The following is a 142239-nucleotide window of genomic DNA, read 5'->3' on the forward strand; positions in this document are numbered from 1 at the left end:
GCTGTCCTGGACTTCACCCAAAGGACTGTACAATTGTCATTATTGTGCAGCCCTTTGAAATAAAGCACAGCTACATTTTCTCCTAATCTCTATTCAAGTTGTGCAGTAGAGAAATATGAAGTGCCATAAAAAGAACCTGTGAACATTGTGGAAAGCATAAACAAGCTTCTTTCTTAAGGACAAGCTGCAGTTAAAAAAACAACAGCCCCACTGTTTATTGGGTGGCTTTAACAAGCCAGATCAATCCTGCTGCTCTGTAAGGAGAGGTTTTTATCCTTGCATACATCATTCCCCTTCTCCTGCCAACCAGAATTCTCACTAAATCTCTTTCAAACCAATTTTGATATCTGTTACTTAGACATGAGTATTCATGGTGCATCACAATCTAAACATCAAATGCAGGGTGTAAGACCCTGGGCCCAAAGGAAGGCTGTGCTAATGAACTCTCACAGTTCAGCTTCTGTCCATGGGGCTGCTAGAGAAATTCCAGGGTAGGGAGCACTACTCAATTTGCTTCATTTGCTTCCATTAGAGCAAAATAATTTCCTAGAAACTATTCTCTGCAATGCAATATGTCATAAATCTCAGCAGCTCCTGAAGTTGTGGAGGGAGTGGGGTTTAGTCTGTTCTTCTGTCTGAATTGATCTGAGTCTACATCTGGAACGTGAATCTCTTGGGGATCTCTGTGGTCTTCAGTCCTGAAGCTCTCAGTCAGTGCAGCTCTTTCTGCTAAGAACAGTCCAAGGTTTATTAATCCAGTGGTGAGGGGATTACAGGATCACCTACTGATGAGAGGAATCTTCTGGGTGAAAAGAGTCCAGAACCCAAGCTCCCCCTCAGGTGATTTGTACATTTGAGCCGACAGAGACCAGCTGAGAGACTTGAGCAGTCTTCTCTTCCCTAGGAACTGCCCTTGCTGGAGGTTCCCACATTCATTGGGATGAGTCAGGACACTAAAAGTGGGGAAAAGCACCAATCCCCCTCTGGTTATTGTTCTGCAGAAAGGAATGGGGTAAACATTTGGCTCCTGAAGGGAAGGAGGGTTGGGAACCCTGAACAGAGGAGGAGGAGCTTATGGCTGAAAGTTCCTCAGTTCTTTTCAAAAGATGACTTCAGACACTCTTTTCTGACTATTTGTCAGTTTTATTTCTTTTATTCCATCAGCCTCACATGTGCTCCATGGGGTTCTAGAACAAATGGTGTGCCCCACTGCCTGGCTGAACCCAGCCCATGTCTGTGCTCATGTGCACCCTCTGCACAGTCCCTCTGCATGTGAGGGCCTTACATCTGTCCACTGCCTTCCAAAAAAGAATTTGCCTTATTTCAACATTGTGAAAATTTCCATTTCATTTAATTCTAAGTGAAAAATGCCACCAACATGAAGGATATAAAGAAAAGGCTTTGTCAGAGCCAATTTATCTCAAGGCAATCTGCCCCTTTTATGGCTTCAGTGTGCCTGTAATGGAACAGGGCAGAGAGTTCTGCCTCCCCATCTCTTTTCCTGGCAAGTGTAGCCATCGGCTGTTTGGTGTGAGAAGCCCCTACAGGTCTCCAGCACAGCCTGATTGCACTTTCTGGAGACTCTACAGACTTGTATCTAAAAAAAGAATTGATTAGGACAATGAATGCTAAGACTGATCATTAAATATTTAAACCTGGTAGGCTTTCAAGAGTGGCAGGCTGGCCAGCCTGTGAAAACACCCTTGTTTTGCCAGATCTAACTTGCTGTTGTCAGTTTTCAGAAGGCTTGAGATTTAATATCCAGAGTTTTTTTAAGGGAAAAAAGAAGACAGAGACTGTGCCTTTAGTTGTGTCTTGTTGATTGAAACAAGTAACCATACATTAAAAAAATGTAGCTGGGAGAATGCATTTCTCCTTCCCTGGCGTAGGAGTGAAAATGCTGATGGGATCATTGCCCAAAATGAAACAAACACAAATATTCTAACCCATATATCACATTGATCACTGACACAGGAAATAGCATCTTGTTACATGGACTGTGACTGTGGTTTCTGCTCCAAACTTCTGGAAACAAGAGAGCACAGAATCTTCTGGATGCTGGGACATTGGAGCCTGGTACTGCTCTCTCCCCATGGTATTATTTTCCATCTCTGTTTTCATTCACTTGATAGTTCTAGCACCATGGGAATTTTTATCTAAGCCTTTTCTCAGGAAAAAAAATTCCAGTTATTGACAGTTTTTTCTTGCTGTGTGGTGTGTTGCCTTTTCAAGTGTTTTGGAAGAATCTATTTGTCCAGCCAATTTCTATTGCTAATAAGAGCCAGCCTTTCACCAAAAGGGAGGAAAAGATATTTGTATCAGTTTAATCACAGCTATGACAGAATGTCAATTGATAATGAACAGAGCTCTTTGCAGGATATAGAATTTAGGTGCAGACGTGACCTCTGTGTGCAATTTGGGATCTAAACAGAATAGACAGACTGGGAAAAGAGGAGGACAGTGCATAATCTGAGGATGGTAGTGAGGGAAGAAGAAATGGGGAAATTCCCCCAGGTAACTCCCCCCCAAGGCAGTTGCCATCTCTCAAGGCAGGTCACAACAACAATCCAAAACACAGTGTGGGAGAGGATTGTTTTGTAAGCTGTTTTTCACCACAAAGATTTTCCTGTATGTTCATTTGGACAGAGCATAGCTACCTTCTCTTCTCTTCTCTTCTCTTCTCTTCTCTTCTCTTCTCTTCTCTTCTCTTCTCTTCTCTTCTCTTCTCTTCTCTTCTCTTCTCTTCTCTTCTCTTCTCTTCTCTTCTCTTCTCTCTCTTTTCTTTTTTTTATCAGCATGCCATCATTACAAATTATGTGACCATTATCATCATTCTTCATCATTGTGAATTATGAATAATATAATCCAGTATTTAAATGTCTGCAGATAACACAACATGATCTATATGTGCAATTTTGTCAGAGTGGCTCAGCAGTCTGACTTGCTGCCATCTTTGGATCATGACAACTGTCAGAACTGGTTAAATATGAGTCAGTTTGATCTCTGCTTCAGATCAAATTTGGAAACTCGTACAAAGGCCATAGCAATATGTTTGTTGAGGAGCTGCTTTTATATTTTGCATTCCAAAAAGCAGCTGCCTGATTCAGTGCTGTGCACAGTGAGTACACTCAGAAGGTTCACCCCTCCTCAGTGCTTGTGGTTGCTTTGTGCCTCGCACTGCACTTGTAGATTAACCCCTTGGTAACACTCTGTACTGGAAAGGAAATTTCAGCTGTGCTGCTGCATCCCTCTCCAAATGTCACTGCCTTTGCCTATCAGTTCCTGCCTGACCCTCAGCCTGCATCATGCAAACCCTGGGGTCCCAGGGAAGAATGGGAAGCAAGCTGCTTGGCATCTGGTGTGGAGCTCCTGGCAAACAGGTCTGAGAGTGGGTGCAGTCTGAGTTGGGCAGGGCTGGCTGGAAGCACAGGAGAAGCTTTCAGGAAGGGCAGAGGCTGAGGGATGTCAGTCTGCACAGGGCAAGAGAGTGGCCACTGAGGCAGCTGGGGATAACGACTGAGAGTAAGGGCAGAGATGGCAGCTGAAGAGCTGGGAGCAGGGGACAGTATTTTATTTGTGTCAGGCGGTCAATATTAACAAAATAAAAAGCAAATGACAGAAACAGTTCTTCTTTAAGGCTGTGTTTTTCTACTAGAATGGGTTTGGGTTATTTTAAGGAAAGCCCTTTGCATGAGAAGTAAAACCACCAAAAAGGCAAGATGTGGTCTTAAAACATCCCAATTTCCCTGGAGCTCACCTTGTTGAAAAACTCAGATTTTCTGTGTTTCTACTTCAGCACAGTGCATAGGTGTTATTTTTCCTGAAGTAAAAAACTTATTCTTTTGACTGTGAAGACAAATGATCTGAAAAATCAGATTTGAGAGCTGAATGTTAGGTGACTGTACCAGGGCCAACAGAGAGACAGCCTGACTGACCTTAAAATCTTTGGTAGCTGTGTAGCTTCTGACTGATTTGAAGCATCAAAAGATTCCTCTGCTCATGATAAACATAATTCTTCTTTAGAAGGAGTGGAACCTGAAAAAAAGATAACAAAGAGAAAAAATCATCTGCAACGACTGGGTGGGTTGTGCCACCTGCCAACCTGCTCACTGATGACTTCTGCTCTGGCATGGAGTCCCTTGTTTCCTGATAAAGAACCTGGAACTGCTTTAGTGTAAGAAAAAGAAAAAGAAACACAAGATAACCCTGCTCAAGGCGAGTTTGTGCCAGCTGCCACTGTTTCACTAGCAAATGAAATGGCCAGCTGGCCAGATTAGGAGTTAAGCAATACCTGTTTGGTAGGGTTTTGTTACACATTCCAGGATGACAAAATGGGAGGTGATTACCACCTGGAGCTGACCTACTCCTTGTCCATGACATTGTGTCCCAGGCTTGGCTGTGGGGCTCAGGAACTAATTTCTCACCCTATTATTAGGAGTGCTCTGGACTTGATAACTAAGTGTGGGTTAAATCCTCCCCTGAGGGAAAGGTGGAAAGATGTTTGTTAAATTCTTTTTGAGAAGGTTTGTTAGTGCTACTCTCAGTACACTGTGTTATTGATGACTCTATGGCAATTTGGGTCTTTGTTTTTATTATTTCAAATCTCTGTAAACTATTTGCAAGGTTATTTGTACCTTTTGTTAATGTGAATTGAATTTTAACCCTAACCACAGAGGAAGACTTGTTTCTTTGTGAGCAGTTTTTTCCCTGGGCCTTGCTGTTATGATTTATCTGAGAACAGCAAAGACATCCTCAGTTCCTACGCTTTGCAAACTGAACAGAGCTCATCTGAAACATGATTCAGAATTACAGATGATTAAGATAGTGAGAGCATACAATAACTTGTCAGATGCCTGGTAGGAAAAAATGGATCTGGTAAAATAGAATGAGTGTATCCCATTATGTAGTAAACAGCCTTAAGTGAAAGGCAGATCCCACTCTTGGGGCTGGCACAATGTGGGTTCCAGCCAGCACTGGGACTGGACATGAGAGCATGAAGTGCAATAGAGCAATCTGGACTGAAGCATACTTAATATGCCACATAGTCAAAGAGTTAAGGGCACTTTTCCTCCTATTATTCTCTATTACAATCTTATTGCTCTAATCTTTAAGAGCCTGTTCCTAATTTCCAGGCACAGTTCATTCATGTCCAGCCTACACTCTCTGTGCTGGTGCCAACCACAGCTCTTAGATTAAAGAGTTCTGAAGCCCAACTGGAAATCAGGATTGCCTTTGTGATGTGTGGAGCAATCCTAGACCAATTCATGCCTTTTTAATAGAGGTGGGCAATATTTGCCCTATGTTGACAAGCAGCACCCATGTAATTATTTAAGAGTTGTTCAAGCCTCCTCATCCTTGCAGCAGCACAGAGACACGTATCACCCACCATTACTAATGAATCACATTACCTGATACATCTTCCCCCTACACACTCATTTCCTTGACTCAAATTGTGTAAGTAATTGCACTTTGAATACTTTAAATGAATGGAAAGGGGTATAATGATGCTATGCTATCAAGAAATCCTTCTGTTGTTTTTTTTTTTTTTCCCTGTCAGGACTGTTGAGGGAAGTGCTCAGTCCCTGCAGCAGCCCAGAGCAGTGCCTTAGTAAGCAGGGGATCATCCAGCAGGAAGGAGAGGCAGGTGAGTCCTGCAGCTCTGGACCTCCTCCTGCCCTCCTCCCAGCTGTGAGGTGCTCCCTGCTGGCCCAGCCCAGCAGCACCGGCTTTAGGGAACATTCCCAGCCCTGCCTGCATCCCGGAGAGGAGCTGCCCTGCTGCCAGCCCCCCACACCAGGGACAGAAGGAGCAAGGTAGGCACGAGGGCTGGAAATGATTAACTGATGGTCAGTGATTGTGCTGAGAGAAAGGAGAAGGGCAGGGAGACGAGCTGGAGTTTGGGGGAAGCTGGAACCTCTCCTGTCTCCTGCAGTTGTTAAAAAAAGAGGCAGGCAAAACCCCATTTCCTAGCTGTGGTAGCTGGGGGTGCACACACACTCACACCGCAGGAGGGTCCCTCAAACCCCCCCTGTTGCTGGAAACCAGCCTGAGGCTGTGGGCATCCATTGCCATGGAACTCCCATAGGCTCTGCATCTCTGCCTGGGAAGCAGAGGGAGAGAGGGAAGCAAGAGGGATGACTCAGGAGTGCTGAACCTTCGAGGAAAGCACAGCTGTAGTCCCAGATTGTGTGGCTGGGGGGACTGCTCTTAACAGTGCTTGCTCATGCAGTGCATTCATCCTCCTCCACCTTGGAAAAAGCTGTTTTGGCACACAAAACAAAGGAGAAAAGATTGCCAGGAATAAATATTTAATTGTAGCTTTAATTAATATTTTAAGCAAAAGGAGTCATCAGTCCTGTAACTGTACCTTAGAAAGAGGTGAGATCTTGTGTGGTACAGAATGGGATGGAGAAGTAGAGTACTTTGGAAGACAACCATGTGGTTGACGTAGGAAGCTGGTTGCTGCATATTATGAGGCCTTTTCTAGATGCCCTGTCTCAGGTCAAACACAGTCTGCTACGGGTCTTCTGTCTGCTTTTCCTCATTAAAAAAAAAAAAAAAAAAAAAAAAAAAAAAAAAAAAAAAAGCCCTGCTAAGGTTTGTGTGCAGTAGTTTTATCAGAAATTGATCTGTGCTGTTTCTTGTGTGATTGTATACTTCTGTCTCCAGAGTCTGACATTTGTAATGATATGAGGGCATGCTTTGGTATCTACAAATGGAAAAGGACTAGAATGGATTCACTTTCTGAGCTCTCTTTGTAAAACCATCTTTTAAAATACTGTGGGTCATTATCAGCTAGGGAAATAATGCACAAATGAAAGCATTGCTGAAACTGGATGCTGGGTGAAGGCAGCATACTGTGTCCCAAGGTGTCTCAGGGATTTTTGCGCTCCCACTAAAGTCCGTGACCATTAATTGGGATCCTGTTGTCGCTGCTGCCCTGGACTGTGCCCTCAGTTGTTCGCTGCAGGCCCCGTGTGACAGCTCTGCTCATGCAGGAGATGCCAAGCACACGCAAGTGATGCTCGCACAGAGCGCACCGTGTGCTGCCTCGGCAGCGCTCAGCACAGCCGCGCTCCCCGTCCCCACCGCGCCGTTCGGGAGGATTCACCAGGGTTATCCATCTGCAACTCCGCTGGCTCCATCGAGCTCTCTGGCCGTGCCATCCTTCCCCGAACACCCTTTCCACCCGGCTGTGGTGTTTCGTTGTCGGGCCCGCAGCATCCCGGACAAGTCGCGGCGCTGTTGGCCGGGCCAGGTGTCCCCGGGCGGAGCGGGGCGGAGCGGGGCTGCCGGCCGGGCCCTCCCCTCCCGGCACAGCGACCGGGCCAGCCCGACACAGCCCGGGCAGCGGGGCCGCCGCCAGCCCGTCCTGCCCTGCCCAGCCCAGCCCAGCCCGGCCCAGGTGAGCGGGGTCTCTCCCGAGGGGCGAGGACGGAGCATCCCTTGGGGGTCGGGTGGCCGGGCCGGGGGGAGCGGGCTCGGGGAGCCCCTGCGAGGTGTCGGTGCCGCCTTCTCCTCCGCCGGGGCGGTGGATTGATTTCGCTTCAGAGATCAGGGCCAGTTTCCTTTGTTTCGGTTTGTTTGCTTGTTGCGTTTTTTAACACTTTCCCCTTCTTGTTGCGCTTTGGACCGGGGGGTGTGACATTGTTACTCGGAGAATGGCTCGTTTTAGAGGCGACGAGCGAGACAAAGAGCGCTAAACCAGCGCTTTCGAGCGCTGGGAAGAGAAAGGACTCCGAGCTGGCTGCTCAGAGGGGCACTGCAGAACTCGGAGCCTCGTTAAAGACTCTGTTGCTGTAGCGCGGACTGCCCGCTCTTACAGTCAGCACTTCTGTGCAGGAGAACGGGGAAAGCAAAAAAATCGGGGGAGCAACCCGTTTATCGTGCTCCCTTGGCATGTTGGATGTGTGTGCGTGTCACTTCTTGCTCTTGTCGAGAAGACTCCGAGGCTGATTCTTGGATCTGTGCCTCTGAATTTGGCTTTCAAGGAGGGGATTTGGAGCTCTTTTCTGATGTTGTTTTTGCTGGCCCTGTCGAGCTACTTCTGAGAAATGTTTGCAAAATCTTTTGTGCTGCTAGATTTGATTTCTTAGAGAGTCTCGGAAAACTTTCAGGCTGCTTTGACGTGACTCTCCTAGCTGTAATTTTTGTGACATTGAAAGGGGTTTTTTTGACTGCTGTTCCTAATCTTTACTTTCTGACTATTACCTTATGTTTCGCAAACATAATTTCTTTCCTTCTGTTGATTATTAATAATGGACGATGGCAAGGCCTGTTAATGTAGCTGCAGAAGGCTTGGGCTTTCACAAATACATCTTAGTATTTAAATCTAAAGAGGTTTAACTAACATACAGCAAAAAAGTTAAAAAAAGCCCCAACTCATATGAAAGCTTTGGGTGTTTACAGGAAAAAAAAGTTGTGTGCGCCAAAGAAACTGTAGGAAAGATGAGCCTGTTCTCTGACAATGGGTTTATTTTCACTTTCTACGTGGGGGTGTAAAGGAGGGAAAACATGTTTTCTCCATTTGCAGGGGCAGAGCTGAGGCAGGAGCTGGTCCCACAGCCCTGTGTGTGCTGTGACACCCAGGTCTGAGGTGACCCAGGGCATGGTTGTGCTGCTGCCCTGTCCTCCTCTGTCCTGGGCACCTGCTGCTGGCTGCAGTACCCTGCACTGCCCTGAGCTTCTGCCTCTGCTGTGCCCAGGGTTGTAAATATTTTGACCAGCACCATGCTCTCCTTTACTTAGTGCATGTTAGATAGAAATGCTTATCTGCAAGTAATTTGAAATTAGCCAGATAAGGCCAGGTGATGCTGCCTTCTGTCTCCTCGTACCACTGTGGCTTTCTGGGTAGTGCTGTCCTTAGGGTGAATCCAGGTTTTATATCCAGCTGTAGAATGAAACCCACCATGAACATGAAGGTATCTGCTTCAGCAGAGCTCTCTTACAACAAACTGCCAGGCCCTGTTGGTGCACCACACCAAATGTGGTACCTGGGAGGAAATGTGGTGTGTGGGGCTCTTTCTAGGTGATAGGACCAGCAAACTGTGCCAAGGTTGTTCTTGGTGTCAAGCCTGACAGTAACAGAAGTAAATAAATCCTTCCTCTGCTTCCATTTCGCCCTGAGTGGGCTGTGGGGTGCAGAAGGAGTTGGGGTCTCTTTTATTGTGGCTGGGGTGTCATCAGGGTGAAAGCTGAAGTTGTTTATTGCATCTTTTTGTCTATTTTCGTCCCAAGTTTCTGTAAGGAAGCATTTTTAAATCACTGGGCATGGAGTAGAGTTGGCAGGGATTGATAGTAACTGCTTGAAACTTGGGAAAAGACTGATGGGGATCAGCATTAGCAACATTTATTGGTATTGTAACTGCTCAAGTCTAGGTTGATAAATATTCTGAACGTTGGTGGTGAGAGTTGTTGGTTAACCTGCCCCTCATCTGGAAGGTTTCTGGTAGAGATTAAGGAGAAGAATTCAGTTTGCAAAGTGTAAACCCCATTAACATCAAGGGGAAGGATGAGTGGGGATCACATCCCTTCTCTGGGGTGGCAGCTGCCATCTCCTGGAGCCAGTAAGCTCAGAACAGCATTGTGCACAGCAGAGGGGTGGCAATCTTTGAAGAGGAAAGAAAAAAAAGGGAATGAAATGCTTGTTTTTCTTTCTGCACAACAGTTTTAAAAACTCAAATCCTGCTTTTTGCAACAGGTTGATATGGAAAACCAAACAAAACCCCAGCTAAAACACTGTAAAGAAAGGAGAGCTGCGGAGAGGTGATTTGTGTTTGCACGATGCATCATTCCCAGCACAGTCCAGATAAAATGAAAAACAGAAAGTGTTCATCTGACTAACTGTTTGGCCTTTTCTCTCAGAGCAGAGCAGAGGCAATTGTTCTGCTTCCTCCTCTCGCTGTGTCTTTTCCTCGTTTCTGAGGCAACTCCCATGTGGGATCAGTGATCTTCATTTCCTCCCCTCCCACAGTGATTGCGGCTCCCGGCTTTCCGCTCCCGGGGGCTCCTGAGCCTGGCTGGAGCGGCCTCAGCTGGCCAGGGAGCATTCCCAGGGTCTGTCTGAGCCACCCTCAGCTGGCCAGGGAGCTCCAGAGTCTGTCCAAGCCACCCTCAGCTGGCCAGGGAGCATTCCCAGGGTCTGTCTGAGCCACCCTCAGCTGGCCAGGGAGCTCCAGAGTCTGTCCAAGCCACCCTCAGCTGGCCAGGGAGCATTCCCAGGGTCTGTCTGAGCCACCCTCAGCTGGCCAGGGAGCATTCCCAGGGTCTGTCTGAGCCACCCTCAGCTGGCCAGGCAGTGCTCAGGACCTGTATGAGCCAACTTCAGCAGCTCCCAGGGTCTGTCCAAGCCACTCTCAGCTGGCCAGGGAGCTCCAGGGTCTGTCTGAGCCACTCTCAGCTGGGCAGGCAGTGCTCAGGGCTTGTCTGAGCCACTCTCATCTGGTCAGGGTCTGTCCAAGCCATCCTCAGCAGCTCCCAGGGTCTGTCCGAGCCACCCTCAGATGACCAGGGGGCTCCAGGGTCTGTCCAAGCCATCCTCCGCTGGCCAAGCAGCACTCCCAGGGTCTGTCTGAGGCACCATCAGCTGGTCCAGCAAGTCCCAGGGTCTGTCCAAGCCATCCTCAGCAGCTCCCAGGGTCTGTCTGAGGCACTGTCAGTTCCCAGGCTCTGTCTGTGTGTTTCTCTCCTTCTCTCACCACGCGTGGCTGTGGCTGCCGTGCTGGAGCCCGCGCTGGCCCGCAGAGCCCAGCCAGCGGGGCGAGCAGCCGGCTCCCCGCAGCCTCCCCTTCCCGAGGATAAACAGATGCCTCCTGGCTTCTGTAAACAAGCAGAACACGATCACTCTCTGCCATGATCTTGGTTTTCTCCCCTCAGCTGGTGGCTGAGGAAAAGGCTAAGGTACAGCAGATGCAGAGATGGGATCCCCTCTGACAGGAGGTGACACCTCGGAGCATCATCCGCGCCTCGGTGGCAGTGGGAGAGGAACCAAACCGACGCTTCCTTTGTCTCTGCATTGTGCAGGAAGACACTTGGCTTTCGTTTCTGTCATTTTGGGGGCGTGTGGAGCACACTAAAGTGGTGTTTGCCCCCCGAGGGAAGCTGTGAAATCCCATGCGCGTCAGATCGCATCTGCCCAGGCCTGGCTGTAGCGCCCCGGGGCAGGTGGGGCGTGGGTGCTGCCCGGCAGCCTGAGCTGGCTCTAATGGACAGGCATCAGCAGCCTGGAAACCCCTCCTGCTTCACTGAAATCAGCTCCATCCCCGTGCTTCCTCCTGCTTCACTGAAATCAGCTCCCTCCCTGTGCTTCCTCCTGCTTCACTGAAATCAGCTCCATCCCCGTGCTTCCTCCTGCTTCACTGAAATCAGCTCCATCCCTCTGCTTCCTCCTGCTCCACTGAAATCAGCTCCATCCCTGTGCTTCCTCCTGCTTCACTGAAATCAGCTCCATCCCTGTGCTTCCTCCTGCTTCACTGAAATCAGCTCCATCCCTCTGCTTCCTCCTGCTCCACTGAAATCAGCTCCATCCCTGTGCTTCCTCCTGCTCCACTGAAATCAGCTCCATCCCTGTGCTTCCTCCTGCTCCACTGAAATCAGCTCCATCCCTGTGCTTCCTCCTGCTCCACTGAAATCAGCTCCATCCCCGTGCTTCCTCCGCTGCTACAATCCTACTGACGGATTCCAGGGCTTTGCTGGTTATTTATTTGCCACTGGTTTGCACAGCAGCTTTTTTTTTACTTTGGGTCGATTTAAAATATAGATAGATAAATATATATATAACAAAGTAGCCTGTCCAATCTTTAAAAAATAACGATTGTCTTGGGTGTAGTGCCACTAGCGTTGAGGTTCTTGCATTATTAATGCAATTTGGAAACTGAATAGAAGTCTAAAGAAAATGAACATTAAATTTTTGATCCATGGTGTGAGTGTTAGGCTCTGCTCACCTTGAATTGTGTATTTCTGCAGGGAGGAGCTGGTGATGGGGTCAAGGTCTCAACAGATGTTTAAAGAGGGCTGTTTCAAGGACAGCAATTATGAATCTGGCTTTTGGGTGCTTGCCCAGGTGTTTGGGCAATAATTGGTGGCCTGTGACCACACTTCTTGCACAGCACTGGGATCGGGGAAGGTAAACCTGGGCTTGAGCTGCAGCCTCCCAGTGATCAGACAGCAGAGGGGTGAAGGCACAGAGAGAACAAAACAACCTGCAGTTAAATCCCCAGGGGGTTGTGAACTGCAAAGGAGGGCTCTATTACCTTTCTCTGGAAAAAGCAAGCAGGCCTGTGTGCACCACGTGCTCCTTACCCTGGTGGCTCCATGCCTGATCTGATCACAGAGCGCTTTGTGCAGGACCAAGGAAAACAGAGAACCTTGACCTGGTGTTTTCTCTGGAATATTAAACCTTGCTGGTCCCTTGCCATGCCTCATGAGCAGCACATGACTGGGGAAGTGACAGAGCACTAAGAGTTAAGGCTGGTCCCCAGGAGGGAAGCAAAGTGTGTGCTGGTGTTATCTGGGTGGGAGCTTGTGTGCCAAAATGCTGGGCACTGCCTGGAGCTGGAAGCCAGGCTGGATGGGGCACTGATGGTGCTGCAGCCAGGAGGTTCCAGAGGAGTGTGGCCAGCGTGGGGAGAGCTCCCACAGCACGCTGGCAGAGCCTCTAGCAAAGGGTCTGTCCTGCTCAGCCACTTGTCACATCAGCCACGGTGTACTTGTACTGGTGGAGTACAGGCTGCAGCTGCCTGCTGCAACTGCAGATCTTGGTGACTAACAGCAAACCCAAAAGATAACATTGCTGAGAATTGGAGTGAGAACCTCTGCTTCCAAAGGACTGTCTATCAGTTGGCTGCTTGCAGGAGTTTGCAGCCCATTCAGCATCTGGTGTTCACTTCCCAGAGCTGGTTTTGGGCAGGATGGGAGGCATGATGACTTCTCTGCCACAGGGTGTTCCTCCAGGCACAACTCTGTTTTCCAAGAGCGCTGCTTTTCACAAGGTTTCAAATTCCTTGCCATTTGCTATTTAAGAGAATGCCCAGACAAAGACTAGACTGTGTCCAGGAAATAAACATTTAATCTTGCCTGTCCAGTGGGGGAGGAATTTTCTTTTTATGTCAGTCCTGGTTTAATGTTTGGTTTGTTTTTGTTGCACAGCCAGTCACGCTGATGGAGGCCCTCTGGCAAAATGGACTATATTGTTTTATGAGCTCTTGCCTTCTCAGTGCTTCTTGTCTGCTGCTTTTCCCTTCATGATATGAAATCAGAAGGCTGGCACAAGGCATTTGCTTGTTTTCAGTTACATCAGTTATTTGACAAAAGTAAGTCTTGGTTGTGATTGCAACTTCTTGACAATTACTTAAAAGGGTAAATGAAACTGCCAGAAAGCAACGTCAAAGAATTTCCTGTTTACAAAATTTATGCCTGTTGCTGGAGTGTAAATACACATTAAATACATGATTTGGATCTTCTCACCCAGCTCATCAAGGCAGTGTCTTTCTGTGCAGTGGCAGGTCCAGAACAGGACCTCTGCTGACCTCAGCCAGGAAAGGCAACATTTACTCAGCTGTGAAAACTGTGACTTTATTTTCTCCAATATTTGAAGAAAATCTAGCAATGAGAATTATGAAACATGGTGGTAGCCTTTTCATGGAGCCTCTTTGTGATGGAGACTGGTAGGAAGAGTTCTTGAAGTTATTTATTGAGTTCTTCATTTAAGAGGTAGGGGAGACAGTAAATAGAGTGAATATTGATTTTCTGCTATACAGTGCTCCAGAAAGTGTGTTTGAATCTTACACAGGTCTCAGTTTCTCAACAAACATGTTCTCTTTTTTATCTATGCAGAAGGATGGTTTTTCCCTACCTTGGGTGGTGTGTCAGTCCTAAAAATTATTCTCACCAATGTTTAGGATGCCAGGAATTGAAGGAGTATCTTGATATACTTAAATATTTGTGCAGTTCCACTGTTTTCTGATAATTATTTTTTACATTGATTTTTTTCTTTTTTCCCTGTACCAGGCTTAGACAAAAGTGATCTCTGTCCCTGGGGATGTGTGGTCCACTGCAGTGTCTTTTACCCATGGCAGCAGGGATTTCAGGACAGGAACTCACTGCTGGAACCCAGTCCAGGCTGAATCTGGCAGAGCTGCTGCCCAGGCACTGCCAGCAGCATCTCAGCATCACAATGTCACCATGCTGCTGTCTGCACTGCCCATTTTTCACATGCTCACCTTCCCTTCCACCCCTCAAGCTCTTCAGGTAGACAAACCTCACCTGAAAAACATGCCAGAGGAATAAAGTTAGACACAAATGTAGTGCAGAGCTGTCTCAGCACTTACCACAGCCCCATGGGGACAAAAGTGGTTCTGCTGGACACTCACTAGACTGGTACAGCTGGGGTCTGGGATTCTAATCAGATTTGTTCTTGAACATTTAGTGGGCTGCATTGCCTGTTCCCTGGCATGGATCCTGAGGAGGAGCTCTCTCTGGTACCCTGTGATGTGAGCTGTGCAGTCTGGGCTGGCCTGGCCTCCAGGACCAGGGTGAACCCACGAGATGTGCAGGCAGCACCATGACATGGCTTGTTCTGCACTCAGGGCTCGTTCCTGAGGCAGGCAGACCCTGAGGATTCTTAGCTGTGTAACACGGGGTTTCACACAAAACATTGCTCTAGATAAAAATAACAAAGGCACTGTTAAATATATCCCTGTCTCTGTGGTTTTTTTTTACTGATCTCACATCTCTCTTGGTAGTGGCTCTGGCCCAGTTTCATCAGGTCATGTAGCTATTAGCATGTGGCTAAACAGGTAAATTGAATCAAAACAATCCTTCATAAAGGCATTTACTGCTGCTCCTGTGTGCAGTGTTTGCTCTGCTTGTGTGTCCCATTCCCCCTGTGGTTGCAGTCAAAGTAGATGCAGTTTTTTGGGGTAGTGATTGCTCTAACACAAAACTTTAGTACAATTTTCCATTAAACATGTGCTTCTACATGGAGGTTTAGTTTTATACCTGAAGAATGTTCATGCCTCAAGATTTGCTTGTTTTTTTTCAACTATATCACTTGATTTTTACCTTGCCTGAAAAGATTGAGTTGCCCCTTTTTGGTATTTGCTGGGTCCCCAGGATGAAGGAGGAATTGATGAATCTGACTCCATGTTCTTAGAAGGCTAATTTATTATTTTATGATATTAATTATATATATATATATATGATATTTATGATATTAAAGAATGCCATACTAAAAATATACTAAAGAATAGAGAAAGGATACAGGATACAGACAGTAGGCTAAACAAGAATGATAATAAAAACCTCCTGACTGACTCCTCAGAGTCAGACACAGCTGATGGTGTTTGGCCATTAAGTTAAAACAATTCGCATGAAACCAACCAAACATGCACCTGTTGGTAAACAATCTCCAGCCACATTCCAAAGCAGCAAATCAGGGAGAGGAAAATTGGATAATATTGTTTTTTCTCCGAGGCTTCTCATCTTCCCAGGAGAAGAAATCCTGGCAAAGGGATTTTTCAGAAAATATGACAGTGACCCCCCCCTTCCCTTGCTGTGGTCTGTGTTGTCTTTTGGGCACTAACACAGCAGCCACAAACAACACAACAGTGCCTGTGGTTCTGGACAGCTCTGTCCTGCTCAGCACAGCACTGGGGCCGTGGCTCTGGAACTCACAGAGCAGTAAATAGTTTTGTTATGTGTAAGTAGGCACGAACTGCAGCCCCACACACGTGCCCGTGCTGGCTCTGCGGTTTTGCAGCCACTGCAGCAGTGTGACTCCTTCTGCCATTGCTGGGAGCACAGGCTGGATGTGCTGAGCCAGAAAGACTGGTTTGTGCACACAGGATAATCAGGGAGGGCAATCACACTCCCCACAGGTCCATTTTCCCCTGTGTTGTTTGCAGTAGGCTGGCTGGACCAGGGGTACTGTAAGCATTTTTGAGACTTGAAAATAATTTTTCCCCTAGAACTCTCAAGTGCATCATCAGTGGTGTTTTCCAAGCTGCCATATGAGAGGATGTGATGGAGGGTGTGTAGCAGCCAGGGGATTTGAGGTGTTTATTGGGGTGGCTGGTGTCCCTGGAGCAGCTCTGGTGGCTGTGAGCTGTGGGGTGTGCTCTGGATGCATCACAGGTCTGACTGCACGTGTAGGGGCTGCCTGTCAGTGCAGCAGATCACACAGAGCTCTGTAAAGCAGCAGCTGCCAGTGGGGATAGTTGTGCTGCCAGGACTGAGCAGCTCTCTGGGGTAAAATACAACATTTTCTGTTCAGCCAAGGAGTTTGGCTATCTATGTTAGCTTACTTCCATCAGTTGTTTGGTTATGTAAGAAAAACCAGACCTGTGCATCGCATATATTTATGTAATTCTTATCTTACAGACTTCAGTTAAACATATTAAAGCAGTTTCAGCTGAGAGTTAAGAGGTAACCATTAGTTTTACAGTGTTGGTGGAGCACTTACCTCTTGCTGGAGCATGAGGACATAGAGAGGAGTCTCAGGGTCACAAGCACAAACTTGTGTACAGCATGGTGAGATATACTGGAAATTGTGGTGAGGGATGTGATGGAGGGAAGAAAAAACAGAAATGCAGTGGTTAAGTGGGCCTGTGATCTTTAAACATCCATCCATCCATCCATCCATCCATCCATCCATCCATCCATCCACCCACCCGTCCGTCCGTCCGTCCGTCCATCCATCCATCCATCCATCCATCCATCCATCCATCCATCCATCCATCCATCTGTTTCTCCATTAAAATTTAGGTCTGTCATCCCATCAGATGCAGAGCATTTTCTGTTTCTTAAAGTATTTCAGTCAATTTTATATCTTTGGGCCATTACTTGATATTGATTTAGGTTCATAATTCTGCCTCCATCACAAACCATTTGTTTAATTGATTTCTGAGCGATCTATTTGAAATAGACCCAACTTATTAGCCTGGGATGCTTAAAAATATGCATAGAAAGTGTCAGGCAGTGAGACTGGGACGTGACCTGTGCATTGGGAGAAGCAGAAAGTAGAGCCTGGCCTGTCCAGAAGGGTATTTGGGGTTTATGGGTGCCTCACAGACCTGGTGTGAGGATCAAGCTGGTTTTGAGTGGTTTCTGACTCTGTACCCTGCCAACTGCATCTTGCTGCAATGCTGGCAGATGAAATACTCTCAGAGGATTTATTTTTTTCCTTGCCAATACATGTATGCCTCATAAATTTCCATGGTTATAGATCTCTGTAATGTGAACTGTTTTCCCCTATTGAAAATGTTGATTAGGGAGGAAACACAGTGAACTAATTGTTCTGAGTAACACTTGAGCCACATAAATATTTCAGGGGATTTCAGTAGCCTTAAAAGGCTCAAAGTTGCACATGAACAAACTTAACCACAATTGTGCCTGAAGTTTTGTGATGTGGGATGAGGCTGAAAAGGGGAGAACTTTGCAAAAGTGCCTTGGGATTTACATATGTATAACTTCTTTATAATAGTATGACATGGCATAACCCATTTGCCTTGTAGATGAGCTTTAAGATGCTTAGACACAAGACACATGAGAGATTTTCATGTTCTGGTATAAATATTTTCTGCCAGTATGAAATAAATCCTGGAATAAATTCACAGAGGATGCTCCAGCATGGAAGCAATGGCAGAAGGAAATCTTCAGACTTGCAAAAACACTGCAGGAGGAGCTGGGTCCAAAGCTGGAGAGCAAGCACTGGAGGGGACAGAAAGTTCCCTTTTCAGCCATATATTGTATTTTGTCTGGGAAACACATCAGCTCACTGTGACTGAGCATGTTAACAAGCTTAGGATGTGATAAATGATGTGTTGCCTCTGCTATCCCAGAGCAGAGTTCCCAGCCCTGGATAACAGAGGAGTGATAAAGGCAGCAGGAACTTGGAGTGACCAGCACAATGGTTCTGTGCTGGGGACCACAAAACATTGAATAGATAATATCTGCTTTCTGGCCCAAACCAGCTAACTTGTTGGCAAAGCTAAACCTTCAGAAATATTTAATACTAGTGGGGTTTATTGTCTAAGAAAGAGTCATGGCAGCCATTCAAGTGACAAAGTGGGGTGTGTTTTGTTTTTAAAAGGTATAAGGTTTTTAATTTGTGCTTGGAAGTTTAAAGGGGAGGGGGGCAAGATCCCCAGAAACAGCCTGTAACTATTTTTGCTCTCTATCCTCTTTATGTCACTTCTGCTAGAAAATTTAAAGTTTGACTTATGAATAAGTCTGTACACCCTTTCTTGTGTGTTCCTCTAAGCTAATGCTTTCCCCCATTTGTTTCTTTACATTTTCCTTTTCAGATTTGCTGTTGCCTTTTGGTCTCACTGTCGTTTCTTAATTTCCCTGTGAAAAGGGCCTCTCCTCACAGTCCACTAAAAGGAGGGGAGGCTCTTTTCCATAGACAGTTAAGCTGTGGGATCCCTTGCCACAGGATACTGCAGAGGTTAAAAGATTATATGAGCTCAGGAAGGGCCTGAAGAATCTCCTAGGAGGTTATTAAGTACCACTGTGCAACGTTTTTGCCATTTCTTTAAATGAGGATGCGGCAAAGGTGTTGAGAGCAAGCACCACACTGCCCTCACCTTGTATTTAACTCTGACCTGGGCAGCCACATCTGGCTACCAGTGTTGCATCGAGTAAAGTCATCCTGATGTTCCCCAGCTTTACTGCAAGGGTCCTTTGGGACCTCCCTTCACACTGCCCTGTGCCCTTATCACAGCTCTGTGGAGACTGGGACACCAACACTTGCTCCTGGGGTGACCTCTTGTGTCCTTGGCTTCAGGGAAGGAGCGCCTGTGTTGGAGCTGGGCTTTGGGAGTTGGTGTCTGTGCTTCTGCTCTGGGTTCTGGCACTGGGGGGGTGGCTGGCACTGGCTTTGGGAGCAGCTGGGCACTGCTGTGACATGGTGCCCCAGCTGAAAGTGGCTTTGGGAGCAGCTGGGCACTGCTGTGACATGGTGCCCCAGCTGAAAGTGGCTTTGGGAGCAGCTGGGCACTGCTGTGACATGGTGCCCCAGCTGAAAGTGGCTTTGGGAGCAGCTGGGCACTGCTGTGACATGGTGCCCCAGCTGAAAGTGGCTTTGGGAGCAGCTGGGCACTGCTGTGCCACAGAAACAGCCAGGGCTGGAGGCTGGCAGCTCACACAGCAGGCAGCTGGCAGACCAAAAGCAAGGCAGGATGCTGGGCATCTCACCCCAGGCTGGTGCTGGCTCAGTGCCTCTGGGTGTGCTGTGTGCCAGCCCATCCCACGGGCACTGCCACCTGCCTGGTTGGTGACAGGCTGTGGTCTCCTGCCCAGGTGAGAACCCCCCTTTTCCTGCTGTCATTTCAATACTTGATTACATTAGCCAATACTATAGGTGCACAGCAAATTAAGTCACTGGGCAACACTATCACCTAATTACCACCATCATCATCCTCAACCACCATCTTCATGCTTGCCTGGAAGTGCTCCCAGAGGAGGATGCTTGTCTGGAACCTGTCACTGCTTGTCCAGGCTCACATGAGCTGGGGAGAGTTTTCTACCTCATGCAATCTGCTCTTTAAACAAAAGTAGCTGGATAAGTGAGATTTTATAAGCAAACTGAGGGCTTGGACTTCTCCTGTGAGAGAGTGTGAGGGAAGGTGTGCTGGTCCTGGGACAGCTCCGTGCCATTCCCAGCCCTGTCCTGAGGAACTTGCCTTAGCACTGGCTGCTGGTGTGCTCTGCTCCCACTGAAGCACCTTTTTCCAAGGGGCAGGATGGAAGCTGGTCCTTCCCATGGGATTGTGCACTCTGTCCCCATGGCAGCTGACAGTGCATCTGTTACAGCCTCCTGTGCTCACTTACCTGGCTAGCTCTGCTCAGTTTGGAGCAACAAGTCTGTGCATCATCAATCATGGCAAAGACTGGATTTCCAGTGAGAGAGGATCCTGATTCCTCTGTATTTTTGATAAAATGAGCCACAGGGTATCACCATATATTCTTCAGTACAATCCTAAACCAGTTGAAGCATGTACTTAATCAGACTAACCGCTCAGTTCCTTCACCTAAATCTTTTAATTTTTTTAAAGCATACCTATCAGCTTTCATGAACAGTGGAAAACATGGGACAGCAGGCAGTCCTCATCTCTATCAATGTGCAGTATAGGCTGCTGATGACAGAGTTCCTCCCCATCCCTCTTTGTGATCACTGCTGTGCACTGTGGGTTTGTGCTGCCTGAGCAGGGTTTCCTTCAGACACAGACACTGCTCACTGCAGGAGCAGAAGGGCACCCTCAGCATTTGGGGACAAATTGTTCAGTGCTGAGATTGCTTGGAAATAGCAGCTACTGTTTGTAAACTAAACCCTGCTTTAATCCAAATTAATTTGTACACCCAAACAAGCAATAGAAATTTTCCTTGTTGTGTTCTGCTCACCTTACAATTAGGCTTTTACTGGACATGTCCTGGTCTCCATTAAGTGACAAATCACTCCAGTGTGTGGGCACTCTGCAGCCTCCAAGAGCATCATGCTTATACCATAATCCTCTGTGACATGTCACATGCATGTTGCAACTCCTCTGAGTTTCAGTGCTAATTGAAATACCAGTATTAATTGTGGAAAGTTAGTCATGCAGACTAAGCTGGAAGGGGAAGCTCTCAGAAGCTGTTTCATAACTGTTTGTGTTTTGTAAGTGCTTCACCCTGAGGTGCAGGGGCAGTGCTGGGATGCTCACGGTGCTGGGATCCTTAGGTGGGTCCCAGTGCCACAAAGAGTTTGGAAGGAGCTCCAGGGAGGAGCAGGGCTGTGGCTGATGCTCAGGCTCCTTGGAGAGGGAGCTGGGAGCTGCTGTAGGGCTGGGGACACCCTCAGTCCCTCACCTTCATCAGGGCAGGGAGCAGGGAGTCCCGGTGCCTTCACTGTCTCAGAGATGGGAGCAAGGGGCTGTGGATTTTCTTGCTGAGAAGAGGTTTTCTGGGTGTCAGCAGAAGAGCAGGTGGAGCTGAGGGGTTTATTTGCACAGCTTCCTTGGAGAAGGAAAGAAATGCAGCTGCACAGAATAAATGTGGAAACCAGGATGTTTGAAAGTGAAAATTTAAAAAAGTAAGCAGAGTTTATGGTGTTGTTTCTGAATCCAGGAAAAGCCCAGAAAACAATCAGATTTTCAGAAGTCTTTTAGACATATTTTTCAGATTCCTTTTAGAGATTGAAAGGAAAGAGATCTTGCAGAACCTGCATCTGAAAGCAGCTGTTCTTGGGGAGCTTTGTTCTGTCCTTGAGAAAAACCCTCATTTTCCAGGCAAATGTAGCCAGTGCTGTCCTGTTCATGGACCATTGTGGTACCATCTGAAAGCAGCTCCTCCAGGCAGGGCCATTTCCAGACTGAGGAGGCCAGAAAGAGCATTTTGTCCATGCTGGAGCACTGGAGGATGCAGAGCAATGTTCCCTGGGGATGTTCCCTGTGCCCATTCACCAGAGGGGTTGTAGCCTGTGATGTGAAAAAGAAACCATTCTGAGATGGAGAGATTTCATGGAGTCCCCCACCCTGCCATATCCATTTGGACTATTTCCAGGCATTTATGTGAATTAAAAGTGAGACAATATTTCTGTGATAGTATTGTGCTGGTCAGAAAGGATTACTTCCCCAAAGCTGCTATTTTTAGGGTATTCCTAGAGGTATGGGGCAGACTTTAGGTGAAATAGGATATATAGATATATAGAGAAATTATGATGACATTTATATATCCCCAACCTTATCACTTCAATCACTTTTTAAAGTTATTTTTCATGGAGAATTTCAGAAATTTCTCCTGCATGTGTTGTGCTCTTTTTAGCTCACTTGTTGTAAGTCACTTTTTGCAGATGACATTTTGGGGTCTCTTTCTGCACAAGTTGGCCAATTTTTCTAAAAAAGGTAGGGTAAAAAAAAAATTGCTTTGAAATGTTAAATTAGTCTATTTCTGCCATGATGTTACACTAATTTATTTTATTTATATTCCAGTTCTGTGCGTTCCTAAACATAAATACTGAAAAAAACAAAATCACATTGGAGAAAGATAAATGATGCATGTTGAAATATGGGGCGATTTCAGGGTAATGTGGCACGTGGCTGGAGTTTCCTAAAGAGCCTGAGAACATCACCACCTTACGTCATGCTGCATTCACTCTGTAAATCCCCGCAGGCACATGTTTTGCTGGCTCAAGCAGAAGAGAGCTGCTGGCTGTGCTGTCCCTGCTGCCTGGCCTGGCTGGGATCTCGCTGCTGCCCTTTCTGCAGTGCTGGCACAGGGGGATGGGTGCCCCTGGCAGCTTGGGGTGCCTGCACTGCTGGTGCTGTTGGGCTTTGTGGGATGATGTGCTTGCGGTGGCCAAGAGGAGAGCGCTGGCTGGGCTGGAGGAAAACCCTCGTTTTTGGGGGAAACCTGATGGATGTGGGTTGAGAGATGCAGGGGGCTTCTGAGAGCTGCAGGAAAGTGGGTTTGTTCAGCTAGTTGCAGAGTCAAAAAGAGAGGAAGGAACCTGTGGGTGCTGAGGAAGGGCTGGTAGGCAGCCATCCAAGCCACAGGGGTGATCCTTGGTTTACAGGGAGTCAGTTCAGAACCCAGGATAACATCTGGAAAACATCTCTGCAGAGGGCTGGTATCTGCCTTAGGAAGGCAAGGCATTTGTGAGGAGGCGGCTGGGAGGGCTGGGGTGTGGGTTTTGTTTTGTTTTGAGTTTTTGCTGTAGGCTTCCTGTGTCAACACTGCCCGGCCTCCAGCTGTGCCTGGGAGCGGGGAGAGTGTCTGTGCTCCTGCAGGAGGGCTGCCAAGGGAAATGAGCTAATCCCTGCGTGAACAACATCAACAAGTGGCCACACCAGCACGAACCGAAACAGCCCAGCTGCACCTTTGTCTTTGTCAAGGTCCAGCTGAGCTGATCTTCTGCCAAGGGTCAGGGCAGGCGGGAGCTGCTGCCATCCTGCTGTGTGCACGCCGCTCAGCTGGGTCAGTCAGGCTGCCATCCTTCTCACTGTGCCTGGCTTGCACAGCTGGCAGAGAAGCCCAGGGGCAGAGGGATGGGTCAGGGCACTCTGTGCAGAGATGCACCACACTGCCTGTAGAGACCGAGCTGAGCACGGGCTCTGCATGTCCCACGTCCCCGCTGGTTGTGGTGGCGGTGAAGCCAAGTGTGGCTGCCGCTCTCTGCCTTCAGCTGTGTGGTTTTGGGTCAGGTCTCACCCAGCTCTGAGCACAATGCAGGGTTCCTGTAATAGAAGTGATGAGAGCTGAGGCTATTCACCCACCTTTGCCGTGGGCAGGGAACAAAAAGGACATTTGTACAGAGACAGGGCACTGAATGTTCTACATTGCTGTTTTATTTTATCTGTGTGGAGCAGAGGGCACCAAAATAATGTAAGAGGGAACAATAACATGGTAGCATACTTCTAACTCCATTTAGTCCTCTTTATTTGTAAATATTTTTGGGGTTTGTCTGTGTTTTAAAGAAAGGAGGGAAAATTCTGCCTCTCTAGCCTTGTTTGAGGAAGGGGACAGGCAGCACTCTATGGTCTGTATTGCAGTAGATGGATGAATACTCTGCATTTTGCTTGTCACCTGACAAGCTGGTTTATATTTAGATGAGGAGAGAAAGCATGTGATTCTAAAAGCTGTGTGCTGAGTTTGTGTGTGCTGAGTTATCAGAATCAGGTTTTAATTGTTTGCTCTTATTTTTCCTGTGACTTACTAGGGCTATGGTCCTGCCATGTCAAACACATTCCTTGAAAGCAAGGTGTCCAGATGAGAGGGCTTTAGAAAATTGAGACTTCCTCTGTACCAGCCAGCACAGCAGGTTCATTTTGAGGAGGAGGAAGTTTGGAAAATCCCAACCCTTTGGTGTTATCATCTTGGTCTGAGCTGAGCACTGTGCTGTGACACTGGGCAGGGCATTAGCTCATGGGTGACAGATACCATCCATATTTGAAATTCCATCCCTAAAGCTGGGGTTTTGTTCTCAGCTGAGTTGTTCTTGAGAACAGTGAGGAAAGCTGAAGCTGGTAGAGGAGGGAGTATGACTGACTATTCACTTCTATCTTCTGAGCACCCTGAGCAATTAAAGACAAAAGCCTTTGTTCCCTGGTGACTTCATTCTTAAGAAGCCTTTTTAATTTTAGTCTTTATTTTCAGGAAGAAATAATATGGATTTGTCATTGACAAGAAGGCTGCATCTCTCAAATGTCATGTCAAGGATCCACTCCATAATTCATGGGCTGGGGAGTGTGGGTGTCAAGAGGAGGGTGCATAATGGATATGAGAGATTTCAGCTCAATTAAACTATTGGTCTTAAAGGCAGCTCTTCTTGCCTTCATGATATTTTCTTGACTCAGATCGCCACATTTTTTTGCTAGCTCATCCAGATAACCAGATATTTTTAGTCTTCTTAAGTAAGACTGTAGTGAGTTATTGGTTATTTTTGCAAATCATCTTCCCCTTTCAGTGTGGATGGGGACTTGCACAGTAATATCAGAGCAGTGTTGGTTATTTCCTCTTATTTCTGCCACCGCTGCTGTGAGCCATGCATTTGTGTGTGTGGAAGTGCTGCTGTTTCTGATGCTGCTCCTTGCATGGATTCTGGGAGTTGTGCCTGTTGTGTGATGAGATGCATTGCTGTTGGTGTGCTGAGAAGGGCATCTCCTCCCTCCTCTGATGTAGGACCTGAGCAAGAGCAAAGCTGAGCCTGCTGGGGGCCTGAATGAAGGTGTGGGCTGTTGGCTTCCTAGCTGCTGGGAGATTGTGGCAGACTGAGCCCTCCCAAAGGGGATTGCTGGCTCTGCCAGATCTCCCAGGCAGGAGGGGTCAGCTCGTCGGGGCTGGCACTGCCTCCCAGCTTTGCCTGCGCTCCTTCCCAGGCAGAGTAAATCAGCTGTCTGGCTGGCTCAGTCTGAGGGGAATTAAGGAGCCTCTGATTCTCTTCTCACAGTCAAGCTGGAGGTGTTATGAGCTGACAGAGCTGTGTTAATAAGTGAGCAGCAGCAGCAGCAATGAAGTTATCACGGTGATCACGCAGCAAAACCAACCTGCAGCACTGGAGGCGCAGCTTTGTCTGAGCATTTCTTCTTCAAGGGCTTCTTTCTTGTGATGTGTGTTTGTGTGCAGATGTGTGCAGCTCCTCTGTGCTGCCTGTGGTCAAAGCCCATCGGTCTGGGAGGTGTCTGGGGCACACCAAGACCGAGAGTTGGGGCTCAGCTGCGCCTCAAGAGCCTGCGAGTGAGTCAGGGGTGAGCAAACGCGTTAGTTGTGGAGTAATCTGTTTGCAGAGCAGCTTCCTACTACAGCTGACAAAACGGTGACATTTCAAAAGAAATAAACTTTACAAAACATCAACTCCCCGATACAGAGCGGTGGAGCTGTGTCCGTGCGTACGTCTGCAGGAAGTGAGTCACGTTCTTACAAAATCAGCACCGCAAGTATTGGTGGCATTTCTGACAATTCCCGTCTGGGGCTCAATCAGATCTCTTCCTCTCTCCAGGCTCTCCTCAGGCCTCAGGAATGTCTTCTGAGCCCAGCTCATCCTCCTCGCAGCAGTGCCCCGGCTCTGCCGCGCCGCCCAGCTCGCTGCACCTGCCGGAGGGCCGGCGGCCGCGGGAGCGCTCCCCGTCCCCGCTGCGGGGGTACCTGATCCCCAGCCCGCTGCCCACCCGCCGCACCAGGACCTTCTCGGCGTGAGTACTGCCCTGAGCAGGCACTCTGCGTGCCACAGCCCGCCCAGGAGCCGGGAACAATCCTGCTCCACCGTGGATTTGTGAGAATTTTTGAGGGTTGTAGAGAAACAGTGATAACTTGTTAGTATGAGCAACCTACGAGTAGTGTTTTCCTACTCTGTTTTTCTGTTCTTCTCAAAAACTGTTTGTGAGAAAAATGTTTTTGTTAATTAACCAGTCAAGTAGAATTTGTCAAACCTATCTATAAAAGGAGATAATTTTCATATCTATCTATAAAAGAAGAGAATTGCAATATTCTTTTAACTATCTATAAAAGAAGAGAAGAAAAATGTTTTTATTAATTAACCAATCAAGTAGAATATGTCAAACCTTTCTATAAAAGGAGAGAATTTTCATATTAAAACTACTGTTCTGCAAACCAACCTTCTAATAATCTGTATAATTTCTTACTCAACAGTAACAGGGCACAGCCAGCAGCTGCTGCACAGGCACAGGGAGCTCTGGGCTACAGGGGGACTTGTGTCTGAAGAGGCTTTGTGATTTGCTTCTCCAAGAAGTTCTCATGCCTTTGGACTTTCAGCCCAAATGCCCTACAGTTTTTCAATGTTCTGTTTTAGTAAAGGGTGTTCAAAGTCACTTGGCTCTTAAAGAAAAAAGTTTTACAGGGAGAGGAAAATACACCAAGATTACTCAAAACAGAGTTAGTTGTCTGAAGATTTGCTTCACTTCTGATGTTGGGTTATGGCTTCCAGGACCAGTTTGTATAGGTGCTTCCTTCTCAGATCCAGATATTTGTTTTGGAATGGTCTTTCTTCTCACTGCCCCTGAAGCACTGGACCAAACCTCACTGGAAGTTTTGGGTTTTTTACTCCTGACACCTGTGCTAACGTCATCAAGCTTACATTTTAGGGATGCTCCATCACTTTTTAGAGAAAGTGTTTCCTTGTTTCCTTTTCTTATTCAGCTTTCATATCTTCATCTTAAGATTGCTCAAATAGACCTGTTAAAGAATATGGGTTATCAGGGTGTGACCCCTGACCTCTCTCTCTAAGGTTTTTTGTATGAGGTTTTCCATGAAACCAGGTAATATTTGTTGCTTTCTGTAGTGATTTTTTGGCAGAGCTGGCTTTCCCTGAGCTTTCCTGGGGCCCTGTGCTGCTGTGCAGGCTCCTGTGAGCCCTGTCCAGAGGGAACTCCTCCCCAGTGCAGCAGCTGGGGATGGTGTGGCCAGGCTTGGCCATTGCAAAGAATTCCCAGTGCCTGTCAGGGGCCTCCCAGTGAGGGGCTGACCTGAAGAAGGCAACGTGGGCTCCTTTGTTCATCTCAGAGCCTTTGAATCAGGGTACAATGTGAAGCTTCTGCCACAGCCTTTTGTTTCTGTACGAGGAAGGTCTGGCAGTGCTGAATGAAAGCTGTGGCAGTAAAATCTCAGCCTCACAGCCAGCCTGTTTTGGGCCACTCACTCTGGTTTGTGTGCTTTGCTCTTTTTGCTTCTTGCAGTGTTATCCAGCTCTTTTCTTCCAGAGTTATCCAGGAGGATTTAAATAATAAGTCTCACTGATGCTTCATATTATTACTTCTGAATTCAAAATGAGGCAAAAAAAGAAGAGAAGCAGAAGAAAAGTTTATATTTTGTCAGTTCCAAAAGCTTTCAAATGCCCTGAACTTCCTGATGGAAGTAGATTGCTAAAAGAAACATAATTGACTTAATAATTGGGGTTGCCCTTGAAAAGCAAGTCCAAGCTAGCTTGCTTCAGTGCTGTGTTAATAATGAACTCTTTGTAAATCTTCTCAGCTGTTAATCTTAGTTTGGTTCTTACAAAAAGAAAGAATTTGTTATTTGGCTTCCACAGTTCTTTAATCACTAATTAGTGTAGGAATCTTACTGTATTTGTTTGCTCTGAAAACCAAAATAGCTCTGAATTTTTTGTGTGTGTCCTCTTTAAACAAGAGGAGCTCTAGGTGAGCAGTTGTATAAAGAGATGAACCTGACAGGCAGTGGCTTATTATTCAGTGGGATTATTTAATTTTGGTTCACTGGGAGTAGGGGACCTCATCCCCCACAGTGCCTTATCTCTTTGAAAGATGCAATTGAACTTTAATAGCCTGTTTAGGACAGTGAGTGCTTTTCTGTGGAGCAAGCACTTGTGAGGTCAGGTGTGTTGACAGCTTTATAGAGCTGGAAATGAAGTGATTTAATGGAGATTTCTTTCTTTAGCACTTTCAACTACATTTCTTTATTGTTAGTTTGATTTAAGGAACAAAGCTGTTACCGTTTTTTAAAAACAATTTCATTTAGACTTCATTAAAATTTAAACATTTGGGACAATGATGTCCAAGTTGCCATGATCACATGAACAAATGGCTGCACAGTCAGTGTGTTGAAGAATTGCACCAAAATCCTCTTCTAAGGTGGAACCTACTGGATATTCCTGGCATGAAGAGCGTTCTGACCTAGCAATGCTCAGAGTAAACCCCATAAGATGTCCAAACCAGTTGTTTTTCATTCATGGAAGTGTTTGAGTGAGTTTGGATCCCTGGAGCCAGACCCTGGATCAGTGTATTTGATGCAGAAAAGGATTTAACCACACAGTTTTCAGGACAAGTCATTATTTTGATGGCAGTATTGCAGATTGCAGGTTCTGCAAATGTGTCTCATTTTAAAATACAGGTCCCATGGCAGTGGAGGAGGAGTTCAGACATGAGTCTGGCTGTTATGCACTACAGCTGGGCTTCACACTTCCTGGGAAATCAGTGGAAGCACAACACTTAGGTGGACACTGGTACTCCCAAACTCATCAAAGGTAGAAGATTCCTACATTTAGCAGAGGTGATTTGTTTTGGTGTTTGATAACACTGGCATGGAGCCACTTCTCTTTTTTAACTGATTAGGCACAAGTGAGTCCTGCATCCTTGTGCTTACTGCAGACAGTTCTCAGCTTGGTATAAATAGTTGTGCTGGGGAAATGTCATGGCTCTTTGGTGTGATGAGGTTTTGTTGTTCTCAGATTCATACTTCACCCCTGTCTAGAACAGACACAAAATGTGCTTACTGCAGTGACTATAAACCCCTAGCTGGCAAGCATGGAGGAGTTACTGAGATAGTAATTCAGATAACATCTCTGGAAAGCAGGAAGCAAAGGCAGGATGGTGTCTGCAAGTGGAAGATTCTTACATTTAGTGTGGTGTCTGGAGGAAAACTTGACCCAGTGGTGGAGCAGCTGAATTCAAGATGCCAACTGATGCATTATAGCGCTAGCAAACATCATCTGAGTGTCCCTTCCAAAGGCACCGGGTGCGCCCTGGTGACAGTGGGAGTGTGCCCTGGTGACAGTGGGAGTGTGCCCTGGTGACAGTGGGAGTGTGCCCTGGTGACAGGGGAGTGTGCCCTGGTGACAGTGGGAGTGTGCCCTGGTGACAGGGGAGCCTGCCCAGCCCTGAGCTGCTCTTTGTGCTTCCTCCTGCAGCACGGTCAGAGCCTCGGAGGGGCCCATCTACAAAGGGGTCTGCAAGTGCTTCTGCCGCTCCAAGGGCCACGGCTTCATCACCCCTGCCGACGGAGGGCCCGACATCTTCGTGCACATCTCAGAGTGAGTTCTGCTGCTGGCCTGCAGCCCCACATTTCTCTTCACAGGGAAAAGCGAGGCACAATTCTTCCCAGGAATATTCTTATCTCGTTTGCTGTGCCTGCGTTTGTGCCAAAGTAGAGTGCAGTGTGGAGATCGTTTGCCCACAGTGATGGTGTTTTGTTTCCTTGTGTGTGTGTGTGTCAGGACTGTCACTGACAGTCACGAGATGCTGGGCAGTGAAGTGCAGTGGAGTGCTTGGCAGATTCACTTTAGATGTAATGTAATATAGTATAGCATAATATAGTATAATAAAGTAATTAATTAGCCTTCTGATAAGATGGAGTCAGATGCATCGTTTCTCTCTGCCCTCATCAGGGGTTCCCTGCAAATACAGTATGTGCCCAAGGGGAGCTGCAGCTCTGCTTTGCCTTCATTACCAACTGCTCTTGACATTTCAGACATAATCTGGTTTATAATCTGTCACCCTTACTCCAGCAAAGAAGGGTTATGCAGATGTTACTGGCAGCAATAGATTATGCAGTTCTTTTCCTGTTATTATTACAAATCTGTTGAGTTAAAAACTAGAAGATGATCCTTAAATCTCTTAGAATAAGCTATGAGTTTTGTCTAGACCCAGAAACTTGCATTCACCTGAAGCAAATATTTCATGCAGTGTCTAGTTTTAATGTAAAGATTTATAACGCTGAAAATTCACTACTTTTACTTTGCACTGCTTGTACCATTATTAAACTAAAGGTTAATTGCCTTTACTGTTGAGAAAAGTCACCCTTTATTACTTCCTTGCATTTATCTAGCTTAGGTTGTGAGCAATTTATAGTTGAAGCCTTCTCTGGTAAAGGGTTCATTAGTACTTGAACCCTTTTTGTCCTGAACACACTGAGAACCACCCCCTCTGAATTTACCTTTTGATAAGCTAAGCAGATAAAGCTTTTTAAGTCCCTTGCTGAGAATTTTTCTCCAGTCTAAGCCAGTCTTTGCAGCATGCTTAGAAAAGAGACTGAAGAATTTAAGTATAATGTTAAGACTATACACTGCACACACACTTACAGTGTAAGGAGATAAAATCTCCTCCAGTTCTGCTCTGTTTCTCTTTCTGTACATCCCATAATCGCATTAGCCCTTTATCCCCAGTCTTTGCAGAGTTGCTTACCTGCTGTGACCTCAGCATCCTCTGCAGTGTCAAAGTTTGGTGCAGTCCCAGACCCAGCCTGGCATTCCCAGCCATGACTGCATTCCTGATTCCTGGATGTGAGGCTCCTGGCTTGGCTTTGGAGCAGCACATCCCCTGGGATGGCCCTGCCTGCCCAGGAGTGCCCAGCACATCCCCTGGGACGGCCCTGGAGTGCCCAGCACATCCCCTGAGACAGCCCTGCCTGCCCAGCACATCCCCTGGGACAGCCCTGCCTGCCCAGCAGTGCCCAGCACATCCCCTGGGACAGCCCTGCCTGCCCAGCACATCCCCTGGGACAGCCCTGCCTGCCCAGGAGCGCCCAGCACATCCCCTGGGATGTCCCTGCCTGCCCAGCACTCCCCAGCACATCCCCTGGGACAGCCCTGCCTGCCCAGCACTCCCCAGCACATCCCCCTGCCTGCAGTGCCCTTGGTGTTTATGGCTTGGCTAATCTGCAAGGTTTAATGGCCAATTTTAATATTTGTTCCTAGGCTGGGATGTTGACCAGTGCTGGGGCTGTTGGTCTCTGAGGGTGTGTGTGTGAAGACTGATGTTTATTCTCCTGTAACTTCTTCTAGATCTGCCACCAGTTTTATTGTACCTATTGCTCACAGTAGTGAAGCTGTATAATCCTTATTTGTTGTTCAGAGTGGTTATCCAGTGGTAAGTCAACAAAAGCCTCGCCAAACCCACTCCCATTTCCCCAGCTGTCTTTCCTGGTTGTGTGTGCAGCACGTGTCCTTGGAGAAGGAGCACTTGGCTTGGCTTTCCTCCAGGTTTCTGGAATGTTGCTGCACCATGGGCATTGACAACCCAGAGCTTTGTAGGGCTCATGGGTGCAAATAGGCTCAGTGGTCTGACTTGTGTTCAACCCAAGGACATTTAATATCTCCTTTCTCTTTTGTCTGATGCAAATGCACTGTTTCTCCTCATTTCCTGAATAACTTAAAAATAGCATTTCCTATGTCACAATTTAAAAAATTTAACTGTGAACATCTAGTCTGACCTATACAGTTACTGATCAGCAAGGGTTTAGTTACAACAGCCTTCTTGCAGAAACATGAATTTTCAGCCTTCTAATGAATTCCTTTTAAAGAACTGTCTATTTTCAGTTCTGTTTTTTTTTTCCCCTGTACATTTTCTCTTCCAACTAGTTCAGTAAAATTTTCTTCAGTTATGTGAAATTATTCCTTTTAAAACCCCGGAGATGACTTTTTGATTGGGGTTGTTGTTTTGTTTGTCTGTACAAAATGTGGACTGCTCTTTCAGGTTCCTATCCTACGGCCCAACACATCTTTCTTCTGTCTTGGGCTTGATTCTGGGTGCACAAGGTGCTCCTGCCCTCAATTCCCCTCCACTCAGTAGCAACTCCAGAGATGGTTTTTCTGTTTCCCTGTTTGAGACTCCCATATGTCTCCTATGCTGAGGTCCCAAGTGCCATTACAAAAATAACTTTGTGTGCTGTGATTTTTGGTGCTCTGAGCGAGGTCCCTGTGCCAGGAGTCCCCTCTGGTGGGCTGTGCTGTTGGTGTATTGATCCCATCTGCTCTCAAACTGCTCTGACAGGGAGCCATCCATAATCTGTGTTAGAGTAACCGTGCCCTCAGAGTGCTCTGCCACCCCCTCCCTCCATCCTACAGCACCACTCAACCAGCCAAAAGCTTGTAAAAGTTATGGCCAGCCTCACTTGGGGAGGGGTTTTCAGGGTGTTTGCACAGGAGTTTCCTTGCTCTTTCAGAAACATCTTAGTTCATATAGATTCTGTAGGGTTGAAGTGTTTTGTGTTTTTACATCTTCTCTACATTAATTCTGCTCTCTTGAAGTCAACAGCATTTTCTATTGTAGCAGGAATGGGCCACTGTTTTAAATGTTTCACGTGTAGGTACTGTCTCAGAGCTTCAGTTCAAAAATAGCTGATGTTTCTGCCTCAACCTGTTAGTGAAAAGTGCTATTATTGAAGTACTGAAGGTTTCAGCACATTGTGTTCTTTAATTACTCAGAGTATATTTGAGTTGCTGGAAACAGCTTTTAGTGCTGGAGGGTGATGGTGTCACTGTCTTAATTCTGATGCAAGGCAACACTGGAAAGACAAATTAGTAATGCCTTTCATTTCAGTTTATTTCACAGTGAATTTGATAGATTGCTCTTTATTAACTGGAATTGTTTTTTGTGGCAGCATTCTGTAACCAGGCCTGTGGCTCAGGGGACTCCACTGGCTCTGCTTTGCACAGTTTTTAGATCCTCCTCATGTTTATCAAGTGACTCTTTTCCATCTATTTATTCAGTTAAATCTGAATGTGAGAGAGGTGTTAGCCTGTTCACTGGCTCAGTGTGGTACATGCATGTGAAATGAAAGCAGATTGTTTTCTCCCAAATTCTCCCCAAAAGCTGGGATTTCAGGAGCTTGGATGAAATGGTTATGCCAGTTTGCATTCTCCAAGATAGACTATTCCTCTGTGCTCATCACTAAGCTGTGATTATTAGTGAAAGTTTTAAGCATAGGCACCAGCTGCCTATCTTGCAGATTATTATGATTTTCAACATAAACATTTAATTTGAGGAATTAATTTTCTTCCCTAAGCTTTGAGGAGCTGTGAGGTTACACTTTAGTGAAAATGTCTTCCATAGGATGGGATATCTGTTTCCTGTAAGTTTCTTTCCTTTTTGTAAGATAATAACAACACATGAGTTGGCATTTCCTTTCTGTAAGTGAGCATTAGCCCAAACATGAAGTCAAATGTATGTGGCATTCAAAAGCTTCACTTGATGTCTGCAAAATTTTCTGTGTATCTGGGCAGGAATGTGGACATGTAGATGTTTCATGAGTGGAACTTGCACCAAAGCTGCTTTATTGAGTTGGACTTATGAGATGTGGGTAGAAATATGGGATTGCAGAATTGTTAGGGTTGGAAGGAACCTCTGGAGTCTATCAGTCCAGTGCCTTGCCAGGGCAGGGTGAGCTAGAGCAGGTTACACAGGAATGCATCCAGGTGGGTTGGGAATGTCCCCAGACAGGGAGAGGTCACCCCCTCCCTGGGCAGGTCCAGTCACCTTCGACTTAAAGAATTTCTTCCTCATGATGAGGTGGAACTCCTGGTGTTTAGTTTATGGCCATTGCTCCTTGTCCTGTTGCTGGGCACGCTGAAAAGAGCCTGGCACCATCCTCTGGGCAACTGCCTTTGAGATAATTAAATCTAATGAGATCCCCTCTCAGTCCTCTCTCCTCCAAACTGAGCTGGCCCAGCTCCTGCAGTTTCTCCTCTCAGGAGATGCTGCAGACCCCTCACCATCCCTGCAGCATCTGCTGGTCCTCTCTGGCAGCTCCTTGTCATTCTCCTGAGGAGCCCAGACCTGGCACAGCCCTGCAGATGTGCCTCAGTGGGGCTGAGCAGAGGGCAGGCTCCCCTCCCTGCCCTGCTGGCCCCACTGCCCCAGTGCATCCCGGGCTCCCGCTGGCCCTCCTGGTCCCCAGGGCACACCATGGCCAGCCTGTCACCCTCCAGCACCCCGAGGTCCCTCTCTGCAGAGCTGCCATCCAGTGGGTCAGCCCAGCCTGTGCTGGTGTTTGGGGTTATCCCTCCCCTGCTGCAGGACCCTGCAGTGGCCTTTGCTGACCCTCAGCAGCTGCTCCCTGCCCAGTTCTCCAGCCTGCCAGGGTCTGGCTGCACAGCAGCTCAGGCTTTGAAAGGTGCTTCTGGTCTGTGACTTTGTTTTAATGAGTGGCTCTGAAGGCTGCAGAGGTGATTTGTTTTGGTGTTTGATAACACTTGTGTGGAGCCACTTCTCTTTTTTAACTGATTGGGCACAAGTGAGTCCTGCATCCTTGTGCTTACTGCAGACAGTTCTCAGCTTGGTATAAATAGTTGTGCTGGGGAAATGTCATGGCTCTTTGGTGTGATGAGGTTTTGTTTTTCTCAGGTTGATACTTCACCCCTGTCTAGAACAGACACAAAATGTGCTTGCTGCAGTGACTATAAACCCCTAGCTGGCAAGCATGGAGGCAGAGGAGTTTCTGAGATAGTAATTCAGATAACATCTCTGGAAAGCAAGAAGCAAAGGCAAACTCATTTGCCTGGAGTGAAATTTTTAAAAACCCCATAATTACATTTTTAATAGCGACACGTACTGTCAGTGCTTCCATTTCCACCAGCCTGTGATGATCCACTCTCACCAAACTGATGGTGGTGTTACAGCAGCAGTGTGAGAGCTTTATCCTCCTGTGTGTCACCTCCTTGGCTCCTGTTCCCTCCTAGGAGTAAGCCAGCTCTCCCAGACACTCCCTGGTGTGGCTGTCCCCACACACAGTGCCTCTGGTGGTCTCTCTCTCACCCTCTTGCTGTCCCAGCTGTAGCTGGGGGATGTTCCCAGAGAGCACACTGCATTCCCTGCAGTGCTGGCTGCTGATGCTTCAGGTGCTCCCTGCCAGGTGCTGCCTTGCAGACAGGTTCACATCAGCTTCCCTTCCCAGCTGGGCTGCTGAGGGATGGGGCAGGTGGGGAGCCTGGGGGAGCAGATCAAATGTTGTGCATTAGAGCACTGCACCCACTCTTCTGCTTCCCCAGAGCATTTGGGAGTGGGCACATGATGGGGATGGTTTGTGCCCCAGGCTTTTGCATTTATCTGGGACTTGGCCTGAAGCCTGTGTACCTGCAAGGGCAAGGCAAGGAGGTGGCTCACCAGAGAGCAGTGATGGATGAATGACCACATTCTTGGTTTTTAAAAAGATTTTATTTTGCAAAAGCAGCATATTTAATGAAAAAGAAAAAAAACATGCAGTGTTTATGGGTTTTCTGCAGTTTGCCAGCACTTGGCTCTGAAGGGGAAAATGCTGCATTGCAGAGAGGCCTTCAGGCTGTCCTTCAGGCTGGGTTCCTGACCCGTGGGCAGGGATGGCCCTGGAGAGCTGATGCTGTGCCTCCCCCAGGGACGCTGGCACGCAGCACCCCTGGTCCCCAGGGACATCCTGAGCTTGCTGTGCTTTACTGCTCCGTTGTGGTGTGACCTCAGGTTTTGCCTCCAGTGTCTGTAACTCAGCAGGGCTGAACACCTGAGGGCTCTGGCTGGGCTCCCAGGTGGGGATGATCCCTTTCTGCTGGTGCATTCCAGCTGCTGGCTGTGCTGGGGGTGTTCTGTCAGCTGCATCTTCCTGCAGGGAGAACCCAGGCTGCACTGAGGAGCTGGCTCTGGGCTACTTGTGTGCATGGAGAGATCATCTTTTCATGCTCCTTCCTTTCCTCTGATTTCCTGCCAGATCACTGTTTGGTGCAAAGCATTAGTGCCACATCTCCTGGCTTCTCTGTGGTGCTGCTCCTCTGCTGGACTGGAACAATATGGGTAGGAAATTAAAGTTGCCTGGTAATTCTAAATTATCTGAGAGCTGTATCTGAGCTGAGAGAACAAACTTCTCTGGCCTCTCTGGCTTTTCTGTGAACTCCCAGCAAAACAGTTTCTGCTGATTGCAACCAACTGCTCTGGGGGTGCTGGGAAGCCAAATCTCAGTTTTCTGATTGCCTTCAAAATACTGGATGACTTACATGCTTTGGACAGCACACATCCTTCATGATGTGCTCCCCTTCTGAAGCTTTGCTGCAGGGTGAAGTCCCTAAGGTCACTGCTGGCTTTGTGGTGGGTGCTGGGGCCCTTGGCTTGCACAGGGAGGGCATTTGGGATTAGTGACTCACAGTGGTTCATTACTCTGTTGTATCTTGCTGTTAAAAACACCTCAGGTTTCTTGAGACAAGTGTTGAGGTGTTCAATGAACTTTAAGAAGGCCAGGAGGTAACAGAGCCCATGGAAGCGCTCCATGGTGTCACCCATGGCAGGCTTGGTGACCAGCAAGGCTCAGAATTCACTGAAAACTTGTTCCAAAATGTCTCCACGTGACTTTGGCTTTGTCCCAAGAGGTTTAACTAGAGCCCTGGAATATGAATAGCAGCTGTGAGAAGGAAGAACTAGAACATTCCTTATTTAGGTAATTTCCTAATAACCTCCCAGTTCCCTAAAAATAGTGCAGGATAAAATGCTCCACCATACCAGACTGGCACTGAGCTGAGAAATGGGAGGTGCTGGATAATCTAAAACTCACTCTATTGTGTCTCTCTCTGACTCTAACATCAGGGAAGCATTTCCTATTTTTAGCTTGAATTTGAAGTTGTTGAAGTGTCTTAAGATTCCTGGCTATGTAGATATTCATTATTTTGAATTAAAAGTGCACTCCAATACCTCAAATAGCAGTGTAAACCTCCACATACCTCTAGATCAACATTTAATATATCTGGAGGGTGAAAGTAAAAAATACAGGTCTAAAATTATTTCATCAATATGTAACATCAAAAAAGTCCATGTTTCACTTCCTTTAGCAAATTTTCCAGGTAACTTACATTGTTTACAGAATGTCTGTTGCAGGCTGAGTCTGTTCCAAGAACTCTGTTTACTCTCTCTGATCTTTTCCAGTTCATTTCTTAGGCAGTGCTTCCTGCTGGAGGATCCTGCCCCAGCTCTGAGCAGGGCTCTGCCTCCACTGCCACCTTGTCACCCCCTCTCAAGTGCCATCATATTGTCCTTTCTGCACGCCTCCCCAGGCACTGCACAACCTGGATGTGGTTTGTTTCTCCTTCCAAGCATCACATGTAGGGATAGCAGGGCTGGGGTGAGTCTGTGTCTGTCCCAGAAGCAGATTTTGGTGGCAAACACTGCCCAGGGGACCCTGCTCACTCAGCTCTGTTCAGGCTGCAGACCTTTGTCCTCTTGCCTTTTGTGTGCACTGGGGGCAATGAGCTAATGATCTCATATTTGTTAGGCACCAAAAATAACTAGGGGTGACAAACCTGCAGGAGACAAAAGAATATCTGATCTGTGGGAGGAAAGTTTAAAGGCCAAAAGCAGAGAATGAAATTGGAGATGTTTGTGTGGCCACAACCTCTATACACAGGCCTGGCTTTGGTGGGGTAGGGTCACCTCAACAAGTGAGGAAAGACATCAAAGTAGGGATCAGATGAAGCTGTCCTGGGGTTGAATGAGGTTTTGTCACAAGCTCCAGTCACTGTAGTGTCAGCTTGGATAAGCAGTGAAACCAAGAAAGGATCTGATGCTGTCAGCATGATGCTCAGCCCTGCAAGAAATGCTCTCTAGCAGAGAAAAGTGCACCTGTCTGGGCTGGGGGATGCTCAGGGCTCTGCAGATTCTGGGCATAATCTGATCCCTTCAGGAGAAGGAACATGAGTATTTAACCTCATGAGTCAGCATAAGAAATGGGGGTCAGCAAATATTTTTGGGTTTTTTTTTTCTTTTTCCTTGGCAGACCAGGGGCTAACACAGGCAGTGCCCAAAGTCACCTCCCAAGGCCTGAGGGACCTGGTGGCTCTCAGTGACAGCTGAGTGTGTCCTGCAGTCTGGGCCTTTGCTTCTCCTCTGCCTGGCTGCAGGGTGGGCTGTACCAGCCATGCTCTGTGTGTGTATTGATTCACTTGGTCTTATTTCTTGGAAAAGCACTTTGTTACCAGTGTATCTGCAACACACATCTTACCAGAACCTGTCCAGGTACCTGTTCATATTTCCAACATACCCTAACAAAACACCCATCCTTTTAAATGCTCAAGCTGCCCTTCTTCCTCACTTGATCTTGAATATTCAAGTGATTCCTCATTTACCTCCATTTTTCAGGAGCTTAAAGCTTTTTAATATTGGTGCTCTAGGAGACTGTGAATCCACTTTCCTTTTGTATTAACCATATTTACCTACTTTTACAGATTTCAAACCTTTATTTTACTAACTGTGGCTTATCCTGTTTTACAGGAGGTTTTAAAAAACATGTAAGGTTCCTGTTTGTTAAAAAAAAAAAAAGATGTTTCAGCCAAACCTGAGATCCCTTCCTGGGCAGGGCATCCGTTTGGTTGGGTGGCTGTGCAGTGGTGATGAGTTCCTGCTCCCTGCAGGGCCTGGGGCTGGAGCACCAAGGGGAGATGCTGCTTCAGTTTAGTGGTTTTAACTTTTTAGCAAGATTTTTTCTCTTTTTTTTTTTTTCTGCCACAAAGGATCAAGGTTCCTTTGATCCTCCTTGAGATGCAAGAGGAAGTAGGAAAGGTGATGTCATTTTTTTTTTTTAATATACCATTTTTATTTTCACTTCTGGTTTGACACTTTCAACCTTTTCCTGTGTCTCTCTTGGGGCTCTGTGTCCCCTCATCAGGTTCCAGCACATCCTTGCTGCAAAACTGCTCTTTCAAGGTCAAGGTAAACTTCTGGGTCTTTGCTGGCAAATTCCTTTGGCACTAGAAAAGGTAAATTATTTTCTGCTCCTGGAAGGACAGTAGGGGTTGGGTGTGCAATCCCTTCAGACCTGAAAGGACTGAACCTGTTGGAACTGGGGGAAGTGGGGCATAAATGGAGGCAGTGACTGCAGAGGACAGCCCAGCAAAGGTCAGAGGTGGGAGCCTGTCCAGTGTGACACTGGGCTGGGCTGACAGGGTGGCCTGGAGACTTTGGAAGTAAATAAAGGTCAGCTGGATCAGCCTGTGTGGGTTGGAAAGGGCTGTCAGGTCTGATGAAGGAGCCTTTATCTTGATTTTTCTGTAAATATTTCTTCTGCCTTCAATTTACTCCCATTTTCCCAGGCACTGCTCTGAAGTGCTCAGCTTAGGGTATGCCCTCCTGGGTCTGATTGCCACAGTCAGGGGCAGCTCTGGAGTAGAGGCATTTCCAGGGAAATAAAGTTTGAAGGATTTTATTCCCTCAAACATTTCAAACCCCAGGCTTTGGGAATGCCTTTAACTCCTCACAGCAGGTTTTAGATTCATATTTAGATACAGGAGCAGTTTCAACATCATGTTGATGCAATCAGCTAGAGAACAATGACTTTTCTTTTGAATTTCCCATGGGAGAAGTCTTGATTTAGGGGTCATTTTTAGCTTCCCTTGTACATGCCTGGTTACCCTGTCCTGTCTGGGTTGGGCTGCTCTGGCTCACCACAGCCTGAGCTGCTCCTGCAGTGAGTGCAGGGCTCAGACAGGAGCCCTCAAAAGGGGAAGGCTGGGGAGAGGCAGTGCTGGAGATGGAGCTGGAGAAGTTTTGCAGAACTGTGAGGAGAAGCAAACTCTGATGTGAGGTTAGAACTGGCAGTAGGGGCCAGTGTATTGACCTCAGTCCTGCCAGCTTTTCCTGCAATAGAAAAGCCCTAGGATTAATGGGTCACAAAATGAGAGTGGATATAAAGGGCACTGCTAAAATCTGAGATCTCTGCTATTAACAAAACATGGGGTAAAATTCCTGGGTGAGGTGGGCATGCTCCCAGTGTGCTCTCAGAGAAGGCAAATACCAAACTCAGTGGTGCACTACAAACTCCTGACCTAGACCATTTTCTTTTCTTTCCTGGACCCAAATCTGGACTCCAGTGTAACAGGAGTTCACAAGCAAGTCTCACCAATTAGGCATCCAGCAGAATTTGTTATTAGTGTTGATCTGTTCCCAAATACTGCTGAGAAACACTGAAAACCTTCACTGAGAAATGCAGAGCCTAGGCTGTCAGGGCAGGGCAAGCTGAGCATGTAGGTTGTAGATACATTTAAAGAAAGGTGAAGTGGCATCTTCTGTGCTGTCAGAGCCTCGTGGCAATGCAGGAGGGAGGAATCTCTGCCAGTGTCCACCAGCATATGCTGGGAATTTATTACAAAGCTCTGATCTCAAGCACAGGGTGGAGGTGAGGAGGGCTGTTTGCAGCTCTCTGTATCATCAGCACCTTGTTCTGAACAGAAGGTGAAGCTCTTTTGTCATCTCCCACTGATTCCAAACCCGGGCTCACATGCAGTGGCAAATGCACAGTGCAGCTCTTGCAGCATCCCTGGCATCACTCTGGGGGAGCTGAGGCCAGCCAGGAGCCTCCTGGAAATCTCCCTGAGTGCTGGGTGAGTGTTTCTGCAGGCTAACACATCAGGATAGCAGAGCTCTCTTGTAGTGGGATAGAATATGAGAAAATAAAGGTAGTGTAGAAAGTAATCTCACTCCTAAGGAGTTGCAGCTGGGTCAATTATCAAAGATCAGGAACAGGCCTGACTTGAACAGGCCACAGCTGTAAGCAGTGAGAAGAAGAGTGCAATAAAAGAGTGGGGTGGCTGGTTGGGAAGGGAGCTGGAGTCAGGTGGCTGCTCTGTGAAGAAGAAAGAGGCAGTGCTCTGAGGAGCTGCCCACTAGAAAACACCAAGAGACCTTTGAGATAAGGAGACAACAGCATGGAACCCCTGTAGTAAGATGATAACCCTCTCTTTTCTCATAGCAAGTAATTTTGAAATATTCAATACCATATCTCACTTGGGCTCTTTTTTTATACCACGAACTGTGTTACAATGGAGTAACCTAAAGGCAAAATCTCGCCATTACATGGTACAATTCTTTTTAAGAAAAAATGAAAAAAAAAAACCCAAACTGAAACTTCCAAATATTAAGTGAGAAGGGGGGAAAAAAACAAGAAAAAGAGATCAATTTTCTTTAGTTTGAAAACCATATCGCTGAAGTAAGTGGCAGCCAGGGGCAGCCCTGCCCTCTAGTGCTGTTGTGAGTGAGGTGCTGGTGCACAGCTCTCAGTCCAAGCCTGGGCACACCTGAGTATTCTTTAATGCAGATTAGAGTGGGGATTTTTGTGGGTTTTATTTTGTGCTTCTTGTGGTTGGTTGATTTTTTAGGGTGATGATGACGTTTATAGTAATTTTCATAGGATTTCACTGCGAGACAACCAAGATCAGCCTCAGACTCTGACAGATGACAGGCTCTATAAAATCCCTGAAGTACTTTGAGCGTCTAAGCTAACAATTATGATAAAAAATTCAGTCAGCTGCACAAGAGAACGAGTGTTTCTGTGACTGGTGACTAACTGGAGCTTCCCTCCACAGCATTGAAGGCGAGTACGTCCCCGTGGCAGGCGACGAGGTCACCTACAAGATGTGCACCATCCCTCCCAAGAACGAGAAGCTGCAGGCAGTGGAGGTGGTGATCACCCACCTGGCCCCTGGCACCAAGCACGAGACCTGGTCAGGGCACGTCATCAGCTCCTGAGGTGTCCCCTGGAGCGTGGCTGCTGCCAGGTGGGCTCTGCTCAGCAACTGGCTGCAGGACCTGGCTGAAGAATTCTGTGTGTGAGGAAATACTGCATTGTCAATAAAGCAGAAGCAGGCCAAAATTACCATTTTTTACAGCTGGCCTGATTTAAAAAAAAAAAAAAGAGGCAATTCAAATGCTAATGAAAAAAAATCTAGCGTAATGTGTTTACAAGAAATGTATTTAAAGAGACCTAGTTTGTGTGCTTGGTGGAGGAGGGGAGGTTTGGGTTTTCTTTTGTCTTGTGAACTGATTCCAGGAAATGCCCAGGGGAAGGGGGGAGAGGTTTCAGGGAGAGCCCTGAGATGGTCCAGCCAGGTCTGAGCCCTGGGTTTTGGGTGAGCTCCCCTGGGCTGCTCCTCCAGGGCTGCAGTACCTTCATTGCTGGTAACAGTGCCTGAATGCCTTGGCCTGACAGACAGAGGTGTTCATTGCTGATTTGTTTTCCTCATGGAAGGAAGCTCACAAACAGAGCAGTGCTACAGGGTGGAAAATCTCCATCAGCTGGTTATGCTGCAGTGCCCATCAGGTGCACCACTGCAAATGGTGTGGCTGCACAGGGCTGGAAATTGTGTTGTACTGGTAAAGCTGGGGTTGTTTGTGAATTTACTTAGGTGCCTTGATGGTTGATTAGCAACAGATTTTATAGGCCAGTATTAAAAAAAAAAAATCAGTCTCAAATTTAAATTTGCTCCAAGGTAAGTGGTAAAAAACCATAGAGTAGTGGATACTTCATAGCCTCTGAGGGTGTCTGAATTTTGAGCAGGCTGAAGATTTGCCTTCCAGATTGCATACAGCTGACTGGCATGGTGTGCCAGGGGGCAGGCAGGACACCTGCACTGCTGCACACAGGTGTGTGCTGCCCAGGTGTATCAAACACTGTGTGAGCTCCTCAGCAGGCTCAGCTGTCTCGGTGAAGTAAATTCTGCATCAGTTTCCCTGGTAAACTGGCTTGGTAGGATGTGATAGGGCCACCCTTCCTTTCCCAGACTCTTGGTGTAGTTGTAGTGCTACTAAATTGGTTTTGTTCCTATTTGCCTTCCTTATGAATGCTTTCAAATGAAGCATTTTTCTCTGTTATTTTCCTAACAGTGGATTTTTATTGACTTTGCAAATAAAAAGAAAAAAAAAGAGGCACAATTCTTGTTAGTTGTGTGAAACAGTGTAGCTTCAGTTGTGTATTTGGAGCTTCACCAAGAGGTGCTGGCTGTCAGGAGCTGTCCTGAGCCTTTGACAACAGCTGATCTGTTCCCAGGTGTGATGTGGGGTCAGGAACTGCTGTGCTGGCTTGTTTTCCCTTAGCTGTGCCTGTGTTACACGGTGGTGTACGGAGGTTTGGGGTTTGGTTTTGTTTTTTATGACCTATAAGCCTTGGCAGCAGTGGGTTTATCACTGTGCAGCTTGTTGGAGTATCACCTGCTGCTTTCTTTACAATAAATGCAACCATTTCAGTGCTTTAATGTGTTTCCAGTCTGCTCCCTGGGTAGCTGATGCTGAAGAGGATCAGCTTTAAAGAAGGGGAGAAGGCAGGTGCCTGCACAGGCACCCCTGTGTGGTGACTTCAGTTGTATTTAAGGGAATGTTTTCACAGCCACCGACTGCACTTACCAGAACAATTGGGAAATAACAAGGCCAGCACATGTCAGAGGAGGCTCCCAGGACAGAGCAGCCAGAAATGTTTGTTTGGGGCTGAAAGCAATGAATGCAGCAGCTGTTAAACTGTCTGCCCTCAAAGAGCATTCCTACACCAGGCATGGTCCTGCTCCTAAATCAGCTCCCAGTAAAACAGGAGCTAGCTGGGGAAGAAGTGTGCTGGGAGACAAAACAGGTTTGGTGCATGAGGTGCCTTGCAGCTCCCCTCTGGTTCTGTAAGACCTTTTTGGGGTTTTGGGTGCTACACTAAGATTCTATTCTCTGCTTTTTTACTGTGCAAGTATCCCATGAACATGCAAAGATTCAAATTACTCATTTCTTTGTACAGATAAGAAACATGCAACAGGTCTGCTTCAAGTATTTTATTTTCCATAATGACAAATCAAAACAGTATTTTTTCATGATAAAATCAGATTTTATTCTCCTTTACTAAATCAAACCGTTTATACTCAAGATTACTTTCCTAATGCCAGATGAAAAAGGAAATATTAACAGTCACACAGACTGTCAGGCATTGACTTGAATTTTAATAGAAACATAATTTAGGTCATTTTTGTAGAATAAAAAAATTTCACCTACCCTTAATGCCTTAACCAGGAATCTCAGAAAATGATCAGAAAGTGACAGAAATATATTTTGTTAATGTGCTGAAGTTATTTTAATTATTTTTTGCAAATGATTTTTTTAGATTTGGTCTGCACAGAGTGTAGGGGAGGGAACTTTGGCACCAGCTGGTCCAGCATTCCCAGGGATGGCAGTCAGGGACTTCTGGTTCAGTGCGATCTTTCCAACCCCAGGAAGAAATAAAACCTTTCCCTTTTACTCATCTTCCAGTTTTAGACAAGACAAGTCTTATAATTCATGTTAATTCATATAGCACAAGGTAAATATTTAAAAAAAACCAATGGCATCTTTTAAAAAGCTGCCTCAACATAAAAAAACTAGAGATTAAACCTTGCAGGCCAATAAATCAACTAGAGGAAGATTATGCCTCCCTTAATTGTAATTAAATAGTTAAGGAAGTTGACAGGTATCTTAAAAACCAACCCAAAATATAACCCTACCCAAACCCCACAATTAAGCAAAAAGAAAACAATTTATGTGATTGGAAACTGAAAGGATGGTGCTAAATGAGCTCTACTATGCTCCCCAATTAAAACATTAATTGTGGTCTTCAATTAAAACATTTCCCTTTAGTAATGACTGACCTGCAAAGCACCTGCTATTCATGACCAATTACATAAAAACAATACAGAATGAAGATGATGTTTCAAGTTATTTTGCTGTTTTAACTGTCCTGGAAGTGTGAATTCTGAAGTCTTTTATTTAAAAAATAGCTCTTCACAGATTCTTCTTGTATCCTGTGGGGATGTGACACTGTGGCCTTCTGTTCTGGAGTCTGTGAAAATTTCATAGTCATTCCCCCCCTGAAAAGGGAAGATGATTTAATTTTGTTTAACAGAAAGCATAGTCACAAAAAGGGACACATGTAAGGAAACAAGGGGGAAAATGGACTTGGTTCCAAGGGCCTGCAGTGATTAGTGCTGCTGTGAACAACAGCACTGCCCCTGGATCCCTAAAATCCATAGCTTCATTCCCAAATTCCTCTTTGCCACACTGCTTCCACGGGGTCAGCATCAGCTCTCAGTACTTCAACTCTGGAAATGCTGCACTGCCACTTAGAGGGTCTAAAATGAACTGTCTGTGAGCTCTGTGCCAGAGGGACAGCTGATTACTTTTGCAGCTGATGTCACGGGGAAAAAAACTTTAATTTCAAGCTTGTCTTCTTCTTATAAAACTTTATTTTTCATAATTTATAAAGTCCTGTGTACTTTAAGAGTTTTGTAACTGTGAGTTCTTATCAAACCAAGCCTTTTCTTATAAAACTTAGCCTGACACTGTCCTTTGGCCATATTCAGACAGCTTTGATTTCAAGCAAGTCCTTGTGCGTGCAGTGCCCTCACAAGCTCTTGTCAGGTCTCTGTTGAGGATTTTTAAAAGCCTCTGAACTGCCCTGCAGGCTCTGCCCCAAGATGAGGGACAAGGGACTCTGCTCAGCTCCCCAGGGTGGAGACAGAGCCGCGAACAAAGACACAGCGTTAAAGAAGACAGGAAATGAATATGCTTAACAAACACCAGACAACAGAAATCAATCTACACTGCCCAAACAGGACAATCAGTTTCACACAGTCATGTCACCTAGGTGTATAACAGAATTACAGAAGTTCAGTTTTAAAACAACCTCTGTTAAGGCAAGAACCCTGTGTTCAGTTCAGGAAACAAGGAAAACTCCCATCTGCAGCCAGGTAAACATGGACACAGGTAAACATGCCCTGACTTCAGCTCTTGTCAGGATTAAGGTTAGAACCTGCACTCCTTGAGGTTTAATTACAGCAGCTGTTAAATTCTTATTAAATGAAATTTAAAATTTTTCAAACTAATGTACTCACTGGCATGGTCTTGTCTCCAAAGAAATAAATAGTCTTGTATCCATCCTTGCCAACAATTCCTAAGCAGTACCTTTTATCCCAGCCATCTGGGAACACATCAATGCTGATCTGCCCTCCTAGGAGAGAGAGGAACCAAGACTTGTTTCATTTTAACAATGTATTTCTGAAGGGAGAAGAAGGGAAAAAAAAACCTAAACTGGGTAAGATTTTAGGCAGAGGGAGCTTTGCAGAAGACACAGAAATGTTGTGAAACCCTGGAGTTAAGTCCTGCAAGTACAGAAAGTGTTTTATAGGGTATCAGTTATTAGAGCTGTGATTCAGAGATTATTTATCCATTCAGCAAAGTCTGAGCATGTTCCCAAATACTCACTGCTATCCAAATGAACCTTTTAAAAGAATTACATTTAATTTCTTTACTTTTAGAAAGAAAGGACACATGAACACAGCCACTGATATATGTACAGCCATAAAATCATAGGCAAAAGACTTTCTAAGGCTTTCAGAGTAGGAAAGGGATTAAATCACCCCTTTCAGCAGCTGTTCCAGTTCTGAGCCCAATACCTAAGAGCATGATTCCCAGCTGCAGCAGGTGTATCTACAACACAAATATAAATACCTTATAAAAGGTATTTACAACATAAGGGAGAGAGGAGAGCTGCACTGCACTTTACTTTTGCCTTAGTGCTTCAGCACTAATGCCAACCATACTTTGCAATTCTGAAAAATAATAAAAGGCAGGAGTGGTAATATATTAAGAGAGAGGGTAAAATGAAAAATGCATCCAAAATTAATTCCCCCTTATCAGTATTCTTTTTCCTTAAGTTTGCACTTGCTTTTGGATTCTTTCCTTCCTCTCACACAATGCAGGTACCAAGGGCAACTGGAACAGCACTGAGGGAGTAGCTCTGATCAAAACTGATTCACAGAAACAACTCTGACTAATCCAAAGCATCTAATATGCTCCAAAATGAGCAGAATCAGTCACACAACTGACATTAAAGGACAATGAACTGATGACAAGAAATGAAGTTCTCTTTGTTGATGGATTTCAATTAAAATGTCCCAATAAAAGCCTGAGAGGAAAAAGAGGCTCAGTCTTGCCTGCAACCACCCCCAGAGAGACCTGTCACACAAATGAGATGGGATGTCACAGCCATAAGAGAGTATGACTTAAATGAAATTTAAATTAATTGATGTTTTAAATGACATTCTTTAAAGTATTACCTATTGAAAATGTGAGGCCTTTGCCTGCAAATTCTCTTTGTAGATCAGCTACAAATTTCTCTCTTATATGCTCCTTCTGTTAAGGAAAAAAGAAAACAAAACCAAACAACAGTTACATGCTGTTGTTTTACCAATGAAAAGATAACCCAAAAACGCCTCTAAAAAAAGAATGGTTTTATTGATTTGAATGGACCCAGGCTGGTTACGCTATAGAGGACAACAAGAAAGTATGGTTTTACCTAGGACAGGGCTTTTTAGAAACCCCATGTATAGAAGCAGGATGTTCAGTACTCTGGCTATTGGATTAAAAACATGAGCCAAACCCACCCTTCTGCAAGTAATCCTTGCTATTCCAACAAAAAACCCCATTGTCTATTGCCTTAAGTCTGAATGAAGAAATTAGTTAAACCACATGAAAAGGATTAAAATGAAAAAAAAATAATTGCACAAACTATGAAAGTTTTTAAAAAAATCATAACCTGGCCATAAGTGCCTCCTCCAGGAGAGCTGGGTATTTTTCAAGATTTGTAACTCACTTTATCAAGTTCATAGAACTCAAGTCGTTCTTCCTGGCTGCAGCTTCTTCCAATGGGGGACACATTTAACATCCCATTTCTGAACTCAATGAAAGTGCCTCTGCAAGGGAATGGATCACAAGACAGAAAACAGATGAGAAAACTGCTCAAAACACTAAATATCACAATAAATTTCCATTTAATACGAAAGGCAGTGGGAATCAGCTGTCTCATTACAGGCAGGTACCTCTGGCACCAGTAAGTCTCTGAACTTTGAATTTGGAACCTCATAATCATTCTTACTGGCTTTTAAAAGCACCATTTGGTTTAACAAGTGTGACTGGAGCATCCCAAGGCTCCAGGCTGTCAGTGTGGGCTGAAGCTGCAGAATTCCCAGCAATGTGGGCAGTGTCCTGCCCTGCCTCACCTGGCACATTTCAGTGTTTGCACAGCTGCACCTCACACCTCACACAGAGCTGCTCTGGCTGCACTTCTCATCTCTGAATTCCAAACATGGCAAGGGAACACTCCTACTTCAAAACTCAATCTCCTTCCCTCTGACATCAAAGTGCTGAATCAGTATTTCAAGCTCTGTGCTCCAGCTGGGAGCCTTTCTTTGTATGAGTGGATAGAGCTCTGTTTCACACACACAGTGCTGTTCCCCAAACAGAAATTACTCATTTTTTTGCTGAGCACCCTGAGCTGAGCTTTATATCCCCCATGGAGAACATGGGCACACTGAGATGTCTGTGCACATACCTCTTCTTTGGCAGTTTAATCTTTGCAATGTAACTCAGGCAGTAGTTGATGACATCTTGAAGGATGTCCTCGCCCAGGTGGCCCTGAATGCTCTAACAAAACAAACACCATTCAACCAAGGGTCCAGAATTTGAGATTCTAAAAGCAAGTCACATGGAAAACACAGACACTGGGTAAGCAGGCATGGCTAATACCACAGAGAAACAAACATGCCTTCAATCAGTAATACCAGCTGATGCTCACATGGTACTAACTAAAGGCTCTCATTTTTCTTTTTGTTCACTTTATAACACCAGACTGTCCTTTAATATGACTCCTAGCTGTACCTGCTTCAGAAGGAAACTGTGCCACAGGCAGCAGCCCGAAACCAAAAGCTGCATTTAATGTTTGCTATAGGCAAGCATGAAGAAATGAACCTTGTTCCTGCAGTAAACTGGAACCACTGGTCAAGGCAGCAAATTCAGCCAGAATCTCTTTAAGTGTTTACTCTCCATTATTTATGTTAAACATTACATGCCAAATGAATGATCTATTAACAGGACTAACATATGAGAGCAGCAGCAAGGGTGCTTTGAAAGGGTGATTACAGAGGACTACCCTGTACAAATAAATCAAAGTCTTGTTGAGAAAATTACTTTTTCCCCACTGTTGGAAATTTCACACTTACCTGCTTGCTCAGAAATTTCCCATCTTTGTATGCTACCAGACCATTTTCTGAGAACACATAGTCATATTTTTCAATCACTGCAAACAAGCAAAAAGACAGTAAATCATCATTTCCCCTACAGGCTTAATGCAGAACTATCTTAAATGTTAAATAGCTTAAAATGCAGCAAACATTAGCTCCTAAAGCATGAAAATTTCAGCAGCATAGCATCAAGCACAAGATTAATGCTAGTCCCATTTCGCACTGTGAGTAACACACACTTCAAATCACGTGAAATCAGTTGTTGGATCTACCTGTGGTTTTACCTAGAGGCATATAACTCTTTGCATTAAATGTAAAGGAATGACCAAACACCTGGCACATAGCCTGGCTTGAGAGCAAGTCAGATACTGCCCTTTTAGGTTTGTTTCCTCGGTGTCACTGATCTTCAGCAGACGTCTGGGAGCTGTGAGTCCCAGCACAGCACAAGATGATATGGTTTACTGGAGACCACTTGGAAGGCAAACAAACTGAGCTGAGCGGGCACTACAGGAGGCTGTCAGTGGCATCAATTAAGTAAAGACCATTAAGAATAAAGGACTAAAGCAAGAATCCATAGTGAACCCCACAGTGAACGAAACCATGTCCTCAGGGAGGCTCACGACAGCTGAGCATGACGTGTATGTCACTTACAGGATGTCACTGCACACAGCAGCATGAAAAACCCTCCCAAGGCTGTGCCACCAAGCCGGGATTTCACCATTAGCAACAACCTCTTAATTTGACATCGAGATACCCGCACAGTGCAAACGGGCTGCGGCTTCCAAATGCCGGCAGTAGCTCCGCACAGCCTGAGTGCAACACAGCACGCCAGGAAGACAACTACAAGCAAGGGAAGAGGGGGATGGACGGGGTTCAACCTCCACGTGCCCTTGGCGGCTCCCCGGGGCCCGGATCGCCTCGGCGGGCCTGCCCTTACCGTCCTCGCCCAGCTGCTCGCGGATCTTGGCCAGGTCCGAGCCGCCCACCACCCCCACCTTCACCTTCTGCCGCAGCCGCTGCATGAACGCCGCCATCTCCGCCGAGATTCTCTGGGGTCCAAAACAGAGCCGTCAGATTTGCCAGAGGCCAGCGCCTCCGTTCCGCAACAGCCAGCCCGGGCGCGTCTTTAAGCAGCGCTAAATGAATTAAGTGCGCCCACGGAGCACACGGCACACGGCACAGCCGGACCCCGCGGGCACCACCCGCCCCGCTCCCCGCGGGCCCGCAGCCCCGCAGCCCCGTCCCGCACTCGCCTGGCGCGGCGCCGTGAGGGTGCCATCCACGTCGAACAGGCAGAGCGCTGAGGGCGGCGGCGCCATGGCTGGAGCCCGGGGGCCGCCCCTCCCGGCGGGCCGCGCGCGGGGCGGGGCGGGCGCAGCCGCGGAGGGGCGGCGGCGCCATGGCGGCGGTGAGGGCCGGGGCTGCCGGCGCGGGATGTTCCCCCTTGTCCTCCTTCTCCTCTTTCCCCTTCTCCTTGCCTTTCCCTTTTTCCATCCCTTTTTCTGTCCCTATCTCCGGCCGCTCGGTGGCGGGTCCTTGCACGCCTCGTGCCCGCGCGAGTTGCAGCATGGCGGGGGCAGCGCGGGACTTCCCCTCCTGCCTTTGCGCCTTCCCGGCGTCTGCTCCCTCCTTCGGCCTGACCGCGCTCTCTTCCCCTTTACCCTGCTTAGTCCACTTTTCTTCTCTGTTTCCTTAAAACTGCTGTGTAAGTGGTTGTTTAACGAGCAGCGATTTCAGCAGCTTTCCTGGGATATTGCTCAGCCAGCGAGAGGCGGGGGTGTGCAAGGGTCGGTCAGTGAGCTCACTGTGTTAGCAGAGTTTTCCTTCTCGGTCTGCAGGGAGGGATGCGAGCCCAAGCACCGGTTTCCTATCAGAACACTGGTTTAAGGTTACAGTGACCCGGGGGTTGTGCTTTACTGTCTGTAGGCGCCCGAGGGACCAACTCTGAGCTCGCTGGTTGGGTTTTAAGGAGGACTCAGACGATGACCCGTGGGAATCTTACCTTACAGGCTTGGCTCTGCACGGTCAGGACTGCAGCCTGCACAGCAGCACCTTTTGGAAAGTCTCTACGGAAGGAGCTCTGGACGAGGTCATGGAGAAGGGAAGCTGCTCGCCTGCCCTGGATTGCTGGTTCGTGGCAGTGTATGCAGTCACAAACCCAGCGAGCTCATGGTGTCAGGAGCTATCTCAGGAGCCCACAAGAGCCGCCTGTGTGTCTGTCCCACTTGGCCCCTGCTGCTGTGGTCCAGCAGAAGGCTGTGGGTGGGAGGACAGAAGAGTTCAAACTGGTCTACAGGTTCCCAGGGATAAAATACTGCAGGATCCTGTCTAGACTGAAGCTGCTGCAGACTGCCACCTCCATGATCATGTTGCCTCCCATCGGCTACCTCTACCTGCAGGGCCAGGTGTCCCAGAGTATCCTCCTCTATACAACTGGCATTGCTGTCTTTGCTGGGGCAATGTTGTATGGTATGAGTTACTTTTTCAGAAGAATTATTGGATTCATCTATTTAAGTGAAACTGGGCAAACTGTCAGAGTGGCCCACTTGACATTTTGGGGAAGACGTAATGACATTTACTGTCCCATAGAGACAGTGGTGACTTTGGATGAAGTTGGAGATAGCAAGGACGAGCTACTTCACCAGTTCAAGCGGTATAACACTACAGATACTTTGTATTTTACAATTAAGTACGGCCAGATTGTAGACAGACAGAAATTTACTCAAATATTTGGAGAACTTGTGTGACACAGCAGCTCATTTCCAATGACTTTCCATGTCCATTGTGCTTATTGTTCCACAAGGTTTAAGTAGCTCACCAAACTACAAACCCCTGTCCTTTTCCTGTGCAAAGCTTGCTGTAAATGCACCCAGTGTAAAAAGTCACAGTGGTAAGGCACAGCCCACTGGATTAAAGGTCTTGCAGCTTGTGTATGGTGTGAGGAGTGTCTGTTCCATTCAGCATTCATTAATGTCACAGCATTCCAAGCCTGAACTGTCCTTGGAATGTGCCAAATTACTGGGGATGAAACGTGAAAAATCTCTTGACATGAAATGCAGGAGCTGCCAGAGCATCCTCACTTCAAACTCAGTGTTTCTTTTAGCTCATTTCAGGCTGGCTGGGAAGCCTCTGGAAATTAAAGCTGGTCTGGTCCATCCATATGGTGGGTACTGCTGAGTGTCAGAGAGGGACATGCTCACATATCATGCAGTTGAGGGAACAGGGAAGCTGTGTGGGCTGTCCGGGCCTCAGGAGCGTCCTCCAGGATGGGAGTGGAACTGGGCAAAGAAAACACTGACAGCTCAGCTGTTAAGTTAAAGGCTGGGACAATATTTCAGGAGCTTCTTACAGAAATTGCCATTCTTCATTGGAATGGGAAAAGCAGCACCTGTCTCCATGAAGGATTGTGGTCTTATTCCATGGTACTGGTATGACTTCTCCTTTCCCAAAACCTCAGTAGGAATGAGGAGTTTAAACCCAAGAAAGAACCAAACATATCACCTATAACATGTAATGTGTTTTTTGAATTGTCAGAAGCAAGATTGCTCCTTACCCCCCTCCTAGGTCTAGCTTCATTTGAAACTGGCAAATAAACTGACTCTCATCAATAATCTGGAGTGTTCTTTCCTTATTTCTTCCTCATGTGAAGTGAAACCTCTGTTTCTTGGCAGATCAGCAAAGGATTAGTTAAGTAAATTGCCATTTAAGTGCACAGGGTAACCCTGAATTAGTATTTCTCATGTTTAATTTTCCTAATGGGGCTCTGTGAGTTTAAATTTTGGCTGCCACTGTGTAGCACAGCAATATCAGAAGAAGTCCAGATGTTCCTTTGTGTAAAATAAATACAGTGGGCTGTACAGGTATACTGCATTTCTGGAGGTTTATCTTCATCAGCATGTATTTAATATGCACTAATGATTCAGTTCAGGCATGTACTGGGTGTAAAATGAAAAGCCCTGGAGAAGTTCAATTATAAATATTTTATTTAAGAATATTGATTACACATGATTGATGTCATTTGTTATGAATCTGTGTACAGTTACTAGTTACACCATGAAGTGTACTTAAGTATTTGTTTAAACATTTATTTGGCACTGTCTACAGTATGCTGTAAACAATAGTAACTTTATATGCTTGAGCTGCAGTGCTTTCTATGTATTCTCTAACAATTTCATCAACATGTTGTACACAATTATACAGTTACTGAGTGTCAGTAAAAATTATAAAAACACCTAGAGTAGTCATAATAAAAGTGAAGATGTGGTAGGACTTCAAATTACTGGACCTTTGCTTCTGTAAAAGTACAAGACTTGCTAGAGACATTCACTAAAACTACTGCACTGATATGTTGAACAAACTAATTCCCAAAATGCTGTCAAATCCAGTTCTTGGTTTGACTTTCCTTTGCTGATAATACGCTTACGAGGACAGCGATGACAATGAAGTTTTGTTGAACACCAATTTCTACCAGTCCTTCCCCCAGATTTCTACAACCTCTATTCAAAAACCTGCTCAGGTTCTGCCCAGCTGGCACCAGAATTCTGCTTTCTGCAGATGTTTACAGAAATCCCACTGGGTTTAAGCTGGCAGAAGTGACTGTGCTTGAGTTTCCCAATAGCAGTACTTTAAAATGGGAAAACCATGATTAACACTTCTCAAAGCAGGCAAGGAACCTTTTCACATTTTGGTAGCTGTATTAAACATGTAAATCTTTTAACTTCTCTGTTTCTTATTATGCACTTAAAAATTGTGGTCAGGTCCTGTAAGGGCAACTGTAAAAGTCCATTGTGGTCCCTGTTTTTTGGTGCACAACAAAAAGTTAAAATTAGTAAACAAAATCCAGATGCTCACCAAGAAAAATAAAAAGAAAGGCACCAGATCTAGTTCAAGTCAGCCTTCAGCAAACAGTAAAGAGACATCCAAAACAATTCTCTGAAGAAAAATCAATGAACTGTTAACACATTTTTTGATCCTGTGGCTTTCTAGAAGATCTCTGAAACATCAATGACTTGGAATATACTATTAGAACAAAAATAGAATTACTTTGCATTATAAACGTGCAGTCAGGACTAGGCCTTCACTGTAGTGGCTCTGATACCAGATAATGGCATTTCTGCTTTAGATTTACAAAATACCTCAAGTATTCGTGTAGAAGGTATAATAGATAAATTAATGGCTATTGTGTGTTCTGGGCAAATGGTAAAATAATCTGGAATCATTCTAGACTGCTGGCAGAAGTGGAAGAATGTGCTTTGCATGGTTCTCTAAGCTTTGTCAGATTACATACCTCAGGGTAGAATTTTCTCTGTACAAGTCTGCTTGTAAGAGAAGTCAAAAGTTTTAAAACCCATCCGTGATGAGGACAAAAGGACAAGGGCTTCAGTGCCACTTGCAGGGCTGTAGGTGTGGCTGAGGGCACCAGTGCCCCTGAAGCAGTGAGTGCAGGCTGGGCAGAGCTGCCCTGATGCAGTTGGTGTGGCAGATGCCTGTACTCGAGGGAATAAAGCTGGAAATTATTCTGTAAAATACTGTGCTTGGCAGTGGTGGAAAGCAGAGCTTTCCTTGGAACACTGATTTGATCCCAGCTGCCACTAGAGAACGGCACTCTGTGTGGCAGGCGTGTGGCTCCGAGTGTTTGGCCACGCTCGCTGCTGCTTCTGGATGCAAATCTACCAGGGCCACCCGTGGAAACAGACTGTTCCAGGTCCTGCTCAGACAGTGCAGAGTCAGGGACATGGCTGTAGGGAGGACTCTGCAGTTAGCATGGCCCAGGCCAGAAGAGGGAGGTTCTAGGGATGCACAGTGAGGGACAGCTGCATGGACCTGCTGGTGACCAGTGCCAATGCTCTGCCTGGGGCGCGTGTGCATGGAGCAGCTTGCCTTGGGCAGGATCACAGACAGAACACAAACCTCGGTTTATGACTTTACACTTATCTTGTAAGTAGAGAAGACATGAATTAATGCAAACTAATTTCATAATCAGCTGTTCAGTGCAAGGGAACTGCTTTTTACTTGAAGTTTGCTAAGATGTCACTGAAAATGTTCAGGAAGAGGTGCGCGTGGTGGTCCTTGAAGATCAGCGTGGGACGAAAACGGATGGATCTGTCTCCACAGCCTCCCAGGACCACACCTGAAATGAGAACACAATTGGTCCTCTAGTCATTTCCACCTATGCCAAATACCCAGAAAAATTCAGGTCTCTGAATGGGGATACCCTCACTGTGGAGAGCCAGCAGTAGCTCCCCAAATCCTGCTAGGCACATCATGATACAGCACATTGTGGTGTGAATGGCCTCAAGCTTCACAGCAGCTTAGAAGAACACTGTGGGTGCCTGGAGCTGTTCTATAAAACACTTGGAGTATTGGGACTAATCCTGACAGCAATGGAAAGAACCCATCCAGCACAGAGCTCAAACAGCATCTCAGATTTCAGAGCTGCAGTACTCTCCTGGTCAATTGTCCTGGTGCCACAACAAGACACAGGAGGTTTCTTTGCATTGGTTTTTAATGACAAGAAGTTAAAATGTCTCAGTGCCTTCAAACCTCTCCCTGCAGTTCTTTAAATGCAACAGACTGCTCTGAGGTCTCTGACAGCAAGTATTTCCAGAAAAGCCTAAATCCAACTTTGTTATTTCCCTACTGTCCTCTGATACTGAAATACTCATGCAGGATATGAAAAGGAAAATGTGAACCATTACCTTCACATGTGAATATTACAAGTGAGGCTCATCCACACACACAGTTTCTTACCTTTATTTCTGGCTATAGTAATTAACTTGTTTCTAGTTGCATCATTTGGAGTGTCAAACGAACAGAATGTTCCTCTTCCTCTCACTCTGCTGATGAGATGAGGGTAACGAGCCTGCAGAGGGAGGAGAGACAAGCACATGGCAGGTGCTGCAACAGAGGGCACCTGGTGGCAAGGCTGGCTCTGCCAGGTGGAAACCCTGCTGCCTCCTCGCTCCACTGGAATGGAGCATGGCTCACATGGCCTCCTGTCCTGCTCAGCCTGCAGAGCCCCACACAAAGCAGGGAGGGAGAATGAGTCTGACCCATCAGCTGGGTCAAGTAAAATATTTTTTGGAATGAGCATAACACACCTTATTTACATCTACAGTGGACTCCAGGAAAACCTGAGCATAAACCATCTGCACTGGGGCTAGAAACCAGCTCATTCTTACCCTGCTCTGAGACACTTGCCAGTAGTATCTGCATCACTTATTCTTAATCACAGTCCTCATCTTTTGGAAGAGCAATCTCTAGGACTAGTTGTATTCTGGCCCTCCAATGATATTATAGTATTCTCTGTTCCCCTGCCTGCTATGTCTTAAAGGTTTGGAGAGAGCAGGGACTGTGTTTGGGATTATTCTATGCAAAATGCCTTTGGGAGGTGAGCACCTGCAAGCCTATCTCTAAATGCCTATCTGTAGAACTCCACAGTAGAAGCTGTAAAGAATTTCCCTTAAACAAGGGAGGGAAAGATACAATTTCTTATTTCAACAGCCCACCAGAATTGGAACAAAATATGAAAGGATCTTCCTTTGAAAAGAACTTTAGGACAAGGAAATACCAGTTGCTCAAAGTAACATAACCTTCTAGCAAAGTAATTTAATTAGCTGCAGTACATACCTTCAGATATTTTGGGGATCACCCTTTATATTGGATTAAGCTATACAAACCCAGCCTTTTTAAGTCAGTAAAAGAAAGTTTACTTCAATTCCAAATGGGACACAGTTATTCAGGCCTGTGTTGAATTTACTATAATGGTCCAGACCCCAACTCTAGCTCCTCAGCCCAAATGTTTAAACTGGATGAGGTCAGATCCTACTTCAGCACCAAATTTCTCCTTCCTATCTACAATCCTTCCAGATGTTTACCTGCAAATCCAGCAGCCCAGTCAGCAGTGCTTTCCCAGCGTGGGTTGCATTGTTTAGAAGGTCTTCTGTTTTAATAACCTTAATGACTTCAGCAAGCATAAGGTTCTTGGATGGATCTCCAAGCCAGGTGTTAAAAATCCGGTAGGGCTGGGGAAAAAGTGGAAAAAGAGTTGTGGAACATGTTAACAGGGAAATCATATAAATTGAGAAAAGCAAGGCGTCACACTGGCAGTGCAAACATGGTGTATGAAAAGGCAGGCACTACTCTCACCAACCCCCCTTTTTTATGTTGTAAAGCAAAATCCCATTGCTGAGCTGAAACACAGGGTGATCACTTCATGCTTCTCTTTAGTGCACTCTGCCTTGCTACTCTGATGTGTCACTGAAACACAGCCAGAGATGACAGGAAATCAGCATCATCTATACAGACCTCACATCAAGCTTTATGTTCTTCCCCTTTATTTGACTTTTCATTTATTACATCTAAAATGTCATTAGTGCAAAGAAGAAATTTTGCTGACAGAATCTGTAATGCTGACATACAAGCTCTGAAATTCCCAAGTTGCCCTGCAGGAGAAGGTGTCAGTTTGTGGCTGGATTTTGTACTGAAGGTTTATTCCATTAGGCTTAACCCAGTTCTCCTCTCTCCCCCCACCAGCTTTATGACCTTGGTGACTGACAACAACTGGAATAAAAGTGAAGAGGTGATGATAACTGTTGTGTGAGCACACAGCAAGTTTCTGTAAAACAGCAGCCCCATCCAGCTGAATGAACCTGCACTGCTGGAGGAAACCTTGTCCCTTCCAAGGATATCACAGTCCCTCCTCAGGGGGTCACCAACTAGCACAGAGTCCAAGTATCATTAAAAATCTTACAGCATTTGGCCTGAACTCCTCTTTGTGGAAGAATCCTCCTGTCATCATCTTCTTGCTGAATGTTACCACATCAGCTGGGTCATCCAGGCCCCAGTGCTCATGTGCCCAGAATTTTCCTGTGCAGCCACCTCCCGTCTGCACCTCGTCCACCAGGAAAGCACAGCCATGCTGCAGAGACACACGTGAGGAGCAGGGAGTGTGAGCCCCCCTTCCCAAACCAGGAACACCTCCCTTAGTGAGCACATCAACACAAGGAGCAGGGAGTGTGAGCCCCCCTTCCCAAACCAGGAACACCTCCCTTAGTGAGCACATCAACACAAGGAGCAGGGAGTGTGAGCCCCCCTTCCCAAACCAGAAATACCTCCCTTAGTGAGCACATCAACACAAGCCAATCATGGGCTACACCCTTCCTTCCTATCCCTTCACTGCCCCAACCTCCCCTCCTCAACCTCTCCACCAATGCCACTCATATGTCAGATTTCACAATTAAAAATTCAGCTCTTTTTTCAGGAAGGCACTAGAAACTTGTTTTCTACTCATACTCATCAAGTACATGCTTTGATATAGTCTTGAGCATTTCTAGAGGATGCCTGAAAACACCTGGGAGGAGCAGAGGTGGCATTTCCAAAGCCCTTGAGGGAAGCAGAGTGTCCTTTCTAGGGGCTTTGTTTGTTGGAAATATGAACTTTCTGCCCTCAGTCAGAGTTGGGCATTACTGGCACAGAGGCAGTACCAGCAGCATGAGCTGGTCAGTTTAGGGGCCATGAAAAGCTGCCTTTTCAGACAACTCTGCTGAAAGAACCCCCTTGAGCTGGCAATGTGGGGTTTTTATGTGAAGGACTATTTTGTCCAAACTTTGTGACAGGGAGAGCAAGCTATATCTTAATTCTGTATTTAAAAACAATGTGTAAGTACATTTGACAGCATCTCTTCGGCACACAGATGTTTTGAGGGTGAAAAAAAGCATGGAGTAAGTATTACTGAGGGTCATAGCTTCTAAATAGGTAACTTTACATTCCAAATATCAAGATATCTGTCCTTTTCATTATTTTATTGGAACATCAGCACTATGGCTGGTCCCAGGTTGTGTTTCAGGGTGGTTTTTTTTGCAATTAAAAACATGTCATTAAACATTTATACTTTTCACAACCTGCTTCTTCAGGAACTGAACCTCCTCAACCCACTAGCATGATCATTTAAAGAACACACCTGCAGAATTCATAGCTAATGAATCAGAGAAATTTCTCTCTCAGTTCAAAATTAGTAGATTATTTATTGGTCTGAGGAAAGCATTAGTGTGAATCAAATGGGAGAGAGCAGGGATTGTTGGTATGTGGTACATACCTACCCTGACTGCTGCTAAGGAGGCCTGTGAAACCCTCCAGGAGCCTGGGCAGGGCAAAGCCTCTGGAGACACCCACAATGTGTGGGTGCATGTTTTAGCTACCCCTGAGTGCCCAGAGAAATGTTTTCTTACCTTTCTGGCAATATCTCTTAGCTTTCTGAAGAAGTCATCTGAAGCATGATTGTCCCCACCCTCTGACTGTATTGGTTCTACAATGATTCCAGCCACAATCTTCTTCTTTTTCCTGTACTTTACAATCAGGTCTTCCACCTGTAAATCAAACACTTATGAATGTACATCCTCCTTCCAGAACATTTGTACATCATATCCTCCCAGCTAGATTAAATCTCATCAGAACTTCAACTTTGCATGGAAATTCCTGGCTACAAAGGTACCAGGAGGCACAAAGGATTAACAAGTGGATCCTCCAGTATTTACCACTGCCTTCTTGTTCCTGAATGGGTTTAAGCCATGTCCTAATCACACTGCACATTTATCACAGTGATGTGAAAGCTCTAGCCAGATTCAGCTGGCAATGTGCTGAGCACCACTGCAGCTCACTGTGCCACTGCTCTCATTCCACCTAAGTGATATGGAAGGGGATAGATTTTGTGCCAGAAACCAAAACTCTGCTCATGCATTAGAAAAGGTAATCTGGAAAATTCACTTTTTCCAGTCAGCCACTTCAGATATATTAAAATTAATCAGATGAAATAGTGCAAAAATCCTGATGCTGTAAGGGGCTGACAGATAATTCTCATTAACCTCCTAGTGCCAGCTGCTGCAATTAATGGCGTGTTTGTGCCTGAAATCCCTCCCACAGCCCTCAGGGCCACAGCCCCTGCAGGCTGTGCAAAGCAATGGTTTCCAGAGGGGGCCAGTAAGCCCAGCTAAGACTTGCTAAGAAAACGTTTGGCTTTTTGGTTGGTTGGTTGGTTGGTTTGTTTGTTTGTTTGTTTGTTTGTAAAATAATGGCATCCAGCATTGCACTTCTCCCACCAAAGCTACCCTGGGGCAGCCTCAGGGAGGGCATGTGCTGTGCTGTGCTCTCTGAAGTGAGGCGGGTTTGGCTAAGTGGACTCACAGGTCCATCCCTGCACAATCACAGCTTTATGCCAGAAGCTGCCATGGAAATTTGGAAAGGCTGAAATCCTCTTAGAGCTCCTCTCTGCAGAGAGGGTTGGTTATCCAGAGTTATCCACACTGTGCTCTCTCTCTGCCCATGGCCCTTTGGCAAGAGCTGCAGGTGAGATCACTGTGACACAACCAAGTTCTGAGGGTGAAATTTCACTTTGGTACCTCTCATGCAGCCCTGAATTCCCAGTGAGCTGGCAGGAAGAAAGGTCTGACTGTAAACAACAGTGAATGCTGCTCCAATCACAGGCTGTTCCAATCCCTGAAAACATTCTTTTAGTGAAAAGCACTAATCCTACCAACACTATTCATTATTTCAAATCAAAAACAACAGAAAGCTGCCAGAGAATTTTTTACCTCCTCTAAACAACGGGCTTCTTCCTGTTGATTCTCTTTCACAAAGTCCTCCAGGGGATACTTTAGCCTTGGAAATGGAGCAATAGGCCAGTCCAGTGAGGGAATGTCCAGTTTGTGAATTGCTTTGGAGTGAGTTGTAGCTAAGCAACCTAAGCCCAGAGAGGGAAAAATTAAAATAATACCCACCTAGGATCAATAAAAGAAAAAAGCCACCAAGAGATGAAATGGCATGATTGTAGAATTCTCTTAACTGCTCTGTGTTTTTACTGTCTTCTAAAATACTGGGTAATTGGATTTAGTCAGGCTTAAATGGATTGCTCTAGGTCTTAAGCAGCAGTTTCCACATGCACTGTTCCAGAAGAGCAGGAGAAGCTCTGTCAGTCTGAACAGATTGCTCAGACAAGGTGGGTTTCACCCCTCCAAAGACACAAAGCTCATAGTTACTGCACCCTCAGGAAACATGCTTAGAACAAGGTCTGAGCTGATATAAACCAGTAAAAGTGAGTGACAGCATGTTTGTGGTGATTTTAGCCCAGGAGTTAGATGAGCACAGACAGGAAACTGTAGATTCAGAATGAAAATAAAAGCCTGTCTGAAAAACATTTTTCAAAAAACACAAAATCAATTCCTACTGTCACTCAACCATTCCAGTGCTGGTGGGGCTTCCAAGGCAAACCTTAATGAACCTGCAGCTTCTCCAGGGGTACTGTGTGTGTAAGGACAAGCACAGTGAGCTGAGGGGGACAAGGGACAGCTTACCCAGGGTCCTGCCGTGGAAGGCACCCATGAAGGAGAGCATGGCGTAGTCAGGGCAGCCAGGGGGCTGCAAGCAGAGCACACAGTGGGGTCAGCCAGGGGCAAACATCTCCCCCCACTGCCCCCTGAGCACACAGATTGTACAGCCTCCCCTTCAGCAAGCACACTGGTCACCCCAGCCCTGCCCGAGGTCCCAGACCCTGGGTGACCATGGATGAGTCCTTGGTGTGGATGTTGTGGCCTGACATCCCTGCACAGCTGAGCTCAGGCAAGGCTGAGCCTTCAGCACAGCCCCCCCTTTGCACACAAACAGGAGCACAGGCTTGGGGGGTGGCTGTGCCTGGGGACAGGAGAGGCTGGGGCTCCCCTGTGCTGCACCCCCACACATTCCTGATGACTCCCTGATATTTGTTGGGAGCAGTCTGTATTTCAACATTTCCTAAATGTACAAAGCCCAGATTCCACTTCACATGTAGCAAACCAAACTTTTCCTCCCAAGCCCAAACCAGTGGTACATCTGTAGGTGTGGTAAAGAATAAATGTTACCTGATTAATCATGCAAGATTCCAGTTCTTCTTTTGTGACATTATTATGGCCCCTTTCCTTGTTCTGCAAAAAACCCAAACAACCCAACATGAGTGTTCCTATATATATAATTATAACCAATGCATTTATGGCTGAACCACAAACCAGGAATGCTGCTATTAAAGACTGGATTCAAGGAAGATCCTGACTATGGCTTTCACATGCTGCCTACAATCTGCATTGTCTTTATTTCCTTTACTTTATAACTTCTAAAGTTGTGTCAGTATAAAGTAAAAGCTTAGACAAATAGGTTTTAATAAAGATTTTATATTAGATTGAACATAACATCATGAGCAAGACAACTTCCAAGCCTCATTTTGTTTTGCAATAACAATTCTGATTATGAGTAAGTACTCATTTCTACATCTAAACCTGCAAAAATGTAGGTTTACTTAATGTTTTACTTACTCTGTACCACATGAATATTGCTTTAAAGGCATTTTCATTAGAGCAGGATCCACAAGACATGGTCACCACCTGTGACAAACCCTTAGGAGCCACCTGTCAGCAAAGACAGAAAATCCCTCTTGAAATACTGAACACGAGTATAGTGCAAAATGATAATGACAGTGGTGATAATAATAGTGATCAGTCCACAGGTATCTCAAACTTACTGATAGCAAAGACTCCTTCAGTTTTTCTGTAAAGTTCTCTGGAGGTAAAATCCCTAGGGCAGGTCTGTTGATAAAAGTGCTCTAAAAAGACAAAGGAAGAGGAATTGTTAGGTCTTACTATCACATGGAAAATATGTTGATATCAATGCAGTTCCATTTTATGCTAATCATAAATACCAGGCAGAAATCTGTATCACAGCACAAGTAGTTTTAAGCTAGGGATTACCATTCCTGCCTTAGCATATGTTTTTCTGTCTAATCCTCACTACTTTATTCTTGCAGGACACCTTAGGAAAGGTGCATGCTAACTCACACTGACATTTTGCCATTTTAGCTACTCAATCTCCATTTTCCTTGTACACAGGAAATATGCTTTAAAATCTTTATGACTTGCTTTCAGTTTGAGTAGCTAAATTCAGTTAGGATAGTAGCATTTTCATCCTACAGAGCTTCAAGACAGATCATTTTGGAACACTGGCAAGGTGGAGCCAGGTTCCAGGCTCTTCAGTGGAAGATGAGAAGCCATGGGCATGAATCAAAGCCTGAGAAGTACTGATTTGGGTATAGGGAAAAGGTTTTGCAGGTTTTGCAGTGAAGCAGTGAGACAGGCTGCTCTTTTGGAGGTCTTCAAGGTCCCAGATAAAACCCTGAGCACCCTGGTCCCATCTCACAGCCACCCATCTTGGAGCAGGAGGTTGGCCAAGACACCACCTGAGGTCCCTTCCAGCATTGATGGTGCTGTGAACTGGCCACATCAGGATCCCCACCTTTGGGAAAGGTGATTTTGGTGTCAGGGAACAGCAGCCTGCAGCCCCCACAGGGGTTTCTAAGGAGCAGCTCTGCAAAAAGCCCCTCAGCCTCCCCAGTCCACTAATGGAGATGAATGTCACATTTATGCAATTAATTTAGATTGTGTCATGGATTAAAATTGATTCATTGCTGCTCTTGGTCTTTGTGGGTAATCTTATTTGATTCATACCGTGCTACTCTTTATTTTAAATTTAATTTTCTCAGAGAAGGACAAGCTCAATAAATTTGCCAACTGCCAAGCAGCTTTATTTGCCCTTTTCTTTTGTTTGTTGTTTTTCTTGTTGAACAAGTAATGGCTGAAATCAAAGGCTGAGCTAAGTTAAGTCTCAATGGGTCTCCAGAGGGGACACACAGCCTCCCCCAAAACACTCAGATTTTCAGTGCAGCTCAAGCTTGCACATTTATCAGCATCCTTCAGTCCTTCTCCTCAGCACAAATATTCATTCCAAGGGGGTGTAAGTGGTCACACTGTACCTGCAAGGACATTTCACCAGGATCCCTAGGGAAAACCAAGTATCACACAAGACAGAACACTGATGTGCTTGGACTTTGTAAATTGTTTAAGTGTCTTATTTCCAAAACACTGTTACACCAGAATCAAGCTTAAAAGAAAACCTAAGCAAAGATGTTAATGACAAAGCTTTTGTTTAGTAGCTATGAGAAATCTTACTTGACTTTTTATCTCAGTTCAGAAGTAAATTTTCATATCAAGTTAAAAAGAGAAGACCACAAATTTGTTGTGAATTTGATTATGGGTTGTCACAGTCAATTGACAACATTTGCCATTAAGCAGAAAAGAGTATTTTTCTTTTGTAGTTAATGAGATACCCAGAACTGAGAAAAATAGCACATTGACATCAAGCTGCTGGGGGCTCAAATAAACAGCTGCACATTCTGTGTTTATAGCTGGCTGTAGAGAGGGCATGTGGAGCATCACAGACAAGCCAAATGAAAAGTCCCTCTAAGAAAACACCAATCCCTTTGCTAACACTAATCAAAGCTTTGCCTCTCGTGGGACTTTGGAGGAGTTCCTTCACTGCAGGCTTCCAGGAGTGCCACCTGCCCTTCCCCAGTGGGCAAATCAGCAACTGCCACCAGCAAATGGGCTTTTTGATATTTTAAATTGGTTTGGGGATTTTTGTTTGTTTGTTTTTTTAAATCTGGCTTTGCCTACTGTTGCATTATAGTGAAGATATTATTCTCAGAAATCATCTTTATGAGTTAATAAAGATGATTAAGTTAATAGAGAGTTAATAATATTAATAAGTATTAGACCTTCCAAAACATCCAGATCTGCCTTTGATAATTCCAGCATTTCTGGTCCTGGGGAGCTTTTTTTGTTTGTTTGGGTTTTTGTTTTGTTTTTCTTTTTTTTTTTTTTTTGTTTTTCATTTGTTTGAGTTTTGTTTGTTTGTTTTTACCTTGAGGTATTTTAGTCCTGGGAAAGGCAGAACTTCTCACCTGAAGACATGAGTATTCCATAAAGGAAATCAGCTCAGGGAACTCAAATGTCTGCATTTCTTTGCCCTGCTGGAGTGCACTAAGGAGATGGGAATCAGTCACTATCCCCAACTTCAAAAAACCCCTAAACTTCCCATAGCATTCCAGATGAATAATATAATATCTTGGACACACCATGTCCAAGACATTATATTCTCTCTCAAGGTTTTGGGCTTGCTTTCAGGCTCAAAAACTCTTCAGAAAACATAATTAAAATTATTAATTTGAGACGGTAAGTTTGAACTAGGATTTAAATGTGGCTGCAAATATATCAAATGCTTGCATCACCCAAATATTTACTTTTTGTAAAATTTCCCAGAGGTTTTGGTGTTTTCTTAAACACCACAAAGCTCTTTTCATCTAGTGAGAAGTAAAGCAAGCAGATCCCATCATACATTAAATGGAATCATTAGCATTCACTATCAGTCTAAGGAAAAAAGAGAAAGCCCACAAGAAGGAGAGAGAGAACTCCTTCACATCCTTCATGTTCTAATTCACTTACCAGGTTCTGGGGCTGCTGTAAAAGCTTTATCAGAGAGGGATGGCTGTAACCTAATTAAAAAGAAGAAAGAAAGAAAGCAGTTCTTTTTATCTGGTTTCAATGAAGTAATGCAAAGCATAACCTAGAAAATAACCATAACTTCATGCTTGACTGTTTATGTGTAACTTGTATATTTTTAACAACTAATAATGGAACTTCTTTTGAAGTAGGACAAACCTCTGGGCTCTTTGTCCCTCAACAGCCTGGCTGGGTGCAGGGCACACACAGCACTGCTGTTGGGAGCTGTGGAACACTCATTTCCTTACTGTGACAAAATTTTACTTGAAAAAAGATGCAGCAGTTTATCCTTCTTACTAAGAAACTAAGCTTCAGTGCTTAATTTATACCCATTGATAGTCTAAAGGATAACTTGCTTGCTTACAGGCAAAACCAATTTATCTGCTGTTAAGAAAAATAATCTTTGAAGGAGGCCAGAAGTTTCGTTTTAAGCCTGATCTCTAATGTATGAAATACCAACGCCAGAGATTAACATCATCTTTTAAATTTCCTTGTAGGAACAGTTGGAAACCTCATCTTCCCTACTGCTCAAGAAGTCAGACAATGGTAATTTTGTTACAAAAGCTCATTGTGCTTCTGAATCCCCATGCCAGTGGAATGACAACAGCCCTGATTATCCTGTTTGAGCAATGGAGCATTAGGAGACTGTGTTAACAAAACAATTATAAATTCAGTTTTGAATATATTAGCTGAACACAAAAGAATATCCATATTGTTTTAGCAGCATGTCATGCTGATAAATCTGTTAAATTTATTATGAAGATAATAATACTGGCTATTTGGGACACAGAACAACTAAATCTGCATGGCATCTGCTGTCATGGGAAGAGCTGTTCAGCTAGAGGGAATGACACCCTGAGAGCTGTGTCCTTGAGAACTGCACCTGTGGCTGCCACTGAGAGCCCCTCTGAGAGTAAATCAAGTGTTTCAGAAACCCCCAAAGCACAGCTACTATTGTTCAGGGAGCTCAAGGCTCAGCTCTGGTGTTGCCTGTAAGAACATGCAATCCTGCTGCTCGTGCTCCCACACATGGGTGCTGCTGTATCAGAGATACCATTCTCTACAGAACACAAACCTCTGCCAGCCCTGATTTACCCTTCTGCACCCACACAGGATCTCTCTCCTGCTCTTTTCACTTCAGGCCAAGGGGTCTGGTCTTCTCCTAACACCTCCTCATCTTTGTGCCTCCTCCAGTGAAGGAGGAGAGGACCCTGAAAGCCCAGGGGCTGTGTGACAGGAGCTGAGCTGGCATGTGGGTTCACAGGCAGGAACTGACACCAGGAAGAAGTAAATGCTTGAATAACCATCCTATAACTGTGCTCCAGGCTGGCATGGCAAACAGGCACTAACTCCTTGCAGTGTTACAAATCTGCTCCCAGAGCTGGCTCTAAGGAAGGGCACCTGCTCCATCACTCTTGCTGGGAGTCTGGATCAGAGTGACAGGAACGTACATGTCCTCCAGGCTCATGAATGTGCCTGTCTGCAAAAGGAAAAACAACTAGAGCCTGCTAAAATAATGAGATGGAGAAAGCCCAAAGAATCCTTTGAACTGAGCAGCAGGCTGCTGTCAATAATATCAAACTACACCTCTCTGCATCTCCCCAAACAAAACAGACCTTCCCAGCACTGAAAAACACATTGTTTCATTTGCTATTCCAGGGTGTTTACTGGCAAATATGTCAATAACATCCTTCTTACTTTTGGCTCCATGGGGTTTCTAACTCTATTAGACAGAATAGATGCAGGATGAAAGGACAGCTGTGCTACAACTGCCCATAAAAGTGTGGTAAAAAACTATTTCAATTTTTGTTTTTCAGCAAGAGACAGCCTAGAGCATCTTTGCCTAGAGGATTTTTATACTTTATTTCTTATCTCTCCACACAGGCACTTATTACTTCTCAACCTCTGCTGATAAATATATTCTAGTGTAACAGATCATTATTAAATCTTGGGGAGTTCTGACAGATTCATGAAAGGTTTTATTGGATTTACTTGCAGAGAGATAAGCACAGATGACTAACAAGCACCTTGTGATCTTGTTTTGCTCTCCCAATCCAGGCCCTACCTCTGTCACCAAGAGGGACATTATTAGTAACCTGGGCAGCTTCAGATAATCTTGTCATTCAGTACAACTGAGACATATAAATTAATGTTGTGTGTTAGGCTTAGGTCAGCCTGTAAGTATGACATTCCCATTTACTGTTTGTTGCTGCACATCCCAGAGCCATTATCTGAGAAGGTGCAAGAAGCACTGAACTGTAGCTCCTTTGGGACTGAGGAATTGTTCCCTAGGATAAAACCCAGCTTGTCCTTGGGAGGGCAGTGCCTCATGAGGAGGAACTACATGGCTTAGGAGGGTCAGTCACAGCACTGGAGTCTTGTCCTATTCACCAGTTTCAACCAACCAGAGAAAGTAAACTGAAGAGCCCCTGCCCATTTCTGCCCATGAAGAAACTATCTCCTCCTTAATACTTCAATATTTTATACACAAAACTGTATTAAAAGAGGTGTGCTTGCACCATCCAGCTTCAGAAGGTCAGGAAGCCCCAGTGCACTGTCTGTACAATTTCATGCTTTTGGAGTGTGCAATGACTTTTATACTTTGGAGTGTGCATTTGACTACATGACTGAGATTTGTTTCTCCAAATCAACTTCTTGTGTGAAGAATGGGAAGCCATGGAAATGCATCTCCTTTCCCAGAACCTAAAATCCAAGCTCATTGGCATCCAAGCATTGTGCTCCTGTGTCTCACCCCTATTTCCTCAGGAGCAGAGGCCAAATTATCTCAGTGCAACCTGAAAGATACAAAGCAGTGAGAACTTGTGTTGGGGGAAACAAACTACAGACATTGCAGGGGTCTGGAATGATTTCACTGAGTGAGTGCTACAGGACAGCAATAACACTGGCTGCAGAGAAGGCTGGGGAAAGTGAACACCCAGCACAGTCACAAGGTCTGAGATGCCAGAAGTTTGGTAACAACCTGAACATCATCAAATTCTGTTTCCCAGGAAAGGAGGCCTGTAGGGATGATTTTGAGTCATCACAGTTTCTATACATAGCACGAGATCTACCTTTTAAATTACCCCAGCACTTCTGCTCTTTTTGCTTCTGCAGAAGTGTATTTTTAAGCAGCTGAGAGGAGCCATGGAGGAGGAGCAAACAAACTGGACTGAACTCCTACAGAAACCTGCATGCCTTGCAGTGGGGGCTCACATTTCTGCCTTGCTTCTGCTTGCAAGGCTTCACAAAGCAATCAGCTGACTCTCCCAGGCACTTGCCAGGCCCTGTGCCTGCTCCCCCAGACAAATGAGCTGCCACCTTAGCTTTCAGTCAGCACCACAGCACAGTGCTGGGCTTGTTTCATCCTGCTGCAGTCCACGTGGCCCACTCTTTTTTCCCCCACTTATTTTGAGATAGAAGTGTTAACTAAAACATATAATTTCATGTTAAAATGTCCACATTATGCTTATTAGTGTTTAAAACAGTAACATACTGTTACAGAGTCATAAAGTCACAGATCCAAGCCAACAAAGACAACCTGAATTGTGGAACTTGCATATTCAAATTGAGATTAATACTGGAGCTCTTCCTGGCACCACTATGCACTTTGAGAGGGCTTTAGGAATAGAATTTGTAGTTCCTCCAGCTATCCAAACCCACCACTACACTACACAGCAGTGAGCTGTCCCTGATCACAACAAAGTGTTCATTATATCACTTCTGTTTTTTAAAATTAATCAACCAACTTCCCTGGTAGTGCCTGAGCTAAGAAAATTACAGGACAAAACAAAACAGGTTGAGGACAAAACAAAACATTTTGGTACAACTGCCTCCTACCTATTGGGATGGAAGAAATCTGAGAGTAGAGATCCAACATACGATTGCCATCTACATCTACGAGGTAATTCCCTCGGCTCTCTTCATAATTGCAAAAGAAGTGCACAGCTTCTGCATTCTTCAGGAAAAAAAAAACAATTAGTGCTTTCAAAAGTGGTAGTATGTAGGGCGGTGCAACTAATGGTTATACAGCCAGATCTGATAAAAATATCTAATGCTAGGATAAAAAGACACATTATATTCACTGCATGGGAAAAACTGTACAGCTATTTTTATAATGACTGTTAAAAGGGCAAGTCTTTACTTTCTCTACAGAAATGAAGCTCAGACATGGAGAAATTGCTCATCTTAGGAAGGCAATATGTACTCAGGCTGACATCCTTTTAAACTCAAGCCATAATATACCTTGTTTTCATTGGCCACTCTGTAACAACTCTGAAGTTCTTCTTTAGACACACACAGTTTAAACACATATGTTGAAAAAAATATCCCTGATCCCTAGCAATCCCAAATCCCTAGCAAAATGATGCTGCAGTATTCAAAATATACTACAAAAGATTTCATTCAAATGCATATATAATTCACACATGATGTACTCAGAGTGGAAATCTGGGGTCAGTGTTTCACCTTTCCTTGTGGCACAAACATACAAACCAGGATTTTAAAACAAGTTTTGAAATCAAAGTGTTAACACCCCCCAAAACACAGAACACTTGACAAATTACCTGAATGCCATTCAGCTTCTTCATTAATTCCTGCACAAAAATAAATGTCACAGTCTCAGATGTGTAATTAGCAAATACTGATGGAGAATGTTTATTTCTTTTTTATGATCCCATAAATCATATGCAAACTTTGTAGTCCTGTGTGCTTACCAGGCAACTCTACCTGCCACAGGAACTTTCATGGTGCATCTTGCAAATATTACAGTCAAAACTATGACCTGTGGCATGCAGAGCTAAACGGGCTGCAAACACAGTTTAACTGTAAATCTCCAAAAAGGGAAAGCTGCCTCTTCTATATTGACCAACTGAACTGAGAAAACAAGAGAGAAATCAGAAAATAAGAGAAGCCAGGGTCACACAGAAGGGATACTGGTACATTGGTTCTAGAAAGACAGCTCCTTTTTATTAAAAACAACAAAAAACCTCTCAAAAACCAAAACCCACCACATGCACAAATGCTGACTCTGCCAGGGTAAAACAACATCTAGCAAATTCAAACTCTTGCTTCATTTCAAAACCAAAGCATTATTTCACATAATGAAAAGTTTCTATTTCAGCAGGAGCACAAGTGACCAAGCCTGATCAGATGTTTTATTAAAATGGTGCTCCTTTGCTTTGAATTATTCTATGGAAATTATTATTATTATATGGGAACTTGTCAGTTGAGATTCAGATCTGCCTCTCAAAGAGGGGCATTTTATTAATGAGCTTTTCATTCTCAACCTCCTGATAAAAGTGGGTGTAGACTTATGGAATTATATTTATTCATATCAGATTTAAGGTTTGAAATGAATCTGTTTTCTAGCAAGTTAGACACACTAAAGATAAAAAAAAGCCAAGCTACTCTGCTTTGGAAACTTACTCTAGATCGTGGTCCAGGAACTTCTGTCTTCATCAGAGGTCCATCATAATCAAAATCCACATCAATTTTAGCTGCAGCTTGACTGATATACCTGTGTCCTGTAAGAAATAATGAAAACCTAAGTACAGACCACATTTTCTGTGCTCTCCTTTTAGAAGATACATTCATACTTTGCCTCACTGAAAACACTTGACAGATGAGACCAATTACATTGAGCTGTCTGAAGTGAACTATGTATCTCATCTTTGACCAGTCTTAAAATAAAACCAATACCAGTGAGGTGGTCTAAAAAACTCAAAAAACAAAAAACCAACAACAAACAAACAACAAAAAAAACCCAACCAAAAACAAACCAAAAATATCCCAAGGGAAGTCACAAGGCAACCCTAGAGAAGCAGAGGCAAAGCACAGGAGGATTGAGAGCACATCTCTTTCCATCTCTTTTGTTGAGTCTGTCCATTATGCCCTGTGCAAGCTTTTGCCATAAATTCTCCACTCCTACACAGAGATGGTCAACTACCAGTAATAACCAAAAAGCCTGATGGAGTCCACAGGAAAAATCCAGTATGATGCTTTTCAATAGCCCAAAGAACACTCTTTGGGAAGGATTTGTCTCAGAAAGGTAAATGGCCTTGTCTCACATAAACCAGCATCCTGCAGTGCAGCTCTGAAATCTCAGTCACAATCAGTACCAGTTTTCCTTCTGATCTTGCTGGTTTTTATCCATATGTGTAGGGAATCATAATAAACTTGACACCTTAATGAAAACAAAAGGCAAAAATCTCCTGTGCTTTACTAATAACAGGCTCTGCTTCCCTTTCTGAAACAACTGTTTTAAAACACAGAGTTTAGGCAAACTTCATATGACAGAGTGTCAGTTCTGGTAAGCATGTATTCCAAATATGTACATATTCCATTAAGGGGATTGTGGGATAATATAGGGATTGCACATTTGCAAAAAAAGGAAATACAGATACCAAAGCTGTACCAAGGTGACCAGCAGAGACTATGAGCTTGCTCTGGTTGCATATTGAACTAAACCAACATTCTTGGCAATTACATTTTTGTCATGGAGCATCTGCAAACCTCTACCCAGCGTGGTATCAACAAGAAACTGATCTTAATACTCTTAACTTGGGGAATCACACTGAGACCTGAAAGAAGAGGGCATAAGTTTTTTAATATCTGTGGCAGGCATTTTTAAGCTGGTGCAATCTGAACGGCCTAAAATGAAGACGCTTAGCTCTCCTTGTCACCAGCTCCTTGATCCAGGCTCAGCAAGTCAGGAAACACCAGCTTTTGCCCAGGGCACTTGGAGCAGCAGGATCTGAAGGTACCACTCACCACATCCTGCTGTGCCAGGGCCATGATTTCAGGTGCTAAACCAATAAACTGCACCCCAGTTTGGCAGAGGTGCAGGGAAGGAGATGCCTGGGCAGCCAGGCCAGCAGTCAAACACATGGAAATCCCTGGGGTGCAGCACTGCCACCAGAAACCCTGGTAGCACCACTTCCATCCATACCCACCTCTCACTGCCAGAGCTCTGTTCCAGCAACGTGCTGAAAATGTTTTGTGTTTGGAAGTAACAGTTGTTAAACAAACCAAACATTTATCAAGGAAAACAGAAGGTATCCTGTGATACTGCTCAGCAGTGCTCCGAGCTCAGCCATTCAGCTGAAATTTCCAACAGTGACTCCAGACATTTGCCTCAGCTTGTGTCAGCCCAAGCTGGGATGTCTCAAGCAAGAATTTCAAGAAACTATTTGGAAAATCACCGCCCTTTGGAAGCATCTTTGAGTACTTAAAGTCACTGCTCATCTTGGGAAAACTTAGTGTGCAAAGATGATTATTCTCCCCAGCTTTAATTCAGATGCGTCAGTGCCTCTCTGCAAAGCTATTAATAGCTTTTGTTACAGCAACACCATTTTTGTGTCATTCTGTTTAACATTCATGTGAATTGGAGACTGCATGGCAACTGCTCCACTGAGGGGGGAAAAAGCTACTGCATATAAAAGATGAAAAGGTGACTCTGTTGGCACATCCAGGCTGTGCCAGCCACAGCACTGACACACAAGGAGCTCTCCAGGCTAAGGGCACCTGAACAGCACAGACACAAACTCTCTTACTGCCATATGGCCCAAGACTTCTGCAGCCCAATGCTCCCTTGGTGCTCAGGGAAGTGTCCAAAGCCTTGTGGTGACAAAGGCGAAGAAGTCCAGCAGTTTGGAGTATCTGAGAATTACTTCAGCAGTTTTCTGAGCACAGGGTATGGCCCCAGCCCTGCTCCCTTTCACAGCCCATTTCCTCATTTCCAGCCTCACCACTGCCCTTGCTCTGCAGCCAAACAGGAGCTCAGGCCACTCTCCAAAGGCACAGAAGAGGTCAGAGCCCTGCCAAAGGCAGCCTGGGCAGCCCTGCCTGGGCACTCACGGCTTTCTGGCACCCCTCTCTCCACACCCCCTGCAAGGCTTTGTTCTGCAGGCCCTGGAGAACAGCAGGACACGGGTGCTGCCTCCTGCTCTCCAGTGCCTGTGGCCCTGCTCACAGCACAGCTCTGGGACGTGGCTGCTCTCCTGTAAAGGCTTTTCCAGGCACTTGGACAGGGTGATGGATGGCTGCATCAATACCTGCTTTGTTTAGCCTGGAGGAGGATTTCAGGCCATGCTCTGTCTCCCTTGCTTCCCCCCAGCCCCAGCATCAGCACCACAGTCTCCTAACGGTGCAAGAAAATGCAAATAAATCAGGTCATTCACTGTAGTGCTTCATCCCCGGGGAAACTGCAGCAGGCTCTGCTCAGCTGGCATTTCTATCTTGAAGGTACTCAGTGAGCTTTGCAACTCAGCCCAAATTTTTCCTGTTTCACTTTTTAATATCAAACAGGATATTTAATTTAATATTGCCCTGCAATAGAAACCGTGAAGATGCAAGACACAATGTAATTCAGGCTACTCCAACTGGATATTTGGGAGTTTTAGACATTTGAAGGCCAGGACTGGATTTCTGCCTCCCAAAAAGACAGCAGAGATGGAACAGGTAAAAACTGAGATTGTCACTATGACCAAGCAAGGTATTTTCAAGAATTGAGAATCCCTGGTGGCTGGTCCCTAACTAACAGCATTAACTTTGAAATAAAAGGTAATCCCTTAATTTTCTGTTGACATCTGAACAAACTGCCTTAGAAAAAGGGGATTTTGTGTTATATTATCTTAAGAAAAGGAGCAAATGACATAACCTCAGCTCTCATGTTACAAGTGTGTAGAGCTAATGGGCTCTGACCAAGTGTCCTTCTCTAAAGAAGCATTACCAAAGCTCTTAAATTACATTTAGCTGACATGGCCAAGAACAGCACCGTTTTTTCCCTGGTAAACAAAGCAGTCTCTTTTTTATCATGGCAAAAGTCAAAACACAAGCACAGGTTAATGAACCTCATTCAGAGTGCACATAGGCTGAACAATTTGCACAGAATTTTCTACCCATTTCTATCCCATTTAAAAAGGTGGGCATAATAAGTTGAATTCTACTTTTCTTGCAGACTTCTCAAAGTTCTCATCACACATCATCTTTCTGAACACTTGAATAACATCAGCAAATTATCACATCCTTCCTTTTCATCCAACAGGATGTCATCACTTGCTAGCAGGCAGAAAAGCTCATTTCCCAACTCTGCTTCCCCACGCTGCCCCCCTTGCTCTCCAGGGGTCCCAGTCAGCAATTTTAACAAAGTGCCACATTGCTATAGCAACATAATTAATATAAGTGCACCCTGCTAATTTGGGGATGCTGGTAGTCACAAAGCACCACTGCTGGCAGGTCTGTGCTGAGTGCTGGTCTCTGATAACAGGGCTGCAATCAAGGCAGGGCTAGAAAGAGCTTGAACCTCTCATGTGTTTGACTAAAAATAACACTCACATTAACACAGTTCCTGAGTGTACAACTGGATGTTAGCTGGGATAAAGCCAGTGGAGACACTGAAAGGACATGGGTGTAATGAAGAGAAGGAACAATTGCAAGGAAAAGGAAGAGGAATGAAAGCCCATGCTGGCATGAGCAGAGCTCTCAGACACAAGTGTCTTGCTGTGAAGGGCTGAGGAGGGGAAGCTCTGCAGTGCCCAGGAGGCACATGCTGTGTGCCACACTACTGCTGCCCTGGGCATTGCAGACAGGCAACTCCCTTGCATGCCCCAGACTTCCCCTCCACAGTGTCGATCCAACCACCTTCCAGACAGAATTTTTAGAGCATGGAGGCCCTGACAGCCAAAAGTAGGAGGACTGTGATTTCCTCTGAGTCCTCTTTGTGTGTTACAAGTAGAATCTGTTACTAACAGATCTTGAAAGGGAATGGCAAAAGGCCAGGCTAGCTAGAGATGTTTGGGAAATGAACATCACTATTGCATAACATTGTGAAAAGTGAGATTGCTATTTACAGAGTGCTTATGCTGCAAGATCAGAAGCTCTTCCACATGAGATTGTCTGTGTTTCAGCACTCCCACATGCACACTTTGGATTCTCCAAAGATGAAGGAAAAACTAGTACCCCACAGGCCATAAAGGAGTGGAAACTCCTGGAAGAAAGAACAAGAGAAGTTTCCCTTCACTGTCCCAGTACAATCACAACTCAGCTCCTCAGGAGAGTTACAGGTCCATCCAACCACTGCTCTTGTACTTCTCCTGATCTGCACCAGTTGTAACATCCTCCCTCTTCCAACAGTTCAACAGCTACAGAGCTCACCAGGGCACCTCTGGAGGTGAACAACCAAGCACAAGGAACAGCCAGGTGGGAAAACAGCCAGCACTGCTACAGCCACCCTTTGTGGCACAGAAAACTGGATAGGAGTATCACATTCACTCAAGGAAATGAGAACAGCAGTCCCAGCTTGGGCTCTGCCTTGTACCAGAGCCTGCTTACAACAACAGGTTTCATGGGATTGTTTTTACATAGCTCAGCTTTTGGTGGAAGTGTTCGATCAGACAGAAAAGTAAACGTTCCTCAGTCCAGCAGGAGAGGTTGCACTCCAGTTTCCAGGGCTCCAGCTGAAGCTGACCTCAAGCTGACCTCTACAATCCCAAGCAGGAGATTGTTCTCTGCTTCTGCCACACATCCCTCACACAAATCCAGGCTGTTCTCTCTGATTTCTTTAGGGAGGCTCTTAATGTACAAACCAAATAAAAAAAAGTAAAATGTCCTAGCAAGGATCAATACTGGAGACAAAAGTGTGACTGAGAATAAATCATTCTCATGGCTTTCCAGCCTCTTTGTGGTAACTGTGATGGGGACAAGTCAATAACTAGTATGAACATCTCTCAGACTTCACTGCAGTGCACCCAGGTGCTAAACATTATTATCCTCTCCAGAGAGACAGGAAACAGGCTGAGTTAGGTGAGGTACAGCCTCAACAAGTGCTAGTGCACTGCACTGGAAGAGCACAGACTCTGGAGGAGAAAAACTGGACCTACGAGGAGAGACTCAAACAGAATTCAGCAGAGAGTAAAGTATGAGGTCTTGGGGGGGACAGTAGTTATCAAACATCTAAAAGGCTGCTGCAAAGAAAAAAAAAACATTCCAGCCTTCAGGTGCTTTGAGGGCAGGACAAATAGCAAGGATTTGATTTTTTCCTGTTGTGAAACTTAGGCTAAATATTAGAAAAAAGTTTTAAAGGTAAGGTCAGTCCAGCAATAAACAAATTTCCTGGGGAGGCTGCAGAAGCTGCAGAACAGATCAGCATCCTAGAAGGGCATGGGCATGCACTAATGCAAACTGATGCTACCTTCAGGCAGCAGCCTGACCTTCTGCCATGCTTTCAGTGCAGGATTCAAAGATAAATTCAACCCCTTTGGGTAATCAGCAGGACTGAACTACATCTCTGGAGTGCCAGCCCGTCCTCATAGCTATGGTACTGCCCTACCAGCCAACAACCAACTGCCCCCAAAGCATGGAGCCAGAAGAGCTTTCCTGCTGCAGTGCCCAGCTGATAAAACCAGAGCTGGCACAAAGGGAATAAACACTGACATGCACACTACCAGTTGTGACCAACTGGCAGCACACCAGGCTGACAGGAGAACTCAGTTCAGGTAGGGTGTAACACCAAGGTACACCCTCATTTCTCCATCAGCTGCCTCTCCTGGCCCTCCTGGCTGATTCCCACTGAGATTACAATGCAGAGGCTTTGTAAAAGGAAGATTAGGTTAGTTACTCACTCTATTGTCATTCTGCCACCCTTCACATTCTAGTGAACCTTATCTTTGAGGGCAAACTATCAAGCAGAGCAAACAGAGGAGGAAAACAAAAAGCATACCTGATTAAGGGCTTATTTTCAAGAAGGGCATGATACTTACAGGCTTCACATTTCTGGGTAAAATTTAAGTTGGGTATTGCTTATCATTTAATCATGTGTTTTGCTTAGCTTTTGCATTTTGATCGACTTAAATTATTTCCATTTTCCATTTCTAGTTTGCTTGCCAGGGTTTAACATTGTGTGAGTAAGGAGAACAGTCTGCAGTGGTTAAGTAACAAAGATTTTCCAACTAGAGAAACAGTCAAGGATGAAAAAAGTCTCTTTATGTAAATAAATTTATTGTAGATTCAAGATGAACAGGAAGATTTGCTTAATACACACATCCAACTGAAAAATGACAGCCTACAGACACAAAGACCTACCAAGAGGCAATTTATTCCCTCCTCTCCACCTCCATCTCCCCTTGGCAACTCTGTCATTTCATTATCCACAAAAAAAAAAAAAAAAAAAAAAAAAGTAAATGTACCAGCCCAAATGGCACTGCAGGATTTCTGTGGGAGTAATGTACAGTCTCTTTTTTAGCCTGTAAAGCTCTGAACTCAAGTGCTCAAAAATACCTTGGAGGAGAGCACTCTAAGAGCTCCTGGATGTCACCCTGAGGACTTCCCTAAAAGCCACAGAGCCCAGCACACTGCAGCCTGAGCTGGGGCTCAGGGAAGGGGCCTGGAGCTCCAGCTTTGGCTGCAGCACCAGAGCCTCCTGCCTGTTCTGAGAGGCAGCAGGGCACAGGACACAGCTCCTCCTGTAGGGGCTCTCCTCTTGCTCCATCATTCTTGATCTCTGCTCACTCACACAGGGGTTCAGAGCCAAAGGCCACAGGTCGCTTACACAGCCTGCAGCCAAGGCTCTCTATTATTTGTTTCAGTATTTTAACAGCCTTGGAAGTTTCCTGGAAGCAAGGATGGATTCATGGAGCCCAGAGCTGCCTTCCTTTCTTATGGGGATCTACACTCCCTCACTGATGGTGAGAAAGGAAGAGGAGTTTGGGCACCTGCCCTCCACTGCCCACCTGCACCTCTGTGCTTGGGAAGCAGCAGGAATTGTACAAGACACTGGGAGGGACAGGGAGCATGAAGTGGTGCTGAGGTGACAGATTAGCTCAAAGGACTGGCAGCTAACAAGGCCTTGCTGCAAGCCCTTTCCACTGCCCACAATCACCCAAGGATCCCTGCTCCTGCCCAGGGTGGATAATCAGTGAGTCACTCCCAGGAACAGACACACATCCTGCACTGAAACACTGACCTAATATCTTCTAATAGTTATAAGACCTGACTTGGTGTTCTTTAGTCAAAGGTCAGTTGCTCCCTGAAGTGTATTATTGAAAAGGAAATCAATGATGTTTAAGTTTCTGAGCAAATGGAAAGGTGTGCTTGGTTTATCCTGGCAGTGGCAGAAGGAGCACAGTGGCATTGCAGGAGGGTGGAAGGACAGGAGAAACACTGAGATAGATTTACTCAGTCACAAGAAAAGCCATTCAGCCACACTGTACCCAGTGTAAAAGTACATAGAATGGATGTTTTTAACATTCCACACTGCTTTGTCCAACACAGCCAGCAGGAATTCAGTTTTTTATCTATTTCAGAGAGACTGCAGGTTTAATATACACACACACATGCTAAATTTCAAGCCAGGGCTAAGCTAAAGCTTGCCACTCAGGAGAAAGTAGTTTGAACTGTGTGGCAGGTTTTTATTTCACACTAGAACTCACTCGAGGCAGAAACACAGAACCCCAGTGAGGGTCACATCTTCATGCCAGTCACACAAAACCTCTTCACAAGGGAAGATGGGCAAGGTTGTGCTACACAGCACAAAGAGAAATCCCAGCTCATTTTGATGGATGATTGTCTCATCTCTGCCCCATGTAGTGCCAGAGAGTAAAAGCAAGTTTCAAGGTCTGAAGAGCATTACTGCAGTTAGCATATTTTACAGGGCAAATCATTAACTTGATACATTCTTGTTTGAAGAATGAAAAAAAATCACATATACTTTGGACTACAATTATGGTCCACTTTGGACTACAACTGCATCATTATCTAAGACACAGAACATCATATTTCTCAGGTTCTGAAAGACTCAACACCACAGGACAAACCCCAGCAATGTTCAAATTGGAATTCCGACCACCAGCGTAAAGTTAACACTTACCAAGTACAAAGCAGGAAAATGCAAGGAAACACTCACCAAATATAAAGCAGGAAAATGCAAGGAAACACTTACCAAACACCAGCAGTCTGGAGTTTTGCTGCAGACAACAGGTAAGCTGTCGACTAAGCAACATTGACGCCATTTTATCTTTTCTTTACTGAAAAAGACTCAATCTTGAGAGATTTCTTTCTGCTTGATGTTCTGGGAAAATAAAAAAAAAAAAGAAAAAAACTTATTCAAGTCCCTATAGATGCAGCCACTATCATTGGGCTGTTCAACTCCCCCTTTCATTAATTTCCATCCAAAGGCACTGAGAGCATGGTTTGATGGATTAATGCTGATGTTCAGAGCAGTCTCAGGATTGAGCCCCACATCTGATTCTTGGCTTGGTCTTGCTAAGGTAAATGACTTCTAGGCTAGAGCTGTATGTCCCAGCTTCAGCAGGGCCAGGGGGTAAAGGTCAATACCTATTTGTCCTTGCTCTTCCTCTCTACTTTCTCTGTATGTGTGGCCTATGTTGAACTTTAAAAAAAATGTTTCCAGTCAGTCTCTCAAGCCAAAGCTGTTTTTTTTTTTTTTTTACCTAAGTTTATGAGAAAACCGTCATCTAATACAAAAGACAGGAGAACAAGCATTAGGAAATAAAAGAAAATAAATCCCATGAAAAAGCAGCTTTTTACCCATTAATCACAACTCTGTGAAGAGAGAATGTGAGAACTGAGATTGTCCAGCCTGAAGGCTCAGGTTGCATCCCATCAATGTGTAATAAATACTTGATGGGAGGGAGTAAAGAAGGAGCCAGGGCTTCTCAGAGGTGTCCAGTGATGGGATAAGAGGCAATGGGCACAAACTAAAACACTCTGAGCTCCACCTAAACCCAGGAAAACTCCCAGCAGGTGGCCCAGAGAGGGCATGGAATCACCATGCCTGGGGATATCCACCACCCAAATGGCTCAGAGCAGACGGCTTTAGGTGTCACTGCTTGGGCAGAGGGCTGGAGCAGACCCCTCAGCTCCCTCCCAAGCTCAGCCATTCTGTGTTCTTCCTCTGCTGGTTACATATAAATGACCTTGGAAAGTCAAGTAGCATGAAAGATAACACGCCTCCCTATTCACTATGGATCACTTGTGCAGAGAGCTGGGCTGGAAGTCAGGAACAGATAAAACAGGTCATTGAATTATTATCCAGGACACAGGTTAAATTCAAACTTCACACTCATCAGCAGGGCCCCTGTGTTCTGTGTAGGACACTGGAGCCCTTTGCCTGGCATTTGCACCTTGCTGGATGCACACCATGGAGCACCAGTGAACCAAGGCTTGCAGTCCAAGTGACAAAATGTCACTATTATCCATAAACCTGGAAAAAATTCTATTTAACAAATACACCCAGAGTAGAGCTGGTCTTCCAGCAGAAAGAGAACACAGTTTACAGCTTCCATCAGTCCTATGCCATCAATAAAACATGCCAGCAGATGTTCATGACCAGATGCAGGGAAGTAGCTGAACTATTGCTATGTGAAACACCACTTGTTCTCCTTCACAAGTGGGCTTTTTCAAAATATATAAAAGAAAATAAAAAATGCCTACAGAGATTTATAAATTCAGAGACCTATTAGGAGTCAGGAACAAAACCAATTCCCTGTGCCTCCCCAGACAATTGACACAGCACTTGGTTTCACTTAGTTCAAATTAAAATTCAAGGTAGTTTGCAATGTGCCAAGATGAGCAAACACTTGCACAACACTTGTGCACACACTAGAAAAGCAAGATTACCTTCCTAAGGCTTTGGGTCACAACTGCAGAGGGAACTGGTTAATTTTGTTTTCAGTAAAGAAGAACTTCACTTACAAGACAAGATTAGTTTAATTCATGTTTTCTTCCTCAGCTTCTCTCTTTACTTATGCAAACTTTTGCATAATCAGTGTGTGAGGAAATATCCCAACACCATGGATTTCTTATCTCATGACCACCCTCTAACAAAAACCAAATGCCAGTCGAAGTCAGTAAGAAAATGCTCAGCACCTCAATTGCTGTCCTCTGCTCAGAGCTGTTATCTGCTCTACACTACCCCAATCTCCAATTCCCTCCATAAGTTTGCTCCGTAAAGTATTACTTTTTCAGAGTCTTTAGGAAGCTGTTAAAAGGTGAGCACAGCTTTGCAGGAATTCACAAAAGGAGCAGGGCAAACATACTTAACAACCCACCAAGGTTCACTCCTTGTTCTCATGCCCTTCAGTCATCTCCCATGGGGGTTTTGCTGCCAGCTGCCCAATTTTCCTTCTCCACAAGGATGAGATGCCTCTTCACCTACAAATCAAACACACCTTCCACAGCTGTACCAGGTTTCCCTTTTTCCTTCCCTAGGTGAACCACACTTCTGTCTGCTTCCAGAATGTGACTTATTTCTAATAATATTTACTATTTATCTCAGGTACCTTAGTAGCTAAACTACAGTATTCATTAGAGGCTGAAAAATATAATTGGGAATGATATTGGCTTTGTAGAAAAAAAAATACTGCATGAGGCTTAAAAATAAAGTAGCTTAGCCCTAATTTTCCTTGACAGTTCTTACATAAAAAGTTTTACCATTTTCTAGTCCAGAGTCAGAATAAATCACGTAACATCACATGTGACTATAACTGAACCCAGGGTCTTTTCCATCTCCATTATGCACGCAGGCTCTCACGGGGGAGCAGCTGATGTGATTGGGATCTTAGTCTAAGCACACATTATTTGGTTATCACAATAACTAACTGAATTTTGCCTCCATAACCCATCTCCTGATCGATTCCCAGCAGCCCAGCCCGATCCAGCACTGCAAGCAGCAGCAGAGTTTGCAATCCAGCAGAATCAGCTCCCGCACGTGTCACAGCCGCAGCGATGGCACGCTCCATCACCCTGCTGCTCCAGAGCCACTGCAGCCACACAAATCCCCAAAATCCAGGCAAAACACTGCCACCAATTTCAGCTATCTGACAGGAAAGGGGATGGGAAGGACCATCAGAATATAAAGATGTGACACTCTTCCAGAAAAAGAATCATGAGTCTTCCCTAAACACGTTTCCTCTACTGGCAACTGTCTGAGCTGGAGCAGGCCATCGGTGCAGGTGACACCACAGAACTGTCATTATGAAGTGAATCTCAGTACCTTAATTTTCCAAATACATTTGCATAATTTTGTCTGTAATTTTGCAACTGTGTTTGCCACTGCATGTGTTTAAGTCACAGCCACATTCTTCTAGTAAGAAAAATTATTTTCATTTTCAATGAAGAAGGTCAGTCCAGTTTATCACCCACATGAAACATAAGGATATGTGGATTTTTAAATGCATGCTGTGCAATTGGATGCATTTTTTTTAAACAGCAGCTGCTAAATTTCTCTACCAAGAGATTATTTCTGACAGATAAAACTAGTTCCTAGAGAGAACAGCAGTCATTCAGCAGCAGCAGCCTACTGGGAGCACAGAAAGAAGTATTGTTTCCATGAGTGAACGACCTTGTGTTTCCTGGGGGGGAAAACCCTGGAAAAAGTTTTAGAAAGAGGGGTTTGATCCTGATACAAGAGAGAAAATACACAAACTGGGAGTTGTGCAGCAATCTCACTCCCTAGCAGAGAAGCTAATGCAGCATGACATTGAGTGCCAGGCTGCAGCTCACAGAACCCGCCCTGGAAAACATCCTCTGGGGAGGTGCACAGGTAAAGGCAGAACTGAGACCCAGCAAGATGGGAGGAGAAGTCAGCTCTGCACATTTGCATCTCTTTCTTGCAACTCTGCCAAAGACACAGAAATCTGCTTGAAATTCATGGGGGCACATTCATCTGTCCCTCAGCTGCTCCAAACCCATTTAACCAGGAACAATTAAGTGGTTTAGAAACAGCAGCACAAGCTGCATTGGGCAATTACTTCACAAGGCTTCCAAAAAATGGATTTGGGAGCAGGGAGGATCCTAAAGGCAAATTCATTCCTTTTTTTACTGTTTTCCTTTGCTTGACTCTTCTAGGCTGCACAGCAAGGGTAGAGTCATGCTAAGTGCTACTTGTGAAATTTCAAGAATCTCTAACTATCTCTTAGTCCTGTTTGCTTGGATCCAGCTGGATGTGAACCCAGCAGTAAGCTCACACACTGTGAGCTGCACAGGGGCTGCTGGGGAGTGCTGCAGAGCCCTGTCCCTGTCTCAGAGCTCACAGCAGCACCAGCACTGTGCCCCAACGCCAACACTCCCTTCCCACAGCCAACCCGCCCTGGCACCCCCAGGTGAGCTGGCACAGACAGGCTGCAAGGAGGGAGTCCCTCCAAGGGTCTTTATTTCACAGCTCAGCATGCTTTGACACTGCTCTTTCTGCCTTTTAACAGCAGAAGGAACTGCAAATTGAGGAACCAAGTCAGCTGTGACTAAAAAGGACAATGTTGAAAAATCAGGCAGGATCCAGGTCCATCCTGGACTTGTTAAAAGGGTGCAAATCTGCTGGTTTGTAGTGTTCATGAACAAGCATCTTTATTGACATAGATGATTTAGCTCAGGTATTTTACTTCTGTTAACAGCTCAAGGAGATCTCTGAGTCTGGAATAGCCCCACAATTACACAACGAAATCTAAGTAGGGGCAAGGTAGAAGACAGTGAAGGCTGGCATCTGTTAAACATAATCATGTCCTTCCTTAGTCTGCATTTGAAGAAGAATCAGGTAATGCAATGTCATCATGCATAAAAAGATCCAAGAACACAGGAATTGCTGTTTGAAAATGGCACAGCCCCACCCTCCTTTGGGGAGTCCTCATGCAGCAGATCAAAGCAGGAAACGACTGAAGGAGTTCACCAGGTAGTGACAGAGCACACGGTGACTTTAGAAATCCTGACTTGCTGCTTTCGCCACTTAAATGTAGTGAACAATGTAAATAAAGAGGCCTGGCAGCATGCTGATGTATTTAACTGCAGTTCACTTGGTCCCAGGAGCAGAGTTAAGACTTCAGTATAGACTTCAATATATGCATTTATCAAAGCCTGAGTACACACAATGAAATACAACAGGTCCTTTTACTTCAGCTGGGGTATTATCCCAAAGTATAGCTCTGAAACAAATTTGGACTAGCTTACAACAGCATTTCAAGAAGTCTGTAAGAGTAACACCAAGAATTTAGCAATTCAGTCAGAGCTAGGCGAAAGTTATCTCAAATGGAATGGAATGGAATGGAATGGAATGGAATGGAATGGAATGGAATGGAATAGAATAGAATAGAATAGAATAGAATAGAATAGAATAGAATAGAATAGAATAGAATAGAATAGAATAGAATAGTCCTGTTAAGAGGCGTTGCAAGAAAATTCACATCTGGTGTTCATAAAAGGCTGCCATTAGATTTTTTCATTAAGTATCTATAGAAATCCAGCACAAAACGGAGCTGGAACCCTCAATTTCAAGAAGATCAGTACAGAGGCAGCATCCTCATGAGAGGGCACAGCAAAGAAAAAGGAGCTGCTCATCCCCCACCTTGGTCAACCAAAGGCCACAGCCTTGTACTCCAAAAGTGAAGGTGGTTACAAGCACCCCACAACATGGAGCTCACACAGCAGGGTCAGGACAGAGATGGACACTCTGAAAGAGGTGTGCTGGGTCTGCAGGACCCAGCCAAAAGGGCCCTGAGCACTTTGAAGCTCAACACTTACACGGCCCAATTTCAAGGGCAGCAGCCAAAAAAGAGCCAAGTGTGGCTGTCTCCAAGGCCTGGTGACCCTGTCCCTGCAGAGCTCACCCAGGCAATTCCCACCAGGAGCACCAGTAACAGACCTGCACAGGGAAACGTGTATCCACCACATGGATTTTGCCAAAAACCACTTCAGAAGCTGACAGGCTGTTTATGCCTCTAATAATCTTAATGGCTTTGTGTAGAACAGGATGCAATTGAAAACTCCATGATTGTACTTAAGTTGTCAAGGACACAGTTGTCATAGTTACAAGTAAAGCTCAAGTGTTGGTTATTCAGGGTTGCCTATTTATTTATCAACACCAACAGCGTTGGACAGTCCCATGAGGCCTCAGAAGAACAGAAATGGAGAGACTGGTTTTGTCCTTCAAGTCTTGACAAAACAGCTAATATTGCACACAAAAGCATACATAATAAACTGGGTGTTTTGCACAGCTCTCTTCTCTCCCTCCACATGCAGCTGGCATTCAAGTCAGTCTGCTGTGAGCACTGCAGCAAAAGCACCAACCAAGCTGCATTGCACAAGATGAAAACCTCACACTTAAAGACTGGAAGTACTGTCCAGTATCCACCAGGACACAACAATCCCTACCTGCTTCATGACACCTGCACTCAGGTCAGGGCTGAACCAGCAGTGAAGCCAGAACAGGTTCAGCCCTTCCACCAAGTTTTAAAACTCATTTGGAGTCTAAAGTCTCACTACACTCATGCGTCCAGGTTCTCCTCCTCAGGTGCCCTCGAAGCAGGGTTTGGTGGTTGGATATGAATACATGATCTTCTTTTTTTGTAAAATAAAATCTTGCTGCCCTTGTCTCTGTTTACCCTCTCTCCAAAAAATATTGGGCCAAGGAAAGACTCCTGGTCCCTAATCCAATGAATAAGAACAGGCAGGAATGTTGTGATTATGGCACACTAGGATCCAGGTGACCCACTAAACTTCTGAGCAGCTCATTTTTGATCCAAGAACTATTGGCACAGCTAAGGTGGGATGAGATGTGCCTATACCTTCCCTGTGAAAGAAGTACTTTGTCTCAGGAAAACAAAAAATGGAATTGAAAAAGCATCTGCTAGAAATGGAACAAGTTCCAGATGCAAAGCCAACCTACCTACCGAAATGGTATAATGGTACATAAATGCTGATAAAAACCAAGTACAACAAAACTTACATTAGCTAAAAAAATTCTAATTTCTTTTCTTTGCAGCTCCCTCTAAAAAAACCTGCACACTGATATTTCAGTGAACTTTACCAGTGACGTACATATTAAAAACATTTCTTCAAGCCTATATTAAACATCCCCTCAAGCATATTTTAAATCCATTATTTTTAAATGCAGATGGCAACAACATATCCAAACCATGCCTGTTCATTTCCACACATTTCCCAGACCAAAACAGCCCAGCTCACAATGGATTAAACAAATTATGGCACAGCTGTGCTTTTCAGTTTAGTTGCTCCACAAGCATTTTGTAGTTTTGAAAAAATTAAAGTATTGCAAAATACCCTCAAGCAGTATTTCCAAGGAAATTCAGTTATATTCCTTGTAAGATTTTATTCCTAGCATTTTACTGCTGCCTCCTTAGAGATCAGGAAAATAGACAAATAGCACCAAATAAAAGCACAATTTATTTTCCTGTGCCATAAGGCATAAAATAGAGCACTTAGAGCCAGCCTGCACCAAACCAAGGGAAACATCTCAAGCCGGGGTGGGAGCTCTGATTTCTCAAGGTGACCCCCATTCCAGCTGAGGACATGAACAGCAGAGCCATGCAGGAGATTTCTTGTACAAAGGGTCCAGAAAGCAAACCAGGAGCAGCTATCCCTGCATCTCCACGGCAGGGACACCGTAACAACACACACCCAGCTGCCCAGACCCAAACCCCCACGTTCCCCCGGGCACAGAGTGTGCAGCAGGGCAGACTCTGTGCCCACCCCAGCGCCCGTGGGCACACAGCAAAGGCACTTACAGGGCTCGGATCCAAACTCCAGCTCTCCCGTTGGAAGTGCTGCTCCCAAGCTGCCCACAGCCAGCTCCTGGGTTGGAAACGCTGCTCCCTGCTTCACTGCCTGCTTGCCTTCAGTGCAGGCTGCTGCTGGTTGTGCTGGTGAGGAATGCCATCGCTGCCGGCTCCTTCCAGCGCAGCGGGGACAGGCATCACCCAGAGGAAGCCCTGCGCTGCAGCCCCGCAGCTCAGCTGGGGGGATGCCCCAGTTAACGAAGGTTAATGGAACCAGCTCCTGGCAGCTAGAGCCTGTGCTCAGCCAAAGCCAGCAGAGAGGAACACACGACTCATCTCAAACCTGAGAGGATCTGGCTCTGGATTGTGGGTGTCCGAGTCCATCTGAAAGCCTCCTCGGCAGCTTTGTGAAAACAAATTCCGAGAGGCAGAGCCAGACTGCGTTAAGGTTTGAAATGGCTCCTTAGTTTCCAACAATTGTGGAAGTTGAAGAACAGGTTTTTCCCTAAACCCCTTATTTTTACTCTGGTTTAAATCTCCTGAGGGTGACCCCCAGGCACACGACTGTCACAAAATAACCTTGGTTTGGTTCACTCCCTCCAGGTGGTGCGCAGGCAGCACGGCAGGCAGCAGCATCCCAGCGGCACCTCCCGCTGCACACTGCTCCTGACAGCAATGGGGGGATGTGGTACCCACAGAACACCTGCAGCCTCCCTTCAGGCACAGGGGTGCAGGGAAAAGCAGCACAGGGTGCCATGGCCGAGGCTGGGCTACCATGGCCAGGTTGCCATGGTGCTGGGGGGCAAGAGGGAAGATGTGCCAGAACGCAGAGAGGCTGAGCCGCTTCAGATTTAAATCCCTGTGACAGCATTTCGGCCGAGCCACTGCACGGTTGCTGTGGCAACAGACGAGTGAAAAATCACAGAGGAAATCTGTAATTATTACAAGCGAGGTGGTGACTTACCCACTTCAGTAATCAGAGCATTAAACCGGCTCGAGCAGAGGAGGGGGAGCCCGTGCCCCCCAACAGGCAGGGCTGCAGTGCAGCAGGGAGCCGGGCACGAGACCCAGCTGGGGCTCCTGCTTTAGGCTCTGCAGGCTCCAGCTGTGGGGTGCAAGCCTTGGGCAGGATGCTTCCTCAGCACAGGGTTCTGACTGAGGTGTTGCACCCCATCTGCAAGGGGGGAGATGAGGGAGCAGCCACAGGCTTGTGCTGCTGGTTCAGCACGAGCTGAGTCGGGCACAAGGAAGGGCCTGAGGCAGCAGAGGCAAGGACAGATATCAGCAGCAAGGGATAAGATGGAAGATGCAACGCTTACAGGAGGCAGATAAGTCCCTGGAAACTGCATGACTCCTGCAGCATCACCTTCCCTCTCTCCCCTCTTTCAGAGCAGCCACAGCAGCAGTATTGCCTTGGTTGGGGTGGTTGGTGTGACGGTCACTGTGCTAACACAGGAGCAGTGAGGGACAAAGCCATGCAGGCAGGGCAGACACACTCTGCAGTGTCTCCTGTAACACTACCTGGACCAAGCCATTTACACACCAACAGATGCCACATCAGTATCCACACAACCCATTTACACCCATCAATGGAAACTCACCATGTCGCTTTCCAGAGCTTTTGTACATGAAATGGACAACTGATCAGCATCCAGACAATCAAAACGCCACTAACACCAACAAGGAAGAGAATCCAACATGGTTAATCCTGTTCTGGTTCCCTTCTCCTTTGCTGGATACTGTAGCCTGGGATCTCATGTGAGGACTGTGAGCAACTGCCAAGAAAAGAGCCCTGACTGCAGTTATTTGTATGACAGATCCCATAACAAGCAGTTGATTTGACCCAAAGTAAGAACTGAACCTCACTCCTCACCTTCTTCATATTTTAAAATCTGTTATTAATTACATACACAGACTGCAAATAACACATTTAAACTGGCCTGCATGGCTTACCAGTCATTAGAACAAACTGGTGGCTCTAAACTGAACCTGTCAGCCAGATAATCTGCCACAGAAAGTGCCACAATCCTGTTCAGGCAGATGGTTAATGCAGGTGTACATTACAAAGCAGAGGGGAAGGACTGAGAAAAGCTATAGGTGCTTAGACTTACCATGTATAAAACACTGAATTCAAGAGCAATTCATTGTGTCAGTGATTTATTACAAATAATAATCAGGATTACAGCTCCTAAGGAAGACTGAGGTTCTTGTGCCTCTGCTGAGTGTTGCCTTGGATGATGGGAGGCTAAACTCATTAACCAAAATGATGCTGGATGAGAAGTACTTGGTGCTGCAAAGTGCTAACAAGTTATACGGCACCATCATGTAGAGACTCCAGTCTGCACTGAGCCCCTTTGTGCTGAGTCATGTTGTGTCCAACTGCTTGGAAACCCATCCTGCAGAGAGACAACAGCTCTGTTGTAGACTTTTATTTGTAGTGGATTTCTTTTGCTTTAACCCTTGCATCATATGGCTTAACACCAAACTGCCACTTCCTAAGCCTGAATTCTTGTTGCTCTGTATGGCTGCTTTCATCCCTCCAGACCCACAATTACCCTGCTTGGCAAGCTGCATGCACAAAGAGGATGATATTGACTATTTAAGTCCTGTTGCAGGGCAAAAAACTTGGTTTGACGCAACTATAACTATTAAAAATTTATTTAAGATGTATTAAAAATATGCAGTTCACAAAAGTGGGAGCTGTAACCAAAACCCTGTGGATTTGCATTTGATTTAATCAAGAGAACACTGGTACAGAAATCTGTTTAAAGTCTGTTATTGGAAAGGATGTGGCCAACCACCTGCACTAAGTTCACGTTCTGCTCTGATTTGCAGTTGTCAAAGGAAGATCACTCAGTACACAATCCTTCACTGCTAGAAAGTAATCTCCAGCTTCAGCAGAACCAACTGTTAGTATATTTCTCTGTATCAATGCTACAAACATCCATCTAAAATACACAATGATAATACAAGACAAAACAGGGATCAGATTCTGGCCAGACTGGTCCACAACACCAAAAAAATGCACAGGGTTAGTATCAAAGAGTTTCATTTTTATGGAAAATATTAGAATGTTTACTATGTTACCAGCACATTTCACTGCAAATGATGGCAAGTTTCTCCAGAAGCAGTTCCACAGCCCTCCTTAACCCCTGCCTCACACCCTACAAAGCATCTGCTACACTTTGTTTAGAAAAACAAAGTGTTTCAAACAACGCAGCTACAGTACTGGAGGAGAATTCAGCATTCAGAAATAGCAGCTCCAGGGTAGAGACAAGATGTCAAAATCCTAAATGTCATACACATCTGCAAGAAATGGGAACAGAACACATCAGTATCACAGTGCAGAGAGCAAAGCATGCAGGATATTCAGCACCAAGTCTTAGACCTCCTTCAAAAAACAGAGGTGCCACGAGACTCAACAGCAGGGTCTAAGGACTCCAAACCTGCATGAAGAGGGAAAGCAATGCCTCTCTTAAGGGCTTGCTGTGTTTGGAGAAGGAATATAACTTATACTGGAGTGTCAGATCAACTTTCAGGTACTGTGAGCAGTAATCATTAAGTTCACCTTAAAATATATTCAAAAGTACTTCAGTACAGTTGGAAGGAAACAAAAACTATATAAATGGTGGCCTCAAGTTAATTACAAAAATCTGAGGAAACTATTTGCAGACAGTAGGATAAGGACCTTATTTGGCCAAAGAGGATTACCATGAAGGGCAAATCAAAATAAAAAGGACAACTGGGATTGCTTGGCTTTGAGGGAAAGCCAGCACACTGCAGCTTTCCAGCACATCCAGTAACTTTACACTCCGTGCACAGAGGCAGCTTTTCTTTTGTGAAAGAAGTTAAAAGGCTCATGAACAGAGTGGAATTCAGCACAATCGAAACTGCAGGGATTTCATTTGGTGGGCAGATGTTGAGCTTGAAAAAGGCAGAGGTTGCATGTGCGCAGGGCACACCTGAACTGCCCTTGCACTAACCAGTAACTGCTGTAACTCCCACTGACCCAGGCACAGGGGGATCACCCCCTCTGTTCTTCAGCTGCCAACTGCTTAAATTCCCATTAAACCTGAGAACTTCATATTCAGAAGGAAAGGGATATAGGAATTAAGCACAATTACTATGAAGTTCTACTGTTCAGAAGTCCTATAATTTCCTGTTTATTCAGGCAATAGGTAAAAAGGAACAGCAGTTGGGGAGTTTTCAAAACAGTTCAGGAAACATAGATATGTACACAGTGTTAAAAAGACTCTGCTACTGAATTCCCTAGTATGTTTAGAACATTATTTTTGGGCTCCAGATGGAGAAAGAAACTAGTGCCAATCTGATTCAGCAAGATACATGTTTCTCAAGTGGTCCCTTTCACTTCTCTGGGCCCATTCACAAAACTAGAGTTGGGAACGAGCCAAAGAACTCTGCTGAATTAAAGGCAAGGTAGAAAAACTGGAAACAGGAAGACTCTGGTGATCAAAACCTGAAAGTTACCCACTAGGGGAAAATCCACAAGGCTGCTGCACGAACTGTGCTTATTTACTCCTTATATATTGCCTGTTTAACCAAACTAATGAATCTGCTGCGTTATCACACAGGTACTAAATACCTGGATAGGAATTTGAGGAGATAAATTGGAGCTTACTGAGTGTGCTAATGGCTAAACTCACTGGTGAAGGCTCATCAAGGTACATCTCTACTGCACCCTCAACTCTCATAGTAACACTGACACCCAAAAGAAACTGCTCTGCTCTTCAGTCTGGCACATCCAAGTGGACATTTTAGGCACCACATTGAGGTAGTTAGAAAGTGTTGACCAGTTCTGGGAAAACTTCCATAAAGATTTGGACAAATCTTCATAGGAGTTCTAATACAAGTTAAGGAAGTCCAGTTTACTTGCTGGGATAAGAGAAGAGGGACCCAGAATCAAGAAACTGATGAAGGATGCCTTGTACTACTGTGATGTTAAGAGAGGCTGCATAAACAGTGGGAAAATCCAGGATAACAAATCCAGGATGAGCACAATCAATACGGAATAACAAGCTAGTAGTTAGGTTGAACAGCTTGTTTATTTATTTAACAAAAACTTTTTGTGGGAGATGTTTATCTTCCTAAGGGTAGCTTAAAACATAAGGGCATCATTAGCACAATGGGACAGGGAGGTTCCCTTCAGAGTGCTGCCCTCACTGGTACTTAGCCTCTCAGAGGGCACTGTCACAGAAGCTCAGGAAAAGAACAACAGCACATTTCCCTCCTCCTTCATAAAATCAGGGTTTCACCAAATGGATGCAACTGCAGGATTTACCAGTAATCAGGTAATTCTTTACAGCATCACATGCTTTGTTTGTGTCAGTATCATAAGCTGCCCCTTCTCCCCCTCTGCTGTTAACTAGTGACAATAAATCAACGATATTCAGAGGCTGCAGTTTCACAAGAGATGAGAGGAAGAATGTGGCTGCAAGCCTGCTAATCTTGCTCCACCAGCCAGAGCAGAGGATCAGTTATGCAAGGCTGCATGTGGATTTTGACCAGATATAACAAACAGTTCCTTTCTCTTCTCTTTCCCATTTGGAACAACAAAAGAGAAGCTGTGAGCCATTTCCTAACATTTATCAGATCACTCTGGAAACTCATTTTCTCTGCATATTTTCAGGGAAAAAAAAATACTTCATGCAAATGTTGCATCCCAAAGTGATGCAACCAGCCTTGGGTTTGCAGGGTAGTAGCACCTTCTGAGCTTCTTTTCTGAAGAACCCCACTTTGAGCTAGCCTTCCTGCTCCCATCACTCAGTCTCCCATCCACATCAGGCAGATTCCTAATCTGAAGAAGAAAAATCACCAAATCCTTCTGGTGTCCAGTAGAGTCACAAGTTCAGCTCAGAGCAAGGCAGCTAAAGGAAACAACCAGGCAGTGTGAGGAACAAGAGCCATCACAGCTGAGTCCCTGTTGAAATATCACCTACCCATGGAACCCATGGTCATAGCCAGTCCTAAAATTCATTTTGATTGAACTGAATCCTACTACACCAAAATCTACAGAGAAGCAAAACAACAAACTCCAAACTGATACACAATGAAGTTATAGTCCAATTTTTATGGACAAATGAACAGCAGGAATCCTACAGCCTGCATCAGAAAAAAGAAGTGTTTTCCAATCACCTTCTTGGCCAAGGGAAAAAGAAAATGACTGATGAGAAATTAGGCAAGCAGTCTACTGTTACTGCTAAAAGGAAATGGCATTTTAATTTCATTATTATAAGAAGAAAAGCACAAGATTTATCAGTAATAGTTACTGCAATGCACAGACTGTTGCTGCAATCAGTAAAGTCCTTCCCAGTCAAAGGCCCTATAACATGAATCCAGCCCCTTGCACTGCTTGTCATTGTCTCCACTTGCCTCTACTCCCTCCCTCTGTAACACAACCCAGCTCCCTCTGTGCTTTGCTCCAGCTGCTTTTCACAACAGCCAAGGCAGAAGCATCTCATCTCACCTCATTCCAGCAGCCCCTTCCAACACCCAGTGCCCAAACCACAGAACAAAGATCTGCTCCCCTGGAGATCCATTACCTGGTAAAACCACCCTGCAAACAAGGAATGTGGAGTTTATCCGAGCCCAGCTCATCCTCTGCTTTCCTACCTCCACCAGCACACTCTGATTGTGTAATCCTATTTCTCTCTCCAGGAAGCTGCATTGCAGCAATAGCTGTGGAGCAAAAAACAGGGCTTGCTTTATACTGGAGCTGACAGGGGAGAGCATGATAGGGAATGGCAGCTCAGTCCATACAGGTAAATCCCATCCCTGACACCCACAGCTCAGTCCATACAGGTAAATCCCATCCCTGACACCCATGGCTCAGTCCATACAGGTAAATCCCATCCCTGACACCTGCAGCATGGTCCATACAGGTAAATCCCATCCCTGACACCTGCAGCATGGTCCATACAGGTAAATCCCATCCCTGACACCCATGGCTCAGTCCATACAGGTAAATCCCATCCCCCACACTCACAGCTCAGTCCATACAGGTAAATCCCATCCCTGACACCTGCAGCATGGTCCATACAGGTAAATCCCATCCCTCACACCTGCAGCATGGTCCATACAGGTAAATCCCATCCCTGACACCCACAGCTCAGTCCATACAGGTAAATCCCATCCCTCACATCAGCAGCATGGTCCATACAGGTAAATCCCATCCCTGACACCCACAGCTCAGTCCATACAGGTAAATCCCATCCCTGACACCCACAGCTCAGTCCATACAGGTAAATCCCATCCCTGACACCCACAGCTCCGTCCATACAGGTAAATCCCATCCCTGACACCCACAGCTCAGTCCATACAGGTAAATCCCATCCCTGACACCCACAGCTCAGTCCATACAGGTAAATCCCATCCCTCACACCTGCCACAGGAGTGTCAGTGTGCTCAGCTTTGCCTGAAGTGATGCAGCTGTTAAGGATGCAGAAGTCATGGCTTTTAGCCTGGCCACAGCACCCTGTGGCAGGATTACCCTCTGGCCTGTTGCCATAAAGCATCTTATGCCTGAAATCTTTCCAGAGCAGTTTGGTTTGGTTTCTAACAGCATTTTTACCTGTCATGTTCTCTAATTCCCACTGAGGCAATAATTTATATAATCAGATATAGACAGTGAGAGCTGTTGATAATGCTTCAGTACAAACTTACTACCTCCATCTTGATCCCAGTGTGTTAATTTTTTTGTGAACATCACATCAATATGAAGCAAGAACCTTACAAAAAAATGTGTAATTCCTGACAGATGTGGAAAGAGATTTATCAGAGAACAAGATGGCTGGTTCCCATTATTTGAGAAGGAACCTGACAGACAAATTGAGAGGAAACAATACAAACAGAAAATATCACTGCTATTAGGTTACACCAAGTTTATTTATAATACTTAATTTTCATTATATTTATGTTACTTATGCACATTTCTGTAGTATTGCCAGACCAATTAAAACCTATGAGTTGATTTCAGTTGTGTTTGTTGTCAAGAGATACTGCCAAGAACCTCCACACTTCATCCTTCACTAAAAGAGGAAGCCAAAATTGGCATGCTGTGGTGATGTTCAAAGTCTTTAATCAAAATTGAGCTTGATGAGTTACAAATACAAATGAGGGATATTATTCTTTCCTTTCCCTGCAAACTAATTTTCTTTTCCTGTTTTCCTCAGTGGCTTCTGAAGCCTGTATTCCTGCACTACCTCATTCAGAAAGGAAAAGGCCTGGAAGGGCGGGAGGTGGTATCTCTGGAAGGGCAGGAGGTGGTATCTCTTGTGAAAAAAAATCTGTAGGGTTGTTAATTTGCTGGGAGAAAAGAGGAAGGGGTGATTTATATTGAGAGCACAGGCAACAAAGCCACCATGAAATCAGCCAGCACAGGGTTAGAAATTTCTATGAGGAACTTGCTGCCCTGTGCTTTGCCCAGTGTGGGGCTTACTGATGGAATCTGGATGCTTAAAAATTGAGCCAAACATCAAAAATAGGACACCACAAAAACATCATCACTAATTTATGTTTTTTCCCAGCACCCACTGTTCTGTTGTGTGAGAAACCAGTGATGTAACCAAGGTTACAAGGGGAGGGGGAGGGAAAAAAAAAGCCCTGAATAAAACTCAATACCCCAACAAACTAGAAAGAAAACCTCGTGCTGGCAATCCACACTCTTGGGTAACATTTAAACATGATTCCTGTAAACATTCCACCCACAGGTAGGCTGTGCAGTCCAGGCTGAGCTGTCCACTGACACCACAGGCAGGGCAACTCCTCTCCCACTGCTTCCCTCAGTTCACCCCATCCCTCTGTCAGCTTCCCTCTCCACACGAGCAGCTCCTTCCCCCAGCAGGACAGTGGATGTTCTGCCATGCCTCCTGCAGAGCTATAATGGTCTTCCAGGCAGAAGCATCTGTTTTTAGAGCTGACAGGTAGGACTAAGAGCTCTTCAAACACATCTGAGACACCATAAACACACGGGCTGGAAAGTGTAGGAAGAGCAGTGGAAATGGAGAACACATCACACTGACACTGTGGGCAGGCTGGAAGGCTCCAGGAGAGGAAATGCTGTGATCCTGACATGTAGATGGCAGAAGAGGTGAAAGGAAATGCATGAGAAAAGCTCTGATCCCAATTCCAGGCTCGTACAGCTGGGACAGTGACACGGTCTGTGGGGAACAGAGAGCAGACTGACACAGGAACCTGAACCCAAAGCTCTCCACTGACCCAGCAAAGGCACCCTAAGGGAGCCAGCACAGGATACAAATGCACCAGAAGCCAAAGGAGGCGTGTACAGGTTTCTCCCACAACAGCAGCCCCCTCCTGAGGCAAAGGAACAGATTTCTGCCTGGGAGGACATCCCAGGGATGCACTACCAGAACAATCTGGGTTCCAGCAGCTGCCTGCACCTCGGAAAAGGCACATTGTCACAACCCAAGCAGGCCAGGGTTAAATTGGATTAGTGTATTCTAGCAGATGCCAGGTCAGGGTTGCCCAATTTCTCTGTTATCCAGGCAATTTTCAAGGTACTTGAACTCACAAGGTTTCAAACTTCAGGCATTTTGAGGCCATTGCTAAAATATTCCTAAGTAAAACAAAATTATATATAGGCACAACAGCTGCAAAGTAATGTATTTTCATTCGTAAAATTAAAACTGAACTTTGTTTGGAGAGAGCAAGGGAAATTCCTGGTGGGATAAGGAATATTTTTAAGTGTTTGAGATAAGGGAAAGCTGAAGATAGGTTTAGAAGTTTTTTCTACTCTCAGAATTACAGCTATGCAGCTAAACCAGTAAGTTTGGCACTTCATCCTGTCACCTGGAGTGTATTTGAAACATACTGACTTTTTACATGAATTGTTTAGCAAGCTGCAGAACATCCCCCAGGAACACCAGCAGAACTAGATGTTAGTGTTTAAACTGCCAGGTTTCCCAAGAGTCACAAGAAGGTAAACACTCCCTGCCAATGCCAAATTGCATTTCAGGAAAATTACAAAATGTAAATGGGAAAGTCACCAAGTCTGAAGCTTTATTGCCTTCAAAGTGCCTTGCACCTTGCCACAGAAATTTGCAGTAAACTGCCTTTCAGCCAGAGTCCCAAGCAGGAGTTTGATACAACACAAGCACTAACTACATAAATATCTTATCTCCTGCATAAAAACTGGGAGAAGTTTACTGAAATAATGGTAGAAGACATTAAAAAGGGGAATTAAGTGTGAAAAACTAAGGACATGCACCCATTTCCACAACACAATTTATGACTGGAGAAGCTGTCACACACAAAATTCAAAATACTCCAAATGCACAAACTAGGAAAAGGAAACTAAACTTCATACTTTCAAGAAGAAAATCATACCCTCCAAAAATATTCTCCCTGCTGCAAGCAGATGCACCTCTACTGGGCAGCAAGCTTCTTATTCCACACAGCCAAGAGCTGCAACACATAAGCAAGGTTCCTACCTCATTCTTCTGCTGAATTTCTAGTACTGGCTCAACGTGGAAAATGAAGAGTAAAATAATTTGTGAAAGACAAATATCTAATACAAAGATACACTACAGAACCTTACTACCACAAATCAGAAACCCACAGACATAGTTTACAACAATATTCTCTGTTTTAGACACTTTGCTTGCTTTGGAAAACCCCCAGAATACTGTTATTTTTGCACAAACACCATATGGCTATGAAAATATCACTTTCTCTGTTTTCCTGGACCATAGCTGTCATTTCAGGCAACAGGACCATGATCTGATAAAACAGCTCACAACATTCAGAAAACCAAGAGAGGACAGAGGTGGTTTTCAAGCCACAAAACAGTGGCTGGAGGAATTATCCACTTTTAGTTGGTAGCAGCTCTGACCCCTACGGCAACCTCTTCTATACATAAAATAGAGAAATTTGAAAGCAGATCCATCTGTAAAAAGAATAGGGTGTTTTCAGTTTCTGGAAAGATAAATCTGTTACATAACTTCTAAAGCATATCCATCCTTCCCCAGGCAAGGGGCCCACAGTGATAACTGCCTGTGTGGTGGATTCTTGGTCTTTAAGCTTCACTGCTCCTGATGTGTCATTTTTGCATTACTTACTTGTACTTTCACAGCTCCCTACACACCAGCACCAGCTGCTTTCCTTCTGATGGAACCCAGCTCTTTTATATTTGTTATTCTTTCACTTGGAATAAGACACCTCACTATTTGATTCAGACATCACTATGCCTGAAAAACTCTTAAGAGCTTAAAAAGAACAACAAAAGAAGAACAGGCACTACTGGAAAAGCCTGCTTGAACAAAAGGGGTGCACACGGATGGACAAGGTGCAACATACAAGGAGGAACAAAAATGTATTTGAAAACAATAATGATGAGAAAGGTCTTGCATGAAATCTGAGAATTACTCAAGATCTAATCTCCTCCCTGCTCCCTGTGACAAAGCAAAGCCAAAAGCAAAGGAGATTCATCCAAGTTCAGAGTCCCCATTTGATTTAAAGTTTCTGGTATACAGCCAATCCAGCAGGAATTAAATCTACAACTGGGTTGTATCTTTACAACAGAGGTACAGCACTGAGTGCCACGCTGATCATATGGCACTACACATACTGCCACTCAACAGCCTTCTCTCCTGAGACACTTCCACAAGCTGTTTTCATTTGGGTAAGAAAGGAATTTAATTTGCAATTGAAACAGACAAAAACTTTTAGCAATGTGTCTGGAATGGACTCTCAATCGTAGAATTCATGAAACAGAGCTTGTAAGCCAAGAACCAGATCCAACTGGCCTTAGAGCAGCTGTGAACTCTAATAATTCCTGAAATTATGAGGCTAAGCAGCAGCACAGATACATCATGACATGACCTGAGCTGTTTTAATTCAGGCCCAACCCTCAGAACACAAACCCAGAGGAAGACTCTGCACTCCCGGGGCAGGAGTGGTGCCTGTGCAGCTGCACCTGCCCACACAGGCAGCTACAGCTGGGCTGCTGCCCGGCGTGCCTGGGGGCAAGGAAGGCATCGGATAAATTGCTCTCAAACTTGGCTGTCAAGCAGCACACCCCACAGTCAGGGCAAGGGGAACCACCTGGAGACCCCCAAGCTGGTGGATTGACCCCCAAGAGCTGGTTGGAATGAACATAGACACGGCAGGCAAGAATCTGAATTCCTCCCTGCTTCTGAAAAAATCCGGATCAGGATGTTCTCCTTTCCCAATGACAGCACAGCTGCCAGCAGGACACCTACTGATTTGCTTGGTGTTTATTTGCATGCTGTGCTTGCTTACTGCCTCTGGGCATAAATATCCAATTTTATCCACTTATCTGACTTTACTTTGTGTTTGGATGCACAAGACACCTCACTATACAGCATGCCTCCGAGGCTGTCATCCCTCAGAAGACTAAAGGCCTAATGAAAGGCTAATAAAACAGTTTTATCCCATTTTCCCACACGTAATTTGCAAGAGGTCAGCCTGTCTAACAGCACCACACACATACGGACTCAGGTCTCCATTTATCTGCAGATCTCTGAATCACTGTCCTCTGCACTCGGGGTGTCCAGGAGGAGCCACGCACAGACTGCAGACACAGAAGACCTGAATGCTGACTCCCAGTCCACAAGGCTACCCAGCATGGAACTTACAATAACAGCCTTCCCATCTATACAGTCAGACCAGTGATGTTTGAGGAGTGCTATAAACACTACAGATGAGAAACACTACAAAATCCAGATATTACCCTTCTTTGCATACATTGTGCTTCAGTATGGTGAGCTGTGATCCTGCATTTCCTCCAAGCCTCCATTTGTAACTCCAGGCAGAGAAAACAAACTGCCCCCAGACAGAATTTGCCCAATACTGACACTACAGAACAGAAAATTGCAACAAAAACCCAGTGCAATAAGCACTGCAAAATTACTAATTCAATTTATAACACAATAACCAGATTATAACAGGATTCAATAGGTAATTTCCTTACTGCAGAGCATCCAGAAGGTAACCCTACTATTACCCTCCTTTTATACCAGTTGGCTTTCAACCTTTACCAGATTCCTTGCTTCAAACTATAAGAGCAAAGACCCTTTTAAGAGCCCATATCCATCAACTGTGCCTTTGAACTGCAGGGCAAAATCCAGTCTTTGTAAGCCTGAACATTCATTACTGATTACAAAATTACTTGGAAACCTACCACTGCAGTTCAGTTTCTTTGTATATCATTTCCTTCTCTGTTTATGAAATAAACAGAGATGGAGAATCACAGAGGCAAAAGCCAAGCCAGGCAGGGGCAAAGCTCTGGCTGAAGAGCCCCACGTCACTTTAAGCGCCCTAAGGGAAGTGATGCTAAGGATGTATGAAACCAAAGCGTGAGGTTTGGCTCATGCTTGGGTTTTGCATCACCAGAACCAGCTGGAAAACAGGAAACCGACAAGCCCGGCTGAACCCCAGCTGAAGTGCAGCACCAGGCCTCCACCAACACCATTACTCAGCTGCCTGCAGCACTTCAGCCAGGGGCGCCCTCCCCGCAAAGGCAGCGCCGTTCTCCCCACCGTGCGCAGCTGCTTTCTTCGGTGCCCTCCGGTTCCCTTTCCCCGCCGCAGGTCCGCGCCAGGCCCACCCGCCCGCCGCGGGTGCCGCTGCCGGGGCACGGAGCATCCCAAACCCGCCGCCCGGTGCGGCCGAACGCGCGGGGAACGACGAAGCCTCCCGCGCTCCGCGGTCCCCAGGGCCCGCGGGCCGGGCTCCACCCCACGCTCGGGTCCGGCGGGGCAGTGCAGGGCAGGGCCCCCGAGCGGGCAGGACGGCCCCGGCCCCCGCGGCCCCCGAGACCCCCGCCCGCCAGCGGAAGCCCCGCGGTCGCGGCCCGCTCCCCGCAGGGTGCGCCGGGCCGGGGACCCGGCGGAAGGGCACCGGGGAGCGGCGGGGGACGCGCGGCTGCCCCGGCAACGCGGGCACCGCCGCCCGCGGGGATGGAGACGGGGCCCCGCGGGGAGTCCCGCTGCCGGGCGGGAGCGACGGGCGGCGAAGGCAGCGGCCCGTCCGCGGCCCCGCGCGGTTCGGGCGCTCACCGGGAGGTGCGGGCTGCGGCGGCCGCGCCGGGCTGCGCTGGGCTGCGCTGCGCTGGGCTGGGCCGGCCGCGTCCTGCCGGTCCTGCCGGCCCCGCCGCGCCCCGCCCGCCCCGCGCGGCGCGGCCAATCAGCGCCGCCGCCCGCGGCCCCGCGCCCGCCGCGGCCAATGGGAGAGCGCGGACGGGGCTCGCCCCCGCCGGGGAGGGCGGGGCCGGCCGGACCCTGAGGGCCGGCGGGGCCGGGGCGGCCGTGACCCTCGGCGAGCGCTGCCCGCCCTCCTCCCGCCTGCCCCGCGCCCCCCGCAGCCAGGGCAGCCGAGCCTGTTCCCTCCATCCATCGTGCACCCGCGAGAAGAGCAGCGGAGCCTCTCTCCTAACCGCCCTGGCAATCCGTGCTTGCACTGTTACAGCTCCACAAAGACCCGCTGTCCTTTCCTTATTGCTACTTGGGACATCATTTAGCAAAGGCAGCAATTGAGAAACTCTTTTGGTCTTCTAACTCTGATTAGAAACTCAAATTAAACCTAGTGTTATGTCACACTCCGAATTTAAAACCAAAATCTTCACGAGCATTTAAGCCTGTCCTAGACAAAACTCGGTTTTGTTGTGGACAGTAGCGGACTGAAGCAGCCCAAATCCCATAAGGAGCCCTTCTGCTCAGTTGCTGCTTGGTTCTGCTACAGCAATGCTGTATCTGCAGGCACAATGCTGCCCTTGAAGCTCCAGCCCAGTAATAAATATCATTATGTACCTCATCCACAACAGAACCCATGGCAAGCACGTTGAACGCTACCTGGACTCTCATGTCTCATTCACAGCCTTGGTTTTCTTCAAAACCCAAGACCTGGCTACAGAAGGCCAATAAGAGAAATGTACACCTCCGTCCCTCTCCTGTGAGCAGCACACGGGCAGCCTCTCCCCGTCCAGGTGACTTCTCAGAGCTGGGACTCAGAGGGATGCCCACAAGAGAGGGGAGCAGAGCTGTCAGAGCCTGCCAGCCCTCACGGACCTCCCTGGGAGGCTCCACGGGGTATCCTGGAGCAGCCATGGTGGCAGAGCAGCTGAAGGCCACCAGGCAGGAGAGACGGAGAGAACACAAGCAAGGCAGGAATGCTGCGGGCTCTGAGAGGCCAGAGCTGCTCTTTTGTGCTGCAACACCATCAATTTGCAGATGGTGTCACAGGATCCTTCTGTCCCTGCACACACCACTGGAGGCTAGGCCATCTACGCCTCCTCATTTCCACTTACCCTGCCCAGAACCCTTATGTCTGTCAGTCTGTTCCAGTAAGAAAGATTTAATGGTCCAAAATCGCAAGAGAGGCGGCAGTTGAGCCATTCAGATGGCAGTCAGCTATTTGTATCATAAAGGACAAGGAAGCACTAGAACAGATTACAGGATCTCTATGATGAGAGCCTTTGATAACAAACACTTACCAAGATTCTCAGATGAATATGATTCTGCTTTGAGAGGGATACAGAGCAGATAATTTCAGATAATTTCTTGGTGCCCCTTCTGATCATCCTACAATGTAAACCTGCTGCTGATATCCCATAGAACAAGAACAGAGCACTAAACCTTTTTCATGCCATCTTCTGTCCAACTCAACTTTCTTGCCTAATTTATTATATGTATTTTTACTTAACTTTGAGGCAGAAATTACGTTACTTCTAATTATTATTAACATTTTAGGTATCTTACTATCTGATGAGTATCCCCTTTGAATATTTGCTCAAAAAGCTTAGAGAATACACTCAGCTTGCTCACAAGTTAGGGATGTTCCTTTGCATCTCTTCTTGCTCACACCAGTGGGGCTGGCCTGGGCAATGTGTTAATAAACACACACACACACACACACACACATATATATATATATGTAGATATTTTGTTACTGCCTTCAGGTGCTGGTATTGTTAAAGAAATTCCATGTGCCATCTGCTGGGGGAAACTTTCTCCGAGGCCATGTGGCAATATGCTGTACTGACACAGCTGACTGCACTGCTGGCAGCATGAGGAGGCAGTTATTTCTCAAGAGGAAGCTGTTAATGCATCAACTTCCAGCACAGATGCAAAGGACACACAGAAGGTCAGGGTCAAGATGAGTCTGTAAAAGAACACAAACCTCTTGACCTATGTCACAGCATGACAGCCTGGCAGCAAGAAGGAGCAAATTTTCAAATCCTACTTCACGTGAACCTCCAAAGTGTTCAGCTTACAAATGCCATGATCACACTCAGGAGGTGAACTGCATTTTAAAGACAAGTTACTAAGCATTAAGTGAATAATTCTCAATTTACTTGCTGATTGAAAAATCTCTGCAAGCTTATGAGACAGGCAGCTTTCCTTGCCATGCCATAACAAGCAGACAGGAATGCAGCACCCACTTTTCAGGAGCAGTCTTCAGTTTCCTGTACCCAACACTCAGCACCAGTAACTGTCTTTAAAACCACCAGCAGCATTTGGCTGTCGCACTCATGGCAGTCTGACTCTGTGGTTTCAGGCACAGGACTGAGGAAAATCAGCTTTGTTAACACACCCTGCACTGCCACATTGGGAGCACAGTTCCACATAACTCCAAAGTGGACCCAGATATCCACTGCCATCAAAATAGCTGCTCTGCTCTTTCTTTATACCCTCAGCAACAGATCCCCACTGATGCCCTGACTGATCACAGGAGTCAGCTGGATTGGGCCTCATTGATCCAATGGAAAACTACACTTACAATTAGGTTTTCTGGGAATGAAAACCATCAGAATCCAGACTGCAAAATTGCTATAACCACACTATGAAAGGGGAAAATATACAACTGGAACATAAAATAAGCTCAGTAAGTAGAAATCTCAGAAAAAATTATTTCTCCAAGTTTTAAAATGTTGTCTACCAGAATGAAAAAACAAAGCAAAAAAAACCCAAAAAAACCAGAAATGCAACTGCCAGGGACATAGCCCTTAATTCTCTGGTAAAAAGGGAAAGGAACTGGCACTAGTGGTGGATGTAGAAGTCCACAAATGGTCGAGTTAATGAACAGACAATCTATGATAGTTACCTGCTATAAAACTTTGAGATCCCATTGAAGTCCTCATCTTCTAAGGAATGAGAAGTTCCTACCACACACGCACACACACACACACACACACACACACACACACACACACACAGACAAAGTACATCCACCTTTTCCTAGAATGTTTTCTGAAAACCCTAAACTGCTGGAGGCAAAGCTACTGTCAAAAAGCAGGCAATTAAACACCACCTTCTTTTCAGGATTATTTCCACTGTAACTTCATCTGCAAGTCTAGGTGAGAAGTGCAGAACCACGCATGCCACCTAAACTGTTACTCCAAAATACAATATTGTCAAACTAGAAAGGAACAGGGTGTTGAACAAACTGTAAAATGTTTTGACTCAAAGTGTTGTACAGCAGATGGAGCTACAAGGATGGCCTACAAATAGCCACCTACACTTGAGAACACCCAACAATGACAAATATACAGAATCTATCCCATCAAGGGAGTGTCTTCAACTTCTTTTTTTTTTTGCAAAATGACACACAAATGTTCACAACAAAGCAACTCTCCAAGTTTCACATCAACAAAGATTTAAAAGAAATAAATGTTAATTAGTTTGCAATGCTCATTTGGGTGTCATATAAAAGTCCAAGTTCTTCTCCTGACCAATTCCTATAACTGTGTCACCTTTGCTTCTCCTAAGAGAAATAAAAGCAGGAGAGGGGTGGGGACTGAGAAAAGGCATTTGTTGTTTCACCATATGGCAGTGACAAAAGTGAAAATCATTTGTTTCAAACCACATTCCTACTGGAAGATCATGTGTCTATCCATTACCATACTTCCCAAGAAGATACGGACACTCCTCCCTTTTATCAGAACTAAGTGCACTGCAAGGGCTCCACAGGTTCCCCTTCACCTTCTCTATGCTCCTCTCTCCAGAAAATGATCCATCTGGATGACTGCTGGATTTTCCAACCAGACCCAGAAATGCTCCCATCGGCCTGATAACTTTATTTAGCAAAAGAGAAAATCAGTTTTCCAAATGAAAACTTAACCTCCCCAGCTGAGTAGAAATATTCATAGGTTTTAAATTAAGTGCCTCCTTTCTCTTCCTTGACAGAAATGATGGACTTGCAGGTGAGTTTCTGTTGATGATTCCAAAGACTTTGAGAAATCCTGTGTGAGAAAAACCACAGGGTTCCTTAACTGCTCATACAATTTCACATCTGCCTTGTACATTCTTGTACAGCCTTCAAAAAGTCACTACTGAAATAAGCAGCTACATTCAAAAATAATTGGATAACTTTGGATCTACCAAAGTTAGCAACATTACATAACAAACCAACAAACATTAGTTTGGGAATCTTTGGATTAAAATACAGTTTTTCATCTTTGAAGATAAATGAGGGTTCTAAGAGAGAATTTTTGTGTTAATCTAGACAGATACATGCTAATATAATGTAATTTTTACTTTGTACTCACAGGGAATGGCCATTATCATCTAATACCCTTTCATCCCATTAAAGAACACAAAAAATAGCTCTTCAGACATATAAGCAGGTTTTGAAATAACTGACCTATACCAAATGTAAAACAGGCTTTCAAGAAATCCATCAGATGCTTTTGATGAACATCTTGCACACTCCCACAAGTCCCAGGCTGGAGCAGCTCCATCACTGACCCTCTCCTGGTGCTGAGGAATGCAGTGGGCACAAGGATTCCCATGGCAGTGTACTTATGGCAAAGTGATAGAAACAAACAGTGCACATACCTTTTATCAAAGTGCAAGCAGATTTTTGGATTCATTAATAACACAGGAAAGATTTAATAAATATTTTATTTTAATCCAGAAGTAAGACATTGGAGGCCCAATTTTGTTTGGGCAAGACATTCTTGGCCACTTCCCTACCCCCAAGCCTCACATGTATGTGTATGCTGAGGGTAGAATTCCAAATATTTCAAGAGCTGTAACATCTCCCTTCATGGGGTACCTTCTCACCCTCAATCTGCCCAGGACAGAATAGCTTAAAACTCCTGCAGGACAATATAGGGTTGACCTCCTCTACTCCAAAACCTCTGTGGAGTATTTTTAGAGGCTCAAACAGAATGCATCTTGTTTCCTTTCAAGTCAGAGAGTGGCCCTAAACTAGAGTGATTTATATAGGACAAACCGAGAATTAAGGGCCAATTCCATAAATAAATTTCTTAAAGAAAAGTTAATTCATGACAAAAAAGTCTTGCCCAGAACATTGTTTCACAAGTGTCCATAAATACAAATAATATGTGAAACTGGGATAAGACTGAGAACGGTGTCCATGTTGTGTAAACTAAAAAGGGAAATGCACGACATCTGCAAATCAGCCACGTGGAAAAGGTTAAATACTTCTTTGCCAAACTCTAAAAATGAAGTCATCAACCCAAAGAGCAAGTCACTGTGTCACTGCCACTGCCTGGCATCCAGCAGGTACTTGGAAACATCAGAAAGATCATGTCCAACTGCACAAGTCCAAGAAACCAAGTGCCAAAACCAAAAAAGTAAAGCAAAACTGCATTGCAATACTTTCTAAGAACACAACTCCACCAGGAAAATGCTTTTCTTGGGATGAAAATCCTTATCTTAACAGAACATCAAAATAGCCTTTCTCCTTAGGTAAAGATCTTTTTCCTCATGGGCCTGTCACGTTAGGTGTTCAGCCACGATCTTCCACAATTCCTGTAGGAGCAGAAAAAATACATACAGGTATTTTCTCACATCAGTAGGTTGCAATTATGAAAAAATTCCACATGCTCACTGCAAGACAAGTTTTAAGACATACCCTCTACCTCCATCTATAGATAGTATCCATCTATGGATGGATACCAATTCCATGTCTGTGATTTCCTGGAACAATTTGAAACAGAGCACTATAGCTGATTGCTTCATTCTTGTGGCATGATTTAAAAAAAAATAATGTGTGTTTAGTATAAAGTAGTTTGTTTTAAAATAGTTTGAAATTAGCCCAGTTGTCAGAGCATGGTGCTAATAATGCCAAGGTTTTGGGTTGGATCCCTGTATGAGGCCATTCATTTAAGAGTTGGATTCAATTGTCCTTGAGGGTCTCTTCCAACTCAGAATATTCTATGATTCACGGATCTGCATGATCTTGACTGATAATCCTGCTAATCCTAAGTATTTTGACTGATAATCCTGCTCTTTTTCTTAGCCTGTGTTGACAAATGGTTTCAATAATGCTGGTGAAAAAACAGCTGAAGAAATAACTCACTGAGGAATCAAAGTCTCACAAATGCATGGCTTTATATAAACACAAACCCCTTCTCAATCCTACAGACAACAAGGATGAAAAATCCTTAACACTTCATTTCTTTAGAATATATTAATATATGCTTTGTCTGCTCCACAGAGGATAATTAAGCAGACTATCACATACTCTTCACCATGACATTTTTGAGACTTAATGATAAATAAAAACAGAGGTATTTTAAAAATGCAGAGATTTCAAGGGTCAGCAGCCTTCCTCAAAGCAGCCAGGGAATGAATTTACACATTTATCTATAAATCAGGTTTACTTTTGTGTACTTTTAAAACTTTTAAACAAGTTTTACATGTTTTATGCCTGAAGGTATCAGCATTAAGTAAAAAAAAATCAATCTCATGAAGTAGCTGTGGCTCCTGTCACCTCACCCTGCATACACACAGTATGTTTACAACAACAACATAATTTCTTGGTACCAGATTTGCAATCCAGTGCAAGAATTGCATCTCCTCTAAAAAGATTCATTAGATTGGATTGTTCTAGAAGTCTGTTAGCTGTTACCCTGCATATTATTCCTAAGAGCAGAAAATTTGGAAAAAAATGAAAAAAAAATGGAGAAAGAGAACCATAAGTGCTTGAGAGGAAATTAGATAACCAGAAATATTATATCTGACATGTTCCTCAAAAACAGAAGTTTACAGCTAATTGACTTCTTCACAGTTATTAGAACATTATGTCCTGACCTCTGAACTGAGAAAGGAATTACTGAAAGTGTGAAATGAAAGCTCTCCTACAAGAAAATAAATGACAAGAGATACTGGTCCCATTTTCCAGTTCAGTCACAAAAAATGGCATTTTACAAAGTAAAGGTTTCTTATCCTCTGAGGAACTGAGGGCAATCTCAGCCACCCTACTGCTGGTGATAGAAAATCAATCCTGTCCCAGCCAAAACCAGGATGTGTCAATCTACTACAGATTATGGAAGCACAAACAAGGATCATTTTAAACAACAAAAAAAAACAACTAAGTGGAAAGAAAAGATAATGTTTATTCTCCTGTTCTTCCTTCATGTTCCATAAACATCTGGTAACTAATTTGAGATGATTAGCCTGACACATTACATTTATTTTCATGAATGCCACTTACCAACTGCTCAATCCGTTCATAAAAAAGGAACTGGCAGAAATCAGGCTTCATGTGCTCCACTGTATATTTCATTTTTCCATCTTGGAGGTTCTCCAGATCATTTAGAGTATTTCTAAAGTGACTGTAGGCTTCACATGTAATATCCATATGTCTTAAAGTGAAGTTCAGCCTGGCAAAAGAGTATTTCATTTAGAACATCTCTCCTATACTGGCATCTTAAATAGGTTTGTAACTTCCCTCAGCTAATGAAAAAAAAAATCAATCTTCTCAGCATGATTAACTCCCTTCAGCAGCCAAAAAAATGTACACTCCCCATTCCTGAAAAGCAGAAAAGATGTTATGTCAGCATCAGTACACAATAACTCTTGGATGAACTTTTCCATTGATTTTAGGGCACTTTGCCACAACAGAATCATTGGCTTGGCTTCCTGGACAAACACCTGGCAGCAAACCACAGGAAGAGTTATTACTTGCATATCTCTAGAGATTTAAGCAAAGCCTATTTCTGTATCAGCTTATGGAGTCCAACACACAATTACTTAAAAACATTCATTGACTCCTTGAAAGCAAACAAGAGAAACTGTTCTAGAGTTGCTCAAGCTAAGAAAGCTAAGAAATCTATCCCCTAATTCTAAACCACTTGATTCCATTCTGTGACCTCAAAAATACACAGCAAATGTTATCAGGCATTATATCAATCTAGCCACCTATTCATCCTTGTTTGCACAGAGGGTATCTCAAAGGTAGGACAACAAAAGGCAAACTCTTGTTAAATTCAAATTCTGAACTGACAAAAATTAAGCCTGTAGAAAAAAAAAAAAAAAGCTTATCATGAGCATATGCTGCAGCCTGTGATCATCTGATACAATGAAAATCAGAAGCCAACCTTTAATTAAAACACACAAAGCTGTAGTGCTTTTTATATTAAGTTCTTGGTAATACTCACCTCTTTTCCAGTGCTAAGTAAACTGTGCAAGAATTTCTCAAGTTGTGTGTGATTCTATACAGAGTTCTGAACAAGGCATCAGTCAGGTCATCATCATAGAACACTTTAAAAAACAGGATTAAGAGCATATGTATAATTAAGGATATAATTTACTTAAGTGTCCATTATGAAACAACAGGCCTTAGTTTGATTACTCAAATCAAACAAGTCACTCTTTTATCTAAGTGCAAAGTACATTTTTAATGGCAACAACTGACCTTGTAAGAGTATTCACTGCTGCTATTTATGGCTTTCTTTAAGCTTTCTCTCATCAGAATGGGAATCATTTGTCAGACAATTTACAAGCTTTGACAAGAATTCTCTCAGCCTGGAAATAATCTTACTACAAAGCTAAAAAAACCCCAGGATATTAGAGAGTAGAGAGCCTCTTTCCTTACAAAAACCCACACCAGGCTATAATTAATTTACCATTATAACCAGATCTCCTCTCAAAGCAGGACACATCAAAGAAAAGGAAGAGCTACAGCTCGCAACATCTGTTCTCATAATTGCCAATTCAGAATGTAAATATAAGTGTTTAGAAAAGAAAAATACAGGCAGGAACACTTAAGGCAGAGGTTTGGCAAATTAGGTAAGGATCTGACCTATGAGATTTTAAAAGCAAATTAGGTATGTTTAAATTATTACTCATAATGCTTGAGTGTTTGATTGAAAAGCTTACTGTTTGTATTTCCTACCATCAGCTGCCATTATCACAGAACAATGATCAAGCAAATCAGCAATCTCTTCTTCAGACCAGCTATAAGGAGCTTCAGGATCTGGAAGAAAGAATATGGCTTTGGTGCACATGATTAAATGTCTCAAATGACTGGAGAAAAGGAACTCCTTAGCTCCTGTGGGCAGCTGCTACTCCATAAACACAGCACACCACTGAAGGGAAATCAAAACCTTCCCTGTTCATTTACTGAAATTCCCCCAGTCCTCTGCTTCCTCTGTGTTATGTCCAACCCTCCCAAGGCTGACTGGCAAGCAAAAGTTTTCTTTCACTTCAGAATTCAGAATCCTGTGGCAAGATCACAGCTTTAAATACATTAAAGCAAGCACAGCTTTAAACAAAACCCCAGATATATCCTTATATAAGATTTGATTAATCTTCCTTTTTATTGTGCTTTAAAAAAATTATTCTTCATTAAAAGAATCTTTACTTGAAAGTCTAACAAACTTAAAACCTTTTCAACTGGCAGTATCAAGTACTGTCATTGATCAGAATTTTCTTTGAGGTCCAAGAGAGGCTTTTGAATATGTAACACCAAACACCAAGCCAAATCTAAAAGGAGCCATTATAAGCACCTACCAGTGCAGAACTCATCTTTCAGCCAATCCAGTTCTTTCACTTTAATTTCCCCTCCTGGGAGTGAAGAAAGATTACATCAGTCACAAATGGCCTTTCACACAGCACCTGGGCTAAAGCAAAGAGTCAAAATCTGACCATACAGCACCCACCTCCTGGCTCCATCAGGTGCTTGTTCAATGCAACATTTTGCTCGCACATGGCCAGGAGATCTTCACCAACATCTGGAAAAGAAGTTAGAAGGATATTAAAACCAAGAATATTTTGTATGGGCCATGTATGCCTCTCAGACTAATACTCAAAGTTTCTCTCAAGCCCATGAGATAAAGAAAAATTCAGAGCAACTCTGTCCACTGATGATTGATTCCCTAGTATCCTTCTTCCTTTTGTCTTTCAGTACTGAGCTCTGAGCAACCCTTGAAGAAGGAAGATAGATTCCTACACTACCTATTTTAATCTGGACACACTATCACTGCAACATATCTTGCTTTTAAACTCTTGAGCTTTCTCAGCCCCTTGAGAAAATTCCTGTTATTTTTCAGTAAATAACACAAATTTATATGCACTAATAAAAATTATTAACTATGACTGAACAGACGAGTCTGAAAATACCAGGATGAAAGCACCGGTTTGGCAAGTTTCATTGAAACATTTAACTGAAAAAACTGCCTTACCTGTGCAATAAACTCTCTTGGCAACTGTTCCCATGATAATGCTGGTAATTCCAGTGCCACCTCCAAGCTCCAGCACAGAGCAACCCCTGAACGTGTCCCTTTGAAAGAGAATGTAATCAGCCAGAAGGAAGGCAGCACGCCAGACCTGGGGACAAGGGAAGCACTTAAAACTGAATCAGCTCTGAAGCACATTCCATGAAAATCAGGATGCTACAAGGCAGAACACGTACTTGTTTGCCAACGTCTTCCAAGGGGGTTGCCATAGTGTGTTCTGTGGAAATGAGAGAGAACAGAAAAGAATTACCTCCAAGTTGCTTTGTTCAAATCAAGTTCCACAGTGGCAAGTTTGAAACTAAGGCTATGCTTCCCTTTCAAATATAGAACTAAACACTGTTCATTCTATAGAATGGTGGATAATGCCAAACACCTGCTCTAACTAAGGAGCACTGAGTTCTCCATGATATACAACTGCCCAAATCCCTTTCAGAGAAAAAAAGTAAACTTTTATTTGCAACATCACAGTATTGAGATCATTATTTCCTTTCACTTAACAAACTGCTGTTCCATCTCTACAGAAAACCTATTTTTCTTTTGTTTTACTGAAACATATCTGCCGCATTTCTCCTGACTGAAAACTTGTTATTTACCTATTTTAACAACATCACTGCAAGTGCACTCCTGTTCTTCATCTTCAAAAGCATCTTCTTTCCCTTTCATCAGAATTACAGGGCACACTATATCCCTCAAAAGATCCTCTGCTTGCAAATCAGAGGCACTTCGAGGCCTTCTGACCACTTCCAAGTCTCCATCATCATCCAGCAGAGCTTCTACTCCTTCACTATTTAATTCTCCTTCTTCTCTCACGTTACTCCTGTCCTTGTCACACAGTTCATCTCCACTTCTGCACTGCTGTTCTCTTCCTGTGGTGATTTCTCTCACGTGTTTCCCAGATGCCAAATCTTCTGTGCTCCAAAGGAGTTTGAAATATGACAGGAACACTGTAAGAACACAGTGTGGGGGGAAAGGTTAAACACCAGATGAGGCAGAACCTGTGCACAACTTCCACATGCGTGAGATTCTGGTGTGCATTACATGGATTAAAAATCTATAGAGTAAATCTTGACACAGGTAACTTGAGATACAGTTTTATTTGCTATGAGGAAATACTTCTGTTATTAAGTTCTGTCAGCAGAAATTAACAAAGCACTTTCACAGTCCACTGGCTGACTCAGCATCTGCACAGCCACAATGGGCACATTCATCTGATTTAGTAATATTTATTTTAACTATTGACAGTAATTTAGTAATATTTATTTTAACCATTGGCAGAGGGGATGCCCTCTTACACCCTCCAAAAGTCACAGAAGTTCAGACTAAGCTGAAAGCAGAATTAATATAAGTTAGAATTCCTTTATTTTGGTTAAGATTCCTATCTGGTAAGAAAGAAACATGTTCTAGTAAAAGACAAGTTGAATTTTTGTTTACTGCTTTGGAAGTCTTTAGGAATTCAAGCAACTTCAAGCCTTGAAATTGGCTCAGTATATAAGAACGGAAATAACTGCACATGAGGCAAAGCTGACACTTCTGTAATATTTTTGAAGTGTTCAGACTGATTATTCAAAGAGATTAAATGACTGAAGCTATCCTTAATGACCAATTAATTAAAATTTTTTTGCAACAATCACTCAGTGACATCAGCCTCTATTAAAATTTTACGTTATTAAAACATGGACCTTGCAATTTTAATTACAGGAATCTGTACTGTCTGAATACCATACATAAGGAAGCACAGCCATTCTATAGTCCTTCCATCTACGTACATTCCCAACAAAAAGGAAGAGATAAATTGCTTTCAACAATTTCACAGTTTATGGAGTTCTATTCCAGTTTCTTTAGTAGGCAAGATGTTGAAATCTGACAGAGGTTCCTCTCTAGTGAGACCATTTTTAGCTGGATCTAATAAAATCTTCAATGCCTGTCCTAGCATTTTTAAAGTCTCCACTGTTTGCATGATGACCAAATGGAACTAATTGGAATAGAGGATGCCATCAGTGAATGAAATGCTTTGTTCTCCAAGTCCATTCTGTTCCTCTGCATTTCTACAGCATTCAAAAGGTGGAAAGGCAAACTGACTCAAAGGGGAAGAGACTAAATCCCCAAAAACTTCCCCAAAACACAGCTCAGTGGCCCTCCTGGTAGATTGTTATGGCACTAAAGGCTGTCATACTACAATGCAATTCTTGCCTCAATATCCAGAGGAGTGTCCCAGACAGAGCTCACTGAAGTAGGTAGAACACACTGTCACTTCTGCTGAAAGGTTCTTTGCTCCAAGCACAAGCACAGCTAACACATTTCAAACAGCATGAAGACCCACCACAGCATTAATTACCTGGGTTTTGACCTGAATAGGGCCAAAATTATTATTCATTTCCTTGTCAGGCCTACTTTGATAATTTTTCACATTGTCATACAAGAACAGCTGCATTAGTTACTCTTTTGATGTCACAACTGGGTTTGAAAAAACAATTAACACTTCTGTCACAGCAGGACTTTTGTACAGAACATTTTGTCAGCAGCTTCAAGGTCAGTTCCCTTGACAACTTTATAGCAACCTACAAGCTGGCAATCAGCCAGGGGCATTTGCCAACTCATTTCCTCTATAGCCTTGACTCTTCAAATTCTATGTCAGTTAAAGCCATTGCTATGCTGAGTTTTCTTATCCCCTGGAATAGATGGTAAGCCATCACGTAAACATTTAATTAAACTTGAAAAATTAATTACTGCTAGTTTATATTTTAAACTTAAGTTACACTTTTTAAAACCCCTGGGTTCTCATCTTTTGTTTGTATATAAGAAACATCACCACATTATTTTAAATAACAACTACCAAAGTGCTATATTGACAATTTTGCTCAATGAACCATTAAATTAAACATACAAATGAGTAAATTTGGTTACTTTTTCTCAAAAAGTAATTTAAAGTTTAATTTTTAAGACAAGCTGTCTACAGGTTTTAATTTTGGAGTCAATTTCATGAGGCTAGCACAGCTAGCGTTCTTTCTAAAGATTGAGTAGGAGGTGATTCTGCTTATAGCTGGAATAAAATATGTAACTATTAATATCAACCACTTAGAGGAGGATTCAGCCTTCCAAAGATTACAGTTAAAACACAGCTCCATCAGCCAGCATCCATTACCTGGCTGTCCAACTGCATTCAGCCGTACCATGAGGTGTCTTTTGCTTGGGCAGTGCAAGTGCACATCAGACAGCACAGTGTCACTTCTAAACGTGGGGTTATCCATCTCCTTCTCTGCTAAATCTCCCATGGGGGGCTGGTGAGAGGAGCATCTGCAGTGCTCAAACAGCCCCTGATGCAGTGCTGCCACAAAGGGGTTCCATTCTCTTCCATTTACAGGTGTCCAGTAAGTTCTGCTCACCAAGGGAAACTCAGGACATTGTTTCTGTGGAGGTGTGATCGTGCAAGCTCCACCACGCTCCGAGATGAGTTACTCATCAGGATATTCAACCTAAAACCAAACACAGGCAGCTTTTAGTGGTAGCCTGGCACTGTCTGAACATTGCTCCAGCAGTATTTCAGATGATAAAAGTCAGACGACACTGTTCAATAAAGTAGCAATGCTCCAAGGCTCTCTTTCACAGGATCCTCAAATATATACCTGTCAGTAGTTCAATGGCAGCCACAGTGTATTTTAGGAAGAGCTGCTAATTTGCTTGTGTTACAAACAACCTCCCTGGAAAAAAACAAACGTTACCATGACTGCAGAGAATTACAATGCCTAGTCCAGATTTTCAAAGGGAGTAAGGCCACTTCGTGCGGTGGCATTACCATCTTGAATGATTATAGTAAATTTGCTATTATCCAGTTGTGCTTGAACAAAATCACTGGTTCAGGCTGGAAGGGACCACAGTGGCCCATCTGGTTCCACCTCCCTGCTCAGGCAGGGGCATTCTGGAGCACAGGATCATCTCCACATGGTTCTGGAGTATCTCCAGCGAGGGACACTCCACACTCTCTGTGGGCAATCTGTCCCAGTGCTCGGTCCCTGCATAGGGAAGTTTGTTCTCACGTTCAGGTGGAGCTTCCCGGGCATCAGTTCCTGCCCCATTGCTGGGCCCCAGGGAGCAGAGCCCGGTCCCTGCTCTGGGCCCTCCCTTTGATACTTATACACATTAAGAAGGTCCCCTTCAGTCACCTCTCCTCAACTTCAGCCTTTCCTGGTAAGAGAGATGCTTCAGACCCGTGATCAGCTTAGCAGCTCCCTGCCGGACCATCATACCTACCCACACCCACAACACTCCGCCTTCAGAAGCGGTCTCTGTATTTGTGGCTGCGCACTTCTGTGAACTGCCAGCTCCAAACCTGCCCTGTCCCGGCGGGGCTGGGCGCGGGAGCCAGCGCAGCGCTGCGGCAGTGCCCCGGCACCGGCAGATGTGCGCGGGGGCTCCGCTTCCCGCGGCGGCACCGCCGGAGCCTCCGCGGGGCTCAGCGCGGCCGGGACCCGCCTGGCCCGGGTCTTCATGGTGGGACCCGCCTGTCCCGGGTCCTCATGGTGGAACCCGCCTGTCCCCATGGTGGGACCAGCTTGTCCCGGGTCTCCCGGCAGGTCCCGCGTCCCCCGTTAGGATCCGCGTCTTCCCGGCCGGACCCGCCCGTCCCACTTCTCCCCGCTCAGGTCCCGCGTCTCCTCGGCGGTTCTCCCGCTTCTCCCCGCTCAGATCCCACCTCTCCCGCTTCTCCCCGCTCAGATCCCACCTCTCCCGCTTCTCCCCGCTCAAGAGCCCACCTCTCCCCCTTCTCCCCGCTCGGATCCCACCTCTCCGCGTTCCCCACTCGGCTCCCGCCTCTCCGCCGCTCCGGCCCTGCCGGTGTCGTTCCTTCCGGCTCCTTCCGCTGACGCCGCTGCCCGGCGGCCCCCGCGGGGTGCGCGCTGTGCTCGGTCGGGGCTCGCCTGTTCCAGAGTTACCGGCGCTAAACCCGCTGAGAGCCTGCCAGGGCAGGCGGGCAGCGCCGGCCCCGCCAGTCCGCCTTGCGCTGAAGCATCCGCAGGACTTGCTCGGAGATTCAACACGGGTTTCCCACTCGCGTTCTTTTATTGTTTCTAGCATCACTTGCCCTGTCTCGGTTCGTCTGTAATGCTATCCAAAATCTACAAACGGCTTGAAAACAAAGAGGGAAAACCTCTGCGGAGGCAAAAAGGCGTTTCTGCCTTAGTCCAGTTAATGTCAGAATTCTAGTACCACTGTAAGATTAGCTGGAGCAACAGCTGTTCGCTTGTTTAGGGAATTGGGGGTTTAGTTGCTTAATTCTGAAGAGTTTTTGATTACATATAAACCAGGTGAAATGAACAAGACTGAGTTAATCACTGAGTGAAAACATCATAACCAGAGTCTTTAGCAGGCTTTACCCACAGAAATTTGCCTGGGAGTTAGACCAGCAGATTTTAGTATCTACCTTTTGGACCATGGTGTCTTAGACAGCCATTCCCCAGCTGAGCTCATCTGCAGGGAGAGCTGGCCCCTGGTCTGGCCCTGGGAATGTGTGATCAGTCCAGAGGGTCAATGGTGTGTGGGCACGGGACACATCAGCAGCTGGACATGCTGACCTGCCCTCTGTGCAAAATCAGAGACAGAGGTGTGCTCCAAATTCCCATCTGAGTTCTAGTTCACCTTCTTGGCAAGTCTGTAGGGGCTGCTGAAGTTGTTTTATCTTTCAGCAGGAGGATCTTGTTCAAAAGTGGGCATTTACATAGTAATTACTAGTCATATGATGCTAATGTCAATTGCTAAAGATGATCCTTGTATTTTTCTTGAGTAGTAGGAAGTGTTCGTCAATGATTAAACAAACCTTGGAATGTAATTTATATTCTGTATCTATTTCTAGATGTCTCCTCATCATCTGCCTTCCTCAACAAAGGCTAAGAATTATTAAAATAATTATTAAAATAATGAAATAATCTTTCCCTATTTTTATAGTCAAGAGTTTTGAGTGGCAATGAAATGGCAAACACAGAAGCCATTCACATATCTCATTGCAGTTTCTGTGGGGAATTTTATTGGATGAATATCTGACAAAAATGCTTTGGAGATTTGTCCTCCTTTTATCTGTCTCCTGTGAAAGAGCAGAACATTATTTTACTTCCCATGGTGATACACTGCCACATAAATTATTACTGCAGTGTCTCTCTCTGCTGGCATGTTCTCACTGCTATGGAGTACTAAGCAGGCAAAGCAGATTGTATTTGTCACAAAATCTCACCAGTCTGCAGCAAGAGGCACTTACTGGTGCACAGGCTTAGTATAATTAGAGAAGTAGCTAAAAAGCTGCATTACATGGGGACTTTAAAACACAAAGGCACATTACGTGAGAAATGGAGCTACTGCAATTTGCTTTTCTAAGAAATTCTGATACCTCATTTCACATATGGAGAATATCTGGGCAAAGCAGGAATATCTCGTGGCTGCAGAAGACCTGTGGCTACAGATGTTATAATGTGGGTGATAACGAAAATTGTTTAGGCAGCTGCAGTTTCTGTACCACACACAAGAGGGCTTCGGCTGCAAATTCCCGAGATGTACCCCAAGGTGAATTTCCTCTCTTCTTCACAGCCAGGTGACCTAGGAATTTGTTTAAATTTACCTCATATGCCAGGCAACTTTACCAAGGTTTAATTGCGTGTTTGAGATGATGAATTGGGCCAGTTTCATCCATTGATCAAGTACCAAGAAGTTGGCTGTGCTGGTTGCTTCAGGTGTGTCCCTCCTGCAATCCCCCTTTGAATTCATTGTTGTGTGTTGAGGCTCCGTGGGGTTTTTTGGCAGATCAGGTAATACTGAGTAAGAGTCAGGACACTGTATGTCTTGTAGTCTCTCATCAGAGATAAACTGTGACTGGTCAGTCTTTTTAAAAATTCATTGCAGGTTGTGACTCCTCAAAACTGGATGTGTACAAGCACATGATGAAAATACTAAATCTGGGAAGGAATAGCCAAACCTCAGATCAACAAGCAATAGTTACTAATTTCCAGGGGCAGTGAGTATGAAAATTGTAAAAGTGTTTATTGTCTCACAGCTTTTCTCTTTTGAGCCACAGGGAAGTAGTTGTGGTAAGTTTAAAAGAACAATAAACTCCAGAATCCCATTAGCTTTACTGGAAGGCTGAATGGTAAAACTGCATTTGAATTTAATTCTTCATTCAACAAAAAGAACAACAACAAAAACAGGAGAAAAAACGGTGATATTTCCTGGAAAAGGATTGTGAATGAAATTAGATGTGTTGATTGTGCTTGTTGCCATGGCAGCAATTAATTGCAGTCTTTGGTGCCCATTTGCACTGGCTGGCTTTCCTACAGTCAGATGGGTAAACATTGGGGGAATCCCTCCCTTCTTCAGTTTGCAAATAATCTAGTAATGGAACACCTCTTCACAAATACAGTCAGGGTAGAGGATATGAAATAAAGAAACACTGGGGAATATTGAGGAATTCAGTGGGATTCTGCTGTGCCTGAACAGCACAGGTTCAGAACAGTTGGGTAGGAACTGCCCTAGAGATGAATTTTACCCAGGAAAAGTCCTGGGAAGCAAAATACCCTCTGAATCCTCCAGCACCCAGGCAACCCTGCAAGCAGAACAGAGAGGGTAAAAGTTACTTACACAAGCTTTGCCATGCTCAGGCTGGAAGAGACTGATACTTTTGCTGCATCACACTCTGGGGACTAATAATTGACTGCAACTTTGAGAGCATATTCTGAATTATCTTTGTTGTTCTGAGCAGCAGATTGACTTTGGCAGATGCAACCAACACCTAGTCTATGCAAAGCAAAGTGTTCCTTCTCCATAAAGCTAAGCCTAGATTAAAAATGGGAATCTTTAATGCTAAAGATCCTAATTTAACATTCAAAGACCTCAGGAAATTGAAACTGAGTCTCTAGAGAAACTAATTTGCACTACTGGTTTTTTCCTTTCATTATGAACATTTTCCAATGAATACATGAAATTGTTTTGTTAACTATGTTTTTAGTTTTCTGACTTTACAGGAATTATTTGTTCCCTAGCATGGGAATTAATGCCTAAAAATATGGTGCTGTGGAAATGAAAGCTTTATGTAGAGTTGATTTACCCTTGAAATGAATGTTTGTCATCAGTCTGGTCAAAAAAGGACCTGGGGTTAGTAGGCTCTGACCTAGGTTTACAGTAAAGTTAGTCTAGACAGAGTCTACAAGGACCTCCACACATCTTGATGTCTAAAATAGATTATTTAATGTTTCTAAAAATAAGCACATGTACAAACTTTGTGGGCCCCAAGATTAGAACAAAACCTCTCCAAGACACAGAGTGTCACTGATAAGCGTCTCATGCCTGATTAACAGCTTGTACCCAGCTGGGTTAAATGTTCCTGCTGTTCTATACCCTTTGCTTTCCCTTGGATTTCACTGGGAGTTGACAGTGGTAGATCATTGCAGGGAAGTGATCATTTGGGTGTATGAGTGCTCTGGTTCACATTTATGAGAAGGGAACTGATAAAACCTCTAAGACATGGTGTTTGTGGGGCTGATATAAACTTTCAAGTAACTCTGCAAATGTAGCTGGGAAAAAAGAGACGAGCTTGGGATCTCATTTAAGACTGGTGCCCCGAGGCTTGCTCCCTTTGTCTCACTGCATTAGTTAGTCTAACAAAACATTTCACTTTGCTTCATTAACTTTGTATCACCCAAACATTGCAATTGCAAGGAGGTAGCAGCTGCCTGGTTTGTGGAACTACCGAGGCATTTTTACAGATTACAGATACAACTTGGAGATGTGAGAAATAGATGGCTGGAGCTCAGAATGATGCTATGGCTGCTTAACAGTGTATTCCTGAACATAAAGACTATTATATTCCCAGCCATATACAGCTTTCAGTAGTTTTGCAGAGCAAAATGTGGTCTGTAGTGTTGATGATTACTGTGTTTATTTAAACACTCTCTCTCAAGGAAAATGTTCCTTTTAACTGATCCTACTGCTGAAGCCCTACTGGTTCACGATAGCTTGTTGCCATGGATGGGTAATGATGTCACACATTCTGCCCAGTGTCCATGCCAGAAAATAAATGAGAATGACTTTTTTAATTACTCAGAGTTACTTAGCAATTCCCTGGAAGACCAGAAGTGAATTACAAGGAAAAAAACAAGATGCCCCATTGACCCTACCTGCACAGTATCTTTATGCCAGTGAAGAGACACAGTAAAACACCAGAGTAAATCCTCTGCGGGTTTGGAAACAAGGTTCTATTACTGAAATACACTTTGTTACTCAACAGATTTCAGTGGGCTGAAGAAGAGCAGAAGGCTGGGTGATGTGTGGCTTTAGGGCTCACACATAAACACCTCGGTAACTTCTGGGGAGGGAGCTTGTGTTCTTCCCTCCATCGGTGACATTCTAACGGGAAAATGATCCCGAGCAGGGTACAGACATCACTGCACCAGCTGGTAAATGCCACACTACTGCCTTCTCTCAGACCCCCTTTCAAATTAGGTTAGAACTGGCCTTTTGAGGTCGGCAGCTGGAAGGCACAGAACAAGAGGGAATCTCTTGTAAACATACCACAAAGGCTGCCGGAGCACAAACTGTGCCTCTGCTCCCCAAACCTCGGCTCTGCTTCCTCCTCCCCTCACAGACCGTGCTGTTTGGAATGCAGGAGCTTTCTCCCCTCCGAGGCGAGCCCATCCCGAGGCTGCCGGAGCGATGGGGATGCCCATGCCCGTGTTTTTGACGCCCCGTCCCTTTCCGTGAGCAGCGCTGGCGCGCCCGATCGCTCGCTCCGCACACGCCTGCGGGAGCTCGCCCGGCACCGGGGCTGGCGGCGGGGTCTCTGTGGGGCCGGGACGGCCCGGCGGCGGCCGCGGGGTGCCCGGTCCACCCGCGGGGTGCCCGGTCCGCCCGCGGGGTGTCCGGTCCGCCCGCGGGGTGCCCGGTCCGCCCGCGGGGCGCGGAGCAGCCGGGGCGGGGCTCGGGGCGCGCTACCTGCGCGGCCGCGGGGCCGGGCGGGGCGCGGCGGCGGCGGCACCATGAGGGTTAACTTGGGCGCGCTCTCCCTCTTCGTGGCCCTGGTGGGACTTTCGAGCTTCATCTTCCTCGTGGTGGCCATCGCCACCGACTTCTGGTACATCATCGATGCCTCCAAGCTGGAGGCGTCCCAGAACGGCACGGACGCGCTCAGCTCGCACTCGGGGCTCTGGCGGACCTGCCGCGGTGAGTGCGCGGGCGGCGGGCCCGGGGCAGCGCCTGCGGGGATGCGGGACTCCGGCTGCGGGTCAGGCTGCGGGGAGGCAGCTGCAGGGGTCTCGGTTCGGGGTCCATCTGCGGGGGTCCGGCTGTGGGGATGCGGGTGGGGATGCGGGGATGGGAATGCGGGGATGGGGATGCGGGATGGGGATGCGGGATGGGAATGCGGGATGGGGATGCGGGATGGGGATGCGGGATGGGGATGCGGTGTCCGTCCGGCTCCAGGCTCCGGCTCGGGGGAGTGCCCGCTGCCCGCGGAGCTCCGGCTCTGCCTGGTTGAAGGGACGGGCGCTCCCCAGCCGTGCCCCGGACCCGTGGGCAGTGCCTTGTCAGTGCCTCCCGTGTCACCTGCCCAAGGAGACATGGGGAGAGCGAATTTTCTGCTACTGTAACCTGATTTTACATTAACTTTTAATTCAAGATAATCTAATAAACGTTAACCATTTAGAAGGAAGGGGATGTCTTTTCATTTTGCTCAGGAAATAAAGGGGCAAAAGTTCTGGGTTAAAGCCATTGAAATTATAAATAAAAATGCAACAAATAAAAATATAAACCTGGTATAGTTTATTTACATAAACAATACAATTAATTTAAATATAAGTATTATTGTGTATCATCATATAGGATTATTATACTCCTATAGATCAATATAGAGGATTTTCCCCATGTAGTTAATTTATATGCTAGGCATTTAACTTTTGGCTTTGATTCCACTCTTAGAAGCCAGGAGTAAGTAATGTTTGCCATAGGCAAGAAAGGATGTTTCCAGAGGAGCAGGGAGAAGGAGCAGGTTGCAGGAATTCTCTCTTTGCTGTGCACTGAGCCCTGTTGCAATGAGCAGATGTTTCCCTGTTGACTCCAGTGGTCAGGCCCCATGGGAGCAGCTGATGCTGCATGCTAAAAATCCTCTCATTTCCTTCCCTACCTAGGAGTGGCTGTTTCAGAAGCAGTAGTATTATAATGATTACATGTACATGCAAAAAACCCAAATATATATCTAGCAAACTGATATAATAGCGTAATTTCCCCCCTTTTTCTACTAGTGAGGAGTGAATGCTACCCTTTGATAAACCCCTTCTGGCACGAGAATGCAAACATCACCGATTCACACAGACAGCTTTTGTGTGAGTAGCTTTTATATTACTTTATATTTCCATCCATCCTTCCCTCCCTTCCTGGCCACTTACAAGGACTCATTTCTGATTCAGAGGGGGAATTCACTGAGAAAGTGTTAGACTCTGCTTCTGTACAATATCTGTCACTGTCTGTGGTCTTTAAGTGTGTTTACTGTTGAAATAACCATCAATTTGGTGACAAGTTCAGCTGATTTCTTCCACAGGAGCTAAACCTCTGACTGGAATGGCACAGGAAGGTACACAATTGCTAAAAATAAAAGGCAAAAGTGTTCGCAATCACCTCAAAGGAGTCTGATCACTGAAAATGCTTAAGAACACATTTAAACTAATCTTTAACACAGCCACTTTTCTAGCCTTTCAAGGGGACCCCCTGGCACTCATAAAAGACTTAAGTATGGGAGAATTTAAGAAAATAAATCAATGACCAAAAGCAGTGTTCAAAGTCTTTGAAGAACATCATGTTCAAAAACATTCGGCTTCTAATATATTTTCTTCTTTTTCTTTAGATTCATTTGTCAATGCCAGGATGTTTTCAAAAAATCCAAACTGAACATTTTCAAATAATTACAGGCATCTCCTAGAAGATGATTTACCATCTTTGCATCATATATTTGGCACAATCCTTTTCTCACACACCCTTCTGTATGGGCTTGCTTTTTACAATTTTTTTATTTACTCACTTCTTCTCCCTGACTCTGCAGAATACATGCATTTGTCCTGTTTCTTAAAATGGAACTCTTTCCCTCAAAACCAGCCACTCCCTGGGCTCCAGAGAGGCTTAAAGGATCTTTAGTTTCCTAGAGCTGATTGTCTCCTGGATCCCTTTGAGGGGTCAACATTAACTGAGCCTCCCTGACCATGTTTTAAGTGTCAGCACCTCCACTGTTATGTTGGTCCAACATTTCAGGATGAAACATTTTCAAAAGCTGTGTGCATATTTGCAAAAAGGTTATTTTTCACAGGTGGGAGATTGCAGCTCTTCAGTTAAATAACAAAACAACCCCAAAAAGCAGTGCTCTTTTGGTTATACAAATGATGTTGGCTTGGAAACAAAGGATGGCTCTTTGTGAGTCATGAAGTGTAAGAAAATAGTGGATATGAATAAAAATTGTATTAATAATGATGTTTACAGACTCTTTGGGGCCTTGGAGAGTTTTTCCTCTCTCACTTTCACATCAAGTACTATTTTTATGTTCCTGGAAAAACACTTCAGGACTGCAAAGACACTTGCATATTTTATTATAAACAGGCATAGTCTGCCTAAAAGTGATGAGAGAAGAAATCAAAGATACTTCAATTGAAAGAACCTGCTAGGTTTGATTGGAATGCCCTACTGAGTCAACTTTTTGATTTTTTTGTGTTCAGCTTCAATGCAGTTTTAGTGTGGTGAGGCTACAGATCCTCAGCAGTAGCAGCTGAACATAGAAAGTACCATGTCAGTACTTCTTCCTTCTAGGGAATATAGATATTTCTGAGTGACATCTAGATTCTTCAGGGCCTGAGATAGTACCTTCTACATCAGCTTTACTCTTCTCTCTTAAATATTTCTGACTGTGGCCACTGATTCGTATTTAGGCAGATCATGGCAAACCATCTTCATCTACAACACATTTTAACCAGAATTTTGGAGGGAAATTCTGTGATCGTGGAATGCAGTGTAGTTACAGCTGTTCCTTCATCTGCTGCTATATGTGGCAAACAAGCCAATTGCACAGCTCGAGTTGGTTACTTCACAAAAATGACATTTTTCTCTCTGTGTGCCTGTGAAGGTGTCTGTGAGGCACAGCCACGTGGGATTAATCTCATTCCATCCAGCTGTACGCTCATATTTCTCACTGTTTCATTGGCATTGAATTTCATGAGCTCTGGCAACATCAAACCTGTTTCTTTCTGATTATTTCTAAAAAGACTTTAAAGGACTGTCTCCTAAAGTAGGCACTTAAGTCACACCTTGGTCACATCCCTCACTCTCCAGAGTCTGAGTGCACTTCCTGGCATGTCTGAACTAGACCCAAGTGCCAGAGAGGTTGGAGAAAGTCTGTATGTGAGTGCAGAGGGCTGGGCCCAAGTGGGAACAGAAGGGCTGACAAACCCTTCATTAGAAAATGAAAAACCTCCATGGTCCCTTCCTCCACATTCCCAATAGCTCCCCTATTCATCCCAGCAGATTCCTTTGAGCCTTATTGTGTACTTCAAACTGAGCTCCTGGCAAATTAAAATAATTGGGTGCCCGAGTTAAAACCCTGTGCTAGCAGCAATATTTCCCAGGCAATCAACCCAGGGCTTGCTGAGCCTGGGACTGTGGTGTATTTTCACATCACAGGAGTGCTCTTGAGCTGCTCCTCTAATGGATTGGACACAAACACACTCTCTCCTCTTCATTAGCCTTCCCTTTCCGCTCTTACCACTCCCCCCAGCTGAACATGCAGTGCATACCCTCCCTCCCCTCAAACCCACAATGGATAAAATATTTCCCTGTTATAGATTACACCATGGCCTGGTTATTTGTTTAAAACATCAGCCACTGTCTAAAGAAAAATACCACTCAACTGCCTACTACTGACTTTTCTGAAAGTTCTGCATTAATAAAATTCTTTTTCACTGGAGACGTGCATTTTCCTCTGGCCCAAAAAGGAATAAAATGCAACTATCACTTTTTCTAATTTAGACAGTTATTAGAGTCTCTTGGTGACTACTAGGATTAAAGATAGCCCTCTGAAAATTCCCCTTAGAATTTAAATTTGTCAGCAAAGACACCTCTGTTATTTTGCCTTGCCATGCGTTCTCCTGTGCCAGCTATGGCAGACAAGCAGCAAGAGCAACATTTTTCATGGTGAGCTGAATCCATCTCTCTCTAAATGACAAAATAAGGATGTCACTGACTTCAAAGGCAGCTGCATCGAGTTCTGAGCAGCTTCACCATTTTCCAGTAGCAGAAATGTAACCTGCAAAATCAGATGTAGATGTTGAGGATCACACACAGGGTAGAAGGAATGGCAGTGTTTCATCAGCTGAAACCTTTTTCCCCAGAATTTGAGCTTTCTAAAAGAATTTCTTAAAAGAAAAACCCAAACAAGAAACCTCAACTTGTAACACTGATGAAAAGTTGCTCTTAGACATTTTTGTCACATAAATATTTTCCATTTACCAAAGCCCATGTTGTTAATAATAAATAAATGCCAGTACAGATTTAGCTGAAGGCAGCACTAGTGTAATCCTTGCAAAATGAAAAATGTTGTAACTATTTCTATTCAAAACCAGACAATTTCTCTTGAATCCCAGCTTTGCACTTGAGCTGCTGCAGGGTCCCACCAGCACTGCAGAGCTGGGGCTGGAGTTATAAAAAATAATGTGAGAGGAACAGCTGCTCTTTCTTACTGTCTGTGGGACACACAAACCATCTGCATTCGGTGCCTACAAGGTAAGATTAAGCCTCTGGCAATCCTGACTTTTTGTCAGAGATTTGAACAACATGGCCAGTGATTGATTTCCTTTTACAGGTCCATTTTTAGTGCTCTCCTCTATTCCTGACCCATCCAGAAATTAGTGTTTAATGGATGTGGTTTCCACTCATATTGTTTTTCTGTTCTAAAATCAAGACAGGAGCATGCAGCTGCCCATGCACAACTCTTTAAAGTATTCTCTCCAGAGTATTTTTATTTTTCTGTTTTAGACATGAATGTAACTGCAACCATGAGGCTGCACTCAGGTCAGTGCTTCCTGCAGGGAAATGATCTTTACAGCAGGGGCAGCCCTGATACCTCAGTTGTTTAAATGTAACAGCTGCCTTGGTTTCTTCCTCAACAAAATGGGTTTAATAGTACAGATAAACTTGTCTGGATTTCCTCACAGCATGTGCACCCTGTAAAGTCATGCACCAGCTGCTTTCACACTTTACCCTGCTCTATATTCACTGAGCTGCAGTTTATGATGTTGGAAAGAATGCTCTTTTCGTTGGCCACTGTGACTTTTTTCCTGAGGGATTTGCAGTACTTTGCAACTTTTCTTTTGGTTTTAAGCTACCAGAGGGAAACAGCTGGGGCTGGAGCAAGAGCCATTTCAGAGGCCAAGTGAAATGAGACCCAGATGATGCACTCAGAAATTCTGGCTTGATTGGTCTGGTAGGTGTGTACCTGTTTCTGAGCAACAGTGCACTGTTCCTGCAGAGAGGGGCCAGTGGACATCTGCTTCAGTACTTACTGTAGATATAACAGTAAACAAGGACAGGAATCTGAGATAACCTCAGCACCACTGCAGCTGAGGCCTAGCAGGTGACAAGTTCTGATGAATATTCTCGTTTTCAGATTCATTGGTAGCCCAGCAGCAGGATGTGAGCCACGGTGCATTGCTCACATCCATCATTCCACCCATTCCTGCTACTGCAGTTTTTGTCAGTGCCTCCTGCTCCAGCTCGAGCAGCATTTTATTTCTGCTGTCTGCAACTGGTCTTCCCATTCATCTCAGAGATTTTTTGAGAAAAGCAGGAAGCCAAAACATGTAACACACAGACCAGAGCCTGGCTAATGATCCTGGAGACCCCTTCCTCTGTGAGCAATCCTCCTCTGCCACCTTTTCTCTGTACAACAGGAGGGAATCCAGCCTTCCTGCCCCTGTGGCCCAAGCCCAGAACACTCACATTTAGCCACAGACAATTTCTTTCAGTTGTTCATTGGTTCCCTAAGTTGTTTCCTTGCTTTTTGTCCCAGCAAGCAGGTCAGACTTTCTCTGTGCACTTTTTCTTCCTGGCTTTGCCAAGTCCTTCTGGAGCAGCCCCGTTGTTTTTAACAACTGCCAGGAGCCTGTTTCAGCTGGAGGCTTTTGTCTTTCTAACTGGCTCTTTAGTTACTGCTGGGCAAGACAAACAGACCCTTAATTAAGCTCTTCTGAGCCCCTGCCATTTGGAGTATTTCTGACGAGGTGATATTGCAGATTTCTAGGCACTATTTGCTGTTGAGCTGTGCAAACAAATCCAAAGTTAGTCTGAAGCAATTAAGCTGCAGGATGTTAACAGGAGATGATTAACAAAACTGCTGGGCTTGCACTTGGTCACTTCTGACCCTCTCAGTGCTTCTAGTTCATTCCACAGATTTCTCTCACAAACAACTCCTCAACAACTGTGTTGGGTGGTAATTTGGAGCTGCCTGCCAAATTCTCAGTTCTGGACACACACTGCAGATGTCATTCCTACAGACATTTGGCCAGAGCTCTGCTAAAAGAGCCTTGGCCAGCTAATGTAAAACTTCAGTAACCACGATTAAGCAATTTGATTCTTTTTTGCTTCAAAAAAAAGCAAGTGTTCTTTAAAAGTTTATGAGTTTGTTTTGGTATTTCCAAGATTAAACCATTGGATCTTTCATGTTAGACTAACAGGGGACTCAGGTGTTGAGAAATAGATGTAGGAAACTAAATTCTGTTTTACAAGAAAGTGCACATGCCTCTTCTTGTGCTTAGGGTGTTTTTTTTCCAATACTAGAGCAATTTCATCAGTATGAAGACAGTTATATGTTTAATACATAATGCATAAATGTGTATTTCAACAGAAACCGAAAAACCAACTAAAATGACTGCAAAATGAATGTTTTAACTTCTTTCACAGATGATTATTGAAGACAGAAACACAGTAAAGATATTTTAAGTAATTTTCTTCTATAAACTAATTCTGTTCCTCTAATCAAGGAATATAATGGCATAATATCATATGCCAGATGGCATGAATTCAGATTCCTGAGTGGTTTCCATGGCAGCATTTTAGAATAAGTTTCCCAGGCAGTTTCAGATTTCATAGTACAAATGGGTATTAGATATTGAACTAGAACACTGGAGATTATAAAAGTACTATTTGACCAAATAGAATTCACTAAATATTTGATTTCTAAAAAGCTGACAGTGATTAATGAGAAATGTGATCCCAGCTGTGGGTAGGAGAAGTAAGGCTCTGTCACAGTGTGGTTTGTGGTTTCAGCTGAGCTATCCCTAAACCCTATATTTTCACTGAAGAGGGCACAAAAAATCAGAGTTATTGCAACTGTCACAGATGATTAATGTAATCTAGGAAATCCCAAGGATGCTCTGGTATGGTTTTCCTTTCCTTTCCTTCACAAAGTTCCATTCAGAGTGTGCTTTGCTCACCCACATGTGTCCTGGCTCAGTGTGCAGTGGCTGAAATCACACCATGACAAGAAAAACCAAAGAATGGCAAGTCAGAGCTGCTGTCCTGAGGTGGAATTAGTTAGCAGTGACTTGGGCTGGTGAGGGAGATCAGAGGGCAGAGAGCCAGCCGTGAACTTGGCTATGTTTGCCCTCTCTCAGCAAGGCCAGCTCTGAGGACAGGGCTGCACCACTCTTACATTCAAACTTTCAAACTTCTCAAGTGTTAATTGCATCCTCCAAGTGCTTTTCCACCTTTTACTGCAAGACCAAAGCTAAGATGACACATGGATGTCAGAAGGGTGGGGAATAATTAAAATGACACCAAATAACCCTCAGCAAGCTCAAATGTGGCTGGAGACCACACTCCTGCTGCTGCTGCCTATCTGGAATATGAGAACTGATTTGGGTGCCCAATCTCTGCTCTGTCACTCTGTCTCATCCCATCCCCAACCACCTGTAACCACATGAAACTCCTGAACTAAGTGCCATGGCTGTTCCTCACCTTGGAGTTCAGCTAAGACCTGCAGGCAGTTCTGACATGCTGCTTTGTTCCCAGTGAGCTGAAGGTTGAGCTGGCTGTTAGCACTGAGAATTGCTTTAGGGCTGTGTTTGTTGGCCAGTTTTGCTGGAGGAAGGCCCAGGGAGTGTCCTCAGCTTGAGAGTCAGAGGGAAAATGCTCTCTTCACTGCAGAATGTTGAATTCATGATTTCTGAGCATCAGCTGGTCCTGATGTCAGCACATGTGGGACTGAATATGAAAACATAATACAAGAAGCAGAAAAAAAACCCCAAAAATTGTCACTTCCCAAAACTTTGTTGTTTGCCACATTCCTTTTTTTTTTTTTTTTTTTCTGTTAGCATGTTCTGTGCTACACAAAATAATGTCTGGAAACCACATTCTATTCAAGTACAAACAGCAACAGTGTCTGCCTTGATGCCATGCAGACCCTTCCTAACCTTCCAGGCTTCTGGAACTGAACAGAGACATGCACACAATTGTGTCTGATCTTTGCAATGCTGCTGTTGAGGATGAGCTAGATCCTCAGCCAGGGGCAGATGCAGCAGCTCCAATTCCATGGGCAGTTACAGTGACTTGAAAAAATTGATCATTTGATCACACACCAACTGTGAGCTCTTAAGTGATTCCTTTTCCTAAGCTAATGGTGTATTGTTCCTCTGTGAAATTAAAGGAGGCAATGATGCCTAGACCTCTTCAGAATATGGATTTTATATTTTCTTTTCTCAGTTACTCTGCACTTTACTCTGGGATGAAACAAATTGATACTGGAATTACTGATTTTTTGGTTATTATTCTAAAATAAGGTTGGGTTGAATGTTGTGGATAGATTACATCAGAGGGAACAATGACACAATAATGGTTTATGATGGAAAAAACCAGGGTGATATGAAAAAATACATAGCAACCCTCTGTTTACACAGCTACTAAAATATTATAGGGATCAAGAAAGACTAATGTAAAACATTTAGCACGGGAGGAAGCAAGCAGGATAGGTTAATGCACTTAGTGAAGCTGCTGTAGAAAACTGACAGACAGAATCAGAGCTGGATGGGAAAATTTTCCTCTAGTTGATGGTCAGCTGCAACAAAGGAAAAGGTCAGCAATTTGCTACATCAGTGCAGCAGAGGACACGTGACAGGAGAGAAACCTTTAACCAAAGCATGGCTGGATCTCACTCCCAGGCAGAACAGTGTTTTTCACAGAACAGGGCTGCTTTCATTAGGGTTGCCAGTGCCTACCTGGGATGCACCCCCTGATATCAGCTGGCTCAGGAGCTGAGAGCAGTTTGATTGCTCACACATTTCTGTGTGGACATATCCTCTGTGTCTGTGGCCTCTGTTGGAAACACAGGCTGTGATCCTGTGAGGGCTTGTTCTGCCTGCCCCCTTTTCCTCCATGCCATCTGTTTGTCCTGCTGATTTCCACTGGAAACCCAAGGGCTTGTCCAGTTTCTTGTTTGTGCAGCACAGAATGAGGCTTTGATCCTGATCAGGGGCTCTGCGCTTGGTGATTATTGGTACACCCACTGACACCACAATAAAATATTACAATATTAACATTCTTCATTTTTCTTCAGACATGCATGGAACATTTGTCATCCTGATGCCCCTCAGCCTGATACTGATGATTTTTGGAGGAATGACTGGATTCATCAGTATTCTTGCCAGGGCCTACCTGATGCTCCTAGTGACTGGACTGCTTTTCCTTTTTGGAGGTACTAAATCCAACTCCTGGCCTAACCCTTTTAGATAACAAGAGTTTGTATCTGGGAGTCATCACTTTGTTTTCTAGGGGATGAAAGCAAGAATTTGCTCTCAGAATAGTGCTGGTGTTCATTCCCCTGGTGCCTGCTGGGGTCCTGGCTCTGGAATAGAGCTGCTGAGGAAAGGCAAATATCCCTCCTTGGGGAGTGAGTCACCCTTTGAGCAGCCTGTGTGTGCTGTGCCCATTAACACTCAAGATTCAATAACTTCTCAGCAGAGTGCACAAATCCTTTACAGGCAGGCTAATGGGGTGATGGAAAAGTGACTGTGGAATTACCAAATTTTAGGATTGCACAGATTTTGCAGCTGCTAAGAAAACTGATGTTTTTAAAAAGGCTTTTGCATTGAGTTCCTGAAAAGGGACTTTTTAGGCATTCCTGGCTTAGCCTCACTGCTAGTTTTGATCTAGAGTGGTGTCCCCAAACTGTGGGTCACAAAAGGAAACCCCCAGAAGTTATTTAAGTTGGAGTGTGACATTTCAATTTGAAGCTAGTAAAATGCTTTTACGCTTCTTTTTATTTTTTTCTTCGCTGCTGTATCCAAACCCACAGTGTTTTAGAAAGTAATTTATGAATTAAAAAAACCTAAAAACATTCTGTCAAAATAGGAAAACTGTGTTTAAATCTGCATCTTCTGTTCCAAACAGATTTTCAGCGCTGTTTTACAATGTAACTTAAACCAGAAATTTTTCTCAACAGAAAAGGGGATCCTCAGAATTGGCTCTCATCAACTGCTCATGCAGTCCTATTTTTAAGAAGAAAATGCTAAGAGATTGCTGGAAGCAAATGCTGCTGTCTCAAGCCTTGACTGAGCTTTTTATTCTGAAATGCTCTAACACAGACCAACCATCCCCCATTATGATTGTCTCCTAAAAAGAAGAGCAGGTTCTAATTTCAGAGCAGCAGAAAGCTGTGTTCACTGAAAAGGCTGGTGGAAAACTGCTCCAGAGAGTCAGGGAAAGATGAAAAGCTGTGAAGTGCCAAGCATGATTATCCCACTGGGGAGTGGAGCAGGGGCCTCTCTGAGCTCTTTGGGGCTGCAAAGGGAAAGGAAAAACAGAGGCAGTGTCGGGAGAGGGGTGCCTGAGGAGGAGGTTCTGGGCATGCAGTGTCCCAGGAGAACAGAAGCAGACTCTGGGGTGGCCTTGGGCTGGGAGCAGCCCCCCATCCTGCTCTGGCTGGATGCACAGAACAGTTTTGTAGGACACCCAAATTCACAAAGTCGAGTGTTAGTTAGGTAGTTCTGTCTCAGCCATTCCAGAAATGTGTTTTTTTTTAAACCCTCAGAACTGATGTGCTCCACATATCAGGAACATAGCTTTCTCTCCTTTTTTTTTTTTTTAATTTTTTTTTTTTTGCAAGGAATTTGCACAGAATTCAGTGCACCTTGTTGAAAATGTCAACAAATCAGTCTTTTCCATTTCTGCTGACAAAAGGTATGAAGCAATTTCCTCCCCCCTGCTTGAGAAGGAATAGAATAAGGTACAGGCAGCAGATGATGGTTTAAATCAGGAATCTGAGTATGAATTTGGATTGATGGATAACCCAACACTCTTCTGTCTTGGCTTGCCTCTAATCAAACATATATTGCTGGCAAAAAGGCAGCTCATCAGGACTTACTGTAATTTAACAGAAAGCTATACCAAAATTTTCTCTCTCGAATCAAATCCACTATTTTGTCCTGAAAGTGATTCAGTATTTCCTTTCCCTGGGCTGCAGTCCTTTTGTCCAGGGCCTTGTTACTGCACCTTTTCTGCTGCTGATCCAGTAAAGGGTGATTTCCATCAGTACCTGTCCTTTGACTGACAGGGAGGCCAGGCTCAGGATGCAGTGTGTACCTGTTCCAGATGTGCCATTCCCTACATTTGCCACCTTTTGAACAGTATTTTCTTTCTGAAAACATCTGGCTCCTTGTGTGAGTGCCTTTATTAATTTATTTTTATTCTGTCCCAAAGATGTCTTTGACTCAGGTATTTGGAAGGGATGGGTAGTCATGGCAGCACAACACTTGGTGGGAAGTGATGGTGAAGAGCACCAAATTTACATTAAACACTCAAAACTGAGATTAGTCAGGGAACAGCCTCAATTCAGTGACCTGAAATACAGGAATCTGGGTCTCTGTGGGCTTTCTTGCATACAGGGAGGCAACTGTCCATGGTGCTCAGCAGTGAGGAATCAGGACACATTGCAGTACAGCTCTGAAAACAGAGCTGCACATGCATTAGGTATCTGTAAAATACATGTGCATTGAGGGAGGCTTGCTGCCAGATGTTGTGATTCAGTCTCTGACAGTGAGAACACATAATTCTCAGTGGACACAAATAACCCTGCCTTTACTTCCCTCTCACCCTCATTGCCCAAGAAACCAACCACAGCTAGATTGCAAGGATAATCTGTAAGTCTGGCCTGGCTGGAATAGGAAGGAGTGGCAAAGAGGCCCTAAGACATATCCAACTGATTGTTTTGAATTTCTTCAGTGGCTGCTAAGTGGCTGAACATGTTTCTCTTTTCAGCTCTCGTTACCCTGACAGGGATCAGCGTCTACATTGCATATTCAGCTGCTGCCTTCCAAGAAGCTGTTTGCCTCCTGAGGAGCAAGGATCTCCTGGTGGAAATTGACATCAGGTTTGGCTGGTCCCTGGCGCTGGTCTGGATCTCCTTTGTGGCAGAAGTGCTGACTGGGGCCGTGTTCCTCCTGGCAGCAAGGGTGGTGGGTCTGAAACGGCGGCGTGAGCAGGCTCTGTGAGCATCAGGTGCCTGTGCAGCCACAGAGCCCTGCAGAGCCTGACAGCCTGGATTGCCTGGTCCATCTGCTCACCAGGGGCAATAAGAGTGCAAGGCTGAGTGTCTGGGCAGCTGCTGTGAGCCTTTTTCCTCACGGGTGGCTGTAAACCACAAAGACTCTGGTAAATCAGTCAAACATTCCAGGTGTTGTCAACTAGCAAACCCTTGTGTCCTTAGAAGAGAGTGCATTGCAGTGTTTGCATTTCCAGAATAACCTCAGCTGGCAGCTCATCAGACATCTCCATTGGTTGCTTAGAACAAGGCAGATCTCTTGCTTTCTTTTCTCTTTCCTGCTGTCTCAGCAAAGTGACCTTGCAGGCCAGATTTTGGGTTCTCTTAGAGGGACGTGGACCTGTTGGAGTGAGTGCAGAGGAGGCCATGAAGATTCTCAGAGGACTCAGCCCCTCTGCTCTGCAGATGGACTGGGAGAGCTGGGGCTGTTCAGCCTGGAGAAGAAAAGGCTCTGGGGAGACCTTGAAGCCCCTCCCAACACCTGAAGGGGCTCCAGGAGGGCTGGAGAGGGACTTGGGGCAGGGGCTGGTGGTTGGAACAAGATGATATTTCACATCCTTTCCACCCCAAACCATTCCAGGACCCTGCAAACCAGCAGGTGGTAGTGGCTGTGATGCTGAAGCTCCCCAGAGCAGTGCAGTGGTGAGTGCACTGCAAGAGAAAGATACAGCTGTTTTCCAGATGTTCTGACTAACTGCTGGGGACGGCCCCAGGCTCTCAATGATCAGCCTACACACTTCTCTCCTTCAGCTTTTTCAGCTCTGCAATGCAGAAGATCTATCTGATGTATTTTCCAGTTTTTACTTTGCAGTTTTGATGATGCTTCTTTTTCATGAAGTTTGTGCACGTGCTTTGTGCCAGAACGTTCATCTTGTGCTGAAACTGCCGAGTAAACTGAACGTGCAGGACACACGAATTTCATTTTGGGTGCCAAGCAATCCAGTTTTTCCTCTTCAGTGCCCACTGGAGTTACTGAAGAAATTTCCCCTTGACTGCTGTGCTGAACAGAGGCTTGAATGTGATAGCAGCTCCACTACCCTTCTGTTAGATGATGTATTTCTGGAGGCCCTCAGCACTCTGCAGCTCAGGACTGTGACTCAGGAGCTGTGCCAGGCACCCTCTGTCACTGGGCAAGTCCCTTGTGCATTCTGAGCAGCACAAGGGGCACCATCATTCACCTACCTCTGTTAAACACCAGAACAATTTTATCAGTGTGTCCTGTGTTGAAGATTGCACATTCACTCTGACCAAGCTCTGCTCTAATCTCTGTCCCAAAGTACCAATTCTTTTATTAAAAATATAGTGGCAGGGAGCTCCTGAGAGCTGACAGGCTTTGGAGATAGAAGGGAGCATTTTAATGCTGTGTTGTGAAGGGAGAACTGAGCCAGGAAACTTGTCCAAGGTCACATGGAACCAGAGTTTCTGAATCCTGGGCTAAGGCCTTGCTTGTCAGATCCTGCTTGTTATCAGAATTAAATAAGGCTCAAAATCCAGAATAGACTGAGCAGTAGAAATTCTGTGACTAACTAGTACAATTTTGTAATTCTTAGCTGCTCCCACATTGGTTTCAGGTGTTTTCCATGTTGCCTTATGTTGGGACCCTGTAATTGAGTCATTTTACAAGTTAAAGCGTACCAAATCAGCTCTATAAGAAGTGTAAGAAAAAAATCCTTTGTAGTCAAAATTCCATGTGCTTAAGTGAATGATGTAAAATGTAATTCTCTGTTTTGGTGCTGGTGAAACTATTTATAATGCAATTTGTATGATGTTACTCAGACATTACTGCAAGCTGTAACAGTAAAATACCATCTGAGTTATTTTTTGAATATTTATTACAGATGTTATTTTAAAGCGGTTTTGAGTGTTGTAAAATTAAATAAAATGACATGTCAGAGTGGGAATTATTTGCTGAGACATGAAAGAACTAAGATATTTATTTTTCTTTACCCTATTTTGCAGATTTATTCTACTGTTTTTTATAATGCTTTTGAAGCTCCTGTGTCAGATGTGGTAGGTATTTAAAAGACATTTACACAGCTACAATATAAAATACTCAAGTGATCAAATCTAATTAGCAAGCCAATGAATCTCTTATTGAATTAGAGCAATTCTCATTTCCATGGCTCTCCTAAATTTCTCATTCTGGCTTCCTGCAATATCTGGCACAATGCTAATAAAGAGTATCTTCTGCTCCTGAACGTTTGCATAACCCCTGAATTTCTCTGAAATTCCTTCTGAATACAAAGAACAAAAGATGGTTTGGAATAGTCAAATTAGCATCGAGCATTTTGAAAAATTATACTGGGAAGAGGAAACATTCTAGAAGGGACTTTATGTAATTTGAAAGAAATGACCATATCAGCTTCTTCCTCTTACTGAAATTAATGTTTATTTAATACCATGTCCTTTGCTGTGTTTTCCCCAAAATACTTTGCTGAGATGAGGACAGAGACTGCTCCCATTACTTTGTGGTGAATGGCAAACTCATTGGTGATTTGCCACATCAGAAGGGAAGGAAAACAGATGTGCAGAGCAGAGCAGAGCAGCAGTGTCTGAGAGTGCCCAGAGCTCCTGCCCTGCACCAGGCACTGCTTCAGGACTTCTTGAGGGGTGGCAGAGCAGGACAGGGGAGGACAGAAGAATCCTGGAACGTGAAAAACATGGAAATATACCAGTTGTTTAGAGGCCATGCTGGTGAATGACCCCACAGGGATTCAGTGTGTGTCTGCTGTCCCCGCAGAGCTGTCTCTGTGTCCCCACCTCTGATGGCACAGCCCTGCTTTGGACACAGCTGCAGCCAAAGCAGCCCCAGGCATTTGTTATCCACAGCCAAGAGCTCCTGTGGGGCTGGCAGGTGCCTGTCACTGTCACTCTGTCACACCCTCCTCAGCTGGACAGGGGACACGAAATCTGCTGAGTTTGGGACGAGAAAAGGGCAGGGAGAGGTCACTTGCCAATTACTGTCATGGGCAAAACAGACTCAGCTTGAGGAAATTGGTTTAATTTATTAGCAATCATGGTAGGAGAATGAGAAATAAGCTCAAATCTTAAAAACACTTCTACTCATCACCCCTCCCTTCTTTCCAGGCTTATCTTCACACAATTCCCTGCCTCCTGTCCCCGGAATGGCACAGTGGGACAAAGGCTGGGGGTTCAGTCTGCTCATCACACATTGCCTGTGAAGCATCTTCCTCCTCACCCTCTGCCCCTGCTCCAGCATGGGGCCCCTCCCAAAGGACCCAGACTTCCATGAACTCCTCCAACAAATTCTTTCCCTGGGCTGCAGCTCTTCACAGACTGCTCCAGGGTGAGCCCCTTCCAGAGGGTGCAGTCCTCCAGGAACACCCTGCTCCAGAGTGGGCTCCCTGCTGGCTCACAAACCCTGCCAGGACCCTGCTCCAGCCTGGGCTCCTCTCTCTGTGGGTCCTGCCAGGACCCTGCTCCAGCCTGGGCTGCCCAGGAGATCCCAGCCCCTTTGGGCAAGCACTCTGGGGTGCTCCACAGCTCCAGGTGATCTCTGCATCCCAGAGCACCTCCCTGGGCACAGCCAGGGGATCTCAGCTCTGCCCCTGAGCACCTCCTGCCCTGCCCTGGGCTCTGCAGAGCTGCTCCTCTCCAGCTCTCGCTCCTCTCTCGGGCTGCAATTTGTCCCTGCACAGCTGCTCTTCCCCCATCCCAAATCTGCCATCCCAGAGGTGCTGCCCTGCCCTGCCTGGGCCAGGGGTGGCTCCATCCTGGAGCTGCTGGCCTTGGCTCTTTTTTGCAAATGAAATTCAATGGTCTCAGCTATTTCAAGTGGAAAAACAAAACCTGAAGAAATCTGAGCCTGCTTCCTAAATAAAGATGTCCTTTTCTCTGGTTCCTTTAGTGAATTCCTTGCAGTGAAGCTGTGCCTAGTTAGCTAAGACACATCAATAAAAAAACCCCTTGTCCCCATGCCTCCTAACTGTCATTCCCACATTAACAGATTTAATTGTTCCCATCTCAGGATGAAAATGTTAGGATAAATGCTCTGGCTTTGTGTTAGAGAGTCAAACTCCCCCCAGATTTAATATAACCGTGCTCAAGGGAGATTCCCTGGTGCTTCTAAGTGGGCACAGCTCTTGGCTCAGAAACGATGAGCACACAGGAATTTGGTCAGGTGTTCTTAAATGCCAGCTAAAACTCCTTGGAAGGCCAGGTTGTGCCCAGAGCTTGAGCTATCCCTGGCTTAGGTCATGGGTCTCTATTACTGGATTGCTGTTCTAGTTAAACTGCAGAAATTACACATTTTCCTGTTACTAAAGCATTGTAGTGCCGTTTTACTGCAGTACCTTCCTCTGCTTTACACATCACCTTTAACCCTAACAAAGCCCTCAAACTTTGCCCTCCCTTTTTGCCAGCGTTTGCAGCAGCCCTGTCCCCGTCACACCCAATTTTGGATGCTCACATTTATCCCGAGGGGTCAATCCCACTCGGTAGTGGCACCAATCACGGTGGATGCTCTCAGCTGAGACCTTTTCTTTTTGGAAGGGTTTGCACAGAAGCCGCGGTCTGTGCTGACATCTCCTGGCTGCTGTGAGAACCTGGCTGTGTTTGGGAAGAACATCTTATTTGTCTTGCAGAACAGCCAGACAGACCCGTGGGTCTGTGAAACCTGCGGGGCTTCAAGATCTTAAAGGTCTTCTCCAGCCTATTCTGTAATTCTGTACTAATTTTTGTACGACTGGGGAGGCTGTCAGGCTCACTACTGTCTTGCTCCTTGCCATCTGGAGTTAAAAATGTCAGGTGTTGGGAAATGTGCTGATAAGCATCATCTTTTTAAAACAAAATAAACACAAAAACCTTCTTAAAGGTTTTTATGCTGCTGTTCTTAGGAGATACAGCCGTGCCAATGATGGTTACATTTTGATTTAGATCAAGCAGCACAGTTTTTAATACATTTGTGGCATAAATGTTGAAATTAATTGCTGGAGCTAATCAAATTGAATATCTGAGGATTCAAACAACAACCACAACAACAACAAAAATAATAATAATAATAAAGGAGCTTTATATCATGGCTTATTTCCATGATATGACAGACTGTCTAAGAGTTGAACAATTGAACCTGACTTCAGGATTGGTCCAGACAATCTAAGAGAAGTTCTGGAGAAAACAACATGCTACATTTTATTAATTTTTACCCTCTTTCCATATTTTTTTTTTTGGAAGAAAGGAAGTTGTGCTCCCAGTATGAGCTGAACAACACCCCAACATTACTGAATTTTGAAACTGTGCAACAACTGTCAAAGCAGGAGAGGCCAAATCTAGCCTCTGACATTGATGAGATTCAGCCTTCCTTTCCCAGTGACTGTGGCAGCATTATCCACCCCAGAGCTATGAATGCATCTCTGCACAGGCTCTTCAGACACAGCTGGGATTCTCCCAAGCCCAATCACCAACACAGCATCTCCTGAAGGAAAAAAAATTCTCAGCTGTGGTGCAGCCTTGACTTGCTAGGCTTACATGTTGGATGAGGACTATTTGGGGGTATTCCTTCATCCCTGGGCTGTGCTCCCAGGCAGATGAACAGCAGCAGGTTTGGGATCTGCAGGTGTTAGAGGGAAAGGAGGAGGGAAGCAGGGCCATACCCACTGAAACTGCAGTGCACTGGCAGACTGAAATCTCTTGTTCTGTGTGACCAAGTCTCTCAGCCTACTGGTGAAGGAAACCCATCCTTGTGATCTTACAGGAACCCTTCAGGTTCCATCAACATTGAGGACAAGGCACTGAAGTCAGCACTTGTAAAACTGCCAGAGAGAAAGGGACATGGGGCTTCAGGAAGGCAAGTTTCCATCGGTTAATGAGTTACTGCTTATCAGCCAAGCTGTCACAGTCAAATGTATTTATGGTCCCAAGGCACCTCCCATCACTCTTGGATGTTAAAATGCATTTATTCAGCACAGCATCTCCCAGCCTGGTCCTGTTCACACAATGGTTTCAGCTATTGGGTTTAATATTTCATTTGGAGCAGACCAGAGCTGATGAGCAGTGAAGTATTAAAAAGCAGCACTTTGGTGGTAACCTGCTTGTTTGCCTCATTACAAAGACAGCTGAAAGACACCTTGGTTGGGGCTGAAGGGATGGGAGGCAGCTCCCTGAAGAGCTTTTGGCTGATAATGTTACCATTTTCATTTTTGCCAAGGACAAAGCAAACACTTGTCAGGGAAGGCTGGGATCCTCTCCGTGCAATGCTCCCTAGGTGTGGAAGGGAATCTCTGTGCCAAGAGCTGAAGAGCATTTGCTAATGGCTTGTGCCTCTGGACAACACATCTGGCTGCTGATGGGGCCAGCATATTTCTCCATCCATCCTGGCCCTCTCCAATATTTATAAGCTAATGTTCTCTGTAATGCTTGTAGCATACAGAGAGGCTGAACCAAATGGCACTGTGGAGGAGTCTCCATTTTCACAGCCTTTTGGAACTGACTGCATCAGTGCTGTGAAAATCCTTTGGCATCATAAACCTTTTATTGCCACCGTTCCCACTTGAGTAGTATCATACAGTGAAACATTTAATTATGCAAAAAAATCACACCAAAAAGCCAAACAAAAACACCCACCATAAAAAAGAGTTTTATGACTGTCAAGCAACATCCGTAGATGGAACAAAGTTTTTAGGACTTGCAATAAAAAGTCTTTTCAGTGGATAAAAAGTGTTTTGGGTTGTTTGTCTTTCTGTTTTTACAAACGGTACCTTCCAGGCATGGCACTTGGCAGCTGTATCTCCTTCTTATCTGTGGCAAGATTCATGGATGACAAAACCTTTATTAGTTCCAAGGCACTTCTGCCAAAATGGAGAAGTTCTACATAAGTCACTGAGGAGCCCAGGTTTGTTTCCTTCAGTGATCAGACAGATAAGACAGTGTGCAGTGAAAAATTGTAAATATTTATTTTTCAGAACTCAAGAATAATGTGATATTTATTGAAAACAAAAGAAGAAAGGAATGGGTGCTTTCTCAGCCAATGGAAATCCCACCATTCCCAGACTTGTCTTGTTGATTCAAACCCAGCTATTCTTTGTGCAAACACCCAAGTGCAGCACTGCCAGCAGTGTTTCCTTTTGCTGAGCAGTGCCAGCTCCTTCCTGCAGCCATCCAGCCCCTGGGGTCACTCTGGGGCACCAGAGCTCGAGCAGGGAGGGTTTGGTGCTGCTGTCCCTGCCTGTCCTGGGCATTCCCTGCAGGAACAGCTGCAAACAGCTGCACAGGGAACTCCACCAGCCAAGGATGCCATCCTGGGAGAGCTGCTGTGCCTGCTGTGCCTGCACCACGAAGGGGCTGTCACTAATCCCCCTGGGCTGACTAACACCAAGGGGACAGTGCAGAGACTTTGGGGCCCTGCTTTAGTGACCACTAGCTTGTCACACGAGTGTGCAGGGGCACAGGACTGTACAGCCTGTGCAGGGAGCTCTGCTGGGCTGGCTTCCCTGAAAACAGGATTTGTTATTCCCCCTCGGGGTCTCTGTGGGGGTAGGCAGGAAAATCAGCAATATAAATGAGAAAAAAAATCCACTTCCCATGCAGCTGTCCCGTAGGAAAACCACTCTCCTGCTTCCAAGCCTCTCCTGGACACAGAGCTGTCCTTCAGAATCTCTGGGGCTCACTCTCCTGCTTTGCTGTTCACCAGAAAGTCCTTTCCCTCCTCCTTGGCAATGGTGGCAGTGCATGGGGACCCTCTGTCACCATAACAACTGGGTTATATGTCTTATAATTCAAACTGCTCTCTCTAACTTCAAGGGTCTCTTCCTACACACCATCCAGAGCTCATCAATCCTTCCCTGAGCAATTCTACATTCTTTATTGGACTAGCAACTCCCACACCCACTCCTTCTAAAGCTGCCTCTGCCATTTTATCTCCAAAGCCTGATGAACCATTTACTCACCCATTTGGAAAGAGAATTGAATTGGATACAGGACAGCCTCAGTTTTTTTAAAGCCCTGTGATTAACCCTGTCCTCTTGGGTTTGCCTGGGGGGGCAGTGCCCCAAGGAGTCCAGAAAATAACCCCACAGAGAGCAAACCTCTCACACAATAAATCCCCTTGTAACTGCAGATTCCTTTGGAATCAAGGTGACATGACAAGCATTAAAACACTAAAGACTGTTGGAAAGCAGCATGTCTCTCCAAAATGACATGTGCTACCCCAAAATCTTACTTAGCTGCTGTCTTTTTGACACAAGACTAACAGAATCCATTTCTGTGCTTCACCCTCTCTAATGGCAGTGTTCCTACTCAACTGCCTCAAGCTGAATAAATGACTTTACTACCCCCCCTCCCCCATGACTCATTTAGAGATTGAATATTTTTCATCGGATGTTCTTTCATTCTATGTCAAGAATTCAGCCTGCCCTGTCAGCTGCAACCCATACATATACTGCAAGTCAATACAAATATTTCCTACTAATTTGGAAATT

At 45.0% G+C, this 142239-nt stretch overlaps 6 protein-coding genes across 8 annotated transcripts; 3 read left to right on the forward strand and 3 right to left on the reverse strand.

Annotated features, from left to right (window-relative positions):
- The first annotated feature begins 7289 nt into the window (after nt 1-7289).
- On the forward strand, nt 7290-42965 carry CARHSP1 (calcium regulated heat stable protein 1). The gene is made up of 4 exons (XM_084216322.1): nt 7290-7405; nt 25472-25664; nt 29132-29254; nt 41306-42965. The coding sequence occupies exons 2-4, from the start codon at nt 25492-25494 to the stop codon at nt 41466-41468; spliced, it is 459 nt and encodes a 152-aa protein (XP_084072448.1). The 5' UTR covers nt 7290-7405; nt 25472-25491; the 3' UTR covers nt 41469-42965.
- Nucleotides 42966-43092: 127 nt separating this feature from the next.
- On the reverse strand, nt 43093-50477 carry PMM2 (phosphomannomutase 2). Its single transcript, XM_084216321.1, has 8 exons — nt 50053-50477; nt 49737-49848; nt 48779-48855; nt 48112-48203; nt 47374-47473; nt 46838-46913; nt 45614-45729; nt 43093-44590 (listed from the first exon to the last, which is right to left on the reverse strand). Exons 1-8 carry the CDS (start codon nt 50116-50118, stop codon nt 44486-44488), a joined length of 744 nt encoding a protein of 247 aa, XP_084072447.1. The 5' UTR covers nt 50119-50477; the 3' UTR covers nt 43093-44485.
- Nucleotides 50173-52824, forward strand: TMEM186 (transmembrane protein 186). Its single transcript, XM_084216320.1, has 2 exons — nt 50173-50207; nt 50809-52824. Exons 1-2 carry the CDS (start codon nt 50199-50201, stop codon nt 51544-51546), a joined length of 747 nt encoding a protein of 248 aa, XP_084072446.1. The 5' UTR covers nt 50173-50198; the 3' UTR covers nt 51547-52824.
- On the reverse strand, nt 52821-100888 carry ABAT (4-aminobutyrate aminotransferase). Of its 2 annotated transcripts, XM_084216317.1 has the most exons (16): nt 100784-100888; nt 79145-79273; nt 70636-70733; nt 69774-69803; nt 69049-69166; nt 65155-65204; nt 62343-62423; nt 62137-62229; nt 61690-61752; nt 61147-61210; nt 60388-60536; nt 59029-59166; nt 57552-57719; nt 56677-56823; nt 55550-55661; nt 52821-54929 (listed from the first exon to the last, which is right to left on the reverse strand). In XM_084216317.1, the coding sequence occupies exons 2-16, from the start codon at nt 79212-79214 to the stop codon at nt 54808-54810; spliced, it is 1503 nt and encodes a 500-aa protein (XP_084072443.1). In that variant the 5' UTR covers nt 79215-79273; nt 100784-100888; the 3' UTR covers nt 52821-54807. The 2 variants fall into 2 exon arrangements, with proteins under 2 accessions (XP_084072443.1, XP_084072444.1); XM_084216318.1 differs by lacking the exon at nt 100784-100888 and having other exon boundaries at nt 79145-79555.
- A 4766-nt stretch (nt 100889-105654) lies between these two features.
- On the reverse strand, nt 105655-116057 carry METTL22 (methyltransferase 22, Kin17 lysine). 2 transcript variants are annotated; one of them, XM_084216308.1, is made up of 11 exons: nt 115995-116057; nt 114356-114686; nt 111807-112157; nt 111390-111430; nt 111160-111304; nt 110638-110709; nt 110489-110542; nt 109872-109952; nt 109135-109237; nt 108189-108357; nt 105655-106501 (listed from the first exon to the last, which is right to left on the reverse strand). In XM_084216308.1, the coding sequence occupies exons 2-11, from the start codon at nt 114483-114485 to the stop codon at nt 106466-106468; spliced, it is 1182 nt and encodes a 393-aa protein (XP_084072434.1). In that variant the 5' UTR covers nt 114486-114686; nt 115995-116057; the 3' UTR covers nt 105655-106465. The 2 variants fall into 2 exon arrangements, with proteins under 2 accessions (XP_084072434.1, XP_084072435.1); XM_084216309.1 differs by lacking the exon at nt 109872-109952.
- A 5166-nt stretch (nt 116058-121223) lies between these two features.
- On the forward strand, nt 121224-133754 carry TMEM114 (transmembrane protein 114; the record flags this gene model as incomplete). Its single annotated transcript, XM_084216406.1, has 5 exons — nt 121224-121407; nt 122484-122564; nt 130823-130960; nt 132370-132444; nt 133522-133754. 5 exons carry the CDS (start codon nt 121224-121226, stop codon nt 133752-133754), a joined length of 711 nt encoding a protein of 236 aa, XP_084072532.1.
- Nucleotides 133755-142239: the final 8485 nt, after the last annotated feature.

Source organism: Fringilla coelebs (assembly GCF_963513975.1).
Source record: "Fringilla coelebs genome assembly, chromosome: 16".
Classification (NCBI taxonomy): domain Eukaryota; kingdom Metazoa; phylum Chordata; class Aves; order Passeriformes; family Fringillidae; genus Fringilla; species Fringilla coelebs.

Bases quoted from the DNA above. Each gene is read 5' to 3' on its own strand.
- ABAT (XM_084216317.1), bottom strand. From the start codon at position 79,214: ATGGCGTCAATGTTGCTTAGTCGACAGCTTACCTGTTGTCTGCAGCAA. The intron at 62,424-65,154 runs GTAAGTGAATTA...TTGTCTTTTTAG, and splicing joins TACAGCAGCCCCAGAACCTG to AGCACTTTTATCAACAGACC. The intron at 56,824-57,551 runs GTAAGATTTTTA...CTTTTTCCCCAG, and splicing joins AGGAGTTCAGGCCAAATGCT to CCCTACCGGATTTTTAACAC.
- CARHSP1 (XM_084216322.1), top strand. From the start codon at position 25,492: ATGTCTTCTGAGCCCAGCTCATCCTCCTCGCAGCAGTGCCCCGGCTCT. The intron at 25,665-29,131 runs GTGAGTACTGCC...TTCCTCCTGCAG, and splicing joins CGCACCAGGACCTTCTCGGC to CACGGTCAGAGCCTCGGAGG. The intron at 29,255-41,305 runs GTGAGTTCTGCT...TTCCCTCCACAG, and splicing joins ATCTTCGTGCACATCTCAGA to CATTGAAGGCGAGTACGTCC.
- PMM2 (XM_084216321.1), bottom strand. From the start codon at position 50,118: ATGGCGCCGCCGCCCTCAGCGCTCTGCCTGTTCGACGTGGATGGCACC. The intron at 46,914-47,373 runs GTGAGTTACAAA...TTTCCTTAACAG, and splicing joins AGTTCTATGAACTTGATAAA to AAGGAGCATATAAGAGAGAA. The intron at 45,730-46,837 runs GTAATACTTTAA...TCTCTCTCCTAG, and splicing joins AGGCCTCACATTTTCAATAG to GAGGGCAGATCAGCATTGAT.
- METTL22 (XM_084216308.1), bottom strand. From the start codon at position 114,485: ATGGGAGATTTAGCAGAGAAGGAGATGGATAACCCCACGTTTAGAAGT. The intron at 110,710-111,159 runs GTAAGGCAGTTT...CTTCTTTTCCAG, and splicing joins CAAGAGAGTTTATTGCACAG to ATGTTGGTGAAGATCTCCTG. The intron at 106,502-108,188 runs GTAAGTGGCATT...CTGCTCCTACAG, and splicing joins ATGAACGGATTGAGCAGTTG to GAATTGTGGAAGATCGTGGC.